The sequence below is a fragment of the Aythya fuligula genome, chromosome 16, assembly GCF_009819795.1.
Source record: "Aythya fuligula isolate bAytFul2 chromosome 16, bAytFul2.pri, whole genome shotgun sequence".
NCBI classification, from domain to species: Eukaryota; Metazoa; Chordata; class Aves; order Anseriformes; family Anatidae; genus Aythya; species Aythya fuligula.
In genome coordinates, this window is record NC_045574.1 from 6,161,051 (window position 1) to 6,267,124 (window position 106,074).

At 51.8% G+C, this 106,074-nt stretch overlaps 5 protein-coding genes, 1 long non-coding RNA gene and 2 other non-coding genes across 8 annotated transcripts; 2 read left to right on the top strand and 6 right to left on the bottom strand.

Annotated features, from left to right (window-relative positions):
- Window positions 1-10,493: 10,493 nt before the first annotated feature.
- On the bottom strand, window positions 10,494-12,521 carry SYS1 (SYS1 golgi trafficking protein). Its single transcript, XM_032198308.1, has 3 exons — window positions 12,360-12,521; window positions 12,014-12,081; window positions 10,494-11,352 (listed from the first exon to the last, which is right to left on the bottom strand). The coding sequence occupies exons 1-3, from the start codon at window positions 12,519-12,521 to the stop codon at window positions 11,112-11,114; spliced, it is 471 nt and encodes a 156-aa protein (XP_032054199.1). The 3' UTR covers window positions 10,494-11,111.
- A 5,386-nt stretch (window positions 12,522-17,907) lies between these two features.
- SDC4 (syndecan 4) lies at window positions 17,908-34,296 on the top strand. Its single transcript, XM_032198511.1, has 5 exons — window positions 17,908-17,973; window positions 31,150-31,291; window positions 32,201-32,253; window positions 32,501-32,684; window positions 33,897-34,296. The coding sequence occupies exons 1-5, from the start codon at window positions 17,908-17,910 to the stop codon at window positions 34,046-34,048; spliced, it is 597 nt and encodes a 198-aa protein (XP_032054402.1). The 3' UTR covers window positions 34,049-34,296.
- A 9,743-nt stretch (window positions 34,297-44,039) lies between these two features.
- LOC116495679 lies at window positions 44,040-47,252 on the top strand. The gene is made up of 2 exons (XR_004253960.1): window positions 44,040-44,091; window positions 46,806-47,252. It is a non-coding gene; the product is annotated as an uncharacterized LOC116495679 (long non-coding RNA).
- Window positions 47,253-48,336: 1,084 nt separating this feature from the next.
- On the bottom strand, window positions 48,337-52,926 carry LOC116495800 (dynactin subunit 2-like). Its single transcript, XM_032198512.1, has 13 exons — window positions 52,891-52,926; window positions 52,311-52,379; window positions 50,969-51,065; window positions 50,791-50,852; window positions 50,376-50,536; window positions 50,108-50,255; window positions 49,962-50,027; window positions 49,846-49,884; window positions 49,191-49,268; window positions 48,929-49,000; window positions 48,712-48,814; window positions 48,510-48,601; window positions 48,337-48,423 (listed from the first exon to the last, which is right to left on the bottom strand). The coding sequence occupies exons 1-13, from the start codon at window positions 52,924-52,926 to the stop codon at window positions 48,337-48,339; spliced, it is 1,110 nt and encodes a 369-aa protein (XP_032054403.1).
- Window positions 52,927-56,786: 3,860 nt separating this feature from the next.
- Window positions 56,787-63,809, bottom strand: LOC116495802 (antigen-presenting glycoprotein CD1d-like). The gene is made up of 4 exons (XM_032198514.1): window positions 63,662-63,809; window positions 61,439-61,696; window positions 57,175-57,456; window positions 56,787-57,091 (listed from the first exon to the last, which is right to left on the bottom strand). The coding sequence occupies exons 1-4, from the start codon at window positions 63,807-63,809 to the stop codon at window positions 56,787-56,789; spliced, it is 993 nt and encodes a 330-aa protein (XP_032054405.1).
- LOC116495934 lies at window positions 61,246-61,412 on the bottom strand. The gene has a single exon (XR_004253976.1). It is a non-coding gene; the product is annotated as a U1 spliceosomal RNA (small nuclear RNA).
- Window positions 63,810-69,489: 5,680 nt separating the features above from the next.
- LOC116495803 (antigen-presenting glycoprotein CD1d-like) lies at window positions 69,490-75,776 on the bottom strand. Its single transcript, XM_032198515.1, has 4 exons — window positions 75,701-75,776; window positions 73,822-74,079; window positions 69,878-70,159; window positions 69,490-69,794 (listed from the first exon to the last, which is right to left on the bottom strand). The coding sequence occupies exons 1-4, from the start codon at window positions 75,774-75,776 to the stop codon at window positions 69,490-69,492; spliced, it is 921 nt and encodes a 306-aa protein (XP_032054406.1).
- On the bottom strand, window positions 73,629-73,795 carry LOC116495931. The gene has a single exon (XR_004253973.1). It is a non-coding gene; the product is annotated as a U1 spliceosomal RNA (small nuclear RNA).
- Window positions 75,777-106,074: the final 30,298 nt, after the last annotated feature.

The window sequence follows — 106,074 nt, forward strand, 5'->3', positions numbered from 1 at the left end:
GCCGTGCAGTGCTGGCACTCGCTGGCGGTGCAGGGGCTGCCCGGCCTCCTGCCGCTCCCTCCCAGGTAGGTCGGGGGGGCAGAGGGGGCCCCGCGCCCCCAGCCCTGCTTGGCTGCCATGCGAAGGCACAGATTTGGAGGGGTGAGGAAGAGCCAAAGGGGGATGAACTGCGGGGATGTGAATCAGAGGTGGGTTTGGGGTGGGCTGGGAGGGTGCCAGGTTCAGCCGTACCGGAGGTCTGGGCTCAGGGCCAGCCTGGGGTGCACCAAACCACCCCGCTCCCTGCACCCCATGGGCACTGCAGGCCATAGTGGCCTGGCACAGGCATTTCCCTGTGCTCCAGAGCCTCTCCCTCTGTGCTCCCCGCTGCGGGCTGTTTGATGGGGCCGCGCTGAGCCATGCCCTGGGGCTGTCTGGGCTGCCCAGGGCAGGACAAATGCGCCCTTCTTCTGGGATTTGGGCGCAGGATTTGCCACCTCACACCAAAGCCACAGGAGGTCACGGAGGAGGCCGTCGGCAGCCCGGCAACCAACACCACCAGCAGCAAGGATGTGCCCATGGACCCCGAGACGGGGACCCCGCCGGGGGACCCCCAGCCACTCGCCAAGAACCAGGGGGCTGGCGAGGCCAAGAAGGACATGCTGGGGACCCTGCCCCAGCGCTTCCACTTGCCAGCCCCCAAAGTGCTCTGCCGGCCGTCGGCCCAGCGCTGGGTCAAACCCTGCTGCACCCGCTCCTGCGGCGAGAGCCTGGAGCACGCGCTCACCATCCGCTACCCGCAGTGAGGGCGAGGTGCCGCTGCCATCGGTACGAACCCCATGGTGCAGCATGCCCTGCTGGCTGGGCGGGGGTCTTTCCGCCTCGGGGACCCCCGTTAAGGCCCAGCTCGTTAGCAAGGTGGCCGTGCTGCTGGCTTTCCTTCCAGGGCTGCCAGAGGTTCGGGGCTGGGAGGAGCAGGAGGTGAGCTCCTGAGAGGAGATCTGTGGGGCGACGCAGCGAGCCCTTGTGCTGTGAATAAAGGGAGTGAGCTGCGTCTCCCTGACCCAGACTTTCTGCCCGGGAGTTGTGTTTGGTTTGGCATCCCGCCGTGTTTGCAGCTTGGTGGGTTCCACTTTGGATTCGAGGGGATGGAGACGTCGGGGGTGATGCCTGCGTACAGAGGGGCTGGAAAACTTCCCTCCGTGCACCCCATCACCGGGCACCTGGAAAAGCAATGCCCCTGCTGGGCTCGGGGACCAGCAGTCCCCAGGATGCCTGGCTGGGGTCAGGAGCCTCACACAGTCAGAGGTAGCAGCTGCAGGGCTCTGCTCCCCTGGGTTTCCTTCTGGGGAGCACGGCAGCATTTTCCCACCAGCCTCGCAGCTCAAACCCCAGCTATCCCCATCTCTCCAGCCTGGAGAAGGAGAGAAAATCGTCACCCATCTCCTGTGCGAGGAGGTGGTGGGCTGATCCTCCGGCAGGATTAATGGAGGGGCAGAGCTGCCACCGGGCTGTGAGCTGGGACGTGCCCGGCCCCCAGAGCGATGGGGGATCCAAAGCAGCCAGGAAACTGCTCCCAGTATGGCTGGGGTAAAGAAAAGCCACTCACTGGCCAGGGGCCAGGGCCGGGCTGTAAGGATGCAAACGGCCGCACGATCCCCTCCAGGACATTGCCGCGACGGGAACTGCCGGTGCCAGGATCAGCAAAGAAAACTTTATAGCTGCAGGTGCCGAAATTTCGGGCTTTGAACCCACACGCACTCAGGTCTCTGTTTAACGTTTGGCCTTGGTTTGCCCTGCGAAATTACAGGGGGCTGCCCGGATTGCGGCTGCTGCAGGGCGGCGGCGTCCTCCTCATGCCCTGGGGCCGAGAACCGGGAGCTGCAGCCCCCGGGGGGCACGGGGCTGGGGGGGATTTTGGGGGCTGCCTCGGCAGCGAGGGGGGCGAGCCCAGCAGGGGGCACCCGGAGCGCACGGGGCGGGGGCGCGGAGTGCGGCTGGGGAGGGATGGAGAGAGGGGAGGAGGGAGGAGAGAAGGATGGAGGGAGGGATGGAGAGAAGGAGGGGACGGGTTTCGGGATCCAGGAAAGGGGCAGGGCGACCCCAGCCGGGGGCTGTGCGAAACCAGGGGGGGAGGTCCAAAAGGGCCGGGCTGGGGGCTGGGGGATGCCTCCCCCCCCCCAGGCTCTGCCCCGGCAGCCGCGCAGATCCGGGGGGCGCTGCCCCAGGGGTGCTCCGAGGAGCCGGGCTGCCCCCCCCCCCAGGTGCTCATTAGCGGCGGTCCGGCCCCCTCATTAATTAACCGTGGTCAAAGCCGCTAATTAGCTGCGGCCGGAGCCGGGGCGGGGAGCGCTGGCGGCCATGGGGGGCACCGGCACGGGATTAAGATTAGGATTAGGATTAGGATTGGGGTTGCGGGATGGGGCAGCGGCGGGGCACGGCCGTGCTTCTCGTCCTGTTCGGCGCCCTGGGTAAGGCTGCGACCCCCGGCGGGTGGTGGGGGCTGCCCCGGCTGGGGTGCGGGTGCTGGAGCTGGGGAGGTGCTGCCCAGGTGTCGTGGTTTAACCCGGCTGGCAGCTAAACACCACGCAGCCGTTCGCTCACCCTCCCCCCTCCCTCTCTGGGACGGGGGAGAGAAATGGAAAGTGAAGCCCGTGAGTTGAGATAAAGACAGTTTAATAAGACAGGAAAATAATAATAATAATAATAATAATAATGATGATACAATGGTGATAATACGAAAGTAATAATAGTATGTACAAACAAGTGATGCACAATGCAATTGCTCACCACCCGCTGACCGATGCCCAGCCTAACCCCGAGCAGTCCGGCCCCCTCCCCCCGGCTAGCCACCCCTATATATTGTTTAGCATGACGTCAGATGGTATGGAATACCCCTTTGGCTAGTTTGGGTCACCTGTCCTGGGTCTGTCCCCTCCCAGCTCTTACTGCACCCCCCAGCCTGCCCGTTGGCAGGACAGAGCAAAGGCTGAGATGTCCTTGGCTTAGTATAAGCACTGCTCTGCAACAATTAAAGCATCGGGGTGTTATCAGCACTCTTCTCATTCTAAGCCAAAACACAGCATTCCACCAGCTACTAGGAAGAAAATTAATTCTGTGCTAACTGAAACCAGGACACCAGGCTGGGTTTGGGGACTCTGGGCAGGGGCAGGGTCCCGTGCTGGTGTGCGGGGGGATGCTGGTTGGGGTCCCCTGCTTCTTCTCCGTGTCGTTGCCCCGTGGCTTTTCTCTGGGGGCTCCTTGCTGGCTGTGTCCCCCTGTTCCCATCCTCAATTTGAACAGGACAGGGAGGGAGGGAGGCACCCAGGCTGCCCCTCACATCATCTCTCTGAGCCCCCCCCCCCCCAAAAACAGGCAGGGCTGGGAAACAAGCGACGGGTGCATGGTTTGCATGCACCCTGCTCAGAAAGGGGAGCTTGCCCTGCCCTGGTGGCCCAGGGCTGTGTGGGTTGCCCCAGGAGGGAGGTGGGCACCGTCCCCAAAGGTCTCTGAGCTCGCTCTGTCCCCTCGGGGGCTGGCAGGGCACCGGGCGCTGGGCACGGCGTGCACGGATGTCTACCGAGGCTTCTCAGACTGCGTCCTGAAACTGGGGGAGAACATGGCCACGTACAAGGAGGAGGAGAGCATCGAGCCCCAGGGGCTGCACCGGGTCTGTGGGTGAGTACGGCCCCGTGCCAGGACCCCCTGTGTGTCCCACCCTGTGGGGATGGTCTCTGGGGGGGGTGGGATGGGGCCCTGGACCCTCACGGGCTCCCCAGCAGCGCTGGGAGGGCAGGGGCTGGGTGACTGGGGGCACACATCCAGCACCCCTCCGTGCTGCTGTGGGCCTGGATCCCTCTGTGCACGCACCCTGCCTCCCTCCGACCCCAAACACGGGGAGAGCTCCCTGCATCCACCCACCTCCGGGCAGAGTCTGCATCCCCAGCCCTTACAAATAGCTCCAGCCCCCAGGACTTGCACCGTGACCCCCTGCAGGTGTGGGGCTGGCAGGGCTTGATCTGGACCCCCAAGTGTTGGGATGGAGGTGCCAGGACCTGGCTGCGGGAGGCAGGCTGCCTCCAGCTAGGTGCTGCAGCCCCGGGGCAGGCATGCTGCCTCCCTCCCTTCCCAACCCATCATCTTTTGGGCTGGAATTGCCACCTGCCCCTGGTATTTTGCATGACTGCAGTGCTGGGAGGATGTTAACTGTAGGAGACCCAGAATAGTAATGAAAGAGGTAAAAGAACCGAGAATTAGCTACCCTCAGTGCTTTCATTTCTAATTATTCGCTCTGGGAATGCGTTCCCCTGACAGAAACCCCGCTGATGGGGAGCTGGCTGTGTCCTGCTCCTCCTTGCCTCCCTCTCCACCAGACCACCTAGCTTAGGATGAAATGCCTCCCTGGGATGCAGTGGGAGTGGGGGCTGAAATGGGAACTGCTTTTCCTAGGCTGTGGTGTGAGTGGCTCCTTGGTATCAGAAAACAGCCATGTGTGTGGCTCAGCATGTGCTTGGGGGGCTGCCGGAGGCGTGATCGCTCTCTGCTGAAACTCCCAGCTCCCGCTGAAATGAAGTGTAAGAGGAGGTTTTCAAGAGGCTCTGGGGCACTAAATAGGAAAGAACAGGACCTGGGAATCGGGGCTCGGGATGGGACCTTCCTCTGCGTGCACGGTGCTTCTGTGCCCGACCGCAGCCTGAACAGATGGAGGCTGTGAAGGGTGAAGGACCAGGGACTGTGATCCCTGCTGAAAGCAGAAGCAGGCTGGAGCTGCTTCCCCCAGCCACGTTTTGCCCAAATATTTCAGCCAGGCTAAACCCGCTCCTGGCAGAGCTGCCTGGGGCAGCGGCAGCAGCTCGGGGGTGAACGCGAGGGGTTGCCTGGGTTGGCACCGGGCTCTCATTATCTCAGGATATTTATTCTGCCACAGTGACTCTGTTTAATGAACTCGATCACAGCTGGCATTTTGACGTAAGCCTGGTAAGAAAACTAAATAAAGGAAGTGCTCCTGCCTGCCTGGACAAAGCTGTCATCTCCAGCACGGGGTGCTGAGACCGAAACAAGCTGCCCCTTCCCGTGCAGGGTGCATTCGGCTCCCGTCCATCCCGAGGGACCCCGCGGCGAGCTGGTGGCCCCGTGGGGGCAGAGCAGTTGCTCTCCTCATTGGAAGAAGTCCCGGGGGAAGGTTAGCAGCAAGCAGGCTCAGAGCCTTGTCTGTCCCTTGGCAAAATCCTTGTTTAGGAGGGAAGCTGCGACTTCAAACCACGCTGGGTGACCTGTGCCAGGTCGGCAGCACTGGGGTCTTGATTGCAGATGCTGCAGGTCCCTGGGGGCTGCGATCGCCTTCACTAACAAACCTGATTCAGAAGGAGAAGATAAGAAGGAGATCTGGGATAGGAGAAAGCCCCGAGAGGTCTGGACAGAAGCAGCGGGGTCGGTGCTGCAGGCTGCTGGCACATGCTGCACCTTTTCTAGACCCGTGCCTATTTTGTGTTTCTGGAGCTCCTCAGAAGTCTCTTGCCATTGAATGTCTTCTGTTTGTGCAGGACAATACTGAGATAAATAGAGGTGCCTAATGAGAACACAATTCCCCAGCCTCTGCTGATATGTTATTTATAAATCCGCGAGAGGCTGCAGGAGCCGTTGTTCTCCTCTCCGTGCCTGTGTTTTGCCCCACGTCAGCCTGAAGAAAGCCATAAATGAAGTGTGCTGGGCCTTTGACCGCAGTTTCAGATGTTCAGGGTGCTCAGTGCTGAAAGGAAACACGTTGAAAAATAATGGGTTTTACTGACTTGCAAAAGAAAAAAGTAACTTCAGTAATGTTTGGAATTTTAGCCAGGATGCTCTGAGGGACTGCGGAGGGGATGGGTGATGGTGTGGGGAAGGAGAAAGAGCAGTGAAGGGCTGTAGGGCCAGGATCCTCGCGTGGCTCCTGCTCAGCTGTGGGGTGAGAACAGCTCCAAAACTTGGTCAAAGACCTGAGGCTGCAGCTTGCAGGGCCGGCACAGGGCAGCGAGGCTCTGCCTGGCTCCTTGGCCTCACCACACAGAGGGACTGACGGTGATGTCTCCGGGCTGCAGGTACTGGGATGAATTTCACATCTGTGCCCTGACGGTGCTCTGGGAGTGCCAGAAGGAAGCAGCGGCTGTCTGGGAGATGCTGAGGAGGGAGTCCCAGAAGGTCAAGTTTCAAGGCAGCTTGTTTGACCTCTGCAGCCCCAGCACGGCCCAGAGCTCTGCCTGGACCCAGGTTCCCAAACTTTCTGTCCTCGGCATCCCCCTCATCGTCACTTGGCTGAACTCAGGACTCGCAGCTCTGTAAGTACCGCAGCAGAGGTGGGGGCAGCGTGTCGTGGCACCTTTCTGATCATTTTCTTCTCCAAATCCTTGAGGACTGCGATGTGGGGTGCTCAGTGAACGCTCAGCACTGTCCTGTATCCTGTATCCGAGACATGGAAGAGCTCGGCAGCGTCTTGTGGGTTTCTGTTCCTCTGTAATTTGGGATAATGCTTGTCCCCCTTTTGCCTCAAGGCACAGGTGTGGCTCTGGCTGCCTGCAGAATTTGTGGACTGTACACGTGGGATGGAGGATTTGGGGAAAAATGGCAAATCGGTTGTGAACGCTGAATTCTTTTTGCACTCTTCTATGGTTATTGGATAGAAACCTGTTCGTGTAGCTGCCTGTTTCCACCAGATCAACTCCTCAGATTTTTGACTTAGGCACTGAAAATTAGATGGGGAATTTTCACACCGGTATTTGTGAGGTGCTGGGGATGGTGTATGTCCTGCCAACAGCATAGAGGTACTGGCCATCCCTCTTTGAGGACACTTTGAAAACCCACTAAAGAATAATCACAGGTGCATGACTTCTTCACTAGCACACATCTGGACTCCTGAGTAATTCCTGTGTTATGTGTAAATCCCTTTTCTAAGGAAATGGAAAGGCAAAAATAATTGTGAGGAGAAACTACCTTTAAAAAAAAAAAAATATGGCAACTCTTGCTTTACAGCTTTTCCCAGTGGTACCTGTAAGCAGCTCTGTGGGTAACTCTGTGTAATTCCAGAGAATTAAATCTTCTTGTACAGGCTGAGGCTATTTGTCCTGTGTCTTGTTTGAAAGCAGTCCCTTCCAGTTTCCTTTGCAACTGTGCTACAAGCATAAAAAGTGTTTTCGACAGAGGGGTGCTTGCGTGTGACTCCTGGGTGTGCTGTGAAAGCTCAGATACGGGGCAGTGTGAGGCAGCTGTGCTTTAAGGATGCTGATGAAGCTCTGCCCTGCCCTACTGCACAGGGTCATGGGAGCTGGAGGCACAGCACGGGGCTGTTACCTGTCCCTGTGGAGGTCTGGGGCCAGCCCCTTGCTAAGAAGAGCACTGTGAGCCTTGCTGGGTCTTCCTGCTGCTCCAGTGTGCTCCCCATATAGTACTGCTGCTCCTGAATGGGGAAAGGGCTGGTTTCATCATGCCCTAAATTAGGGCTCAACAGCTGGATGTGGCTGTGAACTACATGCCCTAATTAAGGGACCCAGCTGCGTCTTTCATCAGACCTGAATTGTCCGTGTTTGACTAAGAGGATGTTTTGGTCTGACTCCCCTAAGCACATCACTTTGGCTGTTTGCATGGACTGGCCACTTACCAAGGCACTTGTGGTGGTGTGGTGTTTTCTGTAAGGGAACAGTGGTTCAGGGCTCCTTAACGACAGCTCACATTCCTCTCCGGGCACTCCTGGGCTCTTACCTGCTCTATCACCCCTCCTTCCCCTCCAGGAGGGAAGGAATGGATGGAGGCACATTCCAAGCAGTAAGTTGGTGAGGAGCAGCTGGTGTTCAGGCAGCACTTCAGCACAAGGTTAAACAGGCTGTCTGCAGCCACCACTTATGGACTCAGCATCGCTGGCACAGAGCCTGATGATACATAGGGGAGAAAGGCTAAACCAGAGCACTGCAGAGCCTGGGCTGAACCACTTGGCTGTTTCGGTTTCCTTTCTATTCTGCTCCAAGAGTGTGTGTTGCTTGATCCACTTTCCCTTTCCCTCATCACCTTTTTTCCAGCCTGTTGTTTGCATCAGGGGAAAGCTGAGGCGGTGAGTATTGCGTGCAGCCAAGGCTGGAGTCTTTTGAATCCAGAAACTGCACCTTATTCATCTTTAGGGTAGGTGTTAGATGCCTTTAGGGAAACAAATAAGCCCGTCAGAATAACCCTTCCTTAACTTCTCTTTGATTTTGGCATCTTCTCTTAAAATTTTGTACTTTTAAATGGCTTTGGAGGGGGAAAAATGTAGAAGTTGCAGCAGAGATCTCCAAGAACCCAGAGAGCTTTTTGCAAACCTTGGGTGCAGATAGCTAGCTGATACTACCACTGTCTCTAAGAAGAGCAGGTGTTGGGGAAAATCTTCCCTGAAAGCAAAATCAACTCCATTGCACACACACAAAAAAAAATCATTAAGAAACAAAGACCATCTGCCACCATTCAGGTATGGAGCAGCAGAATTTTTTAAAGCCGAAGGTGCTGTGGAGACCTGACAATGCACACAAGTGATAATTAGGTTTCACAATATGGGAGTGACTAATTTCAGAGGTTTTCTCCTTAATTAGTATGTAATTTTTTGCAGAACTTCCCCTATGATTAGGACAGCTATGGTATATTTCCTTTATAAAAATAAAAAGCCCTGTACAGATTGATCCCTCAAAGGGAGCCTGCTTAAAGCAAGCACCTCTAACCCTGCAGCATGCTTCATGCTCGTGCAGCGTGCTTGGATGTCCCACGGGCTTGGTGTTGGATCCAGGTTTGTCAAGTCATCTTGTGTCCTTGCTCTGCCCAAGTGTCCCCGGACACGAAGCTGCACTGAAACTTTGGATCCCCCTGCAAGGATGTCTGTGAAAAGCAGTCGAAGCATATCTTATGCACACAGAAAGTAAGGAGGTAAGTGTTCCTTGGTCTGGAGTCTTCATCCCTGTTCCTCCAGGGGAACAAATCTAGCACCTCTTTAACACAGTCTCACAGCAACCCTGGGATCTGCTGTCTGTTCTCCTTTAAGGAATGGGACTAGTGTGACTTCTCTCCTTCATGTATGCTCACTTATATTCACTCACCCAGTCCTCTGCTCCACAGTCACCTGGAGATCATTCCTAAGGAGCACTGGGATTTGGTGTGGTATTCAGCCTTGAATTCAACCTGCAAACCTTCCCTGCCACAGGGCTGGGACATTCCTTCTCAATACTAACAACAAAAAGCAGGAGAGGACAAAATGACCCTGAAAGAGTCTGAAAATACAACTGACGGTAGCGAGCCAGTGTTTGGCAGCCCCAAGGCAGAACATGCTCTGTGCTGTGTGCCGTGACTGTTCTCATGGATCTCGTTTCTGAAGGAGATACTGGCACCTACTGGAAGACCAAGCACCAGTTTGTTCATGTCTGGGCTGAATGGGACTGGGAGGAAGGCAAGGATCCTCATACGGGAGAACCCAGCAGGTTTTAAGAAGGGATAAAGTGTCTTGCTGGGCTCACAGCAGAGTTAGAGGGGAAATAGTAGGAAACTACCTCAGGGGGGCCCTCCAGAAAGTTTTGGCTCCTGTACAGAAAAACTTCTGTAAACTTTTTCCTCTGAAAAACTGCTGCTATACTCATGATGGGACTAAAACTGGGCTTAAAGGGGGTTTGGTTAGCAACAGGGGGACTAAGACTGAGTTTAAATGGGGTTTAGTTAGCAATAGGTACTGGTGAAATCTCAGACTACAAAAAGTTCTGTCTAAACACATGCAGCCATCAATCCTTCCTTCTCTGCTGCAACCCCCCAAAATAGTTAAAATGTCAGAATTTTACCCTGCCTGAATCCATAGTTTCTGGATAGAGCACAAATAGAAACAGTTTCTCACCAGTAATAAAAGTCAAAAGAGCAACTTCGAAGAGAGTTTATCAACCTCAAATCATCCCATCAACTCTCAACAAACTAAATTAGCAAATAATTTACACAAATTGGCATTTACAAACATGGACATACAAAGGAAAGTTACTGCAGCAAGAAGCTGCACAGGAGAACAATCTTTCTTTAGGACTTGCTTTGCCCTCCTCTGGGATCTCACAAGCAAAACAGCCCTTAGCAGACAGCACACAAGATGCAGGTCTGCCCTTTGGCTGTGAGGTTTTTGTTTGTGGTAGCCCAGCAGGTGAGATTTTTGGAAGCATCTCTAACTGACCGTGCATCCTAACACTTTGAGAACCAAGTAGAGGTTTCTTACTTGAATAAATGGTACCTCAACCAGACTGCCTATGCTGCTAGATTTTTGAGGCCTGACAGGAAGACCCAGGCAACCAGGAAGGGTAGTGTGGCTATAGAAACTTCTGCAGATTTCCCCCAAAACAGCCCCAGCCCAGGACTAAGCATGTGGAGGCCCCGGGCTCCTGACACGCTTTCTGAAGCAAGCATTATTATGCTGCCTGATTTGCCCAGATACTTCTGTTGCCACAATACAGACGTTCATGGTATTTCTTGAAGTGCTTAGCTTCCCAGTAACACGCTCGCAGCAACATAATACCTTTATTATTACAAAAGATTTCTTCAGCAAACTGCTGTCTGACATCTCTATGTATTAAACATGGAAACAGCAAACAAACCCATCTAAGATTATAGGTTATTTAGGGTCTCAGCTGGTGATTCACATTAAGTACAATTATGTTCTCTTTCCCCCATCCATTCACTTCTTTCCAAGGAAAGCACATGCGAATTACAACCTGGTAGCAGCAGCTCCTGGCCCCGCTCTCACTGTGCCAGCTCCTGCAAGATGAGCTGACCACTGTAATACCCATACAGGGACCTCTCACATTTGCTTAATTCCAGGTGCTCCTCACGCACGAAGATTTGCTACTTACTTTTTAACAGTCTCATGAACGAAGAGCTTAAGAGCACACTTGCCATACAGTCATTAATGCTTTGTGTTAATAAAATAAACATCTGCTCCTTCCTGTTGTCTGATGACGACAGAGGAGATGCTCACACTCGCGCAGTCACCAAGATCTTAAAAAAAAAAAAAAAAAAGTCTAAACAGACCTGCTGTGCTTCTTCAGTGATGACTTTCAGGCATTAGATGTACTTGTGCTGGAAACAATGATGCAATGCGGCACGTTGTTGCCAGAGCAAGTTTATACGTTGGATTTGGGAGCAGAATTCAGTGGGATTTCTCTGAGTTCTATCCTCATGCAGAGGTACTCCCCAATTGCAGCCATGAGCGCTGTGCACACAATGTGCACCAGCCACCACGTCAGAGTTGAGGGAAAGTGCGAGTTATAAATCCAGCAGCCCAGAAGATGGAAGAAGTGAACTGTGACTGTGAAATCCAGGCACTGCTTTCCTCTTCGGATGAAGTACAGCAACCCCAGAGCACTGCAAAGTAAAGACAGATGAATAAACATCATGCTGCACTGTGCCCGTGGAAAAGGGGATATGGCAAGATCTAGTAGGAATTGTTGGTGCTAGTTATCAAGACGTTTTAGGACTTCTTAACTGTTTTAAGGATAGGTTGTTCTTCACATTGCTCATGGATGCTGTAGCAAGATTTAAATGGCTTACAGCATTTTAATTATACGACAGCAGGCAAATGAGCTTTTAGTTTAAGAATTCCTGCCTGGCTCTCTGTGCTATCTCCCCCAGTAATCTCTGCCTAGTGGCAGGCACAAAGTACAGTACAGCTTACAGATCAGTGTTTGCTGAGACTCATTAATTCTAACTTTCAGTAAAATCTCTCATGGGACCAAGACTCATTTTTGGACTGGGAAACTGAGGCAGTAAAGTGAGATGACTTATCGGGGATCAGGATAAGTCACCTTCAGAGCCAGCAGCTCCCAGCTGGCCTCCTCTCCAGACCAGAGGCACGGGGAATAACCTGACCTCAAGGGATGTGCACTGGGCTTCCAGGAGGTGTGAGAGCGGCGGTGGTCACGCTGAATTCTCACAGAGCTCAATGTTATAAAGGAGTAAGCACAAGACACCGGGACCGCTGGCGTAACAGGCGCGCTACGCCTGTCCCAGCGACTCGCTGACTTACCAGGTGAGCGCGTTGAGGATGAAAGCCATCATGGAGAGCCTCCCGGGTGGGGTTGAGAAGCCTAAAATCTGCACAGCATCGTTAGTAAGAGACCACAGCGCCCATCGCAGCCAGCCTCACCCCACGGGCACTGCCCTGCGCCCGCTACGCCCCATACGAGGGGCCGGGGCTGCAGCAGCCCTGCCGGGGGTACCCCACAGGGACCCGTTGCCTCCCACAGCCCCGGCGGCTCCGGATCCCCTCGGGGGGCTCCCACGAAGCACCCCCGGGACCGGGACCCCCGCACGGAGCTCGGTGTCCCCCGAGGAGGTGGGGGGGGGACGGGACGGGGCAGCCCCTTCCTCACCTCGTCGCTGAAGACCTGGTGCAGGGAGGGCCGGGTGCTGCCCAGGGCGCCGAGGAGGGCGAGCCAGAGGCCGAGCGAGCTGTAGTAGGCGGCCTGCAGCAGCACCATCTGCGCCACGATCAGCGCCGGGTCCCACACGTAGCTGCGGAACTGCGCCGCCATCTCACGGCGGATGGGGCCGCGGGGCGGCGGCCGGCAGCGCCCCGCAGCGGGCGGGAGGACCCGGGGGTGAGGGCTCTGGGGGGGGCTGCTCCTTGCCCGCCCTTCATGGGGTCTGCTGCGCCTCCTGGGGTCTGCTCGAGGGGCTCTGAGGCACGGGAGGAGCTGCCCAGCAGCAAGCGTTGCCGTCTCTTTCCCCCAGCCGGCTGCCCGCCCGTCCCTATGTCAGCATGTGGCCCTGGAGCAGTAGATGTGTGCGCTGGCAACACCTTTGTGTCTCACGGCTGCTCGTGTAGGCTTGTTTTTTGGGAGGGTTTCCACCCTTAATCGGTGTTTTCTTCTTTGTATGCCTCACACAAGGAGTCCCTCCTGCTCTGCTGTGCCTGCTCTGTCACCCGCTTCTGGCTGCCGAAGCTCATTTTGGGGGTCTGAAGGGGACTTCCCTGCCCACATGGCTCCTGGCGTGAGAACCATCACTGCCTGCACGCCCTTGTCCCCAAGGCTTCGGGACAGCAGAGCCGTCCAGGGGTAAGATTTCGGTGGAGAAAGGCAAGAGGCAGCTGCAGAGCTCCCAGTGGCTGCAAACGCGAGGAGGAGGCTGAAGGAGGAAGGCAGCTTCACGGGAGGCGGTGGGCGAGCATCAGTCATGGGCGTGGAATATTTCTGGCTATGGGAACTCAGATTACGATCTCTGGTATTCTCTCATGACGTTTTTTCCACTTCCCAGTAAGGGAAGTTCCACACGCTGCTTTGCCGCGTGTTTCTCCTTGTTCTGTGGATGTCGCTGTGCCGATGCACGTTTGACATGCTTCCCTTCCTGTTCCCGGACCTGTTGCTCCTAGGAAGGATTGTGCAAGGCTGCACGCCGCGGACGTGGGCTGTGACTGCTGAGTTTTCACAGGGGCCTTCAGAGAATTTGTCTCTGCTGAAACGTGCCAACCTTAGCGAGTGTAAAAGTGAACACGGGAAAATCCCGGGCCTTATCAAAGCTGCCTGCTGGCAGCACATTGCTGAGCATGAATTATGAGACTCAACACATCCTCTGGTACTTCTTGGTAGAAATTGGTTTCCTTTCCTGAAGTCTGCTGCGCTTGCCTCTCTGAGATGTGCAAGCCGTCACATAGATACTAACTTTCACTTCCCTGGTTCCTTTTTAAGCTTTGTAGGACTAAATTTCCTTTGCCAGCAAAAATTCTGGTTGTTTAGTCAGAGCTGACTAAAACTTCATGCTTGTGTAACAGAAGTCCTGGCAGGGCTGTTGGTGTAATTGCTGGGTATCTTTCCACAGCCTCAGTCATCAGCAAAAATATTTCAGCTTTATACTATAGCCCCTGGGAGCACACGATACGAGATAGTGTTTTGGGAGGTACCTGCTTGAATTCCTTCCAGATTTGAGTGTCCTCCCTGCTTGGTTGCTGCCCCATAATTGAAGCTGTCAGTGTGGCAGCAGGCACGTCAGACCCGTGCGTTCAGATTTCCTCCTGCCCTGCAGCGGGAACAGTCCCACGGCACAAAGCTCTGTGCTCTGTCCTGGGGGTCAGCTGCAGCCCATCTCACAAGATCCTGGATGACACGCTACGTGGTTGTGTTTGCTCATTTCCCGAGTCCAGCTCTTCCTCCTCCCCAAGCTGCCCCTGCTTACAGGGCCATGTCCTCCGCCTGGAAGAGGAGATCTCACCAAGGGGAGCCTCGCTTCACACCTTTTCTCTGTGGGAAGGGTTAAAGTGGACGTGGAAAGGAAAAGTTTTGGGGAAATAAGTGCATTTTCAATTTTCATTTTCTTCTTCTTAGATGAAACGAAAGTCATACACAGCTGTGGAGGAAAGATATGTTAAGGGGGAAAGGGATGTCGAAGCACAGATGTTATGCTTTCTAGCTTACCACAGCACATGTTGCTTGTCTGGCTTCTGATTAGGATGCCTTTTGCTAACCAGCTGACTGTTTTGTGCGTGACACCTGCGTGTCACGGAGAGCAGCAGGTGGAAGAAGAAATGGCGATATGCCCAGGACACAGCAGATGCCCTGAGAGTGTACCCGGATCACATGTAACTTCTCTATCAGGGGGATGGAATAAGAATGCCCTATTTAGCCAGGGATTCTTTCCATAAGAAACGGCTGTGTAGAACAGTATTGTTTTGCCTCCTCAGGAATCATTTCCTAAAACAGGAAGTTATTTGTTTAGATCATCTACATTTTACTAACTGACGGACAAAGGGCAGTGCTGCTATCTGAACTGATCCTTGTTGGGGTTCATTTACCCCTTGGAAGGTAGGGTGTTTTTAAAACTCTACCTAAGGTTTCTCAGTGCTTGAGAAAAATACCCTTTTCCTGCCCAATGCAGTAGCATTTGTGATCTAGAATTGTCATATGGCCTCAGGATTATCTAGACATTTCTTCATATGCCGTATAAAAATGCAATTCCCCTCTCTCCAAATGCAGTCGGACACTGCATTCTACTTCCAGCGTGTTTGTGTCATGTATTGGGAACTGGCAGGCATTTATGTTTATTTTCAATGTAAGAGTTAGTTAACTGCTCACTGAGGAACACAGGGTTAGGAACAATTGTGGCCCGCCTACGTTATTTCTCTGCCAACTAATTTTAAATGGAGAAGGGAACCGATACACCTTGAATGTGAGCATTCACTGCCTGGAACAAATATGAGGCTTGGTGTGTGCGTTTTTTTTTGTTTGTTTGTTTGTTTGTTTTCTTTCTGCTTCCCTCACTTTTAGTGAGGCTTCAGGAGAGTACAGTTTAGCTGAGCATTTTTCTATCAGGGTCCATTTGTCCTGTCACTCTCGGTGAATGTCATATACCCACGATTTTTCTGCATTGTTCCAGAGAGAGGAGAACGGCAGTGTTTTAAGAAGAGACATGTGAAGGGCAAAATGAAGCAGGCTACTTTATGCCATGGTTTTGAAGAACTGTGTTACAATTTTTGTGGCTGCGTTTCCTCTCATATGATTGTTTTTGAGACACTGCAAGTTGTGTGTGTGTGGTAGGGAGGTGGAACTACAGGATGAACTTTGAAAATGTCATCAGTAGAGTTATATCAATTTGTTCTTGAGGTTGGAAAATTAGGGTCTCGTTTAATTTTCTTTTCTGTTTTCCAGAAGTCCAAGATTTCTTTCAGGTTATTTGCAGGACTGTGCACACAGATGTGGCTGTGACAGACGATGGCGTGGTCCCAGGGCCAGGGAGGCAGGCTGGCTCCTGTCCACTCTGTCAGAGCAGGAACGCTCACCGTGATCAGAACTTCCCTAGGAGGGAAAATGAGGTCCGGTGCCACGCAGAGGGATTTTGTAGTGGACGGATGTGAGTTGAGGGGTATAAAAGCCCGGAGGTGTATTGTGCTTGTTGCAAGAGGAAGTTAACAGGAAAGTCAGCACTGTTTGTAGCCACAATACAGGCAGCCGTCTTCGAAAGCACTTTTGTGGTTGCTGCTTTACCTGGAAAGAGGTGTAGAGGGATCACAGCGCACAAACGTGGGCCTCATGCAGAGGGTTAGGGAGGAGCACACTGCTTCTGTCCACCTCATGCTGCTGAGGCTGTCCCTGCCTGACAGGGGCCAGCCTTTGCACGTTCACCCCATCCCATCTGCTCTTGTTCCTTCCTGCCTGCTGCTGCCCACCTCGGTGGGGTGTCCAGAGCTGGAGACTGATGAGAGCTGGGCTGCCCTGCCGCGCCAGGAGTGCCTCTTTGATCAGCTACCCTGCGTGATGAAACGAGGGCAATAAGGAAGGGGAGTGATCCAGCCCACAGCACAGAGCCCTCCCTGACGTCCTCAACGGCCTTGGATGCTGAGGTGAACCGGAGGTTTACTGATAAATCGCTGTCCTGAGCACAGGGGGGCAGTTACTACAGGAAACTCCATCCCAGCCTCCAGGCTGGTTCCTACCCCCACCTGGCTGTGTGCCGTTTTCAGATTTTATGTTTGCAAGCTCAGAGCAGCGCCCCTTGTCAGGTCATACGGAACCAGCTCCACAGCCAGCTCGGGACAGTGCTGCAAGGAGGGTCTCCTGCCAGCAGAGTCCCCACGCAGGTACAGTCCTAACACAACACAACGAGACCTCGAGACCTCGTGGCCTCAGCTCACACCCCCATGTATCATCCCAAAGATACAGTTGGGAAGGCTGCTTCACCCGAGAGACGTCTTTGCTTTGAGGGTCAGCACGTAAAGGTGGGGCAGGGAGGCTGCGAGGTCTCGTGGCGCAGCACAGGAGTGGTGGAGCAGGCTGAGAACCAGCTCTAGCAGAGTCTGGATCCATAACGGGCCAATGAGGGCATGGCACACGCACGCGCTTTGTAGTCCGGGCATTGCTTCCTCATTAAGAATATATTGTACTCTCTATAAAATAATAAAATTAAAAAAAAAAAAGTGCAATCCAGTGTGACCTGCAGTGTGAACAAGGGACAAATGGCATGCCAGTGTGCTAGTTCAGGTACACCCCAGGCTATTTCAGGGCAGGAACTGACGCTGTCAACAAACACAACCAAATACCCACGATCAGGCAAAGTAATCAATGGCAAGAAAAACCTGAAATAGTTAAACTCTGCTGTTGTGTTTTTTTGTTTTTTTTTTTGACTACCTGGGGTTTTTTTTGCACACGCTGCTTGCACAGAAAACAGATGGAGCGGTTTCATTTTCTGTCTCCAAAAAGAACTGCGTGATGTAACGCGCCTCCCCGTAACCGCAGCGGTGGCAGAGACTCAAACAGAAAGTCCCGCTCGGCTTTCTGGAAACGTAACACTGTCACTTGTGGAATGCTGTGAAAACGAGAACAAATACCGTGTGTTTGCTTCCCCCTCCTTTTCCCTTTCGCTCCCCCCATTTTCTTTTCCCCTTTCTCCCCTCCCCCTTTTCCTTTTCCCTTCCCCGTTTTTTCCCCTCCCCCTTCTTTCCTTTTTCTCCCCTCCTTTTTTCACTCTCCACTTCATTTCCATTTCTCCCCCCTTTTCCTTTTCCCTTTCCATTTCTCCCCCCTTTTCCCTTCCCCCCTTTTCTTTTTCCCTTTTCCCCCTTTTCTTTTTTCCTTCCCCCTTTTCCCTTTCCATTTCTCCCCCCTTTCCCTTTCCATTTCTCCCCCCTTTCCCTTTCCATTTCTCCCCCCTTTTCCCTTCATTCCCTTTTCTTTTTCCTTTTCCCTTCATTCCCTTTTCTTTTTCCTTTTCCCTTTTCTCTTTCCCTTCCCCCCTTTTCCCTTTCCCTTCCCCGTTCCCCTCGGTGGCTCATGGCCGGGGGCTGTCCCCGGGTGCGCTCCGCCCCGTTGCCGGCCGCTATAAGCGGCGCGGCGCCGGGGATCGCCCAGAGCTTCGCTGCTCAGCCCAGCGTCCACCTCAGCCTCATCCCAGCTCCGATTCAGCCCCATTTCATCCCATCCCAGCCTCGCCATGCCGCAGCTCCGCGTCGCCCTCCTCCTGCTCGCCCTCCTCCTGGCCTCCGCCGCCGCCGAGTCGGTGAGTGTCGGCCCCGGGGCGCAGCCCGGTGCCTTCTGCCTGCCCTCCCCGCTCCGCTCAGCCGCTTCTTTCTCTCTCTCTCTGCCCTCCGGCACACTCAGGGCAGCGGTGGGCTGCTGGCTGCGGGGCCGAGCCCTCGGAGCCCTCTTTTATCGCTGGGTTTTGGTGGTGGGTTGGAGGCACGCAGCGCGTTGCGGTGCCTGGGCGCGCTTTCCTGCCTCGCCTGGGTGTCAAAGCCTCCTCCCCTCCAACCGGAGAGGAAAAAGGGTGCCCGACTGATTTAGGACTCGTTTAAATGCAACGAGGTGAAGGAATCGGGATGCTTCGAGTCAGGCACGTGTGTGATCTCCCCGGTGAGGCGGTGGTTTTGGGGTTCTGCCTCCCCGGCGTTTGGGTTTGGGTGCTGGGGACGTCTCGCTGGTAGCGCGGTCAGGGCAGGTTCCTCTGCTGGTCTGAGGGAGCTGCTGAGCGTGAGATGGCTGCGAGGATCCCAAAGCAAGGTCCGGTTATCCGCATCGGATGTTTCGGGCAGCAGGCTGTCCGTGTGGGCAGGGCAGTGCTGCTGCTGCTGTGCTCAGCACCGGGCACCGCTCCCCAACAGGGGCAGGGGGCTGTGGGGTGGGAAACTCCCGCAGAGGGCGTCTGTAGAGCTCGTCTGCCCCCCTCTGCCCACACCAGCAAGCCCAGATCCTCTCTAGCCCAGCGTCCCTCTCCCCGCAGTTAAATTTGTGACTTGCTCGTCCGAGAAGTGGCGGGGCTGGCGGGGCAGACCTTTGGGGCAGCCAGCATCTGGAAGTTGCGCTGACCATGTTTGGTATGAAACGCGACTTGGTGTCCCTGGGGAGCCGAGTGGACTGCAAGCATCGGATTTCGGCAAAGACAACGGCTTTGCAACAGATGGATTCTGTAAATCCCCACACGCAGCCCATGCGGAGTGTTTGGCGGTGCCTTCCCCGCTACGCAAGGCGAGCCGTGTGCCCGAGCGGTCATACGAACCTACCGCAGAGCCGTATCCAAACAAATCAGGCTACGGACTGCCCAGAAGGAGATGGGATGACACAGTATCTGGGAGCGCTCTGTGCGTGCTCCTCCCCTTTTTTTTTTTTTTTCTTTATTTTTTATAGCCCTGCCAAAACGTGCAGGGCTGCACAGCATGCGGCTCCCGGCTCCTCCGTGCGGGCGGGGTGAAGACAGGTAGCTGTTTCTTCACAAGACGGGGATTGTGTTGCTTGTGCTTATGTAAGAGCGTGGCTTTGGGGAGCGATTCGGTGCTCGAATATTTCCCCGAGCCTGTACAAACAGAAACGCCTTGGCTCCTTTCCCCTCGTCGGCGTGGACGGGATTTCTCCGCGTGAAGCAATCCGGGGTGTGTAGGAGGGTGGGGGCTAGCAGCGGGGTGCCGATGCGTGACGTCTGCACCCGGGCTGGGGGTGGCTGGCGTTACACCCGTGGCGTGGCTGGGTGCGAGGGCACCGCCTCGTCCCCATGCCCTGGGGACAGCTGGGTCTGGAGCCTGCTGTCCCCCGGTGGTCCCCAGCCCTCTCCATCCAGTGCTGCAGGAAGCAAAGGCTGTGTGGGGCCAGGAAGGGGGTCCCACAGGAGGTGCTGTAGGGGCTGGGGATGCACAGAAAGCCCCCAGTATGGCTAAAATGTGGGATCAGTGGAGTTGAGGAGGGGCAGTGTGGGGCTGTAGAGCTCTGCCTGCACTTCTAGCATCTCGCTGGCCTCTGGCAGCACAGGAGGTAGGCAGCAGGTATTCCTCGGGGGATGTCTCTGCCTGCTGGGGGCTTGCGCTGCTCCTGGCTGTGACTGCCCCGAGCTCAGCAGGTCCTCAGCAGCGCTAATGGGCTGCGAGCTGGGTGCAGCAGTCCTGCTTTGCTGCCCTGCAGTAAGCAGAAGGTTCCTCCCCAGCACCGCATTGTGTTTGTGCATCCCCAGCAGTGCAGGCAAGCAGAAATCCATCCCAAAAGCCGGGGAGAGGGGGGAGGCCCTGAGCTCCGTGGGCTCTGCCGGCTCGTTAGCAGCAATCAAGCTTGGAGGCTGCCTGATTGGCAAAGCCGGTGTCTGGCCGATGATAGCCCGTGTGAGGAAAGTAGTGCAGCATTATTAATGCCAGAACCGGTCGGGCTCGTCCTGCTGCCATCGATCCCCGAGGCCTGTTCTTTCTGCTCTTTGCCCAGTTTCTCAGCTGTCCCTCCCAATCAAATCAAGACGCGGCGATCTGCGTCTTCCTCTGCCTCCCAACTTGGCAAACCCAGGGGGCAGCTGAACGTCTGCGAGAGATCCCAGCCTCCCTAAAACACCAAGCAGCAAGGCTGAGGAGATGGCCCGTGCTCCTGAAGAGGCTTTTGGTACCTGACCCCGGAGCTGGCTGTCACGGTGCAATGCCTGTAACGCAGGGGAAGCAGTGGCCTCTCCAGCACCTCATACCCCGCTGAGCAAAGCAGGCAGGAGGGGTGCATGTGGGTGGGAGCAGTGACCCCACAGAACATGGGGTGCTGCTGCCCCTGCCCCAAGTGCCTGCTGGCTCCCGTGCCGGGGAGATCTTCCTTAGGGTTCTGGTTTCCAAACAGTTTTCCCAAGAGGCAGCTTGGGGCTGAACTTGGGACTCTCAGAGGCGTGATGATACCAGAGGCTCGTTCGTTCTAGGAAGTTAAGGCTGTTAGTCAACGTGATTGCTCTCTTTCCTGCCCCTCCTGCTGTTGTCTCCAAGGCCTTGGCACTTCAAGGTCCTGCAAATGCCTGTATGCAGTCCAACAACAGTGGAAATGTTTTTTCCTATATGTCTTCACCTCTCGCCTCCTCTCTAAGCCTGTGTTAAGCACTTTGCTGTTGCCTTGTGCTGCCTGGATGTTTGGGCTCAGCAGACCAGCCCCTGCTCTCCTCAACATGCCTGAAGTGGAGCCTGACGTCCCCTTTGCCTTGGTGCTCCTGGGTGGCTGTTGCCTTCCTGGCACACTTGTCCTGCTTCCACCACGAGGCTGGAGGCTGCTCGCCTGCCTTTGGGCGATTATGGAGAGGAAGGAGGGAGTCTGGCTGGTTGCTCAGCATGCAAACTTCAGCACAGTTCCCGCAGCTATTTTTCCCTTCCCTTCAGGCTGTTGCTGGTAAATCCTCTGAAAACGTGCCGGCTCGCTCATCCCAACGCCCCGGTCACCGCTTCAGCTAGGCAACATGGAGCATCCATCCTCCAAAACACTTCTTTGCTCTTAAGTTAACATTTAGCCTCTTCAGCTTGCTCTTAAATCCTCGCAGCCGCATTCCCTGCTCGGCACAGCTTGTTCCTCTATGCCCTATAACAACAGGAGGGGTCCTGCTGCTTTCGCAGCCTCAAGCCGAAGCTGGTGTAGCTTCAGCACTACAAAACTGGATGAACCCGGCACACGTTTGACCTCTGGGCAGCTGTTGTGGAGCGTGTGTGGCTGTTTGTTGAGACTGGGTGGAATGCAAACGCTTCAGATTAAGGATTCAAATGATTCTCACTAGAGTGAGACTCTTGCGATGAGACTCGGCTTGCCGGCTCCAAACAGACAGGGCAGCCTGCTTAAAGGGTTGTAACAAGCTACTGCACCGAGGGGCTGTAGGAAATCCTGCATTAATGAGCTGTTAGGGCTGTACTTTTGGGTTACTTGGGACTTCTTGTCTCTGAGCATGCACTTGGTTGTCCAGGCAAGGCTTCAGTCCGACCAGCCCTGCGGTGCGTGGCCGTCAGCCCCGCAGCAGCACTCTGACTCAGGGTTCCTGGCACTCGCTTGGCGTAGCAGCTCCCTGGGACTGCTGTCACCGTCTGAGTAACGGCTCTGCCCCCGGACTCAGTGACTCAGATGTGCTTGGCACAGCCGCGGCACCGGGTCCCTCCTTACGGGGGGAAGGAAAGGGGCGACTGTAGAGCCAGTGCTGCTCCTCAGCAGGCTGTGCCGTAGCTGCTGCCGCCGGTCTCGTCCATCCCGGTTTGTGTCCGTGGTGGGTAAAAAGCTGTTGGTCGCTGCCACCGCCTTGTGCTGAGGTGGTGTTGGCAGAGGTTTGTGAGAAAACTGCCTCGTCTCGAGCAGCAGCTAACTTGCTCTGGCAGCTCTGTGGGTGCTGCCTCTTCAGACAGATACAGCTGGAAATGAGAATTGCATGGGGACAGGGGAAAAGAGCAGCGTTATCTGGAGCAATTGAAAGTGTGCGTAGCAGGGCAAAGGAGTGGAAAGTCATAAAGAGGAGGCTAAATGCTTAATCCTGAAATTGGAGAAAATGTCAGCGTAGGAGGGGGAAACACGCAAGACACAGCGAAGTCCCTCTCAATTTCTAAAGGTTGGCTGACTTCAAAAATACCCTTCTTGTAAAAGTCTTATTTTGTTTTGCTGGAAATATCTGCTCTTGTCAGTTTTATCCTTGAGTCCTTTGAGGCTGAGACTGCTCACAAAACACCAAGTGGCGCTTGTTAGACAAATTACTGGGATAACTTAAAAATCAAAGCAGTTAATTAAAACCTTGGTGAGACACTCCTTGGGGTGGGAAGGAGACTGCTAGGCACGTAGTCCTGTTACCCAAGCAGCTCACGTTGTGTAGCAAAAACAAGGTTTCTTCTTGCTTAAACAAATTGCAATCTGTCGGTCGAAGCAAGTCGTGCCTTGGGAAGGATTTCTTTCTTTTCATGTTGCTGTGCCTTAGCTGCTGAGGGGGAAAAGGTGTCTCTGTCCCAGTGCAACTAAAACTGTGCTACCTGTCTCTTCTAAAACCCCGAAGACAGCACCACGGCCGTACCTTGTTTACCTTGCTGGGAGGCTAACCCTGCCTCCTGCCCTTTAGCTGCAGTTACAGTCAAACTGTAGCAATAAAAAGAGCTGTTAATGCACATTAATGGCCGCACTGGGAAAGTGCCTGTCTTGGACTTGCAGCAGAACAGTCCCAGTTGTGCAGAGGCCAGGAGTCTCGATGATCTGTGGTCTGGCTTTGCTCCTGAAGGTGAGCACGCCTGGTGTGATCGGTGCTGCCCTGGGCTCCCAGGGGGCAGGGATGGCTCCTGACCCATGTGGCACAAGGAGGGCTACTGAGCTTTTGGAGGCTGGTGTCCCCCTCTAAGAACAGAGCAGCTTCTAGCTATCCCCCCTCAGCTGGAAATAGATGTAGTCCTTACTGATGTCAGGAGCTCTTGCTTGGAAGGCTGTGTTCCCGGCCAGATAAATATTTATTGCAAGTCCACGGCGTGCGGCGGGGCCGACTGGAGCAGGAGTCTGTTTATGTGTGAGCTGTTCTTGGCGCTAATTCCGAGTTTCCTGAGGCTGAGTACGGGAGGCTGGTACCATGCCGTGGTTACTAAATGACTCGCTAGTCTGGCCCAGTGCAGGCTCTGCGGAGCCAAGGAAGGAGAGAGCAAAACAATAACTCGGTCCCTCTGCTCCTGGCTGCAACAGCGAGGGTGCAGAGAAGGGGTCAGGGAGTGCTGGAAAACTGCTGCCAGCTTCCTGCCCTCTGCTCGGAGAGGGGAGGAGATCTGGGCTGGAGTCCGGAGCTCTGGGAGAAGGACAGGACTCTGTAATGCTGCTGCGTGGTCTGCAATCACAGAACATCACAGGATCACAGCAATAGCACACACTGGGGCTGCTTGACGCTCCCAAACCAGGGCAAGCTCTGCACATTCAAGAATACTTAAAAAAATAAATAAATAAATAATAATAATAATAATTAAAAAAAAAATCCCATGCACTAGAAATTCTTTCTTTACAGTGGTAGCTAGCTAAGGGGAAAATCCCTTCTGTTGAATCTATTGTTTATATAAATTCTTACATGGGTATAGTCTGACAGTTAGTGGCACAAGTACTTCATCTTGAGTGCTTCCATGCTGATAGCTTTCACTGGTAGCTTTGCCAAAAGCAAAGCTCTCCATAGTGTAACTGCTGGCAGCGCTCAGCAGCCTGGGCTAAGCCTAAATCGCTGGGCTACTACTCCTGATTAGATTAAAAGGGTTTGTGGGAAGGGAGGCTTTTATAGGGCGCAGCACTGGGAATCTTGATCGCGCAAATCAGCTGCGATTAGCTGCCCGGCGAGCCGGCTAGGAAAGGCACCGTGCCTCTGAGCCTTTGAAGTTGGTGTCTGCCAGGCTTAATCTCGCTAACACTCTGGCATGAGGCAGAATAAAGATCCTGAAAATGCACGTTGTGTGTTTCTTGCCAAGTGGAAATTCTGCTAGTGTGTGTGTTGGGAAATTTCGGGGTATCGCCATCTTCTAGGAAGGGCAAGACGTGCCCTCACTGCCCTTGGGTGAGGGAGAAAGGCGATACATGAAGTATCCCAAGCGTGAAGTAGCAGCATGAGAAGTCACCTTGGTGGACAAGCTGCCTTGCTGTGGCCTTTGTATCCTTACAAGGAATACAAATAAATGTATTTATTCCCCCATCCCCAGGCAGAGATACAAAAGGAGCTTCCGGGGTTAGAGTGGACAACTCAGAGTGAGTCTTAACCCTCAACACTGAATCCCCCTTCTGACCTTGAATAGATTTCTCCTACTTCTGAGCTAAGCCCTTGGTAGTGAAGTATCTGAACGACTTATGATAAGATTTGTAGCTAGCATTAAAAAACAAACAAACAAAACACAACAAACTTTGAACCCTGAATTCCTGTCCCTGACCGGGAGAACCTTTCAGGGGTTTGCCATGGCTCTGCTGTGGTTGTTTTCCTCCTCAAGTCACATGAGAGCTCCTGCTTTCCCCTCCTGCAGTTCTCCTCCTTATCTTTATTTGCTCCAGGGCAAGTGATTGACACACAGCGATCTGCAACCGCCTGCTGAGCGTTATCTAGTCTAGCTGGAGGGGCAAGCAGTCATCTCCTCCCCACTCTGCTGCATGGAGCCGGGCACTGAGTATTTATTTAGAGCACCTATTTTGCCACCCTTGCAGTAAACAGATCCCAGCATGTGCCTGTCTGGCAGAGGACAGGGATCTTGACGGCTTCGCTCTTGGTTGATAATCAGGCAAGAGCAGTTAAACAAGAATCCATTCCTTTGCAATCTATCCACCCTCCTCCTGTTTGCTGCTCCAGCACGGCCTGAAGAGAGCAGGCTGTGTGTCGGCAAAGGCACACGGTTAGGAGGTAAGTTAAGAGGTAATGAGGCTTTGCTGTGCAGGGAAGCCTATTTTGAGCAAGCTCCCCAGTGCCTGCAGAGCCTGGGAGGATTCAGCCTCGCTGCAGGAGAGGGATCGCCCCGTGGGAGCGGGTCACACCGCCGAGCCCGGGATTACGGCGTCATTGTCACAGGGATTATGACTCCGCGGCCGCGTGAGCCCCCAGCAGAGCTGCTCGCTGCGACACGGCTTACAGGATCCCAGGGGGACCTGCAGGCGGGGGGTGACCCGCGCCGGGGCTGTGCTTAGCGCTGGCCACGTGCCGCTGTACCTGCCCCCATGGAGCACGTGGCCCGCTGCGTTCGAGCGCACAGGGCTGGTTTTGTGGCTGCAGGGAGACGGATACCTGCTTGGACAGGGACTGGGGATGCTTCCCGTAATGACCTTGAGCGAGTGGCGCTCCGTCAGCCCCTGCGTTCCTGTTGTTCTGTCTTACTGAGCGAGTCGCTGCTCCCGGCCTCTATTACCAAGCACAATTATGTATATACATACAAAATATATGTAAAATATAAGGCCTTTTCTGAATGCATTGGCCTATGCGTGTCTCTGATTTCCTCAGAGGTGTTGTGGGCTTATCTTTACAGCTTGCCGCCATGCACGGGTAGGGTGACTTAGTGGGAAGATGGGCTGAGCCCATGGGCCTGCTCCAGGACTGCTTCAAAAGAGTTGAGCCATAGGCAGAGTGGTACTTAACTGTGTCTGTAAGCCTGGGGGTGAGCCTGTCATGAAACAAACCACACGTGTGCCTCTGTGCCTTAACTTCTGTCCCTTGGCAGAGAGGGCACTGTGGGCCCTGTGTGCTGTGCTGCGTGGGACAGCGTGACCAGAGGTAACTGGGTACCCTCCAGGCACGGGCACAAGGAGTTAGCACAAGTGCTGAAGGAGTTAGGTGCGACCCAGGCTGAAATAATGGTATTTGTTCTGCTCTCAGTACAGAAGTGATTGAAGCTTATGTTTTCCCTGCACTGGAGTGGGGAGGGAGTCAAGGGTGGCTTGAGGGAAAAGCGTAGCCCCTTCTCTTTCTGCTGCGGCAGGAGCTGGCTCTGCGGGAAGCTCCTGTCACTTCTAGTAGCTTTACTTGGAAGGGCTGCAAGGTGGGAGGATAGAGCTGTCTTTGCCTGTTACCTCTCTATATGCCTCCCTCCCACGGGGTGCAGGTTTGCTGAGCTGACTCGTGCAGCTCCTCAGCCCCCTTGGTTTTGGAGGGCTGTCTTGGCTGTGCTGGGGCTGTGGGGCGAGCTCTGCTCCTCTGCGTGCTTTGCATGGGCTTAAAACCTTCCTGGTTCTGTCTCTGAGCTTCTGCAAGAGCGTGGTGGAAGTGAGCTGTATGGAAATCCCCCGACTCAGGCCTGGTGGTTTGCAGAGTTTTCGTCTCCCTGCACTGGGAAGGCCCCACCAGGTTTGGTGCTCTTTGGCCAAAAATGTGAGCAGCACTGCGGGAAAGCCGGGTGGGCAGCAGCACGGGGCTGGGAGAGGTGGCTGTGTGATGCTGCTCAGCTGGGGTCTCTGGATGGGGCAGGGGACAATCTGAACAAACACCCAAATTGGCACCCAGGAGAGTCCTGACAACGTCACCCGAGCACCAGACAGCAAGTCACGCTGTGGTGCCCAGTGAGCTCCTAGGTGACAGGGAATGGGCAAAGCTTTGCCTAGGGACTTCCCAAGAGCACATACGTACTCCAGTGCCCCTCCTGCTGTGGCTCTCTCCCCTCAGCACAGGAATTTTCCATGGATCTGCTTGACTGGAGCCCCAGTCCTGTCTGTGGCACATTCCTCAGCACACCTGGGCTCACGTCATGGATTTATTCCGGGGTCTGAGACCCCATCCTTCAACCCTGGTCACTGCAGTGAAACGAGGTGATCCATACAGCCGTCCTCTAGTACACAGCACCAAACAAAAGCTGCAGGAGCTATTTATGTTATCTGTCCCCGCGGGCTATAAGGAGTTAACAGATCTGCACCTCTGCCACTTCTGCTACCTCCCTGGCTGGCCCAGGTCCACCTGCTTTTGTCTAGGAAGGGTTGACTTTCACCTTGCTCCTGTTTACTCCTAGACTTGTGTACACAGTGCTGGGAAGGGAGACGCACAGAGCTCAGCTCCCCATTACGGAGTCGTAAAACGAGATAAAGAGCGCCCTGCACTCAGGTGCCGGAGTCGCTGCGGGTCTGACTCCTCTGCTGCTCGCTGGCTGCAGCCCTTGAAAGAAGCCTTTAGAGAACTTTGGCCTGGCTGATCAGAAGCAGTGGCCACAAAAGCAAATCCCACATCTGAAAAGCTTTGTCCCTTCCCCAGAACGTAATTTGTTTTTCTTTCTGATGGGGTTTGCAAAAGCTGCGGTGAGGATGTGTGGGCTGGGGTAGGTGAGCTGCCTGGGTCTGGTATTTCCCGGCACTAGCCGGCAGCTGGGGAAACTCGCACGTCGGCCAGACCCTTTGCTCGCTGCCGTGGTGAACAGATGCTCCTGCTTTCAGAAGAGCCTGGTGGTACACCGGGCCCAGGAGCGTGGGATGGAGTGGGGTGAGCCTGCACCCTGCTCGGGGTGCTGGCTGCGACTCTTGTGCTGTAGGGCAGGAGCAGGGCAAGCCGTGTCCAGCCTCACCCACAGCCTGTCCAGGGCTCACATGAGACCTCTGTGCCCAGCTTTTCCAGGAATGACGCTCATAGTTCACGTGCCTGACGTGCTGCTCGTCTAGCAGGGAGTAAGCTCTTAATTTTTGCCACTGGCAGGCAGGGAAAGCTTCTGCTCCATCCCCGGCACACTGGTTAATCCTCCTCGGTGCTTGCTGGGGATCAAAGCTGCTTAGCGTGAGGAGGAAAACCTGGAAGCAGCAGAAATGGTAGTTTTCTGTGCAGACCTCTCCAGGAAAGGAGCATATTAATAGCAGGGCTCGACTTCAGCTGCCGGGGCAAGGTGGGGCGGCGCAGCCGTCCGGTCTGCCTCTCCCAGCGAGTCCCTGGCCCGGCTCCAGCGCGGGAGAACAGGTGGCAGAAAGCAGGCTCTGAGCAGCGGGTGCCCTTCTCCAGCTGGCAGTTGTGGAGGGTGTTAAGCTGGACGTGGCCAGAGACGACTTGGCAAGGGCTGCCTGGTGCTGTGCTGCTGTCTCGTAGCTTTTTCCTCTTGGCCGTGGCCTGCCAGCCCAGAGGAAGCAGCGGCACCTGCCTGTGGTGTCTCTCAGCCTGCTGTCATGGCTGTGGCAAGGACTGAGCCTTCCTTAGGACTAGCAGTTCTGCAGGGAGCTCTCTGTGGCACTCGGGAAGCCCTGAGCCTTTGCTTTTCAGCCTGGGAAAGTGCCCTCTCACAGGTGTGCATGCTAGGAATGTGCCTGCTGCAGACCTGCCCTGAGAGCAGGGCACTCGGCTGTTAACTCTTCCCGGCCGGAGCACTCCTGGCTGCCCAGGGCCCTTGGAAGGAGCCTGCTCCCTGGGAGAGCGTGTCCTGGGACCTAGAGGGCAGACATGGAGATGCCCAGCAGTCCTCTAACTTCCCTGTGCTTCGGGGAGAAGCTTGCAGATGAATCTGTTAAGAAATGATCCTTGCTGCCCACAAGAAAAGCTTTCTGCAAGGCTCGAGGAGCTCTCCTGGCTTCCAGGAATTTCCTTGTCCTTGCTCAAGATGATGATGAAGAGTGAGTTCAGGGAACGCTCCCATATAATCTTATTTACGCTTGTGAGTCAGTAATTTCCTTGTTATGTCCTCTGGCTTGTAAACACTGTCTGTCCTGATTTAAATAGGGCTTTCTGATAGCTGAACCTGGTGCGTTCCACAGCGTGTACTAATCGCCGTGGCTGCCTGCCATGGCTCTGCTCATGCCTGGGCTGATCTGATAAGGCCAGCCCGCTGTCCAGCCACTCGGTGGCCCAAAGGCGGCTTTCCTTCAGCCTCCCTCGCTGGGACATTTGCTGGCCGTGAGTCATAACAGCGTGCAGCATGAGCTGGCACAGGGGTGCGGCTCGGCACGGCGCTCCTGCCAGCATCGGTCTGCCCCGGCTTGGCAGCCCGCTTGTAGGGATGGCAGCAAGTGCTCGGCCCGGCCCCACTGTCCTGGTGTGGGCAAACTGGAATCGACCCTTCCTGCGCCTCAGTGGAATCACCGTGAGCTGTGGTGGGAGCAGCGACTGCCTGCTGGCAGCAGTTCCCATCGCGGGTCTGGCTTTGGCTCGGTTTCACATATCTCAAAATGAATTTGCCCTGGAGTGAGTGATCCGTAATGTTAGGAACGCCGGGTTCCAGGAGGCGAGGGGATTTCTTCCCAGCTGTCCTTCCTCCCCAGCCCCCTTCCCATTGCTCTGTGCCAGCTCGGGCAGAGAGATGGGTCTGGGAGGGGAGCTGGCCTCAGTGCTCCGTGCCCCGTGGCTATTCATTTGCTTATCCTCCAGCAGAGCTGCAGGGGAAACCAAAGATGCCTCAATAAGCTAATGAAAAGCACATCAAGTAGCCACCGCTCCTCATGCAAAATGAGAAGCATCCTGCTCTGACCACAAGGTATTGTTTGTGGTGAAACCAGTACCCTAATGGTAGGGCAATCCAGGCGGCGAGCAGGGCCGAGAGGAAGCTGACACATGGCTTATGAGGGGTTGTTAGCGTTCACCTGGAGGGGCAGAGGTGGGGATAACTCATCAGGCTGTGGCACTGCAGGGCTTTGGGAAGGGTCACAGCTGGGCTACCGGGGGGGCTAATGGGGGCCACAGGAGGCGCAGAGCCCCCTGCCCTGTGCTCGCTGCTATCCTGATAAAGCAGCCGGGCTTGGGTGGTGAGACCCAGGGCTAATTGCCCCATGGGTCTCTGCTCTTCTACCCCCAGTAATGCCATAGTTACACTCATGATAAACTTGCACGATGAGAGCCCTCAGATGTGCAGGGCTGTGGACTAAAAGCATGTGTTCTGCTGCAGCTATTTACAAAGACACTCCTGGGTAGGTAAACCTTCAGGGCTCAAACCACGGTGATGCCCAGGAAGCGTGCATCCAGTATTTGTGTGGGGACAGCATGGAGAAACGTGACAGCCTAGCTATGAGATCCATCCGTCTGCATCGCGCTCCTTGCCTTGGGGGAAGGGGTGAAGTCCCCCACCACGCCGATGACTTCATGGCTGTGGAATCAGAGGCAGGGAGCGCTGGAATCTGCGGGCTGCTGTGGGGCAACTGCGAGCTGCCTGCGCGGCACCCTCACCCGGCCCCAGGCTGCTGGGAGAGCTCCTGGGGGAATTGCACAACCTCGGTGAGGGCAGGAGGTTTGTGCCTGTGGCTCCGGCTCCGGCCAAGTGCAAATGAGCTCTGGTGTAGGAATTGCCACTGTGGCCATGCAGCTGATCCCCTGCGAGGCTCTCCTGGCCTAGCTGCTCTGCAGGCTGGGCAGCCTGCCCTTCTGCGCTGCTGTTCCGCTCCCAAGCGTCTGCAGCTGCAGTTGCCAAACCTTGGGATCCTGGGCTTGATTTTATAACTTGTTTGTTTACGTGTGATTTAATAGGTGAGGCAGGGGAAGCTCTTCCTTCAGGCGAGTCATTGCTGATAGCGAATGCTCCTGAACATCGCAGCATTGCACGGCAAATCAGCTGAACTGGCAGATCTGTTTTTAACCCTTGGGTGATAAACTAGATTTGTTCTCAATGCAAGAAGCAATGAGCTGCCTTGATGTGAAGCTTCTGTGCCATGCAAAAAAAAAAAGACCGACGTATAGGTGCCAGGCTTTCTCTGAGAATAGCACGTTCCTCCATATGCCCCTTTCTGACAAACTGAAGGCATTGTCTTTCCCCACGTGCTCTTGCTCTGAACTCCTGACCAAGATCGTGTTGTGTTATTTGCACCGTGTGGTTGTTTGGTGAACCGTCTGAATGTGCAGCCCTCAGGAAATTCCCATCCCAGACTGGCTCTCACTTCTGTTCTGAGAAATTCTAGGGGAATTCAGCTATTTCCAGGCCAATGAAGATAATGCTCTTGGTGGAGAGGAAGTTCAGCATTTAATGTTCTTGTGATGGAATCGATGTGCTCAGCCCTGAACTGCTGACCTTTTGTAAAACCCTTCAGAGTAGTTGCCTGAGACTTAACACTTCTCTTCCCCTGTCTTAAGGTGAGAGAAACCGAGACCATGGATGCACGATGGCTTGACTACCCTGGTTCTGGAGACCTGCCAGATGATGAAGACATTGGCAAATTCAAACCTCCCTCACCTTCTGATGGGTTGGATACAGATGAGACGTCTGGTTCTGGAGGTAAGCAGGGAAGGGGGTGAATGGATCTCTCTTGGCTGATACTGAAATTCTTCCTAGTGCCAGCAGTCATGAATGATGGGCTAAGGGTACAGCTTGAGCTCCAGAGGGAACTACAGAGTGTCAGGTGAAGATGAGAAAGCCGTGTGGACTGTAGGCACTTGGAGATGAGAACAGTGAAAGTGGTTGTATCGTGATGCTGAATCACTCTGGCTGGACTCCATCTGTCCTCCCTAACTTGCCTTACTGCCAGCAAAAAGGCATTGTGCTAGCTGGGTCTCTGTCCCACTGAACTCCAAAGAACTTCTGGCAGATTTTTTTAAAATTCTAATCTTGAGGTAGTGTTAAAGGGCTTAAAGTTTGGTGTCTTAGCCGAGGCCAAACAAGGTAATGGACTAACTGATGTTGAAGTGAACTCTCAGTGACATGCAAAGCTCCCTGCCCAAACCAGTTTCAGCAGCTCCTTGTCCCCTTTATGTGAACACTTGTTCTCTAAATGGAAAAGAACAAGTACTGAAATCAGTACCTGACATGTTTGGGCAGATCTGGTGACTAGAGGGTTAGCAAACTATCCTTTAGGGATGGGTGGTGAGAGCTTTGCCCTCTCTTGGCATTAGTTTAGCAAGCTATGGCAGACCTGCTTTGCAGAGCAGCTCCTGATAATCTGCAGCAGGGGCCAATAGATGCAGCTGAAGATCCCTCCCAAGCAAGAGGTGTTGGTCTGGAGATTACATCTCATGGTCTTGTGCAATCAAAGCCACCAAGTGGTGAATGTATGAGTAGATAAGAGGGAACTGTATTCAGGAGAGAGCAAGAGTGCTATTTAGACTGCCGTTGCTGAAGTGTCCGAATTGTGGAAAACCAGCCTGTAATTAGAGGAAAACTTAGCGTCCTCTTCTTTCCCCCCTGCAGACTACCCAGATTCTGAAGATGCTATGTATCTGACCACCATGGATACTCCTCTGGTAGGTATTGCCTTTGCATATATATTTTTTTAAACAACATGTAGCTACTCTAGCCCATCTCTGAAACTTTCTGAATACCCTTCCCCCTGCAAGACGTGGTATTGAGAGGAATCTACCTGCATGAGCAGGAACAGCATGCTTGCAGTGCACTAAGCAAACTTTCCTTTCCCTGCACACCCTCCTACTTTCAATCGTAGGTAGGCTGGGTGCTGCTTACTGACGGGTGTGGTTTGTCTATTCTCTGTAGATACCTGACAACTATATCCCTGGAGATATGGAGAGAAAGATTGAAGGTGAGAAGAAAAACACGATGCTGGACAATGAAATCATTCCAGACAAAGCTTTACCTGTTGAAGAGAACCTGTCCAACAAGATCTCCATGGCAAGCACAGCCAACAGCAGCATCTTTGAAAGAACAGAAGTTCTTACAGGTAGTAGTCCACATTGTTCTTAAAGTTTAATGACAAATTATTAACATTGTACATCAAAATGGCTTGTATTGTTCTCTGAGGAGTAGTTCCCTTCTGACAAGGGAACTGAATTGTATTACCTTTGTGCCTGCCTCTACCAGGATCACTTCTGCTTTCTAGTCCTTACATGGCAGAAGAGCCTAGGGCTTGCCTTGCTGGGGGTAAATTGCTTGTTTTTGAGCGTGTCACCTGACTGCTGGCTTAAACAAGTCATGTGGCAGCTGCTCTGCACGTGCCTTCTCAGCCAGAGGCATATCTAGCCATAAATCAGCAATGTCATAAACTTCTAAATCAAATGCAGGCATTTTCCTTCTAACCTCTGCCCAAGACCTGCTTTTTCTGAGCCTTGCCAGGAGCCCAACAACTCCTCTAAGGGGTTTGAGCACCTACTCAGCTGTTACAAATCTAAGTGGCTCTGTCTAGCAGAACCAAGCAGCTGGCTTCCCCTCAGCATGTGGGACAGATCTATATTAAGGCAAACTTCATCCAGCACTTAGCCTGATGTCCGAGTGCAGACCTCAGCGAGTTGTGCCCATGTGCAGCCATCCTTCCACCTGGAGGAGGGACTGGAGACTGGATTGCAAAGCCACCTAACAAAGAAGCTGAATTAGTGCAGTGAGAAGGTGTCACAGCAAAAGATAAACTTGATTTAAGTCTTATGGCCACCCTTGGCGTGAGGAGAGGGAAAAATCTTTTGGGTGTGTGTGGGGAGTTGTTGCTGTTTAATTGAAATACTCAATTATGTGTGCTCACACATAAATGTGAGTATATATAAACAATAAAGCATTCAATCAAAGCTGTACCATTTTCCTGGAGTTGATACTGTGGGTTGTGGGAGGGCTTTCTTGGAGACTAAGAAAAAAGGGAACCATACCAAAGCAGGGAGGCTGTCCTTTTGATAAAAGTTCCTTCTTGCACTTAGCTGGAAGATTAGCACAACTGGTTAATGTGGAACATGTGATTATTCTATGGTTGGATGAAAATCAGTTTGTGGCTTTTTCCAGTAACATCTGCTGTTGCTGAAAACGTCAGTACATATGGTGATAGGCACATGGGCAGAACTGATTCCGGAGGCAGTTCTGGGAACTTGTACTGATGAAGCAGATCTCAAAATTTAGCTGACAGTTTGGCCAGGAGTTTAGACTTAATTTTGTGTTTATTTTCTTTCCCCAGCCCTCATTGCAGGAGGGGCAGTTGGCCTCCTGTTTGCTGTCTTCCTGATCCTTCTCTTAGTCTATCGCATGAAGAAAAAGGACGAAGGCAGTTACGACCTTGGAAAGAAACCGATCTACAAGAAAGCCCCTACAAACGAGTTCTACGCCTAAAGCTCAGCAGCACTTTGTGCCCATCAAGGGACAAATGGACTGTATGGAAACACTGTGCCCTCCAATGAGACGTGCTGAACAAACGTTCTTTTTGGATTGAATTTCAAAGTGACTTTGAGGGGGAAAAAATTTCTATATGACCCTTTCCACCCCACTCAGCTAACAAGGGCCCAATGAAATACAAAGAGTCTGAAAAAACAAAACAACAAACCTCAGTGTACTTTATCTAAAGCTAGTATAAAAAAAAAGAAAAAAGAAAAAAAAAAAAGCCAAACTTTCTGCTTGTTTTTATAGAGGGTATGTAAACACAAAACAGACTGTATGGAAGTAAACACTATGTGTTTGCATCCAGTGTGTGGTGTTCAGATTGGCGGCTTCTACAGAAGATGACTTTTTTTTTATTAACCTTGCTAACAGACGTCTTGCAGCAGGCTGTTGATGTGAAGCATTTTTGTGGAGAACTATTTATGAATCTCTTACACTACAGATAATGTTGCCTTATCGGGGAGTAAAGGGCCCATAGGGCTCAATCCATGAATGCCATAACGGGCCTCTGGGAATGTCTTCCCCTGGAGACTTCTGTCTCTTCCTGCTGGCCCCAGGCAAGGGTCGTTAGTCCATGAAATCAGGACAGCCCTGTTTCTCTTGGCTATGGTGACACCCTTTCCTTGCCTTTACTCTCTTACCTTTTTTTTTTTTTTTTTTAGGATTGCCTGTAGGGTTTTTATAACAAAATTTTAAAGAAAATAGACTAATGTTTATATAAAGTTTGTAGAAATTGTTTTTGAAATAAAAAAAAATCTACTTTTTTAATTTCCTCAGATTTATTTTTTCAATCCCTTTGTGTTTCCTTTGGCTGGGCATTTCTCTAGAGATGTTTTGTATGATTCATATTCTGAACTGCAGCAGAGCTAGCTACAGTGTGTTACAGATTTCTTTTTAGTTCTATAGCAGCTACTGGAGAGGGTAAAGATATTTATGGTTTTCTTGTAACTTAGGTTTTGATTTAAAAAAAAAAAACTTTTTAAAATAGAATTATTTATAGTTTCTGAAATGGCTGCTCTTCTCTTCTGGTAACTTTTATCCTTTTTATGTAAAACGCTAATATAATGAGTCTCTGTGAAAACTATTTAAGCTTTATTCTGTGAATTTTAATTATAAATTCAAGGCAATAACTTCTAGAATTAATCTGTATGCAAAATTGGATTCATTATATATGATTGAAGTAGGGAAAAGATGAGAGTACTTCTAGTCTGTAATATATTATAATCAGTCCTATAGAGCTATATATTATATTTTACTGAGAAATACACAGTTCAGAGTGAAAAGGCTGGATTTAATTCTTCAGCAGCCTCGCTGTGTGGCTGGGTCTAGTTTGTACTGCTCTTTGTCCAGTGTCTGCTCTGGAGTGCAGGTGGGCTGGTGAAGGCAGCTGGGGGGCTAGTAGCCGTGCCCAGGGCTGTGCCACCCCATCCCTGCTGTGCCTGGGGGCTGGCAGTGTTAGGGGATGTCAGGCTGGATCCTCTAAGGTGCAGCTGAGATCCCAGTCTCCGTTCTGGGGTTGCTCTTTGATGCAGGCATTGAGAGCTCACAGTACAGGGAAAATAATTTGATTTTTGGTGCATGTCTGTGCTGCAGAGCCCAGGCAGTCCTGGGCCAAGCACTGACCTCCTGCAGAAGGCTGCCTGTGGTCGCCACAGAGCCACAGGTGGCTCGCTCTGACCTCCTGTGGTGGTCCTCTGTAAGGTGTTGTGTACATAGCTCCTACCTCTTCTGAGTCACACCAGTCCCCCTAGAGCAATGGGTGGCTGCAGGTCCCAGGTCTCTGATGGAGGAGGGTGGTGCAGGAGCACCCCGTGCAGGTCCTGTCCCGTTGCAGCTCCCTGAACCTGCTCTGGCTCGAGGCCCCTTCACTGTGGGGTCCTCAAACTGAGCAACAGGGTTGGCAGCCCAGAAGCAGACTGTTGTGAATATTCTTTAGGAATCTCACCAGCTCCTCAAGCCTCCTTACGGGGACTTTGTTGTAGGCCTGAGGCCAAATCTGTAGAGGCAATAGCACAAAGAAATTTGGCTTCAGCTGGTGGCAGCTGCTTCTCAGTGTGGGGCTGGTGCAGCGGCGCAGAGGGGGTGATGCACTGAGATGTGAGGTCGAGAGGACTTCCCCGAGGCTTCTCCTCCAGGCTGGCTCCCTTGGTCCCAGTACGTGTGTGTTCTTGGAAACCGCAGGCTCTGGGGTGCTCTAAGAGCCAGGCACAGTTCTGTGTTTACTGGGAAGGAGGGGGAGGACGTGCGGTGCCTATGGGCAGCACTATGGGGAAGGCAGGAGAGGTGTCTGCTCCGCTGGGTACTTGGATTCTCTTGTCTAATTGCTCTTGGATTTTCCACTGTTACATTTTATTATTTTTTTTTCCCCTTAAATAAACTGATACTTTATAAAACTGGCTTTTTGGACTTTTTCTGATCTAGGATTGCTTTTGGGAACTGGGTAGCTGGGACCTCATGTTTGTGTAACTCCTTGGTTTACCAAAGGGAGGGCATGCGGGGAGCTGGCCTGGGGGTGGCCTGCAGCTCCCAGGGGCTTTGTCAGCTGCCCCCACACCCTCTGCAGCATCTGACCCCCGAGGGACTCCTGTAGGACCAGCATGTTTGGCTTTGTGGAGCTCCCTGGTACTGAAGCTCTTCCAGGCAGGCAAAGCACACCTAGCATGGCACGGGGAGGTGAGTCCATCCCCTCTGCTGTCCCATTTCTGTGATGGGACTTGGAGGGCTGTAGCCAGAAGGGCCAGAGGGAGGTGAAGGCAGGCTTGGACCTGTCCCCTGGTGACAGCAGGACGTGCCCATGCCTGCAGGTGTAGAGCAAGGTGCACGGAGCCTCGCCTGACCAAGTTTGAAGCCAGCTCTGTTTGACTGATGCAGGCCTTGAGGTAGGAGCAGGGCTGCTCCAGCCTCCCTGCGGTCAGCTGCCCTGGCAGCAAGGCTGCAGTGGCTCTGCACTGCTTCCACCAAAGGCAGCTCTTCTCTCTAGCAAGCCCCGAAGGCAGCTGCTGCTGCTTCCCCGAGCCCCTCTGCTCTGACTGCTTGGTACTCTCGAGGGCTGGGACCACTCGTGGTCTCCCCAGGCTGCTCGCTGGGACAAGTGCTGAGCCTCCTAAGAAGTGCTGGATTTAAACAGATTTTCCTCCTGGAGGAAATCCAATTCCCTTCTCCCTGGTGAAAGCTCCTCTCAGGATGCTTAGGTTTAGCGGGTATAAAGAGAACAAATTGGGGCCGGTCTCCAGGCTCCCTGAGGGTTGAGGGAGCAGCAGTGCTTGCGGTGCTCCGTGCAGTTGCTTGGTCCAGAGCTGGTGCTCTGGGGGGTCCCCTGAGAGCCTGCATCTGGTACCGAGGTACTGAGCCATGCAAGCACCGAGCCCCCCCAGGGCTGACCTCTGCTCCCTGGCCGTGCTGTGTGCCAGCAAGCTGCTGACATGCGCCTGCATTCCTCGGGCTCTCGTGCCTCCAAGGGCTGTGACAGGTTCTTGGACTTGCTCCTTGGAACAATGTGTGTTTATCTTTTCCTTTCTCCCGGGCTTCGTTTTGGTTGCAAGAAGCCCGTGTACTTTCCACAAACCACCCTCAGTGCAGAAGCGCCTTGTTTTTGTGGAGCGATCCCGATGGGTCCCCTGCAACCCCTGGAGTGTGATCCTGGCTGCCTGCCTGTGTTCCCAGGACCTGGCCTCCTGGGCTGGACGTGCCCTGGCCCCTTCAGCTGCCTTGTCCCCAGCCCTGCCCAAGGGTGTTTGGTGAGGGGGGACACCCACCAAGCCGTTGGCTCTGCCCCCAGTTGTTTTTCCTCTTGGCGCTGCTCTGGCTTTAAAACCAGAACCCAAGGAGCTGCTTCACCCGGTTTGGGGATGAACCTGGGTATGGGGCGCCTGGATGGGGCAGGGGGGGAAGCATGGGTTGTGCTGGGGTGAGCCCTGCCAGGAGAGAGCCCTTGCTCCTCGCTACCCCCGGACACAGCACCCTTTTGCTGCGGGTGCTTTTCCCTGCAGGGTGGGAGCAGGTTTGGGGTGGGCTCCTGGAGCAGGTTTGGGATGGGGGCAGGTTTGGGGTGGCTCCCCAGGGGCTGGTGCCGGTGCCCACCGGGCATCCCGACCTCAAACCCCCCGTGGTGCCCACCGAGCACCCATCCCGACCCCAAACCCCCGGCAGGGCTCCCCAGCGCCGCTCGCCGTGTGCCTGCTGCCACCTCCTGGCTCGGCCGGCGCCCAGCGCCCCGCTCCCGGCCCCGGCCCCCCCGAGCCGGGCGCGGGCACTTTTGGGGTTTCTGTGCTCGTTGCACCCCTGGCAGGGCACCGGGGGGTTCCTCGGCAACAGCATCCCCCAGCGCAGGGCAGCTAGCTGTGGTCGTGCTGATGCTGTTCTGCAATCCAGGCAGCTGGCAAGAGGGTTTTCACTCTTGTTATTATGATTGTTATTTCTATTGCTATTTTATTCCTTCTTTTTCTTCAGTGCTTTGCAAGAATCCCGACCCTAAATGAAGCCTTTGAGCCCTCAGCAGGAAGAGGTGCTGAGCTGGGGGTGCGATGAGCTCCCGAACACCCAGGTAGGATGAGCATCATCGGGGTGATCCCCGCGGGGCTGCCCGGGTGAGCCTGCGCCGTGGGCAGGAGTCGGAGAAGGGCATAAGCAGAGCGAGGCTTTAGCTGTCACATGCCAAAGCTCCCGGTCACAGTTAGAGATGGGGCCTGGGCTCTGAAAGCTGCCCACGACCCGCAGGATCGGCCCCTCTGCAGCAGGAAGGAGGAGAGCAGCGGGGGCTGGCGAGGCCCTGCCCGACCAGGGGTCTCAAGCAGTGGGGTGGGATTTGGGGCAGGCTGCCTCGTGCGAGGGAAAGGGAAAGCAGAAGGGGCAGGGATTTCTGCTCCGCTGAAATATTGATGGCTTGGGAAAAGTGTGGGTGGGAAAAGCTTTAAAGGCTCGTTGGTCCCGGGAAGGGATTAGCTGTAATAGGGCAGGTCACCTCTGCACGGGCAGTGGCAGAGAGGGGTGCTCCAACCTTGGCGAGCCCAAACCGCTCCGAGGGAGCCAGGGTCCTCCCAGTGCCAAAAATCTCACCAGGGTGCTGCCCTTGTCCCTACATCACCACCCTCCCCGAGCAGGGAGCCACAGCAGGAGGGAGTTTCAAGGCGTTTTGCCCGATGTTGACATTGCCGAGGGAAAAGACCCGGTTTTTAATCACGGACTGATTATTTCGAGGAAAGGCAGGGAAGCGGGGAGCGGAGGTGGGCCTGGAGCACACCAAGGGAACAATGGGGCCAGTGTTGGGCTGAGTGCTGCAGCTCCCTGCAGAAACGCCCGGCGAGGAGTTTTCAGCACATTTCGATTCCCCGCTCAGGTATAATTACACCGGGGAACAAAGAGCCCTTCAGCCCTGCCCGCTCCCTCCGGCACAGCCCTGGGGGCTGCGTGCACGCACGCACACACGTGTGCCAGCTCTCAGCGGGCTGCGGGGGGACGGTGACCAGGTGGATGGCCCTGCACATCGGCAAAGGGACGGTGACACTGGGTGGTGGCATGGGGACAAACCCTGGGCACATCCCCAGCTCTGCAGGCGGGTTGGCTCCTTTCGGGTCTGCGCAGCCCCAGGGCAGAAAGCAAAGAACGAATTCCTCTTCCTGCCTCTCTGCCCTGAGCCTGCCTTTTGGTGGAGGTGTCGCTGTGACCTGCAGCAGGTTTAATAAAGCCCCTTTTCTTCTGCCCCGTCCCGTGCACAGGAGCTGCCACAAGTCCCTCGTGGCGCCGTGCTCCTGGCATCAGCCCTGTGCAGTCCGGGAGGTGAGGATCCGGGTGCCCTGTAGGTGATGGCAGCTCACGGCCACCCCCGTGCCCTGCCAGAAGCTGAATGTGCAGGTCTGTAAAACCCCAAGGGGGGTGGTTCTGGTGTTGCCCATCCTTTGCCTTCAGCCTCAGAGCCCAGAGCCCCCAGGCTGGGCCCCGCTGCTTGTGGTCACCAACAGCACACAGCGAAGCAGAGCAGCAGCATAGATGGATGCTGAGGTAGGCGGGAGGCATTTTTTTGGGGGGGAAATTCATCTGCTATTAGTGCCCAGGTGCCTGGGGTGAAGGTACAAGCCCAGCACCTCCTCTCTGCCCTGGACGCAGGGGCTGGAGCCGTCCCCACGGGGAGCAGAAGCTGCCTGGCTTCTCGGGGTTGCTGCAGTTGGGCACCTCTGCTGGCCCCCAGCCCAGCTCCCCAGGGCTTCCCAGGGCCAGGTCCCTCTCTGGGAGCAAATTTGCATTTGGCTGAGCTGTGTTCACACATCAAAGCTGTAGAAATTAATTCTCTCTGTCTTTTTATTTTTATTTTTTTGGTCTTTGTCTCCCGCTCAGCCCACACCCTGAAATCCCGGCGCTGCCCAGCTGTCCTTGCTGTGCCAGCCCTTGTCCTGGTTGCAGGGAGCAAGGATGCATCCCTGTGGGTTGAAGCCCTCCAGTTGCTGCTGCTGCTCCTCCTCCAGCACCACCCTGCAGAGCCCAGCACCCACCCAGACCCCCGGCCCCTTTGCAGGAACCAGCTGGGGTGGGCTCTGGGGTGGGCCCCGATGCAGGGGTGAGGGGCACCGATGTCTGCCTGGGGCTGTGCCCCCTGCAGCTCCCCAGCATAAAGCAGGGCCAGAGACTAGTCCAATTTCAGATTTCAGTCCCCAGTCCCACACCCTGGTGGGGTCCCAGCCCAGCACCACACAGCTCCTTCCTTGAGTCCTCGCGGGCTCCCAGGCAGGAGCTGCACCCCGTGATTTCTTTCCCAGCGCTGAGCCTACCCGCTCTGTAATTGTCTGCTGGTTTGCACGCATAATTACAGCAACAGTGCATGGAAATTAGCTCTGCGTTTTTCAAGCCCGGTTGTTTATATGAACTCTCTAAAAACCCACTTTCCCTTCCCAGTGAACCCTGAGAAAACCACCAGGGTGTTTCTTCTGAGACGGGGATTAAAGCAGTTTGCCAGCTCGCTCCATCCTGCCCCGCCAGCCTGGCTCCCTTGGTCATGCAGCGGCATGGGGCTGATTTTGGGAGCCACATCCAGCCCCACAGCACGGCTCTGCTCATCCCGAGCACCCCCCTACAGCCACCAGGACCCAGCTGTGGACGTGGTGGCCCTGGTCCTGTCCCTTGTCCCATCAGGATGCTGCCAGCTCCTGGACTTGGTCCTTCCCTACACTGCAGGGAATATGGAGCTTGCCAGGAGGGAGCTTGTTTAAAACCAAACCTGTTTTTTTTTTTTTTTGTTTGTTTGTTTTTCTCATTTTAGGGGAGAAGAAGCAACCCAAACCCTGATTTTCCACAAGGCTTTTGGCTGCGTGGACAAGGCTGAGTACCTGGAGCTGCGGGCACAGGAGCGTGGTGGTCTCCAGAAGGCCCATTTGGGATGGGGATAACAACACCCCCACCAGGCACCGAGGGTGATGTGGGCACCCATGGATGTCTCCAGCCCACCCTGTCCTTATTGCAGCTTGTGTTTGTTTTTTTGAGCCTGGCCAGTGGTGCCACATGCCTGGGCCATTCCCGATGCGCTCAGTCTCTTGAGCAGGTAATTGCAATCCTCAGCAGCCCGGCTCAGCTTATTTTGGCCCTGGCATCGTTCTGCATCCTGCTGCCCAGCTGGGTTATTTATAGTTCTGCCAGAAAAAAGGATAAAGTCAGCACAGGTTTGCTGGGACTGCACAAACTTACGGCCCCATACACGCGGCTCCCCTGCCTGGGGCTGGGGGTGCCCTGGGGAGCTGCTGGGGTGAGGGGACCTTGCTGGGGTCTGCAGGGTAGGGCTGGGACCAGTGCAGGGACTTGGCAGGGAGGCAGGGTTTGGGCTTGTGGTGCAGGGACCAGCCCCTTGGTTCAGCTTTGGCTGAGGTCTGTTCATTCACCATGCCAGGCCTGGATGTCAGGGGCACAAGATTTCCAAGAAAGGTGATTTTCTCTGTACCTTTCCCCCAGCTGATGGGCAGAGCTGCATCCCCACAGCCTCATCCTCCTGAGGTGAGATTTACACCAAACAGTGTGGCAGGGGATGCAGGGGCAGCTGCTCTGGTGGTGGTGACCCCACGTTCCCAGTATCTCCAGCACTGGCTGCTGCAGCCCCTCCTGATGTGGGGTCCCAGGAGATGCTTTCCGTGGCCCCACTGTCCTCTGGGGGAGAGCTGGCAGCGCTGCCACCCCCTGGGTCCTCCAGGCGGGAGGTGACAGAGCTGTGACAGCAGTGGGACCTGCCCTGGGCTGCCCCTGCCAACACAAACACCTCGCTGGATCACAACCAGGGCTGGCAGCGAGCCCGCCTGCACCGAGCCCTGCTGGCACCGGCCAGCCTCCCTCCTACAGCCTCCGCTGGCAAGCCTCCCCTCTCTGCCCACCCCTTCAGCTCTGAGAGATGCAAAATTGTCTTTAAACCCGTTTTTTTCCAGCCTTCCTACAGGCTGCAAAATCACCTACTGCCCTCTGAGCAAGCCAGCCCTCCGGCCACCTCAGCACAGGGAGCGGTGTCGGTGGGCTGGGTGCGAGCTGGGTGAGCAGGAGATGAAGATTCCCGGGGCACCACGGCCATCCTCTGCTCCCCGAGCAGTGGGTGCGGTGTGGGGCAGGGCAGGGCAGTCCTTGTGGGGTGCAGGGCCGGATCCTGCAGCAATATGGGGCCGCAGGGAGTGGGGAGCTCAGTGCCGCAGCCAGCCCTGGCTTGCCATTAGCCGGGCTCTGTGCTGTGCTCCCTTCCTCCCCCCTCGGGGCATTATTTGGAAAAACAAAACAAAACAAAACAAAAACAATCAAACAACACCACTCCACGAATCTGCTGCGTGGTTTGGGGCAAAATGCAGTAAGTCCATGTTTAAAAAAAAAAATCAGCAATCCCTCGGAGCCAGCGCGCAGCCCTGCCCGGGGACCCCAGCAGTGCCCCGTGTGCCGGCTCGCTAGGTGGCAGCAGCCACTCTTGATACTCTGTAGGACATTGTTTCGGGGGAGAAAGCCAAGAGTTTGTTTTCTTCTTGATATTTTTGAAGGTGCTGTCACCTCCAGGACCTGTTTATATACATATATATTTGTATAAATGTATGTGCATATTGAAATGTATATATATATAAAGTGCCTATCACCATACTGAAGCAGGAGCAGGGCGCTGCTGTGATTTCCCATTGCCTTTGGACCTTGCCACCACCCGAGGACGCTCGCACACCACCACAGCCACCCATGGTGTAAGTTATTCTGTGTATCCCTAAAAACGTGATGCTTTTTGTAAGTTCCCAACTCATGGGGTGATCTGAAAGTTTTTTCATTCTTCCTTTTAAACCCACATTTCTGGCTGCATTGGGGATGGGGAAAAGCCTGAACACATAATTCAGATAATCCATAACGTGGCTCAGGAGCACAGGAGATGCTGGAGCAGCTCCACCAGGGCCTGTGGGGACGATCCACGCGTGTTCCCGTGCGTGCGGGGTCCCTGAGCCATCCAGCAGAGGCGGGTGCTGCTGACTTGCTCGTGAGCGAGATTTCACAACCGGGTGGCTGGCGCCTGTCCGAGACAGTTTGTGTTAATTGGGGGTTTTGCAAATAAACAGCTCTGGCGATGCTACCAGCTCCTCCACCCATACATGGAGCGTATGCTTGGGGAAGAGGCTCACCCGGGAGCTACAAAGCTGCCCCTTTCCACTTGTGGGACCTGCTGGGAAATGCAGAGCCCCGGATAGATGCAGCCCGTGACTGGCTTTTTGGGACAGAGGTGAGCCCTGTCACGGCACCCCCGAGGCCCCCAGCCCTCCTGTCTTCCCTTTCCCCGTGTGCCTTGAGTTACTGCAGATGTTTGCTGGACCCCGCCGTGTTGCCCCCCGCACTGCCCCCGGCGCCGCCGCTCCCACCTGCGCGGCTCCCGCTCGCCCCCGGCCGCCAGCGCCGGGATTTTTGTGTTTTGGGGGTGGGTGGCTCGGCTCGCCCCGCCTCCCCCCGCCCCGTTAAATGCCGTTCCCGGCGTATCTGAGTCAGTACCGAGGTGGGGAGCGGCTCCGAGGCCGGTACGGGTGAGTGAGGGGCTCCATGGCACCTGCGGGGAGGGGAAAAAGGGATGGGGTGAGGGGGAGCCCCGACCCCACGGGGGAGTGGAAGTTGGGGGGGGTACTCCTGGGCTGGGGGGTTAGGGAGCGCTGTGCCCCCTCGGGAAGGTGTCACTGTTCCCCTGATTATCACTGATTTTTGGGGTTTCCCCCCAGAAGTGTACTTGCTGAGCTTCCCCACCTATATGCTTTTTCCTTTCTGTGGTGCCATCGCGTGCTGTCCCCGCTGTTTTTTTATTTTTTTGGGGGGTGTAGGGTGTGGGTACTGGGGTCACAGCACCCCGCTGTGGAGAGGGGCCCCTGCTCTGCTCTCGGTACCTGCGGGGAGGATGGAGGCTCTTCCCTGCCACAGGGATGGCGCAGTTTGCAATCTGCATGCTCTGCTCAACTTTTGTCTAGCTCTGGGGTTGTTTCTCGCTTATACAAGCAAGGATCTCTTTTAGCAGAGAATAATAAGGTCTTTTACACTTGGGCGAAGCACACCAAGCAATAGGAGAGCTAGATCTTGACAAAAGATAAGCTGAAAAGTGTGTCCTAAATTTGTTCTGCACCGCTTCTGCATGACTGGAAAATTGGGGCTGTGCATGCTCATAGCTCTGTTTGTGCATACCCATAAACATGTTTGTGTAAGCAATCACCCACCTTTGGCTTAGAACTCTGAGCATTGCATGGGAAAAAATAGCTTTGGGCATATTTGCTGCAAGCAATTATGTGGGAAAACTTGTCTGGGAAATCAGACTGTTCTGTGTTCATCAGGTCTGTGCCAACTTGCAGCCGAGCAGGGCTCTGCAGGTAACATGGTGCAGTGGTGGGTAGCCTCTTGGGAATTTTTTCCCCCCGTTTGGCCAGAAGGTGCGAGGACGGCTGTTGCTGCAGAGTAGGGAGCTGCCCAGTCTGTCTTGGTCCTGGGAGCACCCATCTGGTGTGAGTGGGGAGCAAGGAAACGGGGCTCTGCTGCTCATGGGACTGGGGCAGGTGGGAGAGGGCTCCAAAAGAGGAGCCCTCTGTTCACAAGTTTTTACCTCTTCTACTTAATCCCATGGGATTTCTGCCTCCACCAAGGCTAGATTGCATACAGTTACTGCGAAGTCCTCCCTGTGGGACTCTTTGTAGCATCTCTTGGTAGCAATAACAAAGCTTTTCCCTGTCTTTTATTTTTTTCTGAGAACAGGAGTGATCAGTCACAGGCAGTCAGCCTGTAGGCTCTCAACAGCAAGTAGAAAGTGTATTTCACAAGCAGGTTCTTGCAATCTGTTTGGGGAATATCATTAGATTGGCATCTGGTACAGGCAAAAATTGTGCATGTAATCTCCTCTCGGATCTCAGCCCTGATATTTGCCACCAGGACTTGGCAATACAAAGAGCAGAGTTAACTACTGGGCTAAATCTGGCCTTGTCTGAAATACAAATTCCCATCTGGAGGGTGTGCAAGAGATCTTCGTGTTTGTAGTAAAATGGCACTTCCCATCAAAGCAGATGGGACTGCTGCATCTAACTGGGAAAAGCTGCTGTTCTTTTTTTTTTTTTTTTTTTTTGGAAGTTCTAACTCAGTGTTTTTTGTTGTTGTTTTTTTCATGAATAATTAAATAAATTTGATGGGATTAGTACAAGATGGGTATGGGTGTTGCTCTTGGTGGTGGTGGTAGTGAACAGAAAAGATGTGGCCAGCAAGGCAGCCTGTTGTAGGCAATCTGTGGTCACAGAAGATGTTTGTGCTCCGCTTGCTCATGAGGTAGTATTTCCCTTGAGGTTGGTACTAGGGGTTAAAAGTTTTCAAGAGAAGCCTTTGTTTAAACATTTTTAAAGTTTCCAATAGGGGCCCCTTTGTTCGCTTTCTGAGCAGTGTGCCTGCCTTGTTAAAGACTCAGCGCTTGCTTGCTTGTAAAATGCCACTTCCAAATGCTGGATGAACAGGGCTGGAACACAGGGAGAGGCAGAGAGAAGCAGCATTTGTACCTATGTAATTGTACCTAAATGAAATGAACAAAAGTGACCCAGGAAAACACAACAATGAAGATTGAGTGGTGCTCACAAAGAGACTTACAAAAATCAGCTGCTCCCCCAGAAAGAGTCCCTTTTGTGCCAGATGTCCTGCATGTTTTTTCCAGCTGTGCTACGAGCTTGAGCGGCTCCTATGCCTCATCATTACCTTGTGGAATTGTTTTCTCTGCTTTGGGGACAAAAAGTCATATTGCTCTTTATCTCTTTGCCTGTGCGTATCATTTGGGATAAGGCTGTGAAAGGTTATATTCCAAAATATCTTATAATACACTGGTATAAAGATTGATTCCCATTATAGTATTAATCATTCATAACCCTCATGAAGTCAGTACCATTAAAAAATCAAGTCTGTTTTGCCCAAGAGCTTGGAGTCCAGACTTTATAAAGGATTGATATTTAACTACAGTACTTTGTGTGCTATCTGTCTATTACTAAAATTGTGTTCAGTGAAATCTGTTTAGGGAAAAGGTAATTGGGAGAAAACGGTGTTATGAAGTGCAATACTTTGTAGAAAGAAAAATGATTCCAAAACAAATCTGGGGTGAGGCAATTTGGAGCCTGTTAACTAAAAGAAGTCCTTGTAAGTGAAGAAACATGCAAAGGATACAGGGTAGAACAAATAGAGAAACGACCAGTGTGATGCCAAACTGACTCTATTAATTTTTATATCCCTTTTCTAGGTTTTGCCATCTTCAGAAAAGAATAATTCAAAGCAAGCAAGAGGCTGCGAAGAAAATAGCTCTTCCAGAACATTGTAGGCTGTGTTTTGGTGCACTTCAGAATACAATTGCTATATTTAATAATAGTCTGAACAATAACCAGCCACCTGGTCTTCATATCCCACAGCAAATTGATCATCATGGTGGGACAGAAGATAGTGGATTCTCTCTGTCAGGAAACTCAAGAAAGAGATGCTCGGAATGACATCAAAACTGTCAGCAGCCGGTTTTGCAGCCACTTGAAGAAGCTGGCTCTTGCTACCAAAAATGCTGCAATATGATATCCAAATGCAGATGCAATGAGGGAACTTCAGGATCAAAATGATGAGCTGTATAAATATATGCAGCAGTTTAGAGCAATGATGGAATGAAAGATGCTTCATGGTTTTTTTTTACTTTTTTTTTTTTTTTTTACAAAAAAAAACAAGTGGTGAAAACTGGAATCCCTTCATTATTAGAGTCCTCTTTGCTCTCTTTGTATAGGAAGCAAGGGGAGTGCAAGAAACTCAGTGCCGCCAACTTCATCATCCCCACGTATTCCTGACAGGTCATTTATCTCGGGTACTGATGCTCCTTTAGTAGGTAAAGACCCACACAATAACAGAGACGGAGAGGATTTGTGGTATTAAATCTGTACTTTCTCCTCCACTGTTCAGACACTGTCTAGAAGTGTTATCTTACTGTTGGGGCAGAAATGTTTGCTGTGTATTCAAACAAATTTTATTACCTGATTTTTATTTTTTTATTTCTGTACAGATAAATATGTTGTCCTATTTTTTTTTCTATTTGGGTTCATAGAGTCTGTTTTTAAATTTAAGCATACTGTTGTGTAAGCTGTGATATTTCTACATGTACCCATCATCATTTCTAGAGCACTTGACTCAAATCTCGTAATTAGGGGTAAAAAAGCAGTATCTGGAGAATTAGCATTGCATCTGTTTAATATACAAATGTGTAGGCTCAGGTTTGGGTTTGGGGCTTGGGGTGGGGCTCAGAGTTAGCTGTGGGTCCAGGGTCAGCTCCAGATCCAGGGCTTGAGGTGAGCTTTGGTGTGGGGGCTCTGGGATCAAGGGTCTAGGGCTAGGGCTTGGGGTTGGTGCACAGGCACAAGGAAAAGCCAAGTCTTGGCCAGGCTGGGTGGATGGGGCTGCTCTGCATGGTTCTGCACCACAAGGCATTCTTGGGGGGGGGAGGCTGGAAGGGTTGGGGGACATGAAGGGACATAAGGGGCTGGGGGTACCTGGGGTGCACAGTCAGAGAGGAACTGGAGGCGGGGAGTCATTATGAATGCAATAAAATATGCATTTGAAATGCTGCATCTGGGCATTGCTGATGTGCCACAGACCAAAGCAGATGCCAACATGGACACACTTTCAGACAAAACATTTATTTAGGAATGGGGTGGAAAAAAAGCCTTCCAGGTTGGGAAAGATTCCAAGGGGGTTGTGGAGTTCGAGGTTGCAGCAATGCCCAAAGAGACTCTGGGTTTCTCTCACTGCTGCAGCTGCTTGATGTGGGCTTTTAGAGACGAAAAATTGTCCCTTACAATGGCCAGATTTTCCTTTAATGTCTTCTGGACCTGCAGGGGAGTCAGAGGGGCAGGGGATGAGTGGGAGAGGCAGGATGGGACCCACTCCTTCTCCAGTGCATGCCGGTGGGACTCACCTCCACCAGCAGCAAGGCCTTGCTCCTGAGATCAACAACCATCTCCTGCTGCATGGTCACCCAGTATACCAGGGCCTGCATGAACCACGTAGCTGGGAGGAAGGTAAAAGCTCAGTGCTGCTGGGGACTGCACCACCCCCCCTCCCAGCATGTTCTTCGTCATGCCACACCACTGTCCCCAGCATCCCCCCCAGCCCCTCACCTTCCTCATGCAGGTCCCTGAGGGTCAGCAGTCGCTGTACCACATCAGGCAGACTGCTGACCACAGGGTCCCAGCGCTGCAGCATCTCATGGACCTGGTGTATCTGGGGCAAGAGGTGGAAAGCAAGAAAGGAGGGTGTAAGCACAGTCTGCAGGGGGATTCCATAAAAGCCCCCCATGCTGGTGTTGCTTTGAGGGGCCCTCCCTGCTCCTCTTACTTTGCTCTGGGTTTCAGGATCTAGCATGATTGCCTTGTGCTTGGTGTTTTCAATGATCTTCTGCAGAACGCTCTGCAGAGGGAGAAGCAGATGTGAGACCCCAAATCCAGCAGTGTCCCCCACCCCAATTTCATAGCCTTTGCTGGTGCCCTCCCCTGGGTCTCCCATGGCCCTGTGCCACCCTCTGTGGGGCTGGTGGGACTATTGCTGGCTGGGGGCTGCAGGACTCCCCCCCAGCCTCCCTCTCTCTGAGCCCTCTAACCTGCAGCCTGGCCTCCACTTGGTCCAGCACAGCCATGTCCAGGATGTTCACTTTGGCTTGGAGGATCTGCACGGTCTCCTGGGGATGGAGAACAAGGTGAGGGGGGGCAGGCAGTGCCCCATGGCTGCCCCAGTGCCATGTACAGTGGTGGGGAAAGGTGTCCCACCATGCCACCCTCACCATGGCCAGCCATACCCTGGTGCACATTCAGCACAGCAGAGCTAACTGGTCAAAAGACATGACAGTCCCACTCCACTCAATGCTGATGTGGCCTCACCTTGAGTACTTTGTGCAGTCTGGGGCTCCCCAGTATGAGAAGGAGATAAAAAATACTAGAATGGGTCCCAAAAGAGGTGTTCAACCAAGATGGGGGAAGAGCTAGAGGGCACAACTTAGGATGAGCAGCTTGGTCTGTTCTTGGTTTGTTCAGCTTTGAGAAGAGCAACCTGAGGGGTGACCTCTTTGCTGTCTACAACACCCTCAGTGTGTAAAGCGGTGAGGGAGGTGCTGATCTCTTTTCTCTGGTGACTGGGCGTGAGGGAACAGCTTAAAGCTGCACCAGCAGAAGTTCAGGTTGGGTATTAGGACATAAGTTCTTCACCAGGGTGGTGGTTGAGCAGCACAACTCAGGCTATTCTAGGATTCTAGGACTTACCACAAGGCTGGTGCCCTTCAGCCCAACCAATAGTGGGTTCTGTGGGGAGGAAAATCACATCAGTGGGGCAGGATGGAGAGCAGGAGAGTGGCAGGGCTGGAGCACCTGTCCCTTACCTGGCTGTCAGGCTCGTACCGTACCATCACCTCCAGCTGTGCCAAACGCTTCTCCAGCTCTGTAATCTGGGGGGGAAATAAGGGCTGAGAGGGCAGGACAGGCCATTTTGGGGTCAAACTCTGTGACTCCCCCTCCACACACTCACACTAACAGCCTGGGAGAACTGGTCCTGCTCTGGCCTCCAGTACAGCTCAAAGGTGAGCATGTCTCCAGTGGGAGCTGGAGCCTTGCCGGGTCTCTCCCCTGACACTGCCTTCTTGAACTTCACCTCCTCCAGCTGCTGCAACAGGCGCCTGTGCAAGGGGAAGAGGTGAGCGTGCTGCTCTGGTACTGCCTCACGGGGTTGCCGGCATCCTCCCCTGCTGCCCCCCACTTCCCAAGCTGAAGGTGTGAGGCCTCGGGACCACACTTACTTGGCCAGCGTGCCTTCGAGGTCCGTAAAGTCTATGGCTGCAGCAGGGCCCAGTAGCTTCTCCATGTGGCTGGAGACCAGCTGCTGCTTCAGGCCTTCCACCTGCCTGGCCAAGGCCACGGGCATCAGCTCCTCCTCAGCCTCCGACTCCTTCAATGCACTCTGTGCAGGGGTAGGACAGGCGGCTGTGTCAGCCCCCAAGGATGGCCTGCCTGCAGGTCCCTGCAGGTGCTGGGACACCAGTACCCAAAACCCTTTGGTAGTAGCTGTGCCTTCACAGACAGGCAAGTAAACTTGTGGCTGTGGGAGGGCTGTGGTGCTGGGCAGGGATGTAACCGTGTGTTGAGGAGGGACAAGGGACCAATGCAGTAGGGTAGTTCACACTAAAGGGACATCTCTGCACATGTTGGACTCACGTTTTCATACTCTCCAGACTTGTAGCCTGTTGTGCTGGTCTTGCTTGTGCTGTCGGAGAAATCTGGAAGACAAGAGCAGAGGGTCACCCCAAAATACCTGGGGAGTCTATGCCATCCCTGGGTCCATCTCAGCAACCCAGGGACCACAGCTCACCCCTCCCCGGTCCCCTTGGCTCACCCACTCCCTTGGTGCCCAGGCGCTTGTCCTTGAACTTCTCAAAGGCAGCATTGGGGTTGATGACAAAGTGCTCCACACTGGTGCTGGTAAGCTCCTCCTGCACACAGGACACAGCATGAAGGACAAAGGAAGACTCAAGGGTTTGTGTGCAGGGCTGCCATCTCTCTGCTCTCTGTAGCCCTGGCAGCCTTTGAGGGCCAGTGCTGGGGACCAGATGGGTGGAAATGGGGCTGACGGCGGCCCCATCCTCTCCAACTGCCCAGGATGATGCACAAACCCCCAGGGCAACCCTCAGGTTGCAACAGGTACACAGGGGCAGGTGCAACAGTCAGACCCAGCAAAGGCTCTGCTTGGGCAGCAAGGGCTCTCCAGGATGCACCATTTCCCAGGGCATGGCTCATGCACATCAGACCCCTGGCCTGGCCTGGCCAACAGGAAAAATCCCACAAGGGCCTGGCAGCAGGGCCAGGGCACACTGAGGCACAACATCCTTTGGTGGTTCTGGGAGCCCCACAACCAGTAACAGGCAATCTGCTGCCACACGTGTTATGTGTGGTCGGGGTGACCCCAGTCCCACAGCTGTGTTTCAGGGTGGCTTCCATCATCCACAGGCTCTGGGGTGCTTGCAACTTGTGAGAGGACTTCAACCCCTCCAAGACTTCTCCACGGCTTTCCCTGCAGCCTAGATTGGACATGTCCCCTCGAGGGGCACGTGCAGACAGCAACTTGGGGTGCTTCTCACCCTCTGACACAGCAGGGCTCTGCAGGAGGTGCCCCCAGGACACCCTGCCTGCTCCCCTCTCTGGCCCCTGTGCCTGACCTGAAAACACTCTCAGGGAGCTCCGGCACAGCACAAATGGAGAAGAAGGGGTGAGGGTAGCAGGGGCAGCTCTTCAGCATGGCTGGGGGGGCTGTCCAGCTGTGGGGAGACGGCAAGTGCCACTGAGCAGAGCAGTGGCTGACACACAGGCTCTTACCAGCTACTTGCGTTCCCCAGAGGTGAGAAAATCAGAGCAAAGTTAGGAGGAGAGGAGAGAGAAAGCAGTCCCAGCAGTGCCATTGGGACATGGCACTGCATTATGCAGGACACGGAGCCAGGGGACAGGGGCAAGGACACCCACCCAGCATGAGTCTTGCCCTTGCTCCTTGCTGCCCTGCAGCAATGTCAGGCTGAGACAGGGCCAACAGACCATGTTGGGGATGTGTCACTGCAGGGACATGTGCAGGGACAGGAGCCGACCCCTGTCCCAGAGATGATCTCGCTGAGCGAGATGACTGCAGGATGGGGGCACCGACACCCTTGCTCACCCCTACCACACATGGGGCCCCAGCAGAGCCTTACCAACTCAAACTCGGCCTGGTCGCCCTCGGGTGTGTCACTGGTCTCATAGACCTCTGGTTCATTCCAGGCCTAGGACACAAACAGGCTCAGCTATTTGCTGTTTCTCATCAAGCACCCCCAAACTGCCCCAGACATCTTCAGATGGTGCCTCTGCCCCCCACACACCCCACCCCCGGCAGTTCCCTGCCCACACTCACCTTATCTCCCCAAAGAATCCTCAGCTCTTCCAGACACCTCCAATGTCCCCAAGCCCCCTCTTCCTACCCCCATGCCCCTCACACCCCCTGTGCTCAGGTACCCTACAGGCACCCCCACACCTGCAGCCGCCCTGACCCCCCTGCAAGTCCCAATGCCCTGACACGCCTGTCTGACAACCCCACCCCAGACAGCCCCGACCACCCCCCATCTCCCCAAACACCCCACTTACTGCCCTGCTGCCTCAGATCCCCCCAGGCACCCAAAACCAACCCCAATCCCCCCAGCTCCCCCATCTGACCCTGACATCCCCAACCTCCCCACAGGCCCCACGCTCTCTCCCCTGACCCCCTGCAGACACCCCAAGGCCCAGCCCCGCACGCACGATGCCGGGCAGGTCGGCAAACTTGGGGGTGGCCATGGCTTTGGGATCGCTGAGGGGCCTGGTTCTGGGGCAGTGCAGGGGGTGCCAATGGGGGCGGCTCCAGGCTGGTGTTGGACAGGGCTGGAAGCTGCTCACAGCCAGGGCAGCTGCGAGGCAGAGCTGAGCGAGGGCAGGGGTGGCCGTGTGGGGCCGCTCTGGAAGGTTCTGTGCCACAGGGCATGATGGGGGGGAAGAGACACAAGGGGACACCTGGGGCTGGGGGCACCCCGGGGTGCAGTCAGGGGGGAAATCTGGGGAGGGACACTGACGGTGCAAATTTAGTCCAAGCTTATGGTAAGAATTAGGGGAGGGAAAGGGTTGGGAAGGAGCATAAGTGCAGAGTCCTGTCGGGAGTGGAGTTTTGTAAAGCTTGCCAAGGGAATTTCAGGTCTCTTAGAGTGCTCTGTAAGGTTCTTGCCACTTTGTCATTAATCGCTCACAGTCCCAACTTCAGAGCAGCTTCCCCCAGGTTATGAATGGTGCAGTCTTTGCAAGCTGTAGCTCTTGCCCAGGGCAAGCTGCGGGTGGGATGAAAGGTGCCCACCACCGCAAGTCATGCACAGATGCATTGAGGGGATAAAGTGCTCCAAGCCCTTGGCAAAGCAGCACTGCTCGATCTGTGACTGCTCGATCTGTGATCTGACTCCTGCAGGCAAGGCACCTGAAGAATACCAAGATCTTATATGAGATGGTCCAAGATGACACTTTCTGGGGAATATAGAGACATTTGCAAAAATTGACCTCTTGGTTGCCTGAATGGGATTGGCTCCAACAACATATTTTTAGCATTCTAGCAATAATGGCATTGTGTTTCTATCATTTCTCATGACATCTGAAGAAAAATATTGAACCCTACTGTTCTAAAAACTAAAGAGTGGGAGATGTGAAGAGCTACAAAACAAAATAGTAGTAAGAAAAGAGGACAGGAGAACTGAACATCAAAGTTATGTTTTTTTTTTTTTTTGCAGTAGAATGTGTTTTTGCAGTGGAAAATTCCACTAACTTTTCATATTCAAAAGTGATTGTGTAGGTGTGACAGTGGCATAGCAGTGGGAAGTATGTTAAGAAGATAATGGGAAGGTCCTGCTGTCTCAAAATTAGCTAAGAAAAACAGGATAAGCAGTGGGAAATCAGTAAAAACAAAAAACCATGGGCCCTCTAGTCAAGAGAAAAGAAGAGAGACCCCACACTGGAGCAGGGGCATAACTGTGAAGGGGCAGTGGAAATGAAGTGTTACTGACATGCGGAGTCAGCTTGTAAAGTAGGTATGTTTATTCAGCCTGGACAGCATGGGGGGAAGTCCCAGCAAAGTCGTGCACACCACAACACGGCAACTTGCCTTGGTTATGTGCAGTCAAGTTACATATGCATGAAGTTCCCCAATGCTCCTATACATATGCGTGACCTATACCTACTTCATATTAAAATTAGTTCCAAGAAGGCATTTCCACAAACTCCTCCCATCTGCACTTGCGCAGTGCCTCCTGGTGGTGGTTGCTGGGGATCGTCGGGATGAAGGCTGATAACTCTTCATCACCTCTAGTTGACCCCCTGCCTTTGTGCAGACTCAGCTGCTCCTTGGCTCTCGTCCCAACCACAGGGTTGGTCTCAGCCGGTTCTTGAGACAGGTTCCCTGTTTTTGTCAGGAACCACCCTTTGTGAGGGGCCCCAAGACTTCTTGTTTTGCTTAATTTGCACAGTAGTAAGCAAAGACATTAAGCAACATCTATTTTTAATACAATAATCTAGGTATTCATTCATCAGCATCCTGTCTACTAAGATTCTCTTAGCTCCCTCTCTCACTGCGGACTGATTGCAGCCCCCATGCCCTGCTTGGGGGGATGATGTAGAAGAGGCTAGATAGGAACGGAGGGTGTTTTTAGATTGCTTTTGGGCAATAAACGATATTATTGCCAAGTTTGTTTTACCTGTGACAATAATTGGTGGGTGATCTCCTTGTCCTTACGTCACCCTTGAACCTTTTCCATTGTATTTTCTTCCTTTTTTTTTTTTTTTTTTTTTCTTTTCTTTTCTTTTTTTTTTTTTTTTTTCTTTGAGGCGGAGGAATGAGAATACAGTTGTGGTGGAGTTCAGCTGCCCATCAGGGTAAAACCACGACGGGTGCCAACCCCCTGGCTCCCCATGCTGGCTCCAAGCAGGGATGAGTGCAGGACAGAGCAGGGCTCTGTAGGGCAGCATCGACCCTGGCACCACCATTGCCTTGAGGCATTTCCATTCTCCCAGGATAGTAGTCACCCCTAAAACAGCCCCTGAACCCCAGGGGACTAGGTGGCTGTGCTACAGGGTGGGCTGGATCGCAGCACGCTCATACCCAGTTACTTGTGTTTCCTTACTTCCTTTTGTATGTTCACGAGAATAATAAATAGTCTAATGGTTTTATTCTATTCTCATTTTTGTCAGTGCTGGGGCAGGTGAGTCCAAGGGCCATTTCAGCCTTGTGCCATGGGGTGAAGCCATGGGTACACAGCAGAAAGGACAAGGGGGAGAGGAAAGGAGCTGCAGGGACAGCCTAGGGTCATGTGGGAGACAGCAAAGGGACACTGTGGGATGAGAAAATGGCCAGGGCTGGGAATGTGCAGCGCAGGAAAAAGGACACTGGGGGTAGGGAAAAGGGGCAGGTATGGCATAGGAGCACTAGGTTGAAGAAGGGGCACAGAGACAAGACTGGAGACACAGGACAGGGTGGGGACACATGGGGAAGGGTGACAGGAGAGGGGTGCTTTGGGATATGAAGGGACCATTTTGCAGCATCAACCCTCCCCATCAGCTGGGGTTAACCCCCCCCATCACCTTGAGTTATCCAACTTTTGTTTGCCAGCCCCCAGCGTGTGTTGGCATCCTGCCTGGTCATGGGCCATGTTTTCTGTCCCTGGCAGGCGTGTCCTTTGCTGCCACTTGTGCCTGGAGCTCCCCACATCGTGTGGCATAGACCTCTTCATCCACTGTTGCCCTGGGACTAAACCATGGAGATTGATTCTGACTGGAACATCCCACTGGGTAGGCGAACCTTGATCCCACTGTCTAGCCTTGCGCCTGGGCTCTTTCCCCTTCCAAGCTGAGTGCTGGCCCCATACTTATTTGTCAACGTTCCTGGATCCCAGGGACCAAACCCTGGTTAAGAGGTGCTGATGTGCTCCTGAAGGGGTTGGGGTAGGGGGAGGCGATACCCGCCCCCCTATGCTGGCATTGCTCCTCTGTCTTGGGTTGGTGTTGACGGAGTCCTGCCACTTTATGGGGAGCCTGGTGCCCCCCGGGACAGGGGCATAGGGCCGGGTACTCACTGTCGGTCTCAGGAGGCTTCCCTTCATTTCTCCCAGTGGTGAGGAGTGTGGGCCCTGCACTGCCCCAGGTCTCTGCCTGGCCCGCCCAGGGTGGGACAGAGCTGTGTGGTGCCAAGTGTTCCTTGGTATTTGTCACAGCACATAGTGGGATACTGCAGGCTCGAGGGTTTTAAATAGCAGTTTATTATCAGGAAGTTGAGGGTATTGGCATGGCCTCTGAGTATCCCTGGGGCTGGTGCATCCCACGCTCTCAGCGCCTGCAGGAGAGATGGCAGTGAGCAGGGCCAGTTGAGAGTTCTCAACCCCTTCCCCAAGCAGCATGGCTGGCAAGGAGATCTCACCTGTGCCTGTAGTACCAGACGGTCCCAATGAAGGCCGCAGCCACAGTGAGCAGCACCACAACAGCAACACCAATGCCAAGGGCCACCTTGGAGCTGCCTGAAGGAGAAAAGAGACAGTGGGGCTGCAAGTGCACAGATGGCCACGGCCAGAGTTGCTGTTGGAGCTGGGCTCACCGTCTCCTGTACTGGGCTCTGGGTCACTGCCTACACCCCATCACTGTAGGTGGTACTTACCCCAGGGGATGAGGAGGCTGCGGGTGCCCAGGCTGCAGTGGCGCACGCGGCAAGCATAAGTGTGCCCATCGCCGGGGGCCACGACGAGGGTGCTGCGGAGCTGGTAGGTGAGGTCAGCATTGGGCAGGATGGTGCTGGTGTTGAGTCCTGGGCCCGGCGGCACCTCCTGGCCATCCCGCAACCAGGCCACACTGATGGGTCGCGGGTAGAAGCCAGTGACACGACAGACTAGCAGGAGCTGAGCTGGGTCGCGCTTGTGGGCAAAGACAGTGGCCACAGGTGGCTCTGGGGGGCAAGAGTGAAGGAGTAAGGGGAGCCCCAGTGGAGAAGCTTTGAAGTGGGCCATACTGGGGTCTGGGTGTTCTCACCTTGTCTCTCCAGAGCCGCCCTGCCGTATTCAATGAATCTCTTCATGTGGTCAATGCAGGTGATGTTGAGGAGGTACTGCAGTGTTGCGCAAAAACCAATGTAGCTGTTGAGCTCCCTCTCAACATTCACCGCCAGCTCACTCTCCTGCCACCTCTTCCAGTGGCTGCTGTCCACATCAAAGCTGAGGAAGTTGTGAGCATTGTAGGCAAGATGGTAGAATTTTGTGGAGGAGCCATTGGGGTGCAGTTCACAGCCCATCCTGCACTGGAACACAAAAGGGTCTGGAGGAGGGGGTGGGTATCAGGAGTGCATCTTGAGCTGGAGCCAGAGCTTGAAATGGCAGTTCACCATTCCCTTCTTTGGGCACAGGCCTTTCCCCCTTCCCTCTGCACCCCAAATTATTCCCGCATGTCACTGCTCATTGTGCTGGGTGTAACTGCTCTGAATGAGAAACCTGCCTGTGAGCCCTGGAGCCCGTTCTCCTCAAGCCACTTGTTCCTGCAGCTGGGTCAGGAGCACAGCAAAGGGGGAACCACCACCTTGGGAGCATGACAGGACATGGGGTACAGGCGTGTGGCTGTGGTAACAGGGGTGGTGCCACTCTGCCTTGCACCCTGCCCATAGGACACCAGCATTGGAATGGCGTGCAGAGCCAGGCACTTGCTCTGTTTCCCATCCCACAAAGGAGAACAGAGAGGGTTGAACTTATACTCCACAGCCTTGGAGGACTTCGCTGGTGGGATTTGGGGTGACCAGAGAAGAATATGCGGCCTGGCATAAGGGCATAAGTGGAGACACAGCCAAAGATGGACTCAGTGATGCTTGTGGATGCCTTCCAACTACCACTTCCACTGTGGATTTTCTGATTCTTTGATTCTCTGATTCTAAAGGTTATGTTGGGGACCAGGACATCCTGGTGCAGGACAGGTGGTTCAGGGGGCTCATTGCCCCAAGATAGGGCCTATCTCCTGCTCTCCTGCTAGCCCTTGGTTAGGGAAGCGACTGACAGCGGCTCTGAGCTCCTACTCACAGCTTTGTGCCTGTCCTCAGTGTTACATATGGAGTGGTAATTCGTGTCGAGAAAATGGTTGATATTAATAAAGAAGGGGGAGATTTGGGAATGTGGCCATGGGGGTTGAAAAGCCCCATGGTTGAGATAACATTAGACTCTTAACGACGAGGCCATCAGGAATATAAAAGAGTTTAGAAGGAGTAAAGAAGGGTGATTCAGGAGACTCCATGCAGTCTCCAGTTTCTTGTTCTCCAGCCGTTAAGGCATGGAAGTTTCTGGGTGTTTGCTGTTGTTGTTACATTCAAAGTTGTTTGACCAATGAAAAGTTGTTTTGAAAAGAACTGCTGTGGAGAAGGGTATAAGAGGGGAGCCTGCCCTCAAGAAGAAAAAGGCAACATGATGTAATGAAGTTATGTCATCAATAAAGAAGCAGGAAAAAGACGTGAGGAGGAACAGGCTGGCGGAATGGAGACCAGGACAGGAACAGGCACATTGATCGCCTCATGAAGATAGGTTCGGCCAGACTCAGCAAATCGCTCAGAGGAGCTCATGCAGAAAGTCGCTGGAAACAGGCACACTGGAGCTGGAGAGAAGCTCAAGCTGAGAGAAGCGGACCCAACTGCCCCTCACTGATAAGCAGTTGCACATTATGGGGAATCATACGTCCTGGTAACCTTACAGCTTTTTCTCCTTGTTAACAATCGGACACTTTATGAGCCTGAAATATGGAACCAAATTCATGTCAAGGTGTGGGACTGCAACTGAAAATGACAAGGTTGCAGTGGGATTGCTCGGCACCTGGCGAGCAGTCCCTGAGGCCTTAAAGAGCCCTGTGGGACCACAGTCAGAAACGTGTGGTTTGCCAGATAGTGAGGGAGCTGCGGGCTCCTTTACTGATCTGACTGCTACGCCATCGGCCCCTCTGCTGCTACAGCCATCTCAGGCCTTTGCTGTTACACCCCCTGCTGATCTGGACGTGCCTCTTGAACCAGGCCTCTTGGCCTTCAAAAGGAGATCATAGAATCATAGAATATCCTGAGTTGGAAGGGACCCTTAAGGATCATCAAGTCCAACTCTTGACACCGCACAGGTCTACCCAAAAGTTCAGACCATGTGACTAAGTGCACAGTCCAATCTCTTCTTAAAATCAGACAGGCTCAGTGCAGTGACCACTTCCCTGGGGAGCCTGTTCCAGTGTGCAACCACCCTCTCTGTGAAGAACCCCCTGCTGATGCCAAGCCTAAATTTCCCCTGCCTCAGCTTAACCCCGTTCCCGTGGGTCCTGTCACTGGTGTTAATGGAGAAAAGGTCTTCTGCCTCTCGACACCCTCTTACGAGGAAGTTGTAGACTGTGATGAGGTCTCCCCTCAGCCTCCTCTTCTCCAGGCTGAACAGGCCCAGTGACCTCAGCCGTTCTTCGTACGTCTTCCCCTCCAGGCCTTTCACCATCTTCGTAGCCCTCCTCTGGACACTTTCCAACAGTTTCATGTCCTTTTTATACTGTGGTGCCCAGAACTGCACACAGTACTCGAGGTGAGGCCGCACCAGCGCAGAGTAGAGCGGGACAATCACCTCCCTTGACCTACTAGCGATGCCGTGCTTGATGCACCCCAGGACACGGTTGGCCCTCCTGGCTGCCAGGGCACACTGCTGGCTCATATTCAACTTGCTGTCTACCACGACCCCCAGATCCCTCTCTTCTAGGCTGCTCTCCAGCGTCTCATCGCCCAGTCTGTACGTGCAGCCAGGGTTTCCCCGTCCCAGGTGCAGGACCCGGCACTTGCTCTTATTGAACTTCATGCGGTTGGTGATCGCCCAGCTCTCCAACCTATCCAGATCCCTCTGCAAGGCCTTTCCACCCTCATTCGAGTCCACAACTCCTCCAAGTTTGGTGTCATCAGCAAACTTGCTCAATGGATATGCTGGATATAAGATGGATATGCTTTTCTGTGATCCGGGAAGAACGGGACACATAAAGCCCAAAGGCTGAGTTGCTTGACAACTTAAAGCAGGACTTATTGTTCAAAAGGAGTGGAAAATGGCGACTTGTTTGTAATCAAGACAAAGAATGGAAAATGGACACCGTTAAGTCATGGAACTTAAAGGATTGCTTGTTACCTTTCCTGATTGTACGTATGTATAGGCATACTCGGGTTTAGTATGTAAAGCAATGTTCTGTATATTTAGAATGTTTGATGTTCGTGTGTGCGTGTTGGTGGAGCGTAGACTCCATGCACACCCAGTGCTGTTTACTTGCCTTTTATACCTTTTAGAAATATTTGTTTTATAAATATTACAAAATTCAGATTGAATTGAGACCTCATTTATAACATCAGCAAACTTACAGAATCATAGAATCACAGAATCATTAAGATTGGAAAAGACCTCCAAGATCATCTGGTCCATCCATCCCCCAACCACCAATATTATCCACTAAATCATATCCCTAAGTACAACATCCAGGCTTTTCTTTAGCAACCCCAGCAATGGTGACTCCACCACTACCCTGGGCAACCCGTCTCCAATGCCTGACTGCTCTTTCCGAGAAGAAATGTCTCCTCGTTTCCCAATTGACCCTCCCCTGGAGCAACTTGAGGCCATGACCTCTGGTCCTATCGCTAGTTACCTGTGAGAAGAGGCCCACCCCCAGCTCCCCAAACCTTCCTTTTCAGCAGTTGTAGAGAGCAATAAACTCTCCCCTGAGCCTCTTCTTCTCCACACTAAATAATCCCAGTTCCCATATGACTTGTGCTCCACCCTTCACCAGCTTTGTAGCCCTTCTCTGGACACTCTCCAGTGCCTCGATGGCTTTGTTGTTGTGAAAGGGCCCAGAACTGAACACAGCACTTGTGGTGCGGCCTCCCCAAAGCAGAGTACAAAGGGACGATCACCCCCCTGGTCCTGCTGGCTACGCTATTCCTTATACAAGCCAGGATGCTGTTCTTGGCCACCTGGGTACACTGCCGGCTCATGTTGAGGTGAGCATCAATCATCACCCCCAGACCCTTTTCCTCTGCACAGCTTTTGAGCCACTCTGCCTCAACCCTGCAGCACTGCAAGGGGGGCAGAGAGTGTGAACTCATTCCTCCACTACCAGAAATTATGCAATCGAGTTTCCCTCATTTGTGGAAATCCCAGTGATTAGCACACCCAAAGTGCAGGGGATGAGCCTCACCCTGGGAAAACCACTGCCTAATCACGGTACCTCCCCTGCCATTTAAGTAAGAAAAGGAGGATCACCCAGTACTCACAGGGAATCTGGTACAGCCTAGCTTTGTTCTGCAGTATCAGAATGTAGTTGTACAAATAGATCCTGAACATATTTTGCAGGTTTTCCCACTCGTCTGCGGGCAGGGCTGAGAAGACCCATGGTTGGAGGTAAATGATTTCCCGGGTGTAGTTCTGCAGGGCAGCAAAGACGATGTCCTCCAGGGTGGCCCAGCCTGAAAGTTCCACCGAGTTGCTATTGTAGAAGGTACAGCTATGGAATAGGTGGAGTTTCTGAGAGCCTGTGGGGTGACAGAGGAGAGAAGGTTGTGCTGATTAGCACGAGGGTGAAGGAGAAGGGCAGGAGGCCCCAGGAGGAGGAGTGGCCCACAGGGTCCTCAGGGATGGGCAGAGTGAGATGGGGAAGGTGGGCAGGGCAGGGGAAATCCCCTTGTCTAGCTGCTTTCACTAATTTGCAATTTCCTTCCACTGCCTCGATGTGCCTCACTCTCTCGGCTTCTTCTCTAATTCCCTTTTTACCCCTTCACCACCCTGATGTGACCACCTGAGAGCTATCACTTGGCTGTGTGGAGGGGACAGCAGGGGTGCTCTTGTCTGTGGCTGGGAACAACAGTTCCACCAGTTCACATGGGGACCCAGGTCCGGCAGAGACCTGCTCACAGTGCAGGAAATCTTCTCAAGGGGGAAGTGGGGGAGGAGAATTTTGCCTAGGTTTGTGGTGGTGGGGGGCTGCTGGGCAGCACTCATGGGAAACTGGATCGTGACAGGAGGCAGGAGAGCAAGTCCAACACTCACACAGTGACTCCTGTCATGCTGAATGAAACCCTGAGAACTAATGGCACAAAGTAAAGCCTGGATTGGGGCAGTAAGAGCCCCCCTGCCTGGAGTGCAATGAGTACCTGATCTCAGCATGGAAAATGCAGGCTGGAACAAAGCTGGAGGCTCCTTGTGGCTGCAAAAGAAAGCTTTAACCATAGCAGAAGCATGCAAAGGATCCAGCAACCTTTCAATGGCAAAAGAAATGATCCCACATGCTCAGGGCAGTGCCCAGGACCTGCTTAAGCGGTTAGAGCCCAGTGCAGGACTGTTGAGCCACGAGGGGAAAAGATACCCTTCCACGTGCGCCCATGAACGGCCAGGAGGAAAAAGGCACGTTTGGGGACACTCCATCACCCCAAGCCTGCCTGGGAGTCCTTGGCCCTTGTGCTGGAGCTATCAGCAGTGGTCTGGTCAGGATGGTGCAGGGCAGTGAGCCCAGAGCTGGACATGGGAGCAGAGGGGGTGGGCAGAGATAGGGCACCTTTGGATGCTGCACCTAAGTGACGGGTATAATCTCCCCATGCACCTTCATCTCCCTGGGCCTCACCCCCTGCCACCCCTGTACAGACCCACAGTAGAGAGAACGGAGCAGATAGGAGTGTGCCACTTACCCTCTGGGTCTGCCCACATCCCAGGAAGGATGAAGAGAAGAAGGCAAGGGAACTGCATGCTGCCAGTGGTGAAGCCCCAAGCATTCAGAAGTGGGTGCAGCACGAAGCGTAAAGGGCTGCAGGAGCCACAGCTGCACATTTCTTTCTGTTGCTGTTCTGCCTGGGCAGTTCCAGCAGTGCTAGTTGTATCAGCAGCCAATGGAGTCTGCACTGCGGTTTTGGGGTGGTCCTGGTGCACTACGGTCATTCAGGAGGATGTGGTAGAAGGCTGGCCCAGGGCTGTGAATAGTGGGGGAAAATTCAGTGGGTTAACCCTCATGGCTGCAAGACCCAGGGAGATGTCAGGTGAGCATGTAATAGGGTTTACGCTGCAATGTCTGTAATAGGGTTTACCCTGCAGTGCCCTGGCAGAGAGCACTGGGGTTGTTCTGACTGCCCTTCCTGGTAGCACATCACTCAGAGACAGGGTCCAGCACAGCTCTTTTCCAGACATCAGCTACATTGTGGGGGTGACTGTCCCCTGCCTTTCTGTCTTTTGTAAGGGCAGGAGATGGGCAAGGGGGCAGCAGTAGGGCATGGAGGAGATTTGGACCCCAAACCAGCCCAGAGAGTGAGGGATAGCAAGTCCCACAGCACGAGCAGCTTTGCACCAACTGGAAACATCTTCCTGTGTCGGAGGTTGGAGATGTCACTTGGGTCCTTCCCTCTCTCTTCTCCCTCTACAGCCAAACAGCCCTAAATCCCTTCATCTTTCCCTGTTTTGTGGCTATCCCTGTCCCGAACCCATTCAACACGGTCACACCAGTTTTTCACTACCTTTCTTCAGGGGTCCAACATTGGTCATAAATGTGCCAGAGGAGGTGGTGGAGGTGGAAATTGCTTCTTCGGACATGCCAGAAGAGGTCGGCTGCTGTCCAGGAAACAGACTACTCCTCCTGGTGCCATGACATAGAGTCTCTGCCATGTACTGGGGATTTTCCTGTGGGGACCCTGCAAGGGGGAAGACACTTGAGAGCCACTTGTTTTTGCAGTAGAATATGTTTTTGCAGTGGAAAATTCCACTAACTTTTCATATTCAAAAGTGATTTTGTAGGTGTGACAGTGGCATAGCAGTGCGGAGTATGTTAAGAAGATAACGGGAAGGTCCTGCTGTCCCAAAATTAGGAGGATAGCTAAGAAAAACAGGATAAGCGTTGGGAAATCAGTAAAAACAAAAAACCACAGGCCCTCTAGTCAAGAGAAAAGAATGAGAAAAGAAAAAAAAAAAAAAAAAAAAGGAGAAATTAATGGTTTGTCAAAAACAAAACAAAACAAAACAAAACAACATATATGGGATAGTAATAAGCGTCAAGTAGTTTGTGAACCTGCAGTACTCAGCCAGTGAGGAAACAGGGGAGGAATCAAGTGTTGGGTAATTGGGAATATAAGATTATGTTATGCTTTTGCTGGGTGCTCCTGCTTGCAGGATGCCCGCTATTGCAATCCCAAAATAGCTTCACAGAAGACTCTGTCTGAGAAGAATATTCAGGTAGTTCACATACCTGTGGCTATGGCAGTTGTCTCTTCTACTGAGGTTTATGAACAGCTGTTATTCTCATGACATTCGTGTACTGTTACCTCCTTAAAATCCTGTGGGGAAGCCAGGAGGTGTCGTATATCATTGTCCTTCACACAACACGGCACACCCCACATCACACAGCCCAGGAAGACCCCTGAGCCATGTGTGAGGGACAGAACCTCCTGTCCCAGGAGCTAGGGGCCAGGACTTGGACTTGCTCCTTCATCAAACAAACCAAGGGCTTCACTCACCATCAGAGTCACTTGCACAGTGCCTTTGACTAGCTGTAATCGTGGCCTCCCATTATCTGCTCTAACAAGCCCATGGAGATGCTTTGTCAGTAATAGCCCACATGGAGACCCATTAGAACTCCAAAACACTTCCACATTTCCTTCTGAAATCTTTTCCAACAGTTCGTTCCATAACCTCATTCTCCTTTCGCTACCTAAGGTTCATGGACTCAGCACCAAATATACCATGAGGTTCATTACAATTCACCAATTTTCATCAAGTCTTCAAGACTTGCACAGTTAATTAGTGAGGTTTCAGGAGCGTAATTAAATGCAAAATTTTCCATGGGCACTTGTTTAAAAGGATTTTCCATAATTAAGCTTTGTTGGTTTTTGTTGTTGTTGTTGTTGTTTTTGAGTTGTGAGAAGAATTGATAGCACCATTCTCCAGTTGACATTGATCCAATGTGTCTCCTAAAGAGGTCTAGATAAATAGGAAAAGCAGTCCCATAAGGTCCTACATACACCCACGTACTTAACTTTTCATTACAAGAGACTTCTCCACTAAAGGCTACAGCAGGATGTTAAAGCTCTTTTACACCAAGTCCTATCTGCTTTCCTCAGACAACTGGCTACACACAGAAACAGAAGTTGGGGGGAGTGGGGAGGAGGGAGGAGAGAATGGATAGTTTTATTTTTATTGTGTGTGGGGGGACGATTGTTGTTTTTGGTTTTTGTTGATTTATACATTTATTACAAAAAAAATAAATTACTCCACTGTGAGTCAAATTCAAGTAGTTGCCTCCAATGAGGTGCACATTCCACAAGGGATGGCTGCACAAGCAATGTTTGACATAAATAGATTGGAAATGATAAATACAAACACAATTACAGAGTTGGCTATAGGAATGATAAGAGAAGGTGCTGAAAGATGAACATGCTTAAACTCCCTGAAGTTCCTAGAAACAACTGGATATATGAGAAATGAACAAAGAGCAAGAGCAAGTGGAGGGGTGTGGGGTTTTTACCTTGCTACACAGCTGAACTCCACAACTGCTCTCTCAGTCCTCCTCCTCAAAGGAAAAGAGGGAGAAAATACCATGGAAAGGGTTCAAGGGTTGAGATTAGGACAGGAAGATCACCCACCAGTTATGGTCATGAGTAAAACATGGATTAGATATTGTTTAAGAATGCAATAGTTGTGAAGCATTTAAGAAAGTAGTAATTGTGTGGAATATGTTTTGTAATAATATAGTGAAGGAATGAGGGGTGGAATGTGTGTAAATTGTCCTCTTTGTCAGTGTTGTGATGATATGTTTATTTTGGTGTGGGGAATTATTTTATTTTATTTTATTTTATTTTATTTTATTTTATTTTATTTTATTTTATTTTATTTATTTATTTATTTTGAGGGAAGAAAGCCTTGTGAAGATTGTAATGATTGCAATGTAAGAGTATATTGTGATAGTTCTTAAATATGCTCTTCACGGAGGCAAGGAGTGGAATGTATTGGGTTTATGTGGCAAGGTTTTGGTAGCAAGGGTCTGCAGTGGTGGTCTCTGTGAGAAGACTACAGAAGCTGCTTCGTGTTAGATAAATGCCAGTTTCAGACAGCTCCAAAAGGGACCTGCTGCTGTTGGTTGCACCTCTGTGAGAGCATACTTCAGAAAGGGAAAAAAAAAAAACTGCTGGGCAATAGCAGCTAGGAGAGTGAGGAGTGATAAACAGCCCTGCAGCCACCAAGGTCAGAGCAGGAAGGCATGAGGTACTCCAGGCACCAGAGCAGAAGTTCTGTGGCCTGTGGAGAGGACCCTGGTGGAGCAGGCTGTTCCCCTGCACCCATGGGTCCCACATGGAGCAGATCTCCACGCTGCAGCCCGTGGAGGAGCCCCGGGTGGAGCAGGTGGATGTGGCCTGGAGGAGGCTGCGGCCCATGGAGAGCCCCCGCAGGAGCAGGCCTCGGGCCGGAGCTGCAGCCCGGGGAAAGGAGCCCACACAGGAGCAGATGATTTGGGAGGAACTGCCTCCTATGGGGGACCCAGGTTGGAGCAGTTTGCTCCTGACGGATGGACGCCATAGTATGGAGACATACTGAACAGTTCTTGAAGAGCTATTCCCTGTGGGTAGCCTATGCAGGATCAGTTTAGGCAGAACAGCATCCCGTGGGAGAGACCCCACGCTGGAGCAGGGGCACAACTGTGAAGGGGCAGTGGAAATGAAGTGTTACTGGCATGCGGAAAACGGCCTCCACAATCAGTCAGCTTGTAAAGTAGGTATGTTTATTCAGCCTGGACAGCATGGGGGGAAGTCCCAGCAAAGTGCACACCACAACACGGCAACTTGCCTTGGTTATGTGCAGTCAAGTTACATATGCATGAAGTTCCCCAATGCTCCTATACATATGCGTGACCTATACCTACTTCATATTAAAATTAGTTCCAAGAAGGCATTTCCACAAACTCCTCCCATCTGCACTTGCGCAGTGCCTCCTGGTGGTGGTTGCTGGGGATCGTCGGGATGAAGGCTGATAACTCTTCATCACCTCTAGTTGACCCCCTGCCTTTGTGCAGACTCAGCTGCTCCTTGGCTCTCGTCCCAACCACAGGGTTGGTCTCAGCCGGTTCTTGAGACAGGTTCCCTGTTTTTGTCAGGAACCACCCTTTGTGAGGGGCCCCAAGACTTCTTGTTTTGCTTAATTTGCACAGTAGTAAGCAAAGACATTAAGCAACATCTATTTTTAATACAATAATCTAGGTATTCATTCATCAGCATCCTGTCTACTAAGATTCTCTTAGCTCCCTCTCTCACTGCGGACTGATTGCAGCCCCCATGCCCTGCTTGGGGGGATGATGTAGAAGAGGCTAGATAGGAACGGAGGGTGTTTTTAGATTGCTTTTGGGCAATAAACGATATTATTGCCAAGTTTGTTTTACCTGTGACAATAATTGGTGGGTGATCTCCTTGTCCTTACGTCACCCTTGAACCCTTTCCATTGTATTTTCTTCCTTTTTTTTTTTTTTTTTTTTTTTTTTTTTTTTTTTTTTTTTTTTCTTTGAGGCGGAGGAATGAGAATACAGTTGTGGTGGAGTTCAGCTGCCCATCAGGGTAAAACCACGACGGGTGCCAACCCCCTGGCTCCCCATGCTGGCTCCAAGCAGGGATGAGTGCAGGACAGAGCAGGGCTCTGTAGGGCAGCATCGACCCTGGCACCACCATTGCCTTGAGGCATTTCCATTCTCCCAGGATAGTAGTTACCCCTAAAACAGCCCCTGAACCCCAGGGGACTAGGTGGCTGTGCTACAGGGTGGGCTGGATCGCAGCACGCTCATACCCAGTTACTTGTGTTTCCTTACTTCCTTTTGTATGTTCACGAGAATAATAAATAGTCTAATGGTTTTATTCTATTCTCATTTTTGTCAGTGCTGGGGCAGGTGAGTCCAAGGGCCATTTCAGCCTTGTGCCATGGGGTGAAGCCATGGGTACACAGCAGAAAGGACAAGGGGGAGAGGAAAGGAGCTGCAGGGACAGCCTAGGGTCATGTGGGAGACAGCAAAGGGACACTGTGGGATGAGAAAATGGCCAGGGCTGGGAATGTGCAGCGCAGGAAAAAGGACACTGGGGGTAGGGAAAAGGGGCAGGTATGGCATAGGAGCACTAGGTTGAAGAAGGGGCACAGAGACAAGACTGGAGACACAGGACAGGGTGGGGACACATGGGGAAGGGTGACAGGAGAGGGGTGCTTTGGGATATGAAGGGACCATTTTGCAGCATCAACCCTCCCCATCAGCTGGGGTTAACCCCCCCCATCACCTTGAGTTATCCAACTTTTGTTTGCCAGCCCCCAGCGTGTGTTGGCATCCTGCCTGGTCATGGGCCATGTTTTCTGTCCCTGGCAGGCGTGTCCTTTGCTGCCACTTGTGCCTGGAGCTCCCCACATCGTGTGGCATAGACCTCTTCATCCACTGTTGCCCTGGGACTAAACCATGGAGATTGATTCTGACTGGAACATCCCACTGGGTAGGCGAACCTTGATCCCACTGTCTAGCCTTGCGCCTGGGCTCTTTCCCCTTCCAAGCTGAGTGCTGGCCCCATACTTATTTGTCAACGTTCCTGGATCCCAGGGACCAAACCCTGGTTAAGAGGTGCTGATGTGCTCCTGAAGGGGTTGGGGTAGGGGGAGGCGATACCCGCCCCCCTATGCTGGCATTGCTCCTCTGTCTTGGGTTGGTGTTGACGGAGTCCTGCCACTTTATGGGGAGCCTGGTGCCCCCCGGGACAGGGGCATAGGGCCGGGTACTCACTGTCGGTCTCAGGAGGCTTCCCTTCATTTCTCCCAGTGGTGAGGAGTGTGGGCCCTGCACTGCCCCAGGTCTCTGCCTGGCCCGCCCAGGGTGGGACAGAGCTGTGTGGTGCCAAGTGTTCCTTGGTATTTGTCACAGCACATAGTGGGATACTGCAGGCTCGAGGGTTTTAAATAGCAGTTTATTATCAGGAAGTTGAGGGTATTGGCATGGCCTCTGAGTATCCCTGGGGCTGGTGCATCCCACGCTCTCAGCGCCTGCAGGAGAGATGGCAGTGAGCAGGGCCAGTTGAGAGTTCTCAACCCCTTCCCCAAGCAGCATGGCTGGCAAGGAGATCTCACCTGTGCCTGTAGTACCAGACGGTCCCAATGAAGGCCGCAGCCACAGTGAGCAGCACCACAACAGCAACACCAATGCCAAGGGCCACCTTGGAGCTGCCTGAAGGAGAAAAGAGACAGTGGGGCTGCAAGTGCACAGATGGCCACGGCCAGAGTTGCTGTTGGAGCTGGGCTCACCGTCTCCTGTACTGGGCTCTGGGTCACTGCCTACACCCCATCACTGTAGGTGGTACTTACCCCAGGGGATGAGGAGGCTGCGGGTGCCCAGGCTGCAGTGGCGCACGCGGCAAGCATAAGTGTGCCCATCGCCGGGGGCCACGACGAGGGTGCTGCGGAGCTGGTAGGTGAGGTCAGCATTGGGCAGGATGGTGCTGGTGTTGAGTCCTGGGCCCGGCGGCACCTCCTGGCCATCCCGCAACCAGGCCACACTGATGGGTCGCGGGTAGAAGCCAGTGACACGACAGACTAGCAGGAGCTGAGCTGGGTCGCGCTTGTGGGCAAAGACAGTGGCCACAGGTGGCTCTGGGGGGCAAGAGTGAAGGAGTAAGGGGAGCCCCAGTGGAGAAGCTTTGAAGTGGGCCATACTGGGGTCTGGGTGTTCTCACCTTGTCTCTCCAGAGCCGCCCTGCCATATTCAATGAATCTCTTCATGTAGTCAATGCAGGTGAAGTTGAGGAGGTGTTGCAGTGTTGCGGAAAAGTCCGTGAAGCTGATGAACTCCTGCTCAATATGCACTGCCAGCTCACTCTCCTGCCACCTCTTCCAGTGGCTGCTGTCCACATCAAAGCTGAGGAAGTTGTGAGCATTGTAGGCAAGATGGTAGAATTTTGTGTAGGAGCCGTTGGGGTACAGCTCACAGCCGGTCTTGCACTGGAACACAAAAGGGTCTGGAGGAGGGGGTGGGTATCAGGAGTGCATCTTGAGCTGGAGCCAGAGCTTGAAATGGCATTCACTTCTTTGGGCACAGGCCTTTCCCCCTTCCCTCTGCACCCCAAATTATTCCCGCATGTCACTGCTCATTGTGCTGGGTGTAACTGCTCTGAATGAGAAACCTGCCTGTGAGCCCTGGAGCCCATTCTCCTCAAGCCACTTGTTCCTGCAGCTGGGTCAGGAGCACAGCAAAGGGGGAACCACCACCTTGGGAGCATGACAGGACATGGGGTGCAGGCGTGTGGCTGTGGTAACAGGGGTGGTGCCACTTTGCCTTGCACCCTGCCCATAGGACACCAGCATTGGAATGGCGTGCAGAGCCAGGCACTTGCTCTGTTTCCCATCCCACAAAGGAGAACAGAGAGGGTTGACCTTATACTCCACAGCCTTGGAGGACTTCGCTGGTGGGATTTGGGGTGACCAGAGAAGAATATGCGGCCTGGCATAAGGGCATAAGTGGAGACACAGCCAAAGATGGACTCAGTGATGCTTGTGGATGCCTTCCAACTACCACTTCCATTGTGGATTTTCTGATTCTTTGATTCTCTGATTCTAAAGGTTATGTTAGGGACCAGGACATCCTGGTGCAGGACAGGTGGTTCAGGGGGCTCATTGCCCCAAGATAGGGCCTATCTCCTGCTCTCCTGCTAGCCCTTGGTTAGGGAAGCGACTGACAGCGGCTCTGAGCTCCTACTCACAGCTTTGTGCCTGTCCTCAGCGTTACATATGGAGTGGTAATTCGTGTCGAGAAAATGGTTGATATTAATAAAGAAGGGGGAGATTTGGGAATGTGGCCATGGGGGTTGAAAAGCCCCATGGTTGAGATAACATTAGACTCTTAACGACGAGGCCATCAGGAATATAAAAGAGTTTAGAGGGAACAAAGAAGGGTGATTCAGGAGACTCCATGCAGTCTCCAGTTTCTTGTTCTCCAGCTGGCTTCTTGTTCTCCAGCCGTTAAGGCATGGAAGTTTCTGGGTGTTTGCTGTTGCTGTTCTATGCAAAGTTGTTGGACCAATGAAAAGTTGTTTTGAAAAGAACTGCTGTGGAGAAGGGTATAAGAGGGGAGCCTGCCCTCAAGAAGAAAAAGGCAACATGATGTAATGAAGTTATGTCATCAAAAAGAAGCAGAAAGAAGGAATGAAAAGGAATAGGCTAGCAGAACGGAGACCAGGACGGGAACAGGCACATTGATCGCCTCATGAAGATAGGTTCGGCCAGACTCAGCAAATCGCTCAGAGGAGCTCGTGCAGAAAGTCGCTGGAAACAGGCACACTGGAGCTGGAGAGAAGCTCAAGCTGAGAGAAGCGGACCCGCGCACACAACTGCCCCTCACTGGTAAGTAGTTGCGCATTATGGGGAATCATATGTCCTTAGGAACAAAGACTGTCCTGGTAACCTTACAGCTCATTCTCCTTGTTAACAATCGGACAGTTTATGATCCTGAAACATGGGACCAAATTAATGTCAAGGTGTGGGACTGCAACTGAAAATGACAAGGTTACAGTGGGATTGTGATAAATTAGTGGGGGGGGGTTGTTCATTGTCTTTGAGGAATTTGAAGAATCTGCTGAGGAGATAAGGTTGTACAATTGAATGGCCTTGATAAAGGGGGAAGATTAAGCAGATACCAGTGTGATAAATTAGTGGGGGAATTTGGAGAATCTGCTGAGGAGATAAGGTTGTACAATTGAATGGCCTTGATAAAGGGGGAAGATTAAGCAGATACCAGGAGGGGGTGTTGGGTGAAAATCCTTGAGTAAAACCAGACTCTGTAAAACTCCTTACCACAAGACATCCTTTTTGCCGCTTCACTTCCCCCACCTGAACACGAAGCAGAGGAACAACGACCCCCCTCTCAACAATAGACTGCGCAGCCTCAGCCAGTTCAACAAGTCCTGATAAGCTGGAATTCAACTGCTATAAAACAGCAACACTGAAAAGGGAAGGTGTGTGCTGTTGCGGAGCGGAGACTCCCCAGCCGCCCAGCGCTGTTTTGCTTGTGTCTGCTTACTTGATTAATAAAATAATTTCAATAGACCAGTAAATTGTGTGGTCTAATTTATAACAGGATTGCTCGGCACCTGGCGAGCAGTCTCTGAGGCCTTAAAGAGCCCTGTGGAGCCACAATCACAAAGGTGTGGCTTGCCAGACAGTGAGGGAGCTGCGGGCTCCTTTACTGATCCGACTGCTACGCCATCGGCCCCTCTGCTGCTACAGCCATCTCAGGCCTTTGCTGTTTCGCCCCCTGCTGACCTGGACGTGCCTCTTGACCCAGGCCTCTTGGACTTCACAAGGAAATGGATATGCTTTTCTTTGATCCGGGAAGAACGGGACACATAAGGCCTTGAAGGCCGAATTGCTTGACAACTTAAAGCAGGCCTTTTTGTTCAAAAGGAGTGGAAAATGGCGACTTGTTTGTAATCAAGAAAAGGAATGGAAAATGGAGACTGTTATGTCATGGAACTTAAAGGATTGTTTGTTAGCTTTCCTGATTGTACGTATGTATAGGCATACTTGTGTTTCGTATGTAAAGCAATGTTCTGTATATATAGAATGTTTGATGTTCGTGTGTGCGTGTTGGTGGAGCGTAGACTCCACGCACACCCAGTGCTGTTTACTTGCCTTTTATACCTTTTAGAAATATTTGTTTTATAAATATTACAAAATTCAGATTGAATTGAGACCTCATTTATAACATCAGCAAACTTACAGAATCATAGAATCACAGAATCATTAAGATTGGAAAAGACCTCCAAGATCATCTGGTCCATCCATCCCCCAACCACCAATATTATCCACTAAATCATATCCCTAAGTACAACATCCAGGCTTTTCTTTAGCAACCCCAGCAATGGTGACTCCACCACTACCCTGGGCAACCCGTCTCCAATGCCTGACTGCTCTTTCCGAGAAGAAATGTCTCCTCGTTTCCCAATTGACCCTCCCCTGGAGCAACTTGAGGCCATGACCTCTGGTCCTATCGCTAGTTACCTGTGAGAAGAGGCCCACCCCCAGCTCCCCAAACCTTCCTTTTCAGCAGTTGTAGAGAGCAATAAACTCTCCCCTGAGCCTCTTCTTCTCCACACTAAATAATCCCAGTTCCCATATGACTTGTGCTCCACCCTTCACCAGCTTTGTAGCCCTTCTCTGGACACTCTCCAGTGCCTCGATGGCTTTGTTGTTGTGAAAGGGCCCAGAACTGAACACAGCACTTGTGGTGCGGCCTCCCCAAAGCAGAGTACAAAGGGACGATCACCCCCCTGGTCCTGCTGGCTACGCTATTCCTTATACAAGCCAGGATGCTGTTCTTGGCCACCTGGGTACACTGCCGGCTCATGTTGAGGTGAGCATCAATCATCACCCCCAGACCCTTTTCCTCTGCACAGCTTTTGAGCCACTCTGCCTCAACCCTGCAGCACTGCAAGGAGGGCAGAGAGTGTGAACTCATTCCTCCACTACCAGAAATTATGCAATCGAGTTTCCCTCATTTGTGGAAATCCCAGTGATTAGCACACCCAAAGTGCAGGGGATGAGCCTCACCCTGGGAAAACCACTGCCTAATCACGGTACCTCCCCTGCCATTTAAGTAAGAAAAGGAGGATCACCCAGTACTCACAGGGAATCTGGTACAGCCTAGCTTTGTTCTGCAGTATCAGAATGTACTTGTACACATAGATCCTGAACAGATTTTGCAGGTTTTCCCAGTCATCTGCGGGCAGGGCTGGGGAGACCCATGGTTGGAAGTAGATGATTTCCCGGGTGTATTTCTGCAGGGCAGCGAAGATGATGTCCTCCAGGGTGGCCCAGGCTGAAAGGTCCACGAAGTTGCTATTGTAGAAGATAAAGGTTTGGAATAGGTGGAGTTTCTGAGAGCCTGTGGGGTGACAGAGGAGAGAAGGTTGTGCTGATTAGCACGAGGGTGAAGGAGAAGGGCAGGAGGCCCCAGGAGGAGGAGTGGCCCACAGGGTCCTCAGGGATGGGCAGAGTGAGATGGGGAAGGTTGGCAGGGCAGGGGAAATCCCCTTGTCTAGCTGCTTTCACACAATTTGCAATTTCCTTCCACTGCCTCGATGTGCCTCACTCTCTCGGCTTCTTCTCTAATTCCCTTTTTACCCCTTCACCACCCTGATGTGACCACCTGAGAGCTATCACTTGGCTGTGTGGAGGGGACAGCAGGGGTGCTCTTGTCTGTGGCTGGGAACAACAGTTCCACCAGTTCACATGGGGACCCAGGTCCGGCAGAGACCTGCTCACAGTGCAGGAAATCTTCTCAAGGGGGAAGTGGGGGAGGAGAATTTTGCCTAGGTTTGTGGTGGTGGGGGGCTGCTGGGCAGCACTCATGGGAAACTGGATCGTGACAGGAGGCAGGAGAGCAAGTCCAACACTCACACAGTGACTCCTGTCATGCTGAATGAAACCCTGAGAACTAATGGCACAAAGTAAAGCCTGGATTGGGGCAGTAAGAGCCCCCCTGCCTGGAGTGCAATGAGTACCTGATCTCAGCATGGAAAATGCAGGCTGGAACAAAGCTGGAGGCTCCTTGTGGCTGCAAAAGAAAGCTTTAACCATAGCAGAAGCATGCAAAGGATCCAGCAACCTTTCAATGGCAAAAGAAATGATCCCACATGCTCAGGGCAGTGCCCAGGACCTGCTTAAGCGGTTAGAGCCCAGTGCAGGACTGTTGAGCCACGAGGGGAAAAGATACCCTTCCACGTGCGCCCATGAACGGCCAGGAGGAAAAAGGCACGTTTGGGGACACTCCATCACCCCAAGCCTGCCTGGGAGTCCTTGGCCCTTGTGCTGGAGCTATCAGCAGTGGTCTGGTCAGGATGGTGCAGGGCAGTGAGCCCAGAGCTGGACATGGGAGCAGAGGGGGTGGGCAGAGATAGGGCACCTTTGGATGCTGCACCTAAGTGACGGGTATAATCTCCCCATGCACCTTCATCTCCCTGGGCCTCACCCCCTGCCACCCCTGTACAGACCCACAGTAGAGAGAACGGAGCAGATAGGAGTGTGCCACTTACCCTCTGGGTCTGCCCACATCCCAGGAAGGATGAAGAGAAGAAGGCAAGGGAACTGCATGCTGCCAGTGGTGAAGCCCCAAGCATTCAGAAGTGGGTGCAGCACGAAGCGTAAAGGGCTGCAGGAGCCACAGCTGCACACTTCTTTCTGTTGCTGTTCTGCCTGGGCAGTTCCAGCATTGCTGGTGGCATCAGCAGCCAATGGGGTCTGCACTGCGGTTTTGGGGTGTTCCTGGCACACTACAGTCATTCAGGAGGATGTGGTGGAAGGCTGGCCCAGGGCTGTGAGTAGTGGAGGAAATTCAGTGGGTTAACCCACATCTTCCTGTGTCGGAGGTTGGAGATGTCACTTGGGTCCTTCCCTCTCTCTTCTCCCTCTACAGCCAAACAGCCCTAAATCCCTTCATCTTTCCCTGTTTTGTGGCTATCCCTGTCCCGAACCCATTCAACACGGTCGCACCAGTTTTTCACTACCTTTCTTCAGGGGTCCAACATTGGTCATAAATGTGCCAGAGTAGGTGGTGGAGGTGGAAATTGCTTCTTCAGACATGCCAGAAGAGGTTGGCTGCTGTCCAGGAAACAGACTACTCCTCCTGGTGCCATGACATAGAGTCTCTGCCATGTACTGGGGATTTTCCTGTGGGGACACTGCAAGGGGGAAGACACTTGAGAGCCACAAGAGCCACATAGAGTGCAAGGGGCAGCAGGGCACAACGGGCAGCAGGTGACGAGGGTGTTCTCTGGGGAGCCCCAGTACATCCTGCAAGCCCTTAGTCACTTTTGCTGGAAAAAGGTGCTGCAACAGACTGGGGTCAACCTGCTCAGGTAGAAGAGGGTTAATAGGCAGGGAAATGACATCCCAGAAAATGATGCTGGGATAAAACACATGTGTGAGGCCTCAAACCTTGTCCTTGTGTCTCCCTCTCCTTACTCATGGCACCCCATCTCCATTACTGTGGGCTACGTTAGCTCCAATAGAGGTGGTGACACCTTTGGTATTCAGTCCCAAGAGAATAACAACTTCCAACCTCCTGGCCCTGTACTAGGAAAGAGCTGCTATGGGGTACCCTGCACCCTCTGAATGCAAAGACAAGGGCTACCTTCCATGCTACCTGCTTGACCCTGGGCTGCCCAGGGAAGAGGTGACAAGCATCTCCAGGCTGCCCAACAGCTGTTGGGTTTGGGACAGATGCAGGCTGGAGGAAAGGGATCCTCCAGGAGCTCCTCTGTGAGGTGCAGGTCTCCAGCACCCCAAGCAGAGACAGCCCCCACCCCCATTGTGGCTGAGCCAGCTGATGACAAAGCGCTATGCAGGTCCATGGGAAGACCATTCCCCGCTATCATAGGGCCTCTGGAGTGGCAGTACTCAGCTGGGCAGGATCCCAGAGCTGGGATGGGGATGAGGCACCTTTGGCCATGACCCATTAGCTCCAATGCATGTACCACAGCTCCCATTGCCAGGAAGCTGCAGGAAATGAGTACACGCCATTTCCAGGGATTCTCCTTCCATGCCATAGTCAGTCAGGCCACCTCTCTGCTTCCCTGCACCCCACAGTGCTGTGGAGCTCTGACTCTCCCCTAAACACCCACCAGGAGAGGGCTTGGGGCTGGGCTGCAACCTGGTGCTCCCCTTCCCTTCCCACCATCTTTGGCAGGGAAACCTGCTCCCCCTCCCCAGCTGCCACCAGGGTTTGGGAATGGAAATGACAGGAGCCACCCCCCCTCTCCACTCCATCTCTCCATTGCCACCAGCATTCAGTCACAGTTCAGCAGAGTTGCCAGGCCCAGGGAGAACAATGGCAGGATGGGGGCAGCACCAGGAAGGGGTGGCAGAGTGTTTCTGCTCAGGTTTGGGCACCAGGTCTTCAGTCAGTGTTTCACAGCACCTGGTGGGTGCTGGGTGTAGGGATGACAAATTACCTAGGCCCAACATTACCTCCACAATGTGCACTACCCACTCACTGATCCTCCCCAGCTGCCCCCTAGCAGGTCCCCTTACACTGCAGTTTCTCTTCTGCTTTCGTGGTGGGTGGGGAGGACCACACTGGGGTTGAAGGCAGAACTGAAACCACAGCTAAAGGGAAGCTGGAGATAGAGCACTCTGATAACGTCCAAGCACAAGTAGGGCCAGGGTGTCCATTCCCTATCCTGATGCAGTGTGTCCAGTTAGTCCTCCAAGCACAACCAGCACCAGGGGTCCCTCCATCATGGGTGCCCCCAGCTGTGGTGGGGAGGTGAAGAAGGCCCATCCAGGAACACTGCAGTCTGAGCCCTGGAACCCCGAGATGCTGAGACAGACACAGGGAGACTTCCTTTCCCTGGAGCTGCTCCACAGAGAAGTGGGGATGCTGTGGTGGTGTGGTGGGACCAGACATGGCTCTCACAACTCCACTTTTTCTGCAGCTCACCTTGGCATCTCCCAGGGGACACCATGCAAATTGGACATTCCCATTCATCCTGGCATCAGGATCGGATGAGAGCTCAGCTGGTTGGATGGGAAAGGCCAGCCATTGGGTGGCCAGTGAGGGAAGGGGCAGCGAGACATTTGTCTGTACAGTTCTATCAAGGTGACCATTGGTCCTCACAGCTTCCCCCTCTTGTCAGTGCTGGTCACTGGTAGCTGAGTAGCTGGTATGGCAGGAGCAAGCCCGGGGCTCATGCAGGTTATTTTGAGGTCACTTATTGCTGGGTATCTGATAGGGCAGTTGGCACATATGTGCCTTTGCTCATGGTTTGTTCAAGGCCTTCTGCATTTTCTCCAAATGTCTCTCACTAGTGCACTGGACCAGAAGTTTTGCTTTAGCTCTCCCTCATCTCCATTCAGTGTGCCTGTTCTCATGTTTTCTTTGCTTGCTTACATTATCTTAGTACTAGCTGTAGAAGAGGTCACAATTTCTTTCTCCTTGCTGTTTTCACTTTCTTTTGGTCAGCAAATTAATTCCACTGTCTTCTGTTGTAACTGTTGAGCTGATACCTTGCAGGATACTCCAGGATACTGCATGCTTATGCAGTATCTACATACCTCTGGAGATAGCACAACTCCAGGATGTTTTAACTGACTTCAGCTGAAGGGATTCCTTGAAGGAATACTAACTGAGACTAGGTAAGCCTTGGGAGATTGTTTCTATCCAGGCTTAGGTTACTATTTAAGAGCTAGAGGGCTTTCCTCCTGCTTTCCATAACCAAAGTAGTTCACACTTCTTCAAGAATGTGTCTATTTGATTCATCAGGTCAAAAACATATAAATACAGCAAGTGTTTGGGTCCACTGTCTTCTTTTGAGCTGTTAATATACTGCAGGGCTGGAAAATCTCTATTCTTGTTGCAGGCAGAACAGATGTGGCATGGGAAATTTCATTTAATTTAGTGACAATTAAGATAAACATTATTACTGGTTTGTTTGCTGAGAAACAAAGAAGACAAATATTTCAATATTTAGGGAGAACACCTCTCCTCTCCCTTTCCCAGGCCAAGCTTCACTCCTAACACATCTCCTCTTGCTTCCCAGTATCTGCTGTCACCACAGGTTACAGTCATTTCTTCTGGGAAGATGATGGCAGCATGGAAGGTTGGGCTCAGTGCACTATGTTTTTTGTGTTGTTGTTTGTTTGTTTGTTTAATTTTTTATGCCACTCTTTGTTCTTTATTCTTTTCTTCTTCTGCTTCTTCTTTCTTACTTACTTTCTTTGCTCCAGAATAGGCCCTAAACAGACCACAGGCCCTTTGGGAAAGTTCTTTCTGTGGCATGGGCTTAGTCATGGTCCACAATCCCTTTGGGGTGTATTTGCTCTGCTGTGGAGCACCTCCCACTGCTCTGGCTTTGCTGTTCCTTTTTCCAGGTATTTACTACCCATTCCTAAATATAGGGTCACAGAAGTGCCATAAACTCTGGCTAGGAAGAGGCAAGCTAAGTGGAACCAGCCATTAACAGGACAGGGCACTTCCTGATCTTCTGCAGGCATCACCCCTGCAGCCCTCCTCCTTTCTTCCCCTGATGCATAAATCTTGCCATGTATGTACGGTACAATTCTTCATTGCAGTTAAGCTACAATGACTTGAGTTGAGAGACTATTTAGCTGAGATTATATTGCAGTTTGAGTATATTCACCAAAGTAGGAAAACAAAACAAAACAAAACAACAAGCCACATATAACAGGGCCTAGAACACAATTCCACCTTTTTAGCTTAGCTCAAGGCTACCTAGCTAATAACAGCTGTCATGAAGAAAGGTAAGAAGCCTTAGTCATCCTTCTACCTTCACTTGGGAGATGCTTGTAACTGTGAATCTTGCCCTTGACACCCATCTGAGCTACACAGCACGTATATTGCAGCTAAGTCAGCAGCAAGTCTCATACTTCCTCATTCCTGACACTAATCCTGTCCCTTTTGGCTTGACTGACCAAAACACCTTTGGATTTGACTTTTCACCTCAGATTTGCTGGGTGATCACTGGGCTCTTGGATGACTTCGGTCATTTCCAGACCTGATTTGGACCCTGACTTTGCTGATTTGGTTTCCTGGCTCCTTGTTGGTGATGTTGCTGCTCTTCCTCCCCTGTCTTCAGTTCCTGACTCACCTTGCCTTATAAAGCAGCCTGTCCTTGATACCTTATCTGTCAATGGAATATGGTGGATTTATGCCAGCACTGGCCAGGGCACATCTGTACATGAGGAGTGATTTATTCTTAAATCTTTGCTACTTGGTCTTTGTGGAAGCTACATTAGTTTCAGGTCAGCTGGAAGTTCTTCCTCCACAATACTAACTCTGTTTTGTGAGAGATTTGTCCCAGTGGTTTAAGGGATCCAAATCTAGGAATATTGTAAACTTCTATGTACCATTAAGGAAACTTCTCAACTAGTCAAATTGCATTTAATCCAGTGGTATGTTTTAAGTAAACAGTGGAGTGGTGTAACAACTGACAGTCAGCTTGGCTCTACCATGCCATTCTCTCTTTCTGCCTCCTCAAAAGAACAGAGGGAGAAAATATGATTTTAAAAAAAGAAAAAAGAAAAAAAAAAGTTCATGGATTGAGAAAAGAATGGGGAGACTGCTCATCAGTTAATATGACAGTAAAACAGACTCAACATAAAGGAGATTTAAGTAATTTATTAACTATAGATAACAGGTTAGTGCAGTAAGAAATAAAAGTGAACTAAAAAGACCTTCCCTCCACCCCCATCCACCCTCTTCTACATCCTCCTCTGAGCAGTGGAGGGGAATGGGGGCTGCGGTCAGTCAACAGTGCTTCACCTCTTCTGCTCCTTCCTGGTCATCTCTTTCCCTGCTCCAATGTGGTCCTTCCCATGAAATGCCATCCAATCCTATATGGGCTTCCCACAGACAACAGCTTTTCAAGAACTGCTCCAATATGGGCCCATACCATCCTTCAGGAGCAGACTACTCCAGCATGAGTCCATTGTCACAGATGAAATTTTTACACAGGTCTGATGTATCAGCAATTTAAAGTTTATTAATTTCTTTATTGTCAATCACAAATCACAAACATAAAAACTATGGTTTTTTTTTTTTTTCCTTAACAGCACTTAATCGTCAGTTAATCATTACCCTATTTAACACAACAATTGAATAGTGTTTGCTACAATCAAAACAACAACTTAGTTAAAGATTCAGGAGAGGTATTAGTGGATTCTATACAGCAATGGATTGGAGATTTCTATACAGTGCGAGATTAGGGATTTCTGTACAGCAAGTTATTGCGGTTTCTAAACTGAGTTGTGTACTCAAAAAATTTCCCTCTTTTGGTTCATTACACATCTCGGTGTTGGCATATTCAGCAGATGATTGTTGAATCTTGATAAGTGAGGCGTCTAGTGAACTACTCTCTTCTCTCCATGTTGGTATATACAGTGGAAAATCATTGAACCTCAAGGAGTCTTGCCCTGAGAGGCATTCTACCACAGGGGGAAATCCTAGCCCACTGTGATCCTGGAGAGCTCCAGAGGCTCTTCACTTAGGACCAATGTTTATAGGACCATGAGATGATTGGCTTTAGTCAGTAATTTTCCATCCTGGCCACAATTAAGGTTAGGTATTTTTTGTTCCATACAATTCCAGATTGTACAGTTCTGCTATCAAGGTAGCAGTAGTTTATCTCACAACTCTTGGGGTCCTCAGGTAGCTCCATCCTGAGATACTTGATGGGTCCGATTCAGTCCAATTACTTACTAGGACTCCAAGGAGTGCGGAGGTAAAGTCACCGGCTTGTCCACATACTCAACAATCACTAATACTAGTATATTTTACAATGCTTTTCACAAGTGAAACATACATGTTAGCATCAAAAGCCACACCAGACATGCTAATTAAAGCTGTAATTACAAAGAACCAAACTAATGTCTTTGCAAATGAGGTCTTAAAGGTCCAGATGGTGTTGACATCCATTGCAATTTAGGGGCCTTCTTGACTCTGGTATGGTGAATCCAGGATGATTGTTCCTTGATCTTTATAACTGTGTGAGAGGTCAGTAGTACTTGGAAAGGGCCCTCCCACTTTGGTCGTAAAGGTGTATCTGCAAGAGATCTAGCATATATATAATCCCCAGGTTCAACATTGTGCCAGGCCCATCAAGACCTCAGGTCCTAGATCCTAGGACTAGCTTCTTGAATTCCTGAAACTATTTCTACAGGCTTATGATATAACCTGTCAATATCTCGTTCCCAAGTTCAGTCGATACTCTTACCTGCACACTATAGGGCCTCCCATAAAATATTTCAAAGGGGTTTAATCCCTCTTTTGTTCAGGGCTTCATTCCTATCCTGAGGAGGCCCAGCAGTAATGACTGAGGCCATGTTAGATTATCTTCCTGACCTAATTTTACAATCTGTATCTTGATTAGATGACTCATCTTTTCTACCTGGCCACTTGACTGTGGGTTGTATAGAGTATGAAGCTGCCAATCTATCCCCAGTAGTTTACTCACTTTTGAGACAGTCTTTGCAATGAAATAGGATCTCTGATCTGATGAGATTACTGCAGGAACCTCAGATCTGGGTATGATCTCTTGCAGTAATATCTTAGTTACTTTGCTTGACTTATTGGTCTGGCAAGGGAATGCTTCTGGCCATCCTGAAAAGGTATCCATCAAGACCAACAGATATCGAAACACCCCTTTTCTTGGGAGATCTGAAAAATCAATTTGCCATTGCTGTCCTGGATAATTTCCTTTCCCTATTTGCCCAAACTGGGCTTTAGGCTCTGTTTTGGGGTTTGATTCCTGTCTGTAGGTTATTTCTAAGGTATATAACACACTGTTTCGATACCTGTCAGACAATGGTATACAAATTACGTCTTCAGTTACCATCTCATATAATAGTTTGGAGGGTATCATAATTCTCCCACCCTTTATTTGTCCTAAACCTGTTGGTAATATTTTTTTTTCATTTACATCTCCAATTAATTACTTATAGATCTTAGAATATTCTATTTCATTCTCTAATGCTTTTGCTAATGCTTGTTTTTCTCTTCCCGGTACTAGTGTCAAAATTTGACTCTAACTGCTGCCCCTTTGGCCTCTGCATCAGCCAATCTGTTTTCTCTTTCAATATCAGTTTCCCCTGTTTGATGTCCTTTACAGTGCAGAATGGCAAATTTAGTAGGAAGGTATACTGCTCAGAGTAACTTCAGTATCTCTTTTGCATGTTTAATTGATTTCCCTTGGGATGATAAGAGTCCTTTCTCCTTCCAAATTGCCCCATGTGCATGCACCACACCAAAGGCATATTTCGAGTCTGGCCAAATGTTATTTTTTTTTTTCCTTTTTGTCAGCTCAAGAGCTCTTATCAAGGTGATGATTTCTGCCTTTTGGGCTAATGTTCCAGGGAAAAGAGGTTTCACCTCAATTACTTTATCAAGTGTTGTTACTGCATATCCTGCAAGGCAAACTCCCTGGCGAATGAAGCTGCTGCCATCTACATACCAATCCTCCACATCTTCTAGGGGTGTATCCTTTAAATCTGGTGGCTGGAGTATACTGTTTCCATAGTCTCAGTGCAATTATGAACTGAAGAAAGAGGTTGGGTTCACAATATTAGTGACTCATTGCTGTATCAGCTGGGCTTTCTGTTGAGAAAATTGATATCCAATTAATCCCAAGAAAATTTAGTAAACTACTAGTCTATTCTACACCCTACTTTTCTTCTTCAGTAGCTATCAACAGGTCATCTACGTATTGCAGCACTGTCTCCTTTCCTGGAGGGGTTTTCCAAGCTTCAAGATCACAAGCTGGTTAGTTCCTGAATATGGTGGGACTATTCTTGAAACTCTATGGTAACAGTCCAAGTACACTGAGTTTTTTGTCCTCTATTGGGATTTTCCTATTCAAAGGTAAAGAGTTTCTGGCTCTCAGTCACCACGGGCAGGCAGGAAAAGGCATCCTTTAAAACTAGTACAGTGAACCAAACTTGACCGTTTCCTAATTTTTTCAAAAAGTTATAGGGGTTGGCTACTAATGGGTATAAATCTTTTATACCCTGTATAAAAGCGAAGAGGAGTGAAGAGGAACAGGCTGGCAGAATGGAGACCAGGACGAGAACAGGCACATTGATCGCCTCATGAAGATAGGTTTGGCCAGACTCAGCAAATCGCTCAGAGGAGCTCGTGCAGAAAGTCACTGGAAACAGGCGCACTGGAGCTGGAAAGAAGCTCAAGCTGAGAGAAGCGGACCCATGCACACAACTGCCCCTCACTGGTAAGCAGTTGCGCATTATGGGGAATCATACGTCCTTAGGAACAAAGACTGTCCTGGTAACCTTACAGCTCATTCTCCTTGTTAGCAATCGGACAGTTCATGATCCTGAAACATGGGACCAAACTGAGGTCAAGGTGTGGGACTCTGCAACTGAAAATGACAAGGTTGCAGTGGGATTGCTCGGCACCTGGCGAGCAGTCTCTGAGGCCTTAAAGAGCCCTGTGGGACCACAGTCAGAAACGTGTGGCTTGCCAGACAGTGAGGGAGCTGCGGGCTCCTTTACTGATCCGACTGCTATGCCATCGGCCCCTCTGCTGCTACAGCCATCTCAGGCCTTTGCTGTTTGGCCCCCTGCTGACCTGGACGTGCCTTTTGACCCAGGCCTCTTGGCCTTCACAAGGACATGGCTATACTTTTCTTTGATCCGGGAAGAACGGGACACATAAGGCCTTGAAGGCCAAATTGCTTGACAACTTAAAGTGAGACATATTGTTCAAAAGGAGTGGAAAATGGCGACTTGTTTGTAATCAAGAAAAGGAGTGGAAAATGGACACCATGAAGTCATGGAACTTAAAGGATTGCTTGTTACCTTTCCTGATTGTACGTATGTGTAGGCATACTCGGGCTTAGTATGTAAAGTAATGTTCTGTATATTTAGAATGTTTGATGTTCGTGTGTGTGTGTTGGTGGAGCATAGACTCCCCGCACACCCAGCGCTGTTTGCTTGCCTTTTATACCTTTTAGAAATATTTGTTTTATAAATATTACAAAATTCAGATTGATCTGAGACCTCATTTATAACATGATCCTCTGGGACACTATAGAAGCAAAACCACTAGCACATAACACCTCAGCCCAGAAAGCTCAATTAATTGCTTTGACAAGGGCCTTGGGATTAGCAGAAGGAAAAACTCTCAATGTCTACACAGATTCTAAAAATGCCTTTGGTGTTTTGCATGCCCATGGAGCAATCTGGAAAGAGTGAGGATTACTGACAACATCTGGATGACCAATCACGCACGGTCCAGAAACTTTACAGTTACTGGAGGCAGTAAAAAAGCCCAAAGCTGTAGCAGTAATGCACTGTAAGAGCCACCAAACGGGTGATCATGACATAATAACAGGGAACAGGCAAGCTGATTTAGCAGCCAAGGAAGCAGCTAGAAGGGCACCAGTAGACTTACAAGGCATGTTATTTCCCTGTGCAAAGACTTTACTTAATCTGCCACAATACTCTGCTAAAGAGATCCAGTTAGCAGAAAAGCTAAAATGTATGAAGCGAAAGGATGGATGGTGGGAGACCCCCAACAAACAGATACTAATAACAGAGACTATGACTGAACAACTAATGAAAGACTTACATGAAGGAACGCATTTTGGTTCTGATGCCATGGTATGAAGCGCTTTTCAATTGGACTGAAAATGCAAACTATAGCAAACCAAATAGTGCAAAAATGTCTTGTATGCTGTGCTAACAACCCCAAGATTCAGCCAAAACCACCACCAGGGGAGACAAGAAATGGAATGAAGCTTGGAGAATATTGGCAAGTGGGCTTTTCTGAATTGCCTAGACAAGGACTATATCGATATCTTCTAGTACTGGTGGACACATTCACTGGATGGCCAGAGGCCTTCCCTTGCGGAGCTAATAAATTTAGGGAAGTTGTAAAGGTGTTATTAAAACAAATACTCCCTCGCATTGGAATACCAGAGGGACTTTCCTCTGACAACGGACCTCATTTTATATCACAAATAGTTCAAGAAATATCGAGGGCATTACAGATTAAGTGGGATTTGCATACCACTTGGAGACTACAATCCAGTGGGCAGGTAGAAAGAATGAATCAAACACTAAAAAGACAGTTGATTAAAATTTGCCAGGAATCTCAGCTAAAGTGGCCAGAAGCCCTACCAATATCTGTTGAGAATTAGGATAGCCTCCAGAGCTAAAGAAAAAGTTAGCCCATTTGAATTATTTATTATATGGTAAACCATATCCAGTAAATGAATTAGTGACAGAAAGGAGTCAAATGCATGTCAGGGGAGGGTTGGGTCAGACAGCATTGCTGTCTTTGTCTCCTGTGCTGTCCTCTCTCCATAGATATGTACAGGAGCAATTACCAATTCCACTGGATGTTCCAGTACACCCATTCTGACCTGGACATCAGGGACTGATTCAAACCTGGAAAGACGAGCCTCTAAAGAAGTGGAAAGGACCCTACACCGAGTAGCTCCACGCCTACACTGCAATCAAGGTGAAAGGGATCAAATCGTGGATTCACTACACTTGTGTGAAGGCAGCAGTACCACCACCAGCAGAAGAGGAGAAGCAAGATCTACCATCAAAGGAAGCAAAAGAGACCTTGTGGCAAGTAGAACCAACTGAGGACTTGAAATTGCTGTTCAAAATAACAAAATAATTTCTGCTCTGATTATAATTTCTTTAACTGTGTTGACTTACAGTTCCAATACTTGGACACAGAACTTTAGATTTCAGTTAGCTTTAAACTTAACCCGTTTTGCTAATGTCATCTTGTTGGCTGTGTACACATGTACCTGCCTCAGCACATGAGGGAACTCCTATCTATGCCATACCACTCACTGTAAACAAGACAGATGTATGGCAGTTAACAAATTCAAGCAATGCTGGTATTTCTCCTCCACCACAGCCTCCCTCTATCCCCGTGTACCCTATCAAGAGAGAAAATTTATCATGTATATACTCAATTAATAGAAGTAAGGTGAATGTGGTTCCTGGAATCTAATTGGACAATGTAAAACAATGACTGTAGTTGAAACCACCAATTACACTATCATAAAAAAAAATGGAAACAGAAGTGGACCTATCAGCCTCCATTGCTGGGTATCCTGGGCAGCAGTATATTGGCTATGTGGTCCACGAGCATGAAAAGCCCTTCCTCCTGGGTGGTATGGGACTTTTGCTCTAGGAGCTGTACTTCCAGATGTTAGACTCCATAAACATGTAGACATAAGGGGTTGGCTAAGATCGTAGGCCATCTTTATGACAACGCAGGAGAAACGAGGAATTTATAACCCCCTTGCAAACAGAAATACCTGGTTTCATACTTTGTGGAGGGCACTAATCCCTGCATTGGGAGTACTAGAACTTGAGAGAGCAGCAGAAAATATTTCTGCAACTTTAGAAATCATAAGCAATGCCACTACTGATGCTCATGGTTGAATACAAACAGAAATAGAACAAGTATCCCAAGTAGCCTTAGAAAACCGTCTTGCCTTAGATGGGCTACTGGCAGCCCAGGGAGGTGTTTGTGCTGTCATAAACTACAGCTGCTGTGTCTATGTAAATGAGAAGAAGCAAATTAAAACAGACATTAACCAAATCTGGCAAGCATCTCACCTGTTTCACCAGATATTTCAGGATGCAACCCTTGGTAGTGGACCAGATTTTTCCTGGCTGTGGTTGTGGTTGCCAGCTTTTGGATGGTTAAGACAACTGTTTTTAATTATTATAATAACTGTAGCAATAGTAGTGATATGTAGTTGTGTTCTGTGATGCACGCCTACTTGTTTGAATTCATATAGTACTTTATTCAGCAAGCGCACACCTCACCAGGTAATGATAGTGAAACAAGATATAGGTAACTGAGTATTTCTTCAAATTAATCGAAATGGGCAAGAAGTATGCAGTGAGAACTATGAAGCCTAAAAGTGAGGTTCATAGTCTCAAAGGGGGGAAATTGTAGTCCCAAAGCTGGGAAGAAATAAGAAAACTTTGAAGGAAATTGGGAGGCCTGTAGCTTTTGTAGTCTTTCTATAGCTTGTGTAGTCTTTTAACTGAAAGTAAGAGACAGGTAGCCTTGAGCTAGCAGAAGCAAGGAAGATAAGGGATAAAAGGTAAAAACAAGAAGGAGAAAAACAGTTCCAGGCTGACCTACAGTAGCCTTTTGCTCATTAAAGGTCATTATCATATTAAAAATCACACTCATCAAAATGCTAAGGTATGGTAATGTGGGATTTGATGTCACCCAAAACTCACTCTGCACTTTCTCTCTCTCCACACAGTAACAACACTAACCCTAACCGTAACTGGGACCATAACAAAACTGTACGTCGCCAATTTCTCCCATCAAAAGAGCTCACAAAGGAAGTCTTTCGTTGGACCTGAACTCCCTTATCAACCCTTTCAACAATCCCAGACACAACAGGACTCCGTGCTTTCTCCCTCTCCAAACACTAACAGCCCTAACCCTTACCCTAATTAATAATCCAGGCTCGGCTGCAGTGGCTTGCCCGCCAGCATGACCAGCAGCGCCCGCAGGCAGCCAGGGCATATGACGTCATAATTGGTGCCATGGCAACGTGATGATGTAACAATGCTCGAGCGCTATATAAAGCCGCTCGCTGAGAAACCGCCTGGGACAGACGCATCTGTCTGCCTCTGGAGTGAGAGGTGCTAGCAGAGGGTCGCAGCTCCCGTAGAGCTCTTGGAAGGAGCCATGGAGCAGCATGTCACTGCTAGTTCCCAAAACCCAGACGCACTGCTGGGCATAGTTGGGAAGAACAGAAAGGTGAGCACTGTGCACGTACTGCTAGCAAGTGGGAGGAGAGATGCAGGGGGGTGCGGGGGTGGGCTGCAGAAGGGATTGGAGTGCCTGAGTGTCTGAGTGTCCCTGTCTTTCTAGCTCTGGCACAGATGGGGACTTGGAGAAGGAGGTAGCGGGCTGCTGGACCTCCCACTCGGAGTCAAAATCCCTCTGCTGCCAGGCACCAAGCCTGTCTTCTGCAGGACAAAGCTGGGGGAAAAGGTAAGAGAAGGAGGAAGGGGTGGAAGGGGTGGCAAAGGTCTCTTGTGTCATGGGCTCCCTCACCATTGTTCCAAGAAGGCCTTGTGGCCACCTGTGCTATGGTTGGAGCTCCAGCACTTTGGTCCAAGTGGGTGGAGGAGTCAGGGACGGATGCTCGCGGCTCCACAGCACAGAGACATTTCTAGCCAGTGGCCCAAGATGCCTACTTTGCTGGTGGGGTTTGGCCTTCTCTCCCCAGCCCAGGCCAGACCCTCAGCCCAGGCCTGGTGCGGGTGTTTTTGATGGCTTCCGAAGGAAGGTCCAGCCGGGAAGTAAGCCCGGAATCAGAAACCTCTAGCGCAGAGGTTGGCAAAGGCTAGCCCATGTGCATGAGGAGCTCGGAAGTGCCTTTGTCTCTCTGCTGCTTTCTCCTGCCCCATTCATACTCTGGAACACCTCTCTTGCAGCTTCACCAGCCTTCCGCTCAGTTTCATCTGGAAGATCCATATTGTCACGTACTGCGCACAGAGTACAACTGCCTGCACGACCCGCATCTGCAGGCCTACTACAATCGCAAAGACACCCTGCAGAGCCTGAAGAGCAAGGGCTTCATCACAAGCAGTGGCAAAGTAGGTTTGGACGTTGCGCTGACCAGCACAGGTCTCCTCTGGCAGAGGCCAATGGGATGAGGTATAACACGGCTAAGTGCGGATTCCTGCACTTTGGCCACAACAACCCCGTGCAGCGCTACAGGCTTGGGGCAGAGTGGCCGAAAAGCTGTGCAGAGGAAAAGGATCTAGGGGTGCTGATTGATGCTTGCCTCAACCTGAGCTGGCAGTGTGCCCAGGTGGCCAAGAAGGCCAACAGCATCCTGGCTTGTCTCAGGAATAGTGTAGCCAGCAGGAGCAGGGAGGTGATCGTCCCCCTGTGCTCTGCTCTGGAGAGGCCGCACCTCGAGTGCTGTGTTCAGTTTTGGGCCCCTCAGGACAAGAAGGGCATCGAGGCCCTGGAACTTGTCCGGAGAAGGGCTACAAAGCTGGTGAAGGGCCTGGAAGAAAAGTCCTCTGAGGAGCGGCTGAGGGAACTGGGGTTGTTTAGTCAGGAGAAGAGGAGGCTCAGGGGAGACCTTCTTGCTCTCTACAACTCCCAGCAAGGAAATTGTGGGGAGCCGGGGGTCAGCCTCTTCTTGCAGATGACTAGGGATAGGACTAGAGGGAATGGGCTCAAGTTGCGCCAGGGACGTTTAGGTTGAAAACTAGGAGCCATTTCTTCTGAGAAAGAGTAGTCAGGCCTTGCAACGCGTTGCCCAGGGGAGTGGTGGAGTCACCGTCCCTGGGGGTGTTTAAGGAAAGCTTGGAGCTGGTGCTTAGCGACATGGTGCTTAGTGACATTGGTAGTAGGGTGGTGGTTGGAGCAGATGATCTTGAAAGTCTTTTCCAAGCCTGCTGATTCTATGATTGCCAGCGTGCTTGCTGCAGCCGCTTGTTGCTGGTGGGGGGCACAGGGCTGTTGCGCTGCCTTCCATGGGAGCAGACGTCACCCCAGCGCCCTGCTGGCAGTGCCCACTCCTGCTCTTCTCAGGCTGCCTCGCGCTGCCTGTGCATTGAGGAGGCAGCCGCTGTGGGGCCTGGTGCAGAGCGAGGAGTCCACTCGGCCCTGGCTCGGAGGGAGGCAGCGTCCCCAGCGCTGGGGAGGGGAGAGGATGGAGAGGAGCTGCTCCCCTGCCACTGCGCAGCTACCTCGACAGTTCTCGGGAGCTTTCTGCCCTTGTCTCTCCATAGGTGGTCTGCTCTCTGAAGGACTTCAATGAGTACAGGCAGTATTTGACCACACTCAAGCTGGAAGCGGAGAAAATCAGGAGGCAAGAAGAGGTAGGCAAAGCTCAGCAGACACGTGTCAGTGGCACAGTACAGAAGGCTGGGGCTTTCCTTGTTGGATCTGAGGGAGGCGGGGAATGCAGAAGATGTGAGGGCTGTGCTGGAGGGCCAGGTGTTATGGTAGGGAAAGGATGACCCAGCCCCAAGCTCAGCTAGTGCAAGCTACTAGTGGGGGGGTGAGGTGTGTGTGTGTAGGGAGGAGTGGATCAGGAAAGCCACTTGCAAGCACACAGAGCCATGAGGGAAGCCCTTCTCTTCAGCCCTCCTTGCATGGCAGAAGCAGGGTGCTGGCATGGGCGGCAGGAAACCTCAGCACGCAGGGACGCGAGGCATTTCTGAGGCAAGAGTAAGCTAAAACCTGCTGTTCCCTTTCAGGAAAAGCTTCAGCAAGAGCTCGCCAAGTTAAAGAAACTTGACGCAAGACTGATGGCGGGGATTGACCGTTCTCGCCAGAGCTCCTCCGGTAATGTGTACTTGGTCTCGAAAGAGAAAGGCAGCCTACTGCAGCCTCAAAAACCAGCTGGCCCACCTTCCCACAAAAGTAGACGAAACTTTCTCCACTCTGGCCGCTACAGAAGGCTGAAAGTGACTCCCTCCAGCCTTGAGTTGGGCAGGGATGCCAAGCTCCCTGAGAGCATCCATGCTGTTACTGAGTCCGAGAGAGAGTCACCCGTCCCCGCAGGCAGTGTATTCAAAGCTGCCTCGGAAGAACAGGCTGCTAGAGAAAGCCGGAGGATTGAAGAGATGGCTCGGGCTGTGGTGCGGGAAGTGTTTGAGAGGGTGCAGGCACTGGACCAGTCTGCCTGCGTCTTGAAGAGGTCTCCCCATGGGATCCAAGAAAGACCGTGTGCAAGTGCCGAAAGCGAGATGCCTTCAGAGACATCTCCTCTTGACAAAGAGCAGCAAATTGCACTGCTGGCTAAGAAGGTTGTGGCAAGCGTGATGAAGGTCGTTGAGAAGTCCTGGGAATCTGGCACGCCCAGTGCATCTGAGCCAAGGCCAGAAGCCAGGCAGAAGAAGCAGCCCTTGGCCAGGAGAGCGTCCCAAGTGGGGAAGCCAGAAGAAAAGAAAACAAGGGAAGCACCTGAGGGAGCATCCTCGCAGGCTTCCTTTGACAAGGTCACCAAAGAAGCTGTTGGAAGTGTCTGCGACACTTTGGAATCCTTCGTGGCTTCCCGGTTTGAACAAGACTTCAACTACAAGTACTCTGAAATCGTGGCGCTTCCCACTGTCGATCCCTCTAACAGGCAGCCACAGCCATCCCAGGGGCCTCTCTCAAGGGAGGGCATGAGAGAAGGGCGGGGACTACAAAGAGCATCAGAAGAGCAGAGCCCAGAAGCAAGGCCGGGAGAAACATTGCCCATGACCCCACCAGTGCCAGACACTGATGAGGTCTCACGCCTGAGTCGCAGGATTGTGAGGGAGAGCATCCAAAAGGCTGTCTCCGAAGTTCAGCGCCTGCACACAGAACTGCAGGCCTATGCCAGAACCATTGTCCTTAATGTGATTGAAGAAGTGAAGGACAAGATGGAGAGGGAAATGAAAGCAAAGGCCTTAGACGCCACTTCAAGCAGCAAAACGGTGGCAAGCGGGATGACGCGCTCCTTATTGGAGCAGACCTCTCAGTCCGCGACTGCACGGAAGGTGGAGAAGAACTTGGTAAGGCGTGTCAGCAAACAGCCTGTGCCAAGCAATGGGAAGGAGAGCTGTCCCTCAGAGCACCTCCAAAGAGGCTCTGAGCAAGGTGCTCCCATGGCAGGCTCTTCTGCCCCCACAGGGGAATCCCAGACCCAGCTGAGGTCTGAGAGCACCACAGGCACCGTCCCTCCCACAAGCCAACAGTTCCTCAGGCAGCCGGCTCCTCCATCTGTTCCGAAGCACCCTGTCCAGAGCGGAGCACGGAGGCTACGTGTGCGTGTCAGACCAATCCCATTCAAGCCTCAGTAGCCTGAGGCGGAAGCAGAAAATAAAGAGCTTACATCCAAGAGCTTGCTTGTGCCTCCATTTCTTCAAGCCAGGCCGTGCTGTGCTTGGGGATTTTCCCTACACCGTGTGGTGGTGTCACCCAGCTGGGCAGCTGAACTCCACCACGAGCACTCTCTCACTCGCCCTCCTCAAGCAGAAAGGGGGAGAAAATAGGATAAAACGGGCTCGAGGGTTGCGATAAGGACAGGGAGACCACTCACCAATTAGCATCACGGGCAAAACACTCAGCATAGGGAGATTAATATAATTTATTACCTATTAAGAGGGGCTAGAGCAGTGAGATACTAAAAGCAAACTAAAATCACCTTCTCCCTTCCACCCACTGCTACATCCACCCTCCCCCCAAGTGGCTCAGAGGAACATGGGAGTGGGGGCTATGGGATGAGGCTTAACAAGGCCAAGTGCCAGGTCTTGCACTTCGGCCACAATAACCCCCTGCAGTGCCATAGGCTTGGGGCAGAGTGGCTAGACGACTGCGAAGAGGAAAGGGACCTGGGAGTGTTGATCGATGCTTGGCTGAACATGAGCCGGCAGTGTGCTCAGGTGGCCAAGAAGGCCCATGGCATCCCGGCCTGTATTAGAAAAAGAGTAGCCAGCAGGAGCAGGGAGGTGATCGTCCCCCTGCACTCAGCTTTGGTGAGGCCGCACCTCGAGTGCTGTGTTCAGTTTTGGGCCCCTCAGTCCAAGAAGGGCATCGAGGCCCTGGAACTTGTCCGGAGAAGGGCTACAAAGCTGGTGAAGGGCCCGGAAGAAAAGTCCTCTGAGGAGCAGCTGAGGGAACTGGGGTTGTTTAGTCAGGAGAAGAGGAGGCTCAGGGGAGACCTTCTTGCTCTCTACAACTCCCAGCAAGGAAATTGTGGGGAGCCGGGGGTCAGCCTCTTCTTGCAGATGACTAGGGATAGGACTAGAGGGAATGGGCTCAAGTTGCGCCAGGGACGTTTAGGTTGAAAACTAGGAGCCATTTCTTCTGAGAAAGAGTAGTCAGGCCTTGCAACGCGTTGCCCAGGGGAGTGGTGGAGTCACCGTCCCTGGGGGTGTTTAAGGAAAGCTTGGAGCTGGTGCTTAGCGACATGGTGTCTAGTGACATTGGTAGTAGGGTGGTGGTTGGAGCAGATGATCTTGAAAGTCTTTTCCAAGCCTGCTGATTCTATGATTGCCAGCGCGCTTGCTGCAGCCGCTTGTTGCTGGTGGGGGGCACAGGGCTGCTGCGCTGCCTTCCATGGGAGCAGACGTCACCCCAGCGCCCTGCTGGCAGTGCCCACTCCTGCTCTTCTCAGGCTGCCTCGCGCTGCCTGTGCATTGAGGAGGCAGCCGCTATGGGGCCTGGTGCAGAGCGAGGAGTCCACTCGGCCCTGGCTCGGAGGGAGGCAGCGTCCCCAGCGCTGGGGAGGGGAGAGGATGGAGAGGAGCTGCTCCCCTGCCACTGCGCAGCTACCTCGACAGTTCTCGGGAGCTTTCTGCCCTTGTCTCTCCATAGGTGGTCTGCTCTCTGAAGCAGTTCAATAAGTACAGGCAGTACTCATTGGGCGGCAGGAAACCTCAGCACGCAGGGACGCGAGGCATTTCTGAGGCAAGAGTAAGCTAAAACCTGCTGTTCCCTTTCAGGAAAAGCTTCAGCAAGAGCTCGCCAAGTTAAAGAAACTTGACACAAGACTGATGGCGGGGATTGACCGTTCTCGCCAGAGCTCCTCCGGTACTGCGTACTTGGTCACGAGAGAGAAAGGCAGCCTACTGCAGCCTCAAAAACCAGTTGGCCCACCTTCCCACAAAAGCAGAAGAAACTTTCTCCACTCTGGCCACTACAGAAGGCTGAAAGTGACTCCCTCCAGCCTTGAGAGAAGAAATGACACCAAGGAAGCCTTTGAGGGAGCATTCTCACAGGCTTCCCTTGACAAGGTCACCAAAGGAGCTCTTGGAAGTGTCTGCGACACTTTGGAATCCTTCGTGGCTTCCCAGTTTGAGAAAGACATCAACTGCGAATATTCTGAAGTCGTGGTACTTCCCACTGTCGATCCCTCTAACAGGCAGAGCTCTCAGTCTGCGACTGCATGAAAGCTGAAGAAGAACTTGGGAAGGCATGTCAGCCAGCAGCCTGTCCCAAGCAATGGGAAGGAGAGCTGTGCCTCGGAGCACCTCCGAAGATCAGCCAACCTCCTCCAAGCTGTGCGGCAGGTCTCTGAGCAAGGTGCCCCCATGGCAGGCTCTTTTGCCCCCACAGGGGGATCCCATAGTCAGCTGAGGTAGGTCCGAGAGCACCACAGGCACCATCCCTCCCACGGGCCCACAGTTTCTCAGGCAGCCGGCTCCTCCATCTGTTTCGAAGCACCCTGTCCAGAGCGGAGCACGGAGCCTACGCGTGCGTGTCAGACCAATCCCATTCAAGCCTCAGTAGCCTGAGGCAGAAGCAGAAAATAAAGAGCTTACATCCAAGTGCTTGCTTGTGCCTCCATTTCTTCAAGCCAGGCCGTGCTGTGCTTGGGGATTTTCCCTACACCGTGTGGTGGTGTCACCCAGCTGGGCAGCTGAACTCCACCACAACTCTGGCCACTACAGAAGGCTGAAAGTGACTCCCTCCAGCGTTGCGTTGGGCAGGGAAAATGCCAAGCTCCCTGGCAGCATCCATTCTGTGAGGGAGTCAGAGAGAAAGTCACCCATCCCAGCAGACGGTGTATTCAAAGCTGCCTCAGAAGATCAGGCGGCTAGAGAAAGCCAGAGGATTGAAGAGATGGCTCGGGCAGTGGTGCAGCAAGTGTTTGAGAGGGTGCTGTGTTCAGTTTTGGGCCCCTCAGTCCAAGAAGGACATCGAGGCCCTGGCTCGTGTCCAAAGAAGTGGAACAAAACCCTTCTACATCCACCCTCCCCTCAGGTGGCTCAGGGGAACATGGAGTGGGGGCTGCGGTCAGTCCTTAATGCTTCATCTGCTACGCTCCTACACCATCACTCTCTGAGTGTGGCTGAGCACAATCTATTAGGAAGGGACTTAATAATAAGATTAGGGTTGGAAATCAAGAACCAGGGGGGAGATTTTAAAATTCAGCTCTATACCCTAACCCAAGAAGATGTGGGAGAAATAGATCCACAGGTATGGTATCAAGAGGGAGATTCAGGAAAATTAGGTATGGACCCCTTGGTAGTAGAAAGAGTGGATCCGCGACAGCCAATAAGGATTAGGCAATATCCTATCCCATTGGAGGGGAGAAGAGGACTCAAACCAGTTATAGACAGGTTGCTCCAAAAGGGGATGCTGGAACCGTGTATGTCCCCACATAATACCCCCATTTTGCTGGTAAAAAAGGCTGATGGATCATATAGGTTGGTTCAGGATCTTAGGGCTATGAATCAATGAACCATAACCAAATTCCCAGTGGTGGCAAACCCATATACTTTATTAAACCACCTAACACCTCAGCTCAAATGGTATAGTGTAATAGATTTGAAGGATGCTTTCTGGGCCTGCCCACTAAGGGAAGGGTCTCAGAATTACTTCGCCTTTGTATGGGAAGACCCTGAAACAGGAAGGCAACAACAGCTCAGATGGACCTTACTTCCTCAGGGATTCACTGAATCCCCAAATTTATTTGGCCAAACCTTAGAAAAATTATTACTACTTTTTGAGGTAAAGGGAGAAGTGAAATTGTTGCAATATGTGGATGACCTATTAATAGCTGGGGAGACTGAAAAAGAGACCCGGAGAACCACTCTTGAATTACTTAATTTCTTAGGGAAAAAAGGGTTGAAGGTCTCAAAATCTAAATTACAGTTCGTGGAAAAGGAAGTAAGGTACTTAGGACATTGGCTTAGCCAAGCAAAGAAAAAATTGTATCCTGACAGGGCATCTGGGATTTTAGCCCTCTCATCACCCAAAACAAAGAAGGAAGTGAGGCAAGTGCTCAGCCTCTTGGGATATTGTAGACCCTGGATTGAAGGGTTTAGTAAAAATGCAAAGTTTTTATACGAAAAATTGACTGGAGAAAAAGAATTAAGTGGAACGAGGAAGATGAGGAAATGTTGAGGTTGATCAGGAAAACGTTAATAGAAGCTCCAGTGCTGAGCCTCCCAGATTTAGAAAGACCCTTTTTGTAGGATAACCCGACCGAAAGCCCCAGGACAAACGGACACAACGACCAGCGTTCTGTGCCGTAAGCCAATTTATTGCTGCGTGACAGTATCTTATATAGTGTCAAAACGTCCCACCCAGGAACCCAGGACCCCTCCCACTGTGCTCGCAGGCACCCCAGACCCCTCCTTTTGTGCACGCAGGCACAACCCAGAATAATCCCACATCTCCCCCCTCTTTATGCAGTAATGTACCCCCTTTAACCCGTTACACTAAGCATGATTTAATCATAACTACTTAGGGACAAGTATCCGTCCCAGGAGCAAGCGGTGGCAATGGGAACCCTTCATGATTTTTGGTGAGAATGGTCAGCATGCTGCGATTCATTATACTGCTTCTATCTATTTTTGCTTTAATACATGCATATACTAGCCCTATCACAATGAATACTATTACCAGTAGCAATATTGTTTGTAAGGGCGATTTAAGCCATCCTTCTAGCTGAAAGCCTAACCCCTCGAGAGTTGCCCCCAGCCAATTCTGTTCTGCGTCACGCTGCTCTTCTTTTATTTTGTCTTCCGCACAATTGTGTCCCCGGCAGAACGACTTCTTTTCCGTCCTCCGTTGCATGCGTGGTGCCGTCTGATGACAAGTGTGTTTCATGTGTCAGATTGATACCTGCCTGCACGGTGGCATTGATATGGATGGTAGTCAGCTTTCTTCCCCGGCAAGTAACAGGCGGGAACAACCCACGAAGTGTCCCGTTGAGTACTGGCTCAGCAGACCGTAGGTTGTAAGCGTATGGCGTTGGAAACAGCGGAGCGGTCCGGTAGCCCACAGCATACTCCTGCCAGTAGCCCCTGTACACTGCAGGGCACAAGGCGAGGACAAGCAGGAGTCGCTTCGTTCGAGCCCACTCTATAGCGAGGGCAAGGAGTTCATCTCATTGTGGAAACGCAACGTGGGGCACAGACACGTAGGCGCTGCAGCTGGCCCTGATGTAGAATAACAATAGCTCCCTGTACCAATCATTTTCCTGCCCGAGACTGGATGGCGAACTTGTCCACCCCTGCTCGATGGGGGTTGGGACCCACGCTTGCAGCCGAGACAGCGGGTCCCTTTTCGTCCTGGCGTTGGTGTTTCCCGACTGCCCATCCCTTTTTACCTCTTTCACTTCCCCTTTGCATTGTGAGCACTCCCAAGCGCAGTGGCCAGACCGCCCACACACCCAACAATGAACACGGCTGACTTCGACCACAGGTTCCCTTTTCTTGGGACATTCACGACCTACGTGACCACGCTGTCCGCAGAGAAAACAACCACCAGGATGCATCTGGAGGGCAAACGTCTGGAGGGCAGACATGACTCCCATCATCTGCTCACTGAGGGCAGCAGCAAGAGGTTGCATTTCCTGAGCCTTGCCAAACACACAGCCACAAGCGATCAGCTCGCCCGTGCTTGCTGAAGCCTGAAGCGCTGCAAGAGCAGCTTTGAATTCAGGCTGAGCTCCTGTTCTTAAGCATTCCCTCAAAACAACATCTTGTGCTTCTGGTGGTAAATTACTGCTTGCCACAGCTGTCTGCACCCTGTCTGCAAAGCGCCCAAAGTGTTCCTCAGGTTTTTGCCGAATATGGAGGTAACTGGGAGTCAGGCTGACTACAGCATTCATCCGCTCTAATGCTCTACAGCCCAAATCGGCGGCGGCAATAAGCACAGCTTGCGGCAGCAATAATTGTTCCTGCGGAGTATTCCACCGCCCTCGTCCCAACAACGCTTCCCCAGGCAAACCATGTAAAGGATCCTGGGAGTTCGCCCATGCACGAGCCATTAAGGCTTCGCCTTCCTCTTCCAGCAAAGACTAAAATATGGGTACCTGCGCTGCCGTCAGGCAGGCTCGGGCAACCTGCCGCCAGTCAAACATCAGGGGCCGTTGCAAAGCCACCGCATCCAACAAAACCCGTGTCTGTGGGCTAGAGAATCCACCCTCCTGTACAGCCTTTTTTAACTGTAGCAGCATCTTATAGTCTACCGGCTGCCACTGATGTCCCTGAGACCCCGCGAAAACAGGATAGCACCCTATCTGCACAGGACTTGGCGTTATTTCACAACCCGAGAGAAGACATTCTCGCGCACTGATAATCCATTTTTCCCTTGCCTTCTGCACCTCCTCACGGATGTGCATCGGCTGTCGCGAAGTAGCCTGTCTAGAATCCCGAAACTCCTCATCTGTTTAACTCTCACTATCCGCTTGTTCTCTCTCTTGGGGCGCAGCACCTGACGGAATGGGAACGTGACACATGGACGATGGTAGGGGCTTCTCCGAAAAAGACTCCACCTGCGCTTCCCCCTCCTCCCGCTTTCCAGGGTCAAACACCGGAGGGGCATACAGCGGCGGCCAGAGGGAGCCCGAAAACGCTGGCGCCTGCCCGGATGCCACCCCTACCCCTTCAGGACCCCCGGCAGGGAATAGGATAAGGGAGCCCTTCTTATTTACCCCCCAAAAGGACCCGTCCGATGAAGTATGTACCGCGTTCCCTTCTGCCGGGAGAGCACTAGGCACTGCTATTTTTTCATGATCTAACCAAACTCGCAGGGGGGCCACAAGGGGGTTCCCACCTTTTTCTTTCTCCTGCTCCACATTATTTTCATCTCCCCATCGAGCCTCCTCCTTCGCCTGCCCTGACCCCTCCTTTAGATTGTTATTTACTGGCAGCTCCATAGGAGCCCGCTTATCCTCACCATCCCCATCAGACAAAAGCGTGCGGTGCACAGCAGCCCACAGGCATGTCACGTGGGCTACCTTTTCCAAAACCGCTTGCACCGACCCATACGTCGGTAATAAAGTCAGTGCCTCTTTGTTCCCGATGCAGGCGCTATCAAATAAATCCCGTCCCACCGTTTCTAAAACGGTCTGTCTCAGGCAATGGACAGGAGACTTTGCCAGATTCCGGCGTGTCACCCAGAACAAGAGGGACTGTACGTCCTTCTTTCGTAGTGTTATCCCTACTTCCTTGGCCAAGGATTTAACAGTACTCACCACCTCATTGACTTCAGACCCCATGGCCACCCGCGTACCTAGCACGTACGCACTGCGCCTAACTCGCGCCGCGCCTAACTCGCGCCAACCGGTTGCACGTCGGGGTTCGTATCACGTCGGGGTCACCATATGTAGGATAACCTGACCGAAAGCCCCAGGACAAACGGACACAACGACCAGCGTTCTGTGCCGTAAGCCAATTTATTGCTGCGTGACAGTATCTTATATAGTGTCAAAACGTCCCACCCAGGAACCCAGGACCCCTCCCACTGTGCTCGCAGGCACCCCAGACCCCTCCTTTTGTGCACGCAGGCACAACCCAGAATAATCCCACACTTTTACTTATTTGTAAATGTTTCTAACCAAACCGCATATGGTGTACTAACTCAAGAATGGGCAGGAATCAAGAAACCTGTGGGATATTGTTCCAAACTATTAGCCTCTGTGAGTAGGGGGTGGCCGGTGTGCTTACAGGCAATTGTGGCTTACTGATTGAGGAAGCTAGAAAAGTCATTTTTAGGGCACCTCTGAAGATATGTGCTCCACATAATGTGAGGGGAGTACTCCAGTAAAAGGCTGAAAAATGGTTAACTGATAGTAGGATGCTGAAGTATGAGGCCATCCTGATCCACTCCCCTGATTTAGAACTAAAAGTAACTGCTGCGCAGAGCCCTGCACAATTTCGAGATGGGGAACCCCTAACAGAACTACAACATAACTGCGTAGAAGTGATTGAATGGCAAACCAAAATCCAACCCGATCTCGAGGAGACAGAATTAGAGACAGGGGAAAAATTATTTATTGATGGATCATCCAAAGTAGTAGATGGACAAAGAAGATCAGGGTATGCCATTGTAAATGGGGATATGGTCCTAATAGAATCAGGGCCACTCAGCACTGCCTGGTCCGCTCAAGCGTGTGAACTTTATTCATTATTACGAGCCCTAGAACTACTGAAAGGGAGAAGTGGCACTATTTATACAGACTCTAAATATGCTTAGAGAATAGTCCACACATTTGGGAAAATTTGGGAAGAAAGGGGAGTCGTAGGCACACAGGAAAAAGGGCTGATTCACCAAATGTTAGTTACTCAAATATTGCAGGCATTGAGAGGACCTAGGGAGATTGCTGTGGCACATATCAGAGGACATCAAAAGGGAACTGGCTTCCACATAAGAGAGAATAACCTGGCGGATAGAGAAGCTAAGGAAGCAGCTCTTAGGAAGCATGATGTAGTCCTAACCCTACAAGAAACGGATAACGGAAAAGGGACACAAGAGAAAATGTATACAGAAGCAGAAATAAAAATTATAAAGACCATAGGGGCAGAACTGAAAGCAGGAAAATGGATTCTGCCTGATGGAAGAGAAATACTGCCAAAGGAACAAACTAGGCGTCTACTTTTACGGCTACACCTACAAACCCACTGGGGAACAAAAGCATTGAGTGATCAATTTCTAAAATTTTATGGGTGTGTAGGAATATATGAGATAGCCAAACAAACCGTCCAAGGATGCTTAACGTGTCAAAAGGCAAATAAGAAGGTGTCGTGGTTCCGCTCGAGTGGGCAGCCGAGCTCCACCACAGCCGCTCTCTCACTCCCCCTCCTCAAAGAGGAATGGGGAGAAAATATGATGAAAATGGCTCAAAGGTTGAGATAAGGATGAGAAGATCACACAGTAATTATTGTAATGGGCAAAACAGACTCGGCATAAGGAGATAGTAAGATTTATTGCTTATTATTAACAAGCTAGAGAAGTGAGAAACAAAGGAAAGAAACCAAAAGCACCTTCCCCCCATCCACCCTCTTCCACCTCCTCCCCCCAAGCAGCGCAGGGGAACGGGGGAATGTGGGTTATGGTCAGTCTACAGTGCTTCTCTGCCGCTCCTTCTCGGTCACTCTCGTCCCCTGTGCTGTGGGGTCCCTCCAACGGGATGCAGTCCTTGCTGAACTGACCTGGTGTGGGCTTCCCACAGGCAGCAGCTCTTCCAGAACTACTCCAGATATGGGTCCATACCACGGGGTCCATCCCTCAGGAGCAAACTGCTCCAACCTGGCTCCCCCACGGGCAGCAGCTCCTGCCAGATCACCTGCTCCTGCGTGGTCTCCTCTCCACAGGCTACAGGTCCGGCCCGGAATCTGCTCCGGCAGGGGTCTTCCACAGGCGGCAGTCTCCGTTGGTGCAGGGCCACCTGCTCCACCATGGTCTCCTGCACGGGCTGCAGCATGGAACCCTGCTCCACCGTGGTACTCCATGGGCTGCAGGGGGACATTCTGCTTCACCATGGGCCTCACCACAGGCCGCAGGGGACTTCTGCTCCGGCGCCTGGAGCACCTCTCCTCCTCCTTCTTCACTGACCTTGGTGCCTGCAAGGCCGTTCCTCACTCCTCTCACTCTCCCAGCTGCTGTGTGGCGCAGCGTTTTTTTCCCTGTCATAAATATGCTCTCACAGAGGTGCAAAACAACATCGCTTATTGGCTTGGCTTGGGTCAACAGTGGGACTCTTCCCAAACATGGGGTAGCTTCTAGATCCTTCTCACAGAAACCACCCCTATGGCCCCCTGCTACCAAAACCTTGCCACGTAAACCCACTACAGAAGGCAATTAGGCAAGCACCTGCTGGAGGAAGAAGGATTGCGTATCGACCATTTGAGAGAATACAGGTGGACTTTACTCAACTACTAGTTGTTTTGGAAAAGGACTGCTGTGGGGAGAAGGGTATAAGAAGAGACGCTGTCCTCAAGATGAAAAAAAAAAAAAAAAAAAAAAGGCAATAAGATGAAGTTATGTCATCACAGTCCTTTTTTAAACAACTTTTCATTGGTCAAACAACTTTGCATAGAACAGCAACAGCAAACACACAGAAACTTCCATGCCTTAACGGCTGGAGAACAAGAAACCCGAGACTGCATGGCGTCTCCTGAATCACCCTTCTTTGTTCCCTCTAAACTCCTTCACATTCCCGATGGCCTCATCTTTAAGAGTCTGATGTTCTCATCAACCATGGGGCTTGCCGACCCCCATGGCCACACTCCCACATCTCCCCCTTCTTTATTAATATCAACCATCTTCTCGACACGAATTATTATTCATATATCACAGCACCAAGCCTATCCTGCAGAGCAGGAAAAAAAGGAACAAACAAGAAAAATGAAGGAGCAAGGGGTGGAAAGGGATCCCAATAAGAGGGAGAGGTAGAAAGTGAGCACAGCAGGAGCCAGCAGCCCGGCTCCTACCCTGTTGCTTGCAGAAAAAAGCCACAGCAACAGGTAACAGAAAGGAAAGAGGGGAAGAAAGTTGGTGGAAATGGAGAAAGAGGTCAGAATTCAAAGCAGATGTGAGCGGCACAGCTGTAACCGGTGCCCCAGCACCAACTGTGCCCTTTACAGGAGGAAGCCGGGGAGTGGCTTGGGCCTAGCAGGTGGCTGTGGGCCTGTTATATATGGCGTGGTAATTCGTGTCAAGAAAAAAATTGACATTAATAAAGAAGGGGGAGATTTGGAAGTGTGGCCATGGGGGTGGGCAAGCCCCGTGGTTGATGATAACATTAGACTCTTAACAATGAGGCCATCAGGACCATGAAAGAGTTTAGAGGGAACAAAGAAGGGTGATTCAGGAGACTCTATGCAGTCTCCGGTTTCTTGTTCTCCAGCTGGCTTCTTGTTCTCCAGCCGGCTTCTTGTTCTCCAGCCGTTAAGGCATGGAAGTTTCTGTGTGTTTGCTGTTGCTGTTCTATGCAAAGTTGTTCGACCAATGACAAGTTGTTTTTGAAAAGAACTGCTGTGGGGTGAAGGGTGTAAGAGGGGAGCCTGTCCAGAGAATAAAAAAAGAAACGGCAACACGATGTAATGAAGTTATGTCATCAAAAAGAAGCAGAAGGAAGGAATGAAAAGGAACAGGCTGGCGGAACGGAGACCAGGACGAGAACAGGCACACTGATAGCCTCATGAAGATAGGTTCGGCCAAACTCAGCAAATCGCTCAGAGGAGCTCGTGCAGAAAGTCACTGGAAACAGGCGCACTGGAGCTGGGAAGAAGCTCAAGCTGAGAGAAGCGGACCCGTGCACACAACTGCCCCTCACTGGTAAGCAGTTGCGCATTATGGGGAATCATACGTCCTTAGGAACAAAGACTGTCCTGGTAACCTTACAGCTCATTCTCCTTGTTAGCAATCGGACAGTTCATGATCCTGAAACATGGGACCAAACTGAGGTCAAGGTGTGGGACTCTGCAACTGAAAATGACAAGGTTGCAGTGGGATTGCTCGGCACCTGGCGAGCAGTCTCTGAGGCCTTAAAGAGCCCTGTGGGACCACAGTCAGAAACGTGTGGCTTGCCAGACAGTGAGGGAGCTGCGGGCTCCTTTACTGATCCGACTGCTATGCCATCGGCCCCTCTGCTGCTACAGCCATCTCAGGCCTTTGCTGTTTGGCCCCCTGCTGACCTGGACGTGCCTTTTGACCCAGGCCTCTTGGCCTTCACAAGGACATGGCTATACTTTTCTTTGATCCGGGAAGAACGGGACACATAAGGCCTTGAAGGCCAAATTGCTTGACAACTTAAAGTGAGACATATTGTTCAAAAGGAGTGGAAAATGGCGACTTGTTTGTAATCAAGAAAAGGAGTGGAAAATGGACACCATGAAGTCATGGAACTTAAAGGATTGCTTGTTACCTTTCCTGATTGTACGTATGTGTAGGCATACTCGGGCTTAGTATGTAAAGCAATGTTCTGTATATTTAGAATGTTTGATGTTCGTGTGTGTGTGTTGGTGGAGCATAGACTCCCCGCACACCCAGCGCTGTTTGCTTGCCTTTTATACCTTTTAGAAATATTTGTTTTATAAATATTACAAAATTCAGATTGATCTGAGACCTCATTTATAACATGATCCTCTGGGACACTATAGAAGCAAAACCACTAGCACATAACACCTCAGCCCAGAAAGCTCAATTAATTGCTTTGACAAGGGCCTTGGGATTAGCAGAAGGAAAAACTCTCAATGTCTACACAGATTCTAAAAATGCCTTTGGTGTTTTGCATGCCCATGGAGCAATCTGGAAAGAGTGAGGATTACTGACAACATCTGGATGACCAATCACGCACGGTCCAGAAACTTTACAGTTATTGGAGGCAGTAAAAAAGCCCAAAGCTGTAGCAGTAATGCACTGTAAGAGCCACCAAACGGGTGATCATGACATAATAACAGGGAACAGGCAAGCTGATTTAGCAGCCAAGGAAGCAGCTAGAAGGGCACCAGTAGACTTACAAGGCATGTTATTTCCCTGTGCAAAGACTTTACTTAATCTGCCACAATACTCTGCTAAAGAGATCCAGTTAGCAGAAAAGCTAAAATGTATGAAGCGAAAGGATGGATGGTGGGAGACCCCCAACAAACAGATACTAATAACAGAGACTATGACTGAACAACTAATGAAAGACTTACATGAAGGAACGCATTTTGGTTCTGATGCCATGGTATGAAGCGCTTTTCAATTGGACTGAAAATGCAAACTATAGCAAACCAAATAGTGCAAAAATGTCTTGTATGCTGTGCTAACAACCCCAAGATTCAGCCAAAACCACCACCAGGGGAGACAAGAAATGGAATGAAGCTTGGAGAATATTGGCAAGTGGGCTTTTCTGAATTGCCTAGACAAGGACTATATCGATATCTTCTAGTACTGGTGGACACATTCACTGGATGGCCAGAGGCCTTCCCTTGCGGAGCTAATAAATTTAGGGAAGTTGTAAAGGTGTTATTAAAACAAATACTCCCTCGCATTGGAATACCAGAGGGACTTTCCTCTGACAACGGACCTCATTTTATATCACAAATAGTTCAAGAAATATCGAGGGCATTACAGATTAAGTGGGATTTGCATACCACTTGGAGACTACAATCCAGTGGGCAGGTAGAAAGAATGAATCAAACACTAAAAAGACAGTTGATTAAAATTTGCCAGGAATCTCAGCTAAAGTGGCCAGAAGCCCTACCAATATCTGTTGAGAATTAGGATAGCCTCCAGAGCTAAAGAAAAAGTTAGCCCATTTGAATTATTTATTATATGGTAAACCATATCCAGTAAATGAATTAGTGACAGAAAGGAGTCAAATGCATGTCAGGGGAGGGTTGGGTCAGACAGCATTGCTGTCTTTGTCTCCTGTGCTGTCCTCTCTCCATAGATATGTACAGGAGCAATTACCAATTCCACTGGATGTTCCAGTACACCCATTCTGACCTGGACATCAGGGACTGATTCAAACCTGGAAAGACGAGCCTCTAAAGAAGTGGAAAGGACCCTACACCAAGTAGCTCCACGCCTACACTGCAATCAAGGTGAAAGGGATCAAATCGTGGATTCACTACACTTGTGTGAAGGCAGCAGTACCACCACCAGCAGAAGAGGAGAAGCAAG

Excerpts from the sequence above, each read along its gene's own strand:
- SYS1 (XM_032198308.1), bottom strand. The coding sequence starts at position 12,521 with ATGGCGGCGCAGTTCCGCAGCTACGTGTGGGACCCGGCGCTGATCGTG. Across the intron at positions 12,082-12,359 it reads ACCAGGTCTTCAGCGACGAG|ATTTTAGGCTTCTCAACCCC; the intron begins GTGAGGAAGGGG and ends GATGCTGTGCAG. Across the intron at positions 11,353-12,013 it reads ATCCTCAACGCGCTCACCTG|TGCTCTGGGGTTGCTGTACT; the intron begins GTAAGTCAGCGA and ends TTTACTTTGCAG.
- SDC4 (XM_032198511.1), top strand. The coding sequence starts at position 17,908 with ATGCCGCAGCTCCGCGTCGCCCTCCTCCTGCTCGCCCTCCTCCTGGCC. Across the intron at positions 17,974-31,149 it reads CCTCCGCCGCCGCCGAGTCG|GTGAGAGAAACCGAGACCAT; the intron begins GTGAGTGTCGGC and ends CCCTGTCTTAAG. Across the intron at positions 32,254-32,500 it reads CCACCATGGATACTCCTCTG|ATACCTGACAACTATATCCC; the intron begins GTAGGTATTGCC and ends TATTCTCTGTAG.
- LOC116495800 (XM_032198512.1), bottom strand. The coding sequence starts at position 52,926 with ATGGCCACCCCCAAGTTTGCCGACCTGCCCGGCATC. Across the intron at positions 50,028-50,107 it reads AGTTCTCCCAGGCTGTTAGT|ATTACAGAGCTGGAGAAGCG; the intron begins GTGAGTGTGTGG and ends TTTCCCCCCCAG. Across the intron at positions 48,424-48,509 it reads AGGCCTTGCTGCTGGTGGAG|GTCCAGAAGACATTAAAGGA; the intron begins GTGAGTCCCACC and ends ACTCCCCTGCAG.
- LOC116495802 (XM_032198514.1), bottom strand. The coding sequence starts at position 63,809 with ATGGCAGAGACTCTATGTCATGGCACCAGGAGGAGTAGTCTGTTTCCT. Across the intron at positions 57,457-61,438 it reads TAGGCTGTACCAGATTCCCT|ACCCTTTTGTGTTCCAGTGC; the intron begins GTGAGTACTGGG and ends CCCCTCCTCCAG. Across the intron at positions 57,092-57,174 it reads GGCGGCTCTGGAGAGACAAG|AGCCACCTGTGGCCACTGTC; the intron begins GTGAGAACACCC and ends CTTGCCCCCCAG.
- LOC116495803 (XM_032198515.1), bottom strand. The coding sequence starts at position 75,776 with ATGTCTGAAGAAGCAATTTCCACCTCCACCACCTACTCTGGCACATTT. Across the intron at positions 70,160-73,821 it reads TAGGCTGTACCAGATTCCCT|ACCCTTTTGTGTTCCAGTGC; the intron begins GTGAGTACTGGG and ends CCCCTCCTCCAG. Across the intron at positions 69,795-69,877 it reads GGCGGCTCTGGAGAGACAAG|AGCCACCTGTGGCCACTGTC; the intron begins GTGAGAACACCC and ends CTTGCCCCCCAG.